General features: G+C 35.1%; 1 protein-coding gene across 1 annotated transcript; it reads right to left on the reverse strand.

The window, feature by feature from the left end:
- Nucleotides 1-18,851: 18,851 nt before the first annotated feature.
- BCHE (butyrylcholinesterase) lies at nt 18,852-84,425 on the reverse strand. The gene is made up of 4 exons (XM_082686414.1): nt 84,295-84,425; nt 76,158-77,682; nt 25,902-26,068; nt 18,852-19,503 (listed from the first exon to the last, which is right to left on the reverse strand). Exons 1-4 carry the CDS (start codon nt 84,407-84,409, stop codon nt 19,379-19,381), a joined length of 1,932 nt encoding a protein of 643 aa, XP_082542540.1. The 5' UTR covers nt 84,410-84,425; the 3' UTR covers nt 18,852-19,378.
- Between the last annotated feature and the right edge of the window lie 59,754 nt (nt 84,426-144,179).

Raw genomic sequence — 144,179 nt, forward strand, 5'->3', positions numbered from 1 at the left:
TTCCATAACTTTGAAATGCATCAAGAAATTAGATGAATCAATGGTCATGGGAGTGTGTATATGAATATGGATGAATAGATATGTGATAAAGCAAATATAGTCCAATGCTAATTTCAACACTGACATCATGTATATATATATGAATTTTTACCGTGAAATTCTTTCAACTTTTCTGTATTTTTAAAGTTTTCCTAATGAAATGTTTGAAAAAATAAATAGTGAATTGACACCTCATAATATAAAAAATTCATTCTTAGTTAATATTTCTATGCATTTGAGAATCTAGGAGAATCTCTATTCCTACTATTTCCATGATAGTATTTTACATTTCTTTAAACTCACTTACCTTTGAAGTTTCTAAGTTCAATGTTTAGCAGGCTTACTGTTTATAATGGGTCATCTTAATTATTCCTTTCAAGTTTTTTACCTCCACAATGAATAATTATGTGTTTTAGAAATACATATGAACAAAATCTGAAAACGTAAATTGTCTGTGTACTCACCACTCAGAGATATTTGGTGTATATTCTTCTAGAATTTGCTTTAATAAATGCCCTTTAAAAAGTTGGAGACACTAAAGCAAATATATGGGAAGCATGTATTATCTTTGTCATTTAATAGATCTGGCCAGAAACCCAGCTTCTTAAAATCCAAATTTATCATTTCCCACCTGTACCTTATCATGACAAATATTTGTTCTTATCCTTCAGATTTCTCATTGACCTATTCCATGGGTATTTTATGTTCTATTGATTTTTTCAGCTAGTACAATATTGTACATGTATTTCATAATACAATATTATTGGATTGTACTATCTCAATAGCTTAGGGACTGAGAAGTTTATCAAGTACAGCCTAATAGGTACCACCGTGAATGCCACAAAAACAGCATAAAAGAAATAAAACCCATTTTAAGAAATATTAATAAACAGATCATTTTGTCAAATGCTCAGGATAGGTAACTTCTCTGAGCCTTACTTCTTGAACCCTAACAGCTGTTAAAGAAGTCATATAACATGCTTGCACACCTCATCAGGAGCTCAGTAAGCGTAAGCAATCATTTCTATCAGTATATTACTTTTGATTTGTATACTGTCAGCATATTGATAAGAGTAAAATATACAAAATTTATTTATACTCAAAAGAAGTTTCAACATTTTCCCACAAATATTTTTCACATTATAGACATTTTTGTTATGCTTTTTTCATAGATAATGCCATCCTATCATTAACTTAGACAAGTTCTGATACTGCAAAGTCTACCTTTTCTGAGTTTTGGTAAGTGAGATTTTTTTATTTAAGAATCTAAGATAATGAACCTCACCTGGTGTTTTATAGTCTTTGGTAAGACATCATTCTTTTACTGCTATTCTGGACTAGTGACTCTGGTATTCCATTTGTGTGTAATGAGTCATTACAGAGAGAAAAGACTTTGTTCCTAAAATTATGTAATTTTTTTTTCCTTTTTGAATTAAGGGTCTTTCCCATTTGTCATGTAATAGCCATTACTAATCTGTTCAAATCATTTATAAAGTTCTCACTTTCCATCAGTGCTTGCTATATTTTTTCATTCACAAAGAACAAACGGTATATTAATTTTGCTGCCTTCCTTATCTAATGGAATTTCTCTTCCAACCCACCTTATGTGAGTCAACTGACATGTGGCAAGTACTAGTCTCACAGATGGATCAGTAATGACAATGACACAATTGCTGCATTTTGTAACACAGGTGCTTGGATTGGCTTTGCCTGCTGGCCAGCAATTCACAAATTTTTGGCAGACCCCCACAGTTGTAAAAAGCAGCAAAGAGAGAGCACATACTCATTCGGCTGGCTCTCATCTTTCTCTGCAGTGGGCCCTATAGTTGAGCCAGACTCACGGCTATCATTGCTTCTTCATCTCTGAATCACTGTCAGATTCTTAACCCCTCTCTGCAACTTGCAAAGAAACCATTTTGATTTAATTACAAATGTACAAATTAAGTAGTGAAATAATGTGTTCCTTCAGGCAATCTTTGCTACCAAAAAAAAGTAGAAACTATGACCCTTGAAGACAGTATATTTTCTTCCCAATCCAAAATGAAACATTTTTACGACAAACTTAAAAAATACACTTAAAAACAGATTTTCTTTAATAAAAGCCATGTATTTGCTATTAATTTTCAAGTTTAACCTTTGAGTTTCCAATCATACCTTTGACCTTCAAACTTGAAGATGTATCTAGAGAGAGTGACTATTTATATATTTGTGGGTGAGTATGAAAATAGTGTTCACTGTGAGCCATTTTTCAGCATGAGTGCATATGAAAATTTGTCTTTAGTGAGAATATATGCACTGGGCTGGTTTCCAGGAATCTTAATATGAGTTGGAGATAGACTCACCCTTGAGGAACTCATGGTGGAGTTGATGAGAACATCAGTGTGACACCTTTCGCTAAAAAGTATGAATAAAGTGAAGTAATATTGCTGGGGGAGAGGCAGTTGGGCCTGAATGGGTCAAGGAAAGTAATAAAAAGAGACTGACGTACACTTAGGGCTTATAGGGTATGCAGCACTTCCTTAGGAAAGTTTTCAGATGTAGGTAGTTCGAACAAAGGGAAATGGAGGAGCAGATTTGTTTTGGAAAATGGATTTCGGGTATGTTGGAAATAACTAAAGACGTAGTTGGACAGAGAGTCTTAGATCAGGCATGATCTAGTGGTTTATCCTAAGGAGTATGCGGTTTACTTAAACACAGGCCATGCAAATTATAAGCATGTCCAGAATAGAACAGTTGAATTACACATTCTGTAATAAACTTGTTCCATTTCCTGAGCTGCCCCATCTCACTGCATCATGGTACATTGAGTGAATCTAGCCAAAATCTTAGAGTCATTCTGAAGTCTTTCTATTCCTTCACACCCTATGTATCAAAATATTAAAAAGTTTTGATTTCACTTTCAAAGCATATTCCATCTTCTTATCTGAACCTTCACCCTTATTTTTCACTTTTAAGCCACAGTCATTTCCTGTTGGGACTATTATAATAGCCTCCATATTGATCTTCCTGCTTCTGTATGCTCTACCTTTCCTGGAAATCTATTTGTCACACAACAGAATGATCTTTTAAAATCTGAATCAGATCATATCATTCTTCTTATTACTCCCCTAATAGCTCCCCATGATAGAATTTAAAATAAAATGCAAAGTCCTTGGGGCGCCTGGGTGGCTCAGTGGGTTAAAGCCTCTGCCTTCGGCTCAGGTCATGATCCCAGGGTCCTGGGATCGAGCCCCACATCGGGCTCTCTGCTCAGCAGGGAGCCTGCTTCCTCTTCTCTCTCTCTCTCTCTGCCTGCCTCTCTGCCTACTTGTGATCTCTGTCTGTCAAATAAATAAATAAAATCTTGGAAAAAAAAAAATAAAATGCAAAGTCCTAATGCTCTTAGGAAACCCTACATGGTTCAATTTGATCTCCTGTGACTCGTGCTCTCTTTTTAAAACTCACTATCTTTTCATTAAACACAATAAGCTTATTTTTGCCTTGGGGTTTTAGCACTAGCCTAGAATGTTCTTTCTCAGGTATCTCTCAGCTATTTTCATTTCAGATTTAGGTATCACTGACTCAGGGGACCATTTTGACCATGCAACCCAAGTCAACCTCCAGATGTTCTTATTAGTGCTCTTCTATGTAAAACCTTCTGAGTGTTTGGAAATGAGAATAAAGAAACTGCAACAGGATGTAAAACAATGTACTTTTTTCTTTATCAAGAAAGTTGTGTAACAAAAAAATGTCAATTAGATTTTTTAGACTAATTCCACATTCACACATAAAAGTTACCCCTCCTTTATATTTTGTGTGTAAGAGTATTACTTGCTTTGGTTTAGCAAATACAGCCAGTATGGTAGAAATTCTAAGAAGAAGTAGTTTTATCTTGATCAGAAAACAGACCCCATGGGGGTATGCCTGGGTGGCTCAGGCCACCCAGGTTGGTTAAGGAATGGACACTTAATTTAATCGCAGGTCATGATTTCAGTGTTGTAAGATCAAATTCTGTGCTGGATGTGAAGCCTGCTTAAGATTCTCTACTTCTGCTCTCTCTCTTTCTTTAAAAAAAAAAAAAAAAAAAAAAAAGGTGATGGGCTGAAAAAGAACCTCTCTGGGCATGTATTCTGACTTTTTCCCTTTGCTACCCTCTTATTTCTTATCAGCAGAAAACAGGAGGAAGGGAGTGCATATGCATAATGCGAGTATCAAAGAAGTTCTGTCTTATGATACCAAAATGTTGGTGCTACTTTTTCTTTTTCTTGTGAGAGAAACAGGAAACTGCATGGGGCTGACAGGTCTTCCCAACCATTTTTATCTATTCTAACAGCAGAGGATATAGATACATTCTGATATTGATTGAAGGAAACTGTAAGTGCCCATTTAAACATTGCATTATGGAAATTAAAAACTATAAATTGTATTTTTATTTAAGAAGTTTATTGGCTTTTTTTTTTTTTTTTTTTCCTGTAAAAGAATCAATACCTTGGTTGAGATTCTAGTGTTCTGTGCCACAGATCATGCAAGAGTCATTCTGGCATGGAAATGTTAAAGGTAGTTGTTACTGAGTATTCGTAGATATTGAGGAACTTTAGTAAATCTCTTGCCAAATGTGGATTTTTTTTTTTTTAAGACCCTATTTATTTATTTAACAGAGAGAGACACAGCGAGAGAGGAAATACAAGCAGGGGTAGTAGGAGAGGGAGAAGCCGGCTTCCTGCCAAGCAGTGAGCCCAGTGTGGGCCTCAGTCCCAGGACCCTGGGATCATGACTTCAGCGGAAGGCAGACACTTAACAACTGAGCCACCCAGGTGCCCCCAAATGTAGAATTTTGAATAACACTACTTTCAAGGGTCCTCCAGGATTAGTCTGCAGCAAAACAACGCTCTAAGTAGTTGAAGGCATTAACAGATCGGATGGGATTATTTAACATCTTCTGTTATATTGCTGAACAATGCCTGCCAAAAGCAACAGTATGGGTATTTAATTGTGGTTGCATTTTCTTCCATGACAATAATTAAACGACAGGTTAGGCTATCTTTTTAAAAGTACATGTTATTATTTTCTTTGAGTAGATAATATATGCACATGCTGCAAGGTATAAAAGGCATTCAAAGATAGAACATACAAACTAATTCTCAGTCCCACATTTTTATCACAGCCAGCTAGTTCCTTCCTCAGAGGCATTAACTGTAACTTTGCCTAGATGTGTTTCCAGAGACAACCTAATGTACATACAGGCAGACATCCCATGCATATTGGCCTTGATTTCTTTCAATTAAAAAAAAATCTTGGAGGGGCACGGTGTGGCTCAGTCATTTGGGTGTTTGCCTTTGGTTTGGGTAGTGATTCAGGTATCCTGGGATTGAGCCCTGCTTTGGGCTCCCTTCTCAACGGGGAGTCTGCTTCTCTTTCTCCCTCTGCCCCTCGCCCTACTTGTGCTCTCTCTCTCAAAAAAACAAATAAAATCCTAAAAAAAAAAAAAATTGGGTATTTTTCCATATTCACAAATAAAAAGTTACACCTCTGAATGCTTCTTGGTATTCCACCTTATGGATAAACCAATTTAGCTTTGATACTTTCTTGTTATTGGGTATTTAAGTTGTGTTCTTATCCACCTAATAAGAAATTTTTTTTTTAAGCCTTGTAGAATTCCTAGCATATGTGTACCATTCTTCTTCTTCTCCTGAGAAATAGTGTCCTTTCTTAGTTTACACACAAAGGTTGTATTTAACAAACTACTTCTTGAATTACATTAATTTTCCTTTTTCTTCTACTTCAGCTCTCAAGCTTAGCAAGATGATTGTGTTAGATTTCCTTTATAATTTTTTCCTACCAACCTTTTTTTTTTTTTAATAAAACTCTTATTTACTTTTATTTCACTTACTTTTCAATCCCATCATGTTTTCTTTGTGTCTCAGCTGGGATAATTCTTTTCTGTGTTGCTTCTAATATGGGCTTTATACCTGAGATTTTATTTTTTTCTCTTCCTTCCTGTGTTTTGCTAAATTATATGCTATCTTTCTCTATTATCTACACATCTGTCCTGGATTCTTGTATTGCTGCTTTGAACTATAGATCATGTCATTTTTTGATTCATTATTAAGATTTTTTTAAATCTAACAGCAATATACTTGATCACAATTTTTATCTGCTCCATGAAATCGTTTTATTCCCTAGTGGGTTTTTGGTTTTTGTTGTTGTTGTTGTTTTTGTTCGCTTTCCCACTTTCTTCCCTCTTATTCTAACATTTTTCTGTAAATGCTGTGCTGATTTCTTCAGTGAGTTCAGTTCTGGGACCAACAATTTACAGAAATTTTATCTGAGGCAGGAGTTCTTCTTAGGACATTATATTAGAGCAACATTTCCTTAATCATTGAAATAAATTACTATATTCCAAATAAATTTTGATATTTAATGATGACATTTAAAATCTCTTGGCTTAATTGGCCTCCCATGTTCATCTTGGCTTTTATCAACAAATATTTTCATAAAATACTGAAAAGAAGCAGCATAGGATGAATTTAATATGTTTGGCCAACAAGAGTTGATTTATTCTAACTCTAGGTTAGCAGCACCAAACTTCTTGACTCTTAATTGAAAAAGACACCTCAATGAAAAATACTGGGGAGTCTTTAAATGCTACTGAACACATAAGCATATTATGTCTTGTATTCTCAGATCTATGGAGCCTATCACAAAGAAATAAAATCATTAGTAGAAGTGCTACTCAAACTGAAAATTGCAGCGTTGTGATTCAGTAAAAATAATTTTATATTCTTATCTGATGGTGTTGATATTCATTTTTTAATAGAACAATTAATAAATATTTTGATTACCAGCTGATCACTATGTGCACATTATTGAACTTTTCTCAAGCGAAATGTCTCCTTGAGATTGTGATGAAAGGTTTTGACACACTCATCTCCCTGTAGTTTTTGAGGATATATCTTTTCTCTTCTTTTTCCAGCATAGGAAATTCTGCACTGGTGTCACACAGAATTCCAACATAAACCATTACAACTTCAGGATTTTAAAAATCTTTACCACTCTAGGTCAGCACCATTTGGATTCTATCATTTAAACTAATCATGTTTCAAATACTGAAAACTGAACCAGGCAAAGAATTAACAGACCTCAGAAGGAAAATCTTGGCAGATCCCAAGCTATGGAAGGCTAAAATAATGCAAACAAAACAAACAAGTAAAATGAAAAATAAATTGGAATGGGAGATTACTAAAGCAATTTTCTGTCTATCACACCTATTTTGGAGAATAAACTCTCTGGAATCCAGATAAATATCTTTTTTGCAGTAGGGCTCTCCACTGGAATTTCTTGGGCCCTATCAGATGTCAGATTTCCATACTGGTAAGTTAAAGTTATCTTAAATATAATATGACTCTTCTTCCTTTGTCTGTGTCTGAAGGGTTAAACCAGGAATACCTATCTATTTCTGACAAACTTTATCTCAGCATTTATATCACATAATATTGTGTTGGCATAAACTTACGGAAAAATAATTCATCTAAAGATGTCTACATCTAAAAATAACCTGCTTTTGAAATCCTGTTAGTAAGGAAATCAATTTTAGAATATTTATGAATATTAAAAAATCTGTTTTTAAAAGACTAAAGGGATTTTTTTTGCATTTATTAAATTATAACCATAAATCATGAAAAAATAAAAACTATGTGGGATGCAAAACAAAAGTTATAAAATTTAATGAAAATAATGGTGGTAATAAAAATAATGGATTACCTACAGAACTTAAATCTGGGAGAAGGAACAAACACTGGATGAAAATGTCCTGAATCAGAGTTTATTTCTGAGGAGAGGAATCAAGAAAAATGAACCTGAGTCCACAGTGGGACAGATCAGATAATCAGATTCATGTATCACGTACTATGGAGGAGAGGCCAGAGTGCACAGAGTACAACTCACAAGGACATGTATCGGATAAAGACAGATTTCAACTAGCAGATTGAAATGCCTTTGAAAACCTAGGGGAAATTACGTTAAATAAATAGTATTTAGATATACCGTGGTGAAATTTTATGTGTATGTATTTGTTTCCTATGGCTGCTGTAGCCTCTTAACACTGATCCGATGGTTTAAACAATGGAAATGTATTCTTTTGTAGTTCAAGAAATAGAAAATTTGAGATCAGTTTGACTGTGTTGAAACCAAGGTGACAGCAAGGCCACCTTCCTTCCATAAGCTCCAGTAAAGAACTCATTCTTTGTCTCTTCTAGCTTCTGGTGAGTCTTGGCATTTTTTGGTTTATGGCTGAATCACTCCAGTCTCTCTTCTCTGTGGCCACATTGCCTTCTCCTCTTTTTCTTTCTTTTCTTTTCTTTTTTTTTTTTTTTTAAGATTTTATTTATTTATTAGAGGGAGAGAGAGAGCATGCAGAGAGAGCGTGAGAGGGAAAAGCAGACTCCCTACTGAGTAGAGAGCCTGAGATCATGACCTGAGCTGAAGGCAGAGGATTGACTGAACTACCCAGGTGCCTCCCTTCTCCTTCTTTGTGTCAACTTTCTTCTACCTCTTTCTTACAAGGATACATGTGATTGCATTTAGTGCCCTCCTGGATTGCCCATTCTCTCTCCCCATCCAGATCTTCAACTTAATTATTTTTGCAAAATTCCTTCATGCAATATAAGGCAACATTTATAAATTCCAGGGGTTAGGAAGGGATGTATTTTGGGGGGATATTACTCAGCCTGTGATTTATATGTATGTATGCATGCATATATAAATCTTGCAAGCATCCAAGCACAAGATACAGATTACATGCATGGAAACAAAATTCTAATTGTCCTTAGAGTATTATTCTGTAAAGAATGCTATGGAGTTGAGAAAAAAAAAATTTGAATAGTCCTATTACAAATTCAACCAAATATTCATTTATTTGCAAAGGCAACCAAAAGATTTTCTCAGTTATAGAAAGTCTCGGTTTAGTTTTCTTGAAGAACATTTTTGTTGAATTACAGATGGATGGGAGATGACTCAAGGTTAGAAAGTTAAAAAGAGCGAAGTTTTTTATAAAAGTCTGGCAGTAAGCACTATAGCTCAACAGAGACATAAACATCAAATTATAGTCTCCATGCTGGAGTGCTGCTCGCTCGGGCTAGATTTACACTCCATCTCTGGGTAGCCTCCTTCAGCACTGTGACTTTGCATACCATCTGCATGGTGGAGACCACCTGATTTGTATTTTGAATCTAGGCACCTTCCCTCAAGTCTCCTCTCACTTAACAATGTTTTCTCTCTTTCTTAGATACCTGATAGGCAGCTGAAAGTTAACATACCCTGAACCAAACTCTTTTTTCTCTGTTTAGATCTGCTGAGCCTATAGCTTTCCTTGTCTCAGAATATGAAATCCATTTAACTATTTAGCCAGAAAATCTTGTATTTGTTGCTTATTCCTCCCTGTCTTCCGGCAAATCCTTTTGGCTATTGCCTAACGCTCTAAGAACCATGGCACCTCTCATTCCTCTACAGTTTGGACCTAGCTGGAGCTATTCTCCTCTCGTGCCTTGAGTAGATCAACAGTCCGGTCTGCACCCACTCTTGCCTTCTCATAGTCTAGCCTCCAAGGAACCAGAGTGATCTTCTAAATGAAAGTATGATCATGACTATGTTATGTATCTGCTCAGAGCTCTGCAATGGTTTCCAATCCGCCCCTCTCATTACCTGGCTTATCTCCTACCACCCTCTCATTTCCTCCAGCAGCTTAGGCTTCCTGGCTGCTGTCTCAACACAGAATTTAGGAGGAAGTACACCCAGAACCTTGTCATTATCCCCTCTGAATTGTTCTTCCCCCCATACTTGCGTGGCTGTGTGTCTCATCTCCTTCAGGGTTGCCTCACACATCCTCTGTTGTCCTGGCCCCACCATCAATTACTATTTCCTTACCCAGCTGTAATTTATTCCTGGTTCTGACATTATGCAGTTGCTATTTATTTATTGCTTCACCGTGTATTTCACACCACTTAATGTGGGCTTCATGAAAGCAGAGGGTTTTTCTGTTTTGATCATTGCTTTATCCCCCAGGCCTGAAAGTATATCTGACAGGTAATAATAATAGCTGTCAATAGTTTTGAATAAACACACTAAATGAATAAATAGTGAGTAAAAATGTATCCTGATATATCCTGAGGCACCTTTAAAAAATATGTGTGTCATGTAATCATATATATGTTTTTTATATATGTAATATATAAATATTCATGAATATGTGCATATGAAGTTATACCAGAAGAGAAAAAGATTATCTTTTCTTTTTTACTCTTTCATATGTTCTAAGATTTTTTTTCAATAACATATATTTTTAAAATTAGGACTTATACGATTAATATTTTTTTACAGATGAATAAGATAGAAAAAGAGAGGATAATTAATTGAGGTATGGATATGCAATCATTAAACTGTTTTTAAGATGAAAATACCTTCCTTTTTATATGGCAAAGAGTCCTCCTCTGAAGCTACCTTTAAAATTTGTTCAGTAAGAGTACTTTAAAGGGGAAAATATCCCAAAACATTCCTCCATGGAATTTCCTTACTTGAATCCAAGCCACTCACTTAATTTGGCGATGATGATGGCAATACGTTGCATGAGGACATTAATATGTAATAATTAAAACTTTGTTCTTTCAAGAGACAGTGTAAAAGGGTTAAAAGATGATTAAAAGACATCAGAGAAAAAGAATATTTTTCAAGTAATGAAAAATGTATATAGAATAGTGGAATTTCATATAGCAGTACCAACCAATGATCAAGAAGCTTAAGTGTTCTGGAATTTGATGCATTCCTTGGTAGCCTTCAATCTACTCTAACATAAATAAATTTTTGTCTCTGCAACTGACTGCAATACCAGGTAAACACAGAGAAGACATGGTAGCCATTCTCTGCCTTTGAAAGCTCCAGAAATCTTGAAGAAGGAATGGTGTCCTATTTGAATTCTAACTTAATATTTTGCACATGACTTCAAAGGGACAACTCCAAGGGAGATTATTAAAATTTTATCTTTCATGGTTATGTGAAAATGTTAATTCACTTAACCAAAGAGAATATTATACACACATTTGGTTTAAAATTGAAATGCCACAGCAGATGTTAGCATTTGAGTTTTTCACTCACTTATTACCTTGCACAAAGATAGTAACTTCAAAATTAGCATATTACAATGTTGTAAAACAAAGATAACACATTTCAGCTAAAGAAAACCAAGGAAATATCTTTAAGAACAGTGGGAGAAGAAGACTCCTTTTGGACTAAAAATGTTGTTCTGTACCTGGGACTAAAGGCTCATTTCTGTTGATGGTGAAAAACAAAAGCTAAATCAAATTTTGTTCCTCTCAAAACTCGTATCTTTCTAGCAATACTTAAAAAAATAATAATATGAGATTACAATACAAAATTACATGTAGTACCTTTAAAGGAGTCCTTGCAAGGGAAGATTCCTGAAGTTTATGTTATATTAGCTTCATGATATGTCTTTTTCTATGAAAATGTTGTTTGTTATCTGTTCCTAAAAGCCTATGAGTGTAATAGAAATTTGCATTACAGATGTGAATGTAATCCTTTATATCACAAGTGACTTCTAGACCACAGCACAAAGATCTTTAGTTATTCTTTTACTTTCATGAAGGAAAAGAAAAGAGGAAAGGAGAGAAGAAAAAAAAAGGAAAAGAAAAGAAATCCTATATGCAAAATAGGAGAATCCATTTCTTCATGGCCATCCTAAGAGAAAAACAGTATGACCATGAAAACTTAAATTTGACATAAAAGGAAAGAAAAATAACAGAAAATTAAGAAATATGCCCAAAACTTGACATTAACACAGGAATGCAAATTATTATCTGTGTAAAGTCTAGAGGAGAAAATCACTGAAAAGTAGGTGTTCAACACCTCATGAAATCAAGTTATGCTACCCTCTTCATTAGGTTGTCAGGGGTATCAGTCTTTCTGAAGGATATCAGCTATAAGAAAATATTTGTGTTTTCCTGATGGGGTCATAAAAAATTGGTAGAAATGGGAGTGTGCCCTAGGCACTTAAAAAAAAAAAAAAGTATTGGATTTTGGTTTAGACTATTAAAGAAAAAAAAGTACTGGACAATATATAGCAGGCAAGCAAGACCTTATTCAAGACTACTGCAGGGGCGCCTGGGTGGCTCAGTGGGTTAAGCCTCTGCCTTCGGCTCAGGTTATGATCTCAGGGTCCTCGGATCGAGTCCCACATCGGGCTCTCTGCTCGGCAGGGAGCCTGCTTCCTCCTCTCTCTCTCTCTGCCTGCCTCTCTGCCTGTTTGTGATCTCTGTCTGTCAAATAAATAAATAAAATCTTAAAAAAAAAAAAAAGACTACTGCAATAGTGGAGAAAGACTGAACTCTTGAAACAAAAGGAAAAGGATTGTTAAGTGCTGAGGTGAGCAGGCAGAAAAGTACGGGGGGAACCTTTGGGGTGGGTGGACCCATGGAAGGCATTGAGCACACTGAATTATTCTTGAGTTTGCAATTGTTTTTATTTGTGGTTGGGGCATCTGTGTTTGGCACTTGGCTCTCACTGAAGTTGGAGAGACTGGGAAATGGAGGCACTATGTCTTCTACTGCTGAATTTTAAAGTACTAATTTCCCGGTCCTTCAAAAAGGCATTTCCTAAGAAGCAAAACTGGCAAGAGGCAGGGCAATTTGCATTATTTCAAAAGGGCAGAGGATGAATTTACAACTGCAAGATTTTTCATGTAAATGCTCTAAGAAATAGGAGGTCAGAGGCCTGCAGTCAGGAAAAAATCTGTCTAGAGTTTAGTCAAGGCGAGGGGAACATTAAGTACATCTTGCTCCAAACAGTGACTTTGAATTTATATTTCAAGTTAGATGAGATATAGGGGTCATATTCCTCTGGTCACCACTACCCACATTTGCTAAAATTAGGAGTGGTGATTTTAGATGGGGATGATATACCGATGATGATAGATAGATAGATGATAGAGATCATTTTCTTGGCATATTTATTTTTAAGTATTTTAGAATGCTTAACATTATTAAATATATTTTCATAGTTTATTCTCCAGAGATATTGTTAATAAGTTCTTTTTTCTTCTTCTTCTCCCTAACCCGTTAAAGGAAATCAAAACAATTAGAATGGGAGGTCTCACTTCAGAAAAACAAGGTAATACAGTAATTGCCTCCAGCAAATAGCTTCTGCTGATTCTTCTGAGATGAAAAACAACTCTTAGTACTCACCTGCTTAGTTTAATAATCATTAAGTAATTAATCCTGACAACATTTCTTTATGAGTCTGGCAAGAACGAAAACTTACTTGCATTTTTGAGAGTTCAGAAGACCATCAAAACATTCTTACATGAAAAGTACACTAGAAAATGAAAATCAAAGTTTTGATTCCTTATCTTGAATCTAAATTACTGTCATTAGTTATTGTTAAATGAGCCAATTTGGGTTACCTCAGTGCAAACAATTATGTTCTATAATAACCATTATTATACACACCACCATAAAATATTATACGTATTGCATTTACTCATGTTATTTTTCAAACATAGCTCTCCCCACATTCTACATTTTTTTTTTTTGGTAAAAATGATGTCTGGTACAGAGGAAGAAATGCATCCCAAATGTTTTCCATAAATTCAGTAATCTCTGTTACAGTTCCTTGTTTAGAGAAAAACTATTCGTTTCTCAGATATCAGTAATAGGTACATTTCTTTGTCACATAAAATTGCAAGTTTTATAGTTATCTGTTTCTCAGTACTAAAAGAATATGAATATCTTCCCTGTTCTTTAGATTAACCGTCTGGAATGGGCCATTGGTTCCTAGCTATTGCTGTATATTGCAACTGGTCAGGAATCATTACTAGGGACACCTGGCTGGTAGAGTCCATCGGAAGTCCAGCTCCTGGTTTTAGCTCCGATCTTGATCTCAGGGTCATGAGATTGAGCATCGCATGGGGCTCTATACTCAGCTCAGTCCGCTTGGGTTTCTCTCTCCCTCTCCTTCTTACCCTTGCCATGTGTGCTCTCTCCCTCTCTAAAATAAATGAGTAAATCTTGAAGGAAGGAAGGAAGGAAGGAAGAAAGGAAGGAAGGAAGGAAGGAAGGAAGGAAAGAAGGAAGGCAGGAAGGAAGGAAAGAGAGAGAGAAAGAGAGAGAGGGAAAGGGAACGAATCTGTGGGGGGAAAAAAAGAGAAAAGAAAAGAAAAAGAAATACTGGTGCCTAGCTCCCACCCTCATATTGTGATTTGATTGGTATTGGGTGGGACATGGATACCATGGATATTGGGATTTTTTTTTTAATAACTTCTGAGGTGAATCTAATACGTAATGGAATTTAGGAATTATTGACCTAGGACCCATGATTTTTCTTTTTCTCTAGAGAAAGCATTGTCTTTAAATCTGTCAAGACAAACAGTGCTACCATAGAAAAATAAATCAGTGTATTTCAACCCAATAAAATCAGGATCACCTGAGAAACTAAAAAATATTGATGTCTAGACTCTACTCTCACATTCTAGTCCACCTGGTCTGGTGTGTGCAGGCCATAGTTATTGCCAGGGTTTCTAATGTGTAGCTGAGGATCAAGGTTGAAAATCACTGAATTAAGTACCCTATATATCAGTATAAACTTATTTAATAAATTCTATCTATCTGTCTATCTATCCATCTATCTATCTGCAATTTTTTTCCTCATGATCTCTTTTGTCTTAAAACTCTCAAGTACTCAGATTATTTGGATAGAGTCAGTTCGAGGTGAAGGCTTTCCTCCTTCTCCTGCTGCTCCTTCTCTCGTCATCCATTTTTCTTTTTTCATGCTTCCTCAGGTCTCCCTCGAGATTCTCACTTCAATTTTGCTCCTGTGTAATGGAACTTAACTGTGCTGTATCTTCTCATTTATTCACTCAGTCAACCAGCACCAGATAGAGTATGGCGGCATTGTGCATACAGTTCCTAGCTGGGAATCCACACACAGATGAATCTCATAATTATCAAGACATTGGCAGTTAATTGCCTTGGAAATTCAGATTTTTTTCACCTTTCAGGATAATCATAAAGGATGAAACTAAGCTATGAAAATGAGCTATGCCTAGAGAAAAAACAGACTTTTTGGTGAAATGAATGAATTTTGTGTTGTGTATGTATGGCTACCTGTGTTATAATTCACCTCTAAAATCACTATGCCACTTCTTAATGACTTATTGTCTCATCAACTGGTAACGCTAATAGTGAGATTTTAGACCAATCATAACACAGACGAGGTAAGCTGAGCTCATGGAAGCTAGGGCCTGAGAAAGGAATTTGCATCTTTCTTTTCCTTTCTTTCTTTCTCACTTTCTTTCTTTCCCTCTCTCCCTCTTTCCTTCCTTCCTCCCTTCCTTCCTCCCTTCCTTCCTTCACTTTCTTTTCTTTTTTTTTCAGAAAAATTGAAATTTTAGATGTTCTTCACATTTGGATATAGTATTAGACTTCTAGCTTGACTATATAAAGCTTTTAACTTTTCTGTCCCCTATAACCTGTAATGCCTTTTTTGCATTTAGACTGACTACATACCTCACTCAGTAGTTGGTCTATTATGTGTCTTTTCAATCAATTTATAAGTAGAACATTTTCTAGTTACGGCAGCTTTTGTCAATGACATGGCAAGGTGACTGTTGTTTTATCAAAATTGGGCTAAATACAATCTATATTATGTTATATGATTTAGTAATAGTTTAATAATTATATATTAATACCTAATAATCTATATTTATGAAATATAGATTATATTTCACTTCAGCGTCTCATGCATGATTAGATGACCATCATATGTCCATCATGCACTTTCCTTTTCTAATACTGATCTCCCATGACTTGCCATGAGTGGGGTTACACCCCAGTAAACCAGTTCTAAGTTGAAAATATTATAGGTCAAAAATGCATTTAATTAAAGCATTTAATTTACTGAACTTCATAGTCTAGCCTAGCCTATCTGAAATGTGCTCAGAACACTTACATTAGCTTACAGTTGGGTATAATTGTCGAACAGAAAGTCTACTTTATAATAAAGTATTGAATGTCTCATGTAATTTATTGAATACGGTACTGACAGTGAAAGAATGGCTGTAAGGGTACACAATAGCTGAAAATGGGTAGGTTGTTTATCTTCATGATTGCAGAGCAGATTGGGAGCTGTGGGTCACTGTCACTGCCCAACATCATGAGAGCATCATACCACATAGCAATAGCCTGGGAAAAGATCAAAATTTAAAACCTGAGGTATAGTTTCTACTAAATTCCTATTGCTTTCACACTATTGTGAAGTCCAAAAAAAATCCTAAATTGAACCATTGTAAGTCAGGGATTGTCTATACTCCAAGTCCCTGTTATTCCCCTGTCTGGGCCTGTTTAATGAATTCTTCAATGTGAACATCTGCTGGACATGAATAGAGTAGTCCTGTATGTATAAGTGTATGTATTTATGCATGTACCTGAGTGTGTATATTTTCAAATCTGGTGTTTACTTTATTCTTCAATAATCTGAAGTTTCCACCAAGATTGAATTGATAAACCATACTGTGGGTTTACTCTGACATTAAGTACATTTAGTTAATATATATATATATATATCTTATTTTCCTTACCATCCTAATTTTAAAACGAACTCTTTGTAAAGAAAACACCTTTGTTGCCATCAGTAAGGTTACAGACAAAACAGGAAATTTTACTAGCTGTTGAGTTTGTCATCCTTCTTCAGCAATGTCAGAGAGGCTCCATTTATTTGAATATTCTGCTAAACATGACACAGCTGTAATTATGTTAAGATTCATCCATGAAATTTAAATTCTGATTGGCCAGAAATTACTTACCTTGCCTTCATGCTGATAATATTTAGCAGCTAATTTATTTGAAAAATAAAACAAGTTATAATGGTATTTTTTTTTGAAGGTATGACTTGTTACCTTAATCCTTCTGCATAGTACATGGATACCAAACCGCAAAGGATAATCGATTTTCAATGAACCCCATAATGCAAAGTTTTATGGAGAGTGCCACAGTGAAAGAAATAATGCTTTCACTTATATAATTGATCAAGTTAAGTGTTGTGATACTGGTTGGACTAATTCCATTTGTCCTATTGCAACTTTAGACATAATTTTCCCTCATACTTTCAATAGACGTCCCTTAAATTTTTACCAGAATTAGGTAATGGCCTCCATGGCTTTGTGTATGTATGCTAATATCTCCCTATACTCTGCTTTCTGGGAAGGGTTTTATGCCATTTTAGGTTTTAGTGCTTCTGTACTGCCAGTATCTCAAACAACCAAAAGTTCTTTCATCTATGAGCCTGCTGAAAGGCAAATCTCCAAGTGTTTCAAGATACTTATTTCCATCACTTTATGCACAGATTTTTCCCTTGGCTTGGGGTCTCTGAATTAAAATCCTGCACTGAAACTGCCTTTTAAATGGAAATCATAGTAATAGAATCTGTATAGACTCTGTTATACAGTGTTTCCTTGAAAAGACTTAACCTATCTTCATGCAGTTGTGCTGGACACAGTGGATTCACAATAATTTACTTACAGAACAAACGCAGAGGGGTTTATGTGCTGGCTGACAGTTCTCATTGCATTTGGATATAAGCTTCAGAGGACGTCAAGTGTTGTCACAGTAAAATTCAAGAACCAACCAACTGGTTGTCCAAGGTGGGACAAAGTGATCCATGGGATCTTTTCCAAAGACTAAAACTTGTCATTTAAGGCAGGTTACAGGTGTTCTATAAACATAATTATGTTTTCTTCTTGTTGGTCTCATCAAGTGTCTTTAAAGGGTCTTTAATGCTGTTGAAGAGGCATCATCCTGTTGTTTTATGTTTCAGAGGGTTCTACATCAGAGGCTCAAATGATTTGGGAAAACATAATGGATCCTGGAAGAATGGCACTGAGACAAAGATGGTGGTATAGAATGGAATGTCTGCTCATTTGCCTATCATTTTTTTTGTCTGTTTTTGTTTGTTCTTCCGTTCATCATAGGCTGAGGGAAGAACTCTAAACCAAAGATTTCCATTTACACAGCACTGAGGTGACTTGATTTGTATAATAAAGTCTCTCTCTAATCAGCCAAAGCTGATAAAATGGCCTGAAACTTTGAGTGAGCACAACAGACCATCCTGGATCTAACTATGAACATCCTTATGACCAATGAACAATGGGACATGCTTTAACCAATGGTGTACAGACCTATATATTAAATACTTCATCCTATCTTTAGTGCTGGACTTCAGTACTTAATTAACATAATCAACATTCACTGCCCTTTTCTGAAACTTAAAATCTCTGACTTCTTCCTGTTAATGAACTACCTGTTTAATTTATTCAACGGATATGTTTGATTGCCATGCCTATTAGTAAATACAACTTTGTAATTATTTTTAAATTATAAAAATAGTATCATTTGTCTGAAGAAAGTATAAAATTTCTTCCCTGGAATTAAATAATTTCTCTATTAAAATCCTAATATTTATTTGTCCAAGGCAAGAATTCCCCACCCCAGATCATATATGAGTTCTGACTTAGACTTCTGCTCATCTGCACGTTTTATTTTTCAGTTTCAGGAAGAATAATTTACAGATGTACACCTTTGGGAGAGACTTTGGGAGTGGGGAGGTGAGGGAGGGCCAGAGTTGAAAGAATGAAGAATAGAATAGAATTTGAGGACTCAGAGCATACATATTTTAAAGAATAAAAACAGAAATAATTATATTCATTTATGTTTCGTCTCTTGGGAACAACATTTTGTTTTAGTCATTAGGTGTTTCAAAGTGACCAAGTCTTTTACTTTAAGGTTCTCTCTTGCCTTCAAATAAAAAAAAAAGGGGGGGGAACCAATTATTTTCTATGCTTGTTTCAATATCCCATGTTGACATTAAGTTCATAAATTCTTAAGGGAAATAGTATTATAAATTAGTCTCCAATGTTTCAAGACGTAGCGCCTTTTAAAAAGATATCTTTTTATGAGTGGTAATGAAAATACACAGCTAAAAGTAGAATACAGGTATTTTCAAGGAAAAAAAAATCTATAAAGTTACTCAGGAAAGAGAGTTTGAAGCTGTAAATCATTTTAATATGCATATAATTAATTGTCAAACTTTATATTGTAAAATTTAATTAAACATGTTCTAGCCATTTGGGTTTTGAAATGCTAGGTACAATACTAAGTGGAAGATGAGAAGAATCGATATTATCCTTCTGGCATTTTTGTTTCAGTTATATAATAGCTTTCTTACTAGGTATGTAAGAGAGCTACTGGTATTTTTACCTTGATCTACAGGAAAACGAACATTCTATAAAGGGTAAATCTATTAATTAGAGACCTGCACAGCTTTCTTTCTTGCTAGTATAATCGTTAAATTGATTTTTCCAGTCCATCATGTAATTGTTCCAGCGATAGAATCCTGCTCTCCATTCTCGTTCTGCTTCATCAATGTTTCCTGTAAAACATGGAATAAGTTGTATTAATCTAAATTTTAATCTGTTTACATTAATTGAAAATAATTTTGATTATAGATGCCATTTTCTCCAAGTACACTGCACAATAATTTTTAATATTTCATTATTTATTATCAGCTTCTTTCACTATCTAGAAAGCTTTAAATAAAATTTTACACATTATATGAAAATGCAAGTTATATGTATGTATAAATTGCATATAGCATAAAAATATGAAAATGAATTGATGTATCACATCTAATTACATTATATAACATATCTTTACTTTCATTTCTAAGAAGATATATAGATATTATTATCTTGAACTCCAGCACATAACAGAAATCTCATTAAATGCATCTCATTTACATATGTAATTATATAGCAGACTTATTTCTGATGAAAATATTTATATATATTTATTAATGCCTAAGGGGTAACTCTGTAACTGACACTGCATGTAGATTTTACTCTCACTCTGTATCATATATTTTAATTCCAAACAATGCATAGTCATTAAAAGCAGTTTATGGAAGCTAGTACATGAAAGCAGTTTATTAATTCCTTTGCTAATTAGAAAGATGACTAAGACAATCTCTGCTTTCCAGTAGTTTGCAAAGTGTATGCATGTGTCAGAATAGGGGAGTGTTTATCCCAGAAATATGTGAAGCAGTTAACCAAAAATGGTCTGCATACTAAATCTATTAGTATTTTACACATTTGTAGTTCTCTTACTTCTTAAACTTTTAGGATGCTGTGCTCTAGTCACTGAATTAAAAAACAAGATCTTATGGAATTTCAGCTATTCTGAAAATGAAGACTTGACAATTTTTAAATATATTCTTTACAGAGAGGCATTTTTAAAATTAATTACAACTCTGTAAGATATTAATTTGGAGAAGACAGTTCATGTGATCTCACTACATTATACATGAAAATGTGTCTTTATTTATACTAGTAATGATGGAGCACATTAGTGATTTATTTTTATATATATGAAAATCAAAATATTTAAAACATTTATACAGCTATTAAAATGTCCTCTGTAATTTAGGATATATGTAAGTTTGAAGTGTTCATACTGCTTGGACTTTGGATAACTTTTGGGAATATATACAAAAATGTCCCATTTACAGAATGGCTTTTAGAAGATCAATGATTGTAATTATTTTGTAAATAATAGAGCTTTTCTAAAAAACATTAGATGTGGAAGACATTAAATATCACATCAAATGATCTACTCATTTACTATTTTTATAATTAAATGCTTTTTTAAATGTTATGCCAAATAAGGCTCTAAAGTTCAGAAAGAACAAACTTTTGGTATAACAAATAAGTGATAATAATCTACCACTTACTCCATGAATTTTAATACTCAGAGTAAAGGTCTTAGATTCGATTTTCTTTTCTTGTGCATAGAATACCAAATTCATTGACTCATGTAAATGTAAATATATTTCCTTGTGTAACATAATCTAACACTATACAGTTTAGTGAATTGAAATACTTTGTTTTTTAGTGTACAAATGCTTTGTAGACCTGAGTACTTTATTTAATAATAATGAACATTGGTTGAGACAATAAAACATGAAACATTTGATTATTTTCTAATACAATTCAGAACTGAATACACCACAGTGAAAAGATAATAAAAATTTTGAGTCCCATGACATAAATCAAAACCAAACTTAGGTTTTTTCCTTCCCCCTACTTCTCTTCTCCAAATTGGAACACTAAAGTGACTATAGATTTATTATCTGTGAGACGTACATCTATTTGTTTTGTAGTTAACAAGGTACTACACTGTGAAAGAAGGGACATTATATAGTCTATGGAGGCACATGGGTTAAATTCCAGCCTAATCACTTACTATATTAGTGACGTAGAAAAAAATTCATAATTTTTGAAACTAGGTTTCCAATGGTAAATGAAGTAGGTGATCACTATTTTGCAGTGATACTATGAAGGATAAATTGGCTGGTATGTACATTATGAAATCGAGCTTATACACCTATTGGGAGCTCCACTAATGAATTTATTGCCCTCTTGCAAAAATTTATTCTTAACTTTGCTCCTTATTGAATCCATCTACAGTTAGATCAATACCAGTAGTTCATAAACATACTGACACAACTTTTTCAGGACTTTTGTGATCCTTGATTTGTCCATATTGTTGGCTTATTTGGAAACAAGAAAAAGTCAAGCTTTCTTCCCAACAGAAAGAATAATACTAATTAGGCTACTTTTTGTCTTGCCAATGAAAAAAGAGTGAGAGCAGTATTTCACCAGAATAGAGTCTATGTAATCAAGTTTGAGACACAGAAAGAATACAGGAGAGGTGAGTCAACTCAAAATTATTCATGGAGGTAAAGTTAGAAGAAAAAATTACAGGCAAAGACCACAAGTAGGCAGAGAAGAGGCAGGCAGAGAGAGAGAGAGGAGGAAGCAGGCTCCCTTCTGAGCAGAGAGCCCGATGTGGGGCATGATCCCAGGACTCTGGGATCATGACCTGAGCCGAAGGCAGAGGCTTAACCCACTGAACCACCCAGGCATCCCAACTACTGCGTTTTTAATAAATTGAAAGTTGGTGGCCACCCTGCATCAAGTACGTCCTATTCACACAATTTTTGACAGCGTTTGCTTACGTCATGTCTCTGTGTCACATTTTGGTAATTCTTGCAATATTTCAATCTTTTCATTGTTATCATATTTGAATTGCTGCAACCTCATAATAAAACTTTAAAGGATGAGGAGTTGCTTCCATTGGATGAACAAAAAAAGTGGTTTCTTGAGGTGGAATCTACTCCTTGTGAAGATGCTATGAAGACTGTTGATTTGACAACAGAGAATTTATAATATTATATAAATTCTGTTGATAACATGGCAGTGGGCTTTAAAAGGATTGACCCTAGTTTTGAAGAAGTTCTACTGTAGGTCAAATGCTATGAAACAGTGAAACAGTATCACAGGCTACAGCAAAAATCATTCGTGAAAGGAAGGGTCACTCAATGTGCAAACTTCGTTATTGTCTTATTTGAAGAAATTGCCACAGCCACCATAGCCTTCATCAACCATTAGCCCTGATCAGTAGGAGCCATGAACATCCAGGCAAGACCCTCCACCAATAAAAATATTATGACTCAACGAAAGCTCAGATGATGGTTAGCATTTTAGCAATAAAATATCTTTAAATTAAGTGTGTTCCTTATTTTTTTTTTTAGGCATAATACTGCTACATACATATTGAACTACAGCATCATGTAAATATAACTTTTTTTTTTTTTTTAGTGAAACATAGTAAATAAACCTTTTGTATAGATTGGGCAAGTAAAAAATTTTTGACTCACTATGTTGCAATATTTGCTTTATTGTGGTGGTCTGTAACCAAGCTGCAATATCTTTGATGTATGCTTGTTTTTAAAATGAAACAAATGAAAAACCACTGGATCTAATATTTTTCTGTACTGGGAGGAGTTGGAGGTCAAAGTGGTTTTTTCCTTTAAGTTAATTTATTCTTTCACTTTTAGTGAGAAATACTGATATCTTATTGATATTGAATGGGTCATTTCTCTATTTCTTTTTCAAACAATTGTGAAATATTGTGCAGTTACATTTTCTAGTGAAAATTTTGAATTTGATAACATTTAAAACAAATATTGCACATTTTATTTCTTGCCGGTAACACACCCTAATATCATAGGCATATGCTGAAGTATAGTCTGAACTTTAAGTGCTAGAATTCCTGTGTTTAAAGAAGTCTTAAGGATCATTTTATTTGAGAACATTTATTGCTTAAATGTAAACTACTTCTCAAGTGGTTCTTATAAATCTCATTGGGTTTCCATCTTGAGTGAGGTAAACATTCCCACCTTTAAGAAACCCAGTCAATAGTTTTCCTCTGAATTTTTCCTTTACACATAGAACTGCTTTTTTAAAAAATGTAACATTTCCATAGGAACTTCAGCAGAGATCATGTGAATAACCCCAATTCTTAAAATATTCAATACTGAAATGTGTGAGGTTTTACACCTTGAAATACACAGAATATGCTAAGAACACGTGTTCTTTTTTTTTTTTTAAGATTTTATTTATTTATTTGACAGAGAGAGATCACAAGTAGGCAGAGAGGCAGGCAGAGAGAGAGGAGGAAGCAGGCTCCCTGCTGAGCAGAGAGCCCAATGCGGGACTCGATCCCAGGACCCTGAGATCATGACCTGAGCTGAAGGCAGCAGCTTAACCCACTGAGCCATCCACGTGCCCCAGAACATGTGTTCTTAATCTTTTTAATCACCCTACATTATTCATTTGTAAAATCTAAAAAAAAAAAAAAAAAACAAACAAACAAAAAAAAACCTTCAAACTCGTTCTGTTTATTTATTATTATTATTTTTTGTAATAAAGATTTTATTTATTTATTTGTGAGAGACACAGAGAGAAAGACAGAGGCAGAGGGTGAGGAAGACTCCCCACTGAGCTGGGATCCTGATGCAGGACTTGATCCCAGGACCCTAGGGTCATGGCCTGAGCCTATGATAGGCACTTAAACCATCTGAGCCATTCAAGTGCCCAAACTGTTCTGTTTAAATGTAAAACATTTTTTTTTTTATTATTAATGAGGATGTGTTGATGTTACAACAATTCTATCATGCATTTACTGCACAGTTTTAAAATATATTTAATATAACCTTTTTGGGGTGAGTTATATGAAAAAATGCTGAAGGCTAAAATTATGTTTTTAAGGTACTTTGGAACAATCCCAGAGCACAGTACTAATCCAGAGCAAGGCCTACTATTTCCATACAGCTCAGCATTGCTCAAACTAGAAAGGAGTTCGGCACTGCCTAGAAGGAGTGGCAGCTAGCCAAAAACTTGGGAGCTTGTTTGTTCAACCCTCTTTATGGTGGCTGAGTATTTAGAGATAGGGATTTTGAAGTACATCTTCAAAAATTGCTGAAACTTAAATTTTAATCTATCCGCTAATAAATTGCAACAGACCACAGCAGCTTGAACCAGAAAAAGTAGTTTGGCTTGTAATAAATTGGTCATTTAAAATCCCCCCCACCCCTTTTCATTGCCCCTCAGTTATGACCTTCTCATTTAAAAATATTTTAAGTAAAGATTAAAAACATGTATTCTGGGTTATGTTAAATGGTACCTCTTTTGGTCTCTTGGCAGATGAAGCAGGTTACCTCATTGTTATGCACACCCAGAGAACACAAGGACAGCACTGTAGCTTTGCCAAGGGAGGCAGAAACCCATCTCTGGATATATATTATGTCACAGAACATTTGGTAATACACAGAGCACTGGTATATCAGAAACATCTCCCAAACAGATGGAGTAAATAATTATAATTTTGGTGAGTAATGTCTGATAATTAAAAAGCATATTAAACAATCAAATACAGCTCTGAGATGCCCATGTTTGCCTGAAACTAACCCCCAACCTCTCTAAACAGGAAACTACAGCATTTACTCTATTGTAATATCTAACATGGCCCCCAACTTACAGAGTACTATGATGAACAGAGTGGTAAAGTCTAAGGAAACCGGGCAGCAATATATCTGATGGCTGAAAGTCAATTACTTTTACTTGCAAAGTCAAGGCCTGAGGAGTCACATGGGTTAGAAACAGCTGGGCATTTTAAAACTGGCAAGTGAATGAGATATGTATGTCATTTTCCTCACAGTGGAGGTGATCACTCAAGCTGATCCTTCAAGTTAATTTAAATATCTTCTTACTAATGAATTTTGAAATAACACTATAATCAGAACCAATTTTCCTAGATTTCCTTATATAAGCTTACGGAATCCCTTCCTTAAGATTAGTTAACTAAATTAGTTTATTGTATTGTATAATATATGTGTGTGTTCATGATAAATGTCTCAAAGCTCAGAATATTTAGAAATATTTGGATTGTGTTTTTAAATATTTAAATTCTGGAGGTTTTTTTTTTCCCTCCCTTAGAAATCAAGAGTTCTATTTCTCAATAAATTTGTTTTTACCTCTCTTGGAGTATAAATTAAATTCATTCTGTATTTTTAATTATATTTTTAATTCTATACATTGCTTACTTTTTGTTTATTTATTCATTTTTAATTAATTAATTCCACAAAGATGAGCTGAATAGAAAGTAGTGCCCTATTTTAGTTGCACTACTAGGTTTTATGTTCCTTTAGGGGAAAATCTCTACCTCAGTTTTCTTTATTTTACTACTAAAGTGCTGGTCATATAGTAAGCCCTTAAAAATATCTAAACTTGCTAGAAGAAAGTTGTGAAAGAATCAAGTAGTTGTAAATTCACAGATTAACACCATCACTGTGCCTTGGATACTCTACCTTTTCTCCCTTTTACATAATTAACAGCCAATTATTTGACAAAATACTAAAAAAACACACACCTGTCATTTCCAAGACTTTGGGAAAATATAGTGTCCAGAATCGGCATTGTTGAGCACGTAGTTTAGTGTATATCCTTGGTGACTCTATATTTAAGGTTAAATATTTCTGGTCAGTGTTTTTGAAGGCAGGCCATCTTGTGCTATTGTTCTGGGTTCCATCGGGATTTCTAAAAAATTAAAGAGAGATATTATAGTTCTACTGAAATCATTGTTAGAGAGAAAGAATATTGTTCTCAAAAACCAACAACAGCTTTAAAAAAGTCAGAAAGAAATGTGGATTTGTTTTGATGATGTAAAGTAAAAATGAACTGGGTAGAATGTTTTCAGCAACTTGAAGCACTAAATTACAAGTGTAAGACTTAAAATTTAAAAAGAATAACTTTTACATGCATTTCTGCTTAACAAACAGGGAGAAAAAAATATTTTCTATTTCAAGAATGCTAATGTTTTCTTCACACTTAAACATGCTTGAAGGGGCAGTGTTCCTTTTGTCTCCTTTTCTTCCTTTACCTCAGACCCTATCTTTTCTACTAATGTCTTGCTTCCATGTCATTCTATTTGCCCTTGTCATTACTGCCTGAGTTAGTGACTGATTACATGTCCTATTATGCAAGTAACTTCATTACTATAGGAAACTCCCTTCCATCTCACTTTTAAGTTGATCTTATATTCTTATAGATCTGCTCACTGATGAAAATGCTTCAATAATTCCCCAGTGGGTTCAGATAAACTTAACACACATGGTGCCATTCATATTTTCAAGTTTACTCTCAGATAGTCTTTGCGAGAGTCAACCAACAGGAATTAGGGACAGTTTCTTAGAAATTCCCTCTTCTCTTTCACTCCCTTGACTTTTTGCCCCAGCTATCAAGCTTGGGATTCCTTCATTTCCCAAGGGCATGGGCTAGGTCAATTCAGATTTTCTTTCTCATGTTCTCTTTTTGTGCCGATATTCCCCATATCTTTTATTGTGATTTTTACATCAAAAACACTTGATTCTATTTTTTTTTTTTAGAAATGTGTAGTTTGGGGTTTGTTTACAACTCTGTAACACTCAATAATATGGTGTTACCTAGGTCACACAAACACAAACTCAAAGAGTAAACATTTTGCAAGTGGCTCCAAGTAGTTAGTCATTGCCAATTCTACTGATTTACCTTTAATATATTTTTATGTTGTGATTATGAGCTAAACACTGCTCTAAGATCTAGAAATACAAATAAACATGGGAAACATAGTTTTTCCCCTGAAAATTTACAAGGAAGAACGTTCATGAAATCAAAGAACCAATATATGGTAGCCTAAAGCAAACATAAACAAAGGGACACAAATTGTCAGAAGAGGGAATAATCACTAAATTTGAAAAGAAATTACCTGAAGGAAAGAGCTTTAAGCTGAAGTGAGGAGAGTAAATAAGGAACTGAACGAGAAAGAGACGTTGGGAAAGCTAGAGAAAGGGAAGAGAATTACATCGTTCCAATTAATGAGTGTTCATCTTAGGTCAAAAGACAATGAAAAAACAAGTTTTCTTCGAATATAGGATAGAGGAGATCCTGTTAGAGTTACAGCTTTAGGATTTTAGTGTTATCACATTAAGATCTGACAGCCTAGGAAAATGGTTTAGACTGTAACTGTAGGCTTTTACTATACTTGAGGGATTTTTGACTAAATGGCTTATTTTGAACATGACATTTTAGAAATACTGACCTGAAGGTTTTCCAGAATAACCAAGAAACTTAAAAAAACTTAAAAACTACTTTTTTACTTCTATCATAAACAGAAGACTGAAGTGATAAGGATAAGTAATTCATTCCTCTCTCTCTTAGATTTATTCTACCTTAAGTAAAAACATGTAAGAAAAACTCCAGTTGAACTTTTCTAAAAGTTCAGCACACAAATTCCTTCTTTATTCAAATATCTTTGTAGATTGGTAACAGAAAGTTGGTAGTAGTGATAGCAGATATAAGATTTCTTTTGGCCACAAGTCTGTAAACCCAGTAGATTTGGAAGGAGAAATAGGCATTCATTGAGCACGGTTATCTAGAACAAATTTTGCCATCAAGAACTTGTATCATATAAGAACCACAAATTCATATTTCATCATAGAAGCACACATGAATTCAGGAGCTTTGGAGATAAATAGCTTCTTGATGGACTAGTTGATTTTATGTAGGAATTAGATGATTAAAAAAGAATTATTAATAACCACGTTATTCAAGCTAAACCAATATCATAAGAGGATTGAAACCTCCTGCTTTAGGGTATTATTTGAGAGAGGTCATGAAGAAAATTTCTCCAGATCACAGATGGCACTCTTGTCTAGGTGAATTATGTAGTCTTTTTCCTTTCCTTTAAAGCTTTAGAAACTAACAAGTACAGCTGCTGGAGGCTGGATATTAAACCAGGAGAACCATTGGTCTGATTCGGTACAGCAATTCTTATGTTCCTAAATTGCCCACTTTCCTTCTAATTCCACTCTAATTAACTTATGGCACCATTTTAACTGCTCATTCTTTCCTGGCTTCTGCAAATGGTGACTTGAACAAAGCTGACTCGTACTCGAGTTCAAGAGCAAACCACTACTGGCACTGCCCCTGTTCATTTGACAAACTTTGTTCTATAAAGTATCTCATGACATTCCAAAATGCAATTCAGAGATAATAAAATTCCTTTGCCTATAGATGCAGATATCGTTTTCAAAAAGTGATTGAAATAGCTATTAAAGTGATGGAACATTTTACTGTAATTTGAAGAAATCTTCAAAGACTTTAAAACTTAACAAGAGATATAATTCTCTTTCTATCTGTATCAATTAAAGACTGTGAAATACAACACATTTTCCAGATACACAATTCTGAAACACTATATAATTTTAATCTCAAAATTATAAGGTATATTTAAACATCTTGGCTCTGTTATTTATCAAAAGTATTTCCTGTTCTTGTCACAAAATAAAGAGTTTGAAGTGGTAATACCTAAAATTTTCCATGAAATAGAAAAATGTCTGCTCTATATTTACTATGAAATTTTTGTTCTACTTTGTGGTATACAAAAGTGGTCTAAAGATCATCCATTATACTTTTTCTCTTATGTAAGTTTGAAAAGTTTTGTTAGCTTATTTAACCAAAAGACAGAATATTTTCCTAACATCTCTATTTCAGGAAATTACCTGCTTGTCATTGATATTTGAGCTTAGATTTGATATCTTATTTTATGAACAGATTAATAAAAAAGACATTAATTGACTCAGGATGCCTTTTATGAAGTAGTATACATTCAGCTCCATGCATCAAGTATTCTTGGGATTATAAACCCCAGGATTTCCATCAATCCTAACATAGGAATAAGATTTTTTTTTGTTAGGAATTCAGAGACACTGATATCTAAGAAGGTATACAATGATTATATTCAGTGTACCTTACAATCTAATAAAATAAAGCCATAATTTGTAGTTGTAAATTGAAAGGCCAGATAAATATTCTACCATCCTGAGAGGGCTAAGGGAATACAGATTATATTGGATAATTTCTTAAATATACAAATATTCATAGATTCCTATTCTATGTCAGGTCACACTTAAATAAAATTATATTTTAATTTAAGGAATAGAGGGGCTGTAAGGGAATCTGAATTTGTCAAAACAAAATTCGTCTATTCATTCAACAAATATTGAGTGCATACTATGTCAGGCTTATTTAAGTCACAGAAAACCAACGAAGATAAAAATAGGAATTCTTGCCTGTTGCAGTTTTCTTTCTTTGAAGAAGATAGATTATAAATAAGACAAATAAGGAAAATATATAATATGTTAGTAAGAGTTGATAGAGATGGGACAGTGGTTAAGGAGTGTGTAATCATGAATTTCATTGGCCTTTGCCCATAAATCTTCGGAATTTTGCACTGTACCTAATTGTTTATGCTAACAAGATGACTCATGGTGGGCACCTGATGGCTTTTACTAAAGGTATGATTCAGGGTGAGCCTGCTCACACTGATAATCTCAGGGAAGGAACGGCCATACCAGAAAGACCAGCCATGCGATTAGAAGGGTGGGACTTTGAGTCAGGTGATATCAACGTGGCCTCCTGAAGCGGGGGAGGCTGAAGATTGAGTTCAATCACAATGGCTAATAAATTAATTGATTATGCCTATGTAATAACACTAAAATAACACTCTGGACCTCAAGCTCAGGTGAGCTTCCCTAGGCTAGCAATACTCCATGTACACATTGCCACAATTAATGCCCTGAAGGTTACGCATCTCTGAGGTTACAGAAGCTTTACCTTTGGAATACTGTGAGTACCAGATCTTGTTTAAGTATCTCTTCTTTGGATGGGTTCTTTTTTTTTTTTTTTTTTTCTTTTTTAAGATTTTATTTATTTATTTTTGTGAGAGGGACTGAGAGAAAGAGAGAGAGAGAGTACAAGTATGGAGAGGGCATTAGGGAGAAGCTGTTTCCCTGATGAGGAAGGAGCCTGATGTGGGACTCAATCCCAGAACCCTGGGATCACAACTTGAGCCAAAGGCAGATGTTTAACCAACTGAGCCACCCAGGTGCCTAGACCGGTTCTTTTTTTTCTTTTTAAATTTTATTTTTTCAGTGTTCCAAGATTCATTGTTTATGCACCTAACTGGGTGCTTCCTCGTTAATACGCACCACCAGGCTCACCCACCCCCCTTTCCCTCCCCTCCAAAATCCTCAGTTTGTTTCTCAGAGTCCACAGTCTCTCATGGTTATAAAATATCCTTTCATTATACCAGAATTCCAGTTGTATTTATAGAACCCTCCTGAGTTCTGTGAATCATTCTAGGGCATGATTAAATCTGAGAAAGTCCTTAGAAATCTCCAATTTATAGCCAGCTAGTCTGAAGTGAGGTGGCCCTCGTAACCTTGAATCTGAAACTGGTATCAGAAATCTTGAGCCAACATCAGGGCACCTGGGTGGCTCAGTCAGTTTAGCATCCAACTCTTGGTTTGGCTCAGGTTATGATCTCAGGGTTCTGAGATCAAGCTCCACATTGGGCTCTACACTTAGTGTGGAGTCTGCTTGTCTCTCTTCCTCTGCTCCTCCTCCTGCTCTCTCTCTTTCCCACTTTCTCTCTCTCTCATGAATAAATAAAATCTTAAAAAAAGGGTGCCTGGGTGGCTCAGTGGGTTAAGCCGCTACCTTCGGCTCAGGTCATGATCTCAGGGTCCTGGGATCGAGTCCCGCATCGGGCTCTCTGCTCAGCAGGGAGCCTGCTTCCCTCTCTCTCTCTCTCTCTGCCTGCCTCTCCATCTACTTGTGATTTCTCTCTGTCAAATAAATAAATAAAATCTTTAAAAAAAAAAAAATCTTAAAAAAAAAAAAAAAAAAAAGGGTGCCTGGGTGGCTTAGTGGGTTAAGCCGCTGCCTTCGGCTCAGGTCATGATCTCAGGGTCCTGGGATCGAGTCCCGCATCGGGCTCTCTGCTCAGCAGGGAGCCTGCTTCCTCCTCTCTCTCTCTGCCTGTTTCTCTGCCTACTTGTAATCTCTCTCTGTCAAATAAATAAATAAATCTTTAAAAAAAAAAAAAAAAAAACAGGAATCTTGAGCCAACTTTGAAGTCTGAAAGTCTGAGCGCTTAACCTTGATTTTGGTTACCTCCGGGTAGGGAAACTTTGCAATATTTGAATGGAAAAAACAAACAAACAAACAAACAAAAAGCTTTTAAGTGGAGACTTGAAAAAGGAGAGTAATGAGCTAAACAGTGTTTTGGAGGAAAAGCATTTCAACAGAAGGAATAGACAGCAAAGTCTACAAGACAGAAGTGCATCTGGAGTTTTCCATGAAAAGTGAGTGAAAGAGTATGGCTAGAGTGGAGCTAGTCAGGAAGGGGATAGTCTCAGGCAAGGTTGGAGCAGTGAGAGATGCCACATTATTTAGTGACCTGTAGGTCACTGTATGATTTTTATGTCTACTCTCAGTAAGAGAAGAAATAATTGGAGGGTTTGCACAAAGAAAGGATAAGATCTCACTTAATATTTTTCAAAAGATCATCTGGCTGGAATTCTGGGAATAGTCTACAGATACTATGGGAATAATTTAAGTGAGAGATGATGGTTGTTTCAACCAGGGAGGTAGTGGTAGAAATTGAAAGAAATGGTCAGATCTTGAATGTATTTTGAAGGTAGGCAGTGCCCTAGCAATTATCCAATGGAGTAGAAATAGAGAGAAGGCAAGGAGGACACTAAGGATTCTGGCCTGAGAAATTGGAAGGATGAATGGAGTTGCCATTACTGAGATAGAAACTGCTGCAAGAGCATGCTTGAAGCAAAATATGTAGAATTCAGTTCTTCACATATGAAATTTGAGATCCAAATACAGATTGGAAGTAGACAGTTGGAATTTAGTAGTTAACCATTATTTTCTTGAGGGAATCTCTGCCTTCCAAATGGATTCATAAGCTTTCTAATGCAATATTCCACAGGAATACCAAAATTGTGACTCAATTTCCAAATTTCAATACAGAAATGATATTTAAAAATACACACATTGCAATAAATTAATTCATAGGATACACAGCACCTGTACCTTCCCAGATTGTAGCTCTTTGTTCGATGCTTATCCTACGATCTTTTCAGACAGGTCTGCCTTGATGACTCCATTAAAAGAGCCAGTCTTGATTTCCTTGTATTTATATATTTTTTAAGTTTTCATTTAAATTCCAATTAGTTAATATTAATTTCAAGAATACAATATAGTGATTCAAAACTTGCATTCATCATCTGGTGCTCATCCTAGCAAGTGTACTCCTTAATCCCCATCATCTATTTTACTCATCCCCCCACCCATCTTACCTCTCTCTGGTAGCCAGCAGTTTGTTCTCTAGAGTTAAGAGTCTATTTCTTGGTTTGCCACCCTCTCTCTCTCTTTTCCCCTCTTTGTTTATAAGTTTGTTTCTTAAATCCCACATATGAATGAAATCATGTGGTATTTGTCTTGCTCTGTCTGACTTATTTTACTTAGCATAATAATTTCTAGCTCCATCCATGTTGCTGTCAATGGTGAGATTTAATTATTTTTTATGCCTGAGTAATATTAAAAATTGACTTTAACCATAAATTTTTCTCTTTCCTCATTATTGAAGGCTATGACTTGAAAGATTACGTGCTCCCAAATAAGGTGATGGTATTAGGAGTCAGAAACTTTGGGAGACACTTCAGCCATAAGGGCAGGCCATCATGAATGAGATTGGTGCCTTTATCAAAGAGGCTTTAAAGGGATCCTTTGTCCCATCTAGCATGTGAAGACACAGTGAGAAGGAGCTATCAATTAAAAAGAGGGTCCTCACCAGAAGCTGATCATGCTATAGTTCACAGAATTGTGAGCAATGAATTTCTGTTGTTTATAAAGTACCACATCTGTAGTATTTTTTTATAGCAGCCAGAACAAACTAAGAGAAAGCATAAGCTCCATGCAAACCATCATCTGGTAGCTTTGTTTACAACCTGAAATTGTGCCTGACTTATAGTATTTAGGCAAGAAATATGAGTAGAAAAATTAAAAAAAAAAACATTAAAAATGATAGTTCAAGTTATCTAATTTTCCTTTAACTATAGTAAATATTCACATTTAAAAACTACCACTGCATGGAGAATTATATTTCAAAGATGACCCTTTCTCCAATTTTGGTAAAATTAGTATTTGGAGCCAAATAAAATGAAATTCTTCTTCAAATAAATTTTTAATAAATCTGTAAGAGACTGTGGGATAGTTTTAACCTGTACCTTACATGTAAATTATTTTTTACCATAATAGTTTAGCATTTAAATAAAATAATAGAAAAGACAGCATAAGCTTATGCTTAGAAGACTGACATTTAAAAAGGGAGATGTGCAGATCTACTATTCTTAGAAGAAAATTAGTAACCAATTGAGCAAAATTGAGCAAAAAATAAAATAAAAAGGAGATACTTATTTAGTATCATGATTAGTAGGAATAACAACAGTGAAAATTTCACAAGTTGCTTCTATTATTTTGACATATTTATATAAAGAAGAGACAAAGCAATTTTCAAATAGTAAACAAATTTTCTCTATATTTAAATATGATGATGAACATGAATTCATAATAGAATCTGTCTCAGAAAAATATGAAGACACTGGTAAAGTAGTAATGCTAGTAAATAGCAAAGAATAAATAAAATACTGTTTCTCTGAAGATCATGGTCGCTGCTTCATTTCGTATACAGGAAACTACTTAGAATAAACATAGACTTCAAATACATTTTGAAGTAGTTTTGGATTCCCTCTAGAGGAATTTTCTGTGACTAATATATTTATAAATTTGACTAAGTACCATCGCTGGTTTCATTTAATCAAGTGCGTAAAATCTGTTCAATCTTAAAACCTACCCAAAGATAGCTTTCTTAAATTAAATTAATTAATTGTACATTTATTCTTAATTATATGACCAATGAAATGGCCACTGAATTCTATTCAAGCAACTTAGTTATTAATTCATGAATGCATTCCTAATAATACAATCATACTGGCTCTATTTTAACCTATAAGACTATATCTTAGGTTGATTGATTGGTTTTATAAAATGGGAAGAAATCAGAAAGGGAGACAAACCATGAAAGACTCTGGATTCCGGGAAACAAACTAAAGGTTATGGGGCGAGGGGTGGGAGGGAGGGAGGTAACTGGGTGATGGGTATTATGGAGGGCACATGTTGTGGTGAGCACTGGGTGTTTTATGCAACTAATGAATTGTTGAACAATACATCAAAAACTAATGATGTACAATATACTGGTTAACTGAACATAAAAAAAATAAACAAAAGGAAAATATCTATAGTAAAATGCCATAAATACTACAGTAGAAAACAAAACTTATACTGAAGTTTATGGATTCCTAGAAACTTCTAAGATGAATCTTTAAAGACAAATGGAATCATTTAAATAATTTTCCTTTGCAGATATATACATATACGCACACAATCATGCTTATTTCTGTGAATCTGAATCCCAACATATGTGTGTGTGTGTGTGTGTGTGTGTGTGTGTGTATTCTGCAACTTGAATATTAGGGGTACCAAAACAATTGAACAAATATCACTCATATACAAATTAATTTATATCATCCTATTGAAACTCACTATACAAGTGCCAAATTGTATATGTAATAACTATATTTTGAGCTTTAGAGCAAATCACATTTTACTCACTTTTGCATATTCAGCATCTATCATAAGCCTGCACAGAAAGTATATGCTCAATAAATGCTTGCTAAAACAACTAAATGAACAGCCTTCAGAATTTTGGAAACACTTTGGATTAATTCAGTATCAGTTATAGAATACTAATTTTCACAGTGTTAGAAGAGAGGAATTAACTTTATTCTTCTGTGTTAAGATGACAAAAAGGTCTTATAAATAATACTCTTCTCAGATTGAAAACTTGAAAACTTATTGATTCTTCAAGTGCCTAATGTAATAATACATTTGATGTCAAAGTCCTACATCAGCTGAGGGGGAGTTACAATATGCATGAGTTTCTCCTAAGCCTTGTTCACAGACTGAAATTCAACTCTTTCCCAAGGACCATTTAGCCCCTCATCTGGCCTCACTGTAGTTTTTTAGAAAGGTGTTTATGATTGTATTGTTTTCCCTCTGTAGACAATAAGGGCAAAAATATTAGTTACTAAAACAATATGCAGCGTATAATAATGTAGTTGTGCCTAGAGAGTTTTTTAAAGAGGATTATTTGCAATTTAAATTATATTTAATGCAAATATCTAAATCTGGTTCACTTTTGTTATTTGCTTCCTTCCATCTCCTGACATTTCTATTGTAAACCATGGAGATGAGAGAAGTAATTATTGAAGAACAATTCCCTAGATTCATTGCTTTGTTAAGTTTCTTCCTTACTTCAACAGGTTTGTTTTTCTAGGCAGGAATCTGGGTACCCAGAGGGGTACTGTATTAGTACACCACAGAAGTTGTTAGTAATTCAGAAATGTTCTAACAATGACTTCTTGCATCTCAATCTGTTGTGTGGGTAGAGTCCATGGTCAAGTTGGTTATTAAATTTTTATTATTTCATGATTCCTAAGTAGTGGATTGGGATATATTCTCAACCTCACAGAGAAATAAGAATTCAGAACTTTATGAGAGAAAGAGAGACCAGAAGAAAGGGAAGAGACAGGAAGGGAAGGGAAGAAAAGAGAAGAATCTTAAAGGAAATATGCAAACTGTAGGATCCTGCGACCCAATCTACTCAAAAGGCAAAAACATCAATGTGCTCAACCTCCAATGGAAGAAGAAAGGGATAAAGATTTATTTTCACTCAGCATTAATAAAAAGGAACAGATTATATTTCGGTTAAATAAATACCATTAGGGAAATGAGGTATGCTTAGTTGCAGGTCATTTTCTAACTTTGAGAATAATTAGCAACTCTTGTAACTGAAGGTATGCAGAAGATGGGCTGAGGTTTCAGCACTGGCAATAAGCAAAGACCAGTTATGACCTAATATAGCTAGATAATGTGCTATGAAAGTAGATGCCCGGCCAGTAGGAAAGAAACATCCAGTCTAAAGCATGATCCTAAAAAGTCAAGCTGCTGAATATTGCATGTAAAGGGAGACTTCTTCAGTGCTCCCTGGTATCAGGGACCTTGTCTAAACTTTTTTTTTTTTTTTTTTTTAATAGCCCCTAACGAAGAACCTGGCACTGGTTATCAGTGCTGTTGAAATCAATCATATTTAAGAAAAAAGAATAGGAGTACATAAAAAATGCCTCAAACATGTCTCAAACTCAAACATCTTTTTTCTTTTAATCCAAAATCCTCCACATTTTCACCTTTGCTGAAGTATAATATTCTTTTCCTAAATTTATAAGTAGGAAGAAGATGTGCACTTTAAAACACATCTTCTGTTTTGTAAGAACTTTTACTTTTCAATTAGTATTTCAAAGTGGCTATTAGACTTAACCCACTCTCTTAAATACTTCACCAAAATAGTTGGCTAGAGTCATGAATTGGTTCCCAATGCCCAGTTGCCATTTATTGGGTTGCACTGCTCATCTTCAGTTTTCATCAGCTGAAAGGGCAAAAGGTTGCTAAACAGAAGATCTCTAAGATCTTCACTATCCGGTCAAAGTATGGTGTGATGGATGAACAAAGATTTCATGGGCTGGAAGGTTATTCTTTCTTCCATCCTCTGCATTGTTTGGACAGAAGGAATTGCTTAATTACCTGGAGAGTTAAAGAGGAATACCAGGCAATGTTTAGCTTCCTCCAGCTCTCCAGCTGGAGGAACTGGGCTGAATCTTAGACTGAATTGTTTGTTTACTTAGCATTTTTTAAAGTTTTTATTTAAATTCCAGTTCATTAGGGTACAGGTAATATTCGTTTCAGATGTACAATACGGTGATTCAACACTTGCCTACATTACCTGATGCTCATTTCAGCAAGTGTCCTCCTTAATCTGCATGATCTGTTTACCCATCCCCCAGCCCACTTCCTCTCTAATAGCCATCAGTTTATTCTCTATGATTAGGAGTTTGTTTCTTGGTTTACCTCCCTCTCTCTCTCTCTTTTTCCCCTTTGTTTCTTAAATTCCATATATGAGTGAAATCATATGTTATTTGTCTTTCTCAGTCTGCCTTATTCCTTAGCATAATAATTTCTAGCTTCACTCATGTTGTTGCAAATGACAAGAGATCATTATTTCCTTGTGGCTGAGAAATATTCCATTATGTATACACTGCCTCTTCTTTATCGATTCATTGGTCGGTGGACATTTGGGCCCTTTCCATAATTTGGCTGTTGTTGATCATGCTGCTATAAACATCAGGGTGCACGTGCCCCTTTGAATCACTGTTTTTATAACCTTTGGGTAAATAGTGGAATTGCTGGGTCATAGGGTAGTTCTCTTTAATTTTTTGAGGAACCTCTATACTGTTTTGTCGAGTAGCTGCACCAGTTTGCATTCCCACCAACAGCGTATGATGGTTCCCTTTTCTCCGCATCCTCACCAACACCTGTTGTTTAGTGCGTTGTTGGTTTTAGCTATTCCGACAGGAGTGAGGTGATATCTCATGGTAGTTTTGATTTGTATTTCCCTGATAATCAGTGATATTGAATATCTTTTCACGTGTCTGTTAGCCATCTGTTCATGTCTTCTGCCCATTTTTATTATTCATGTTTGGGTGTTGAGTTTTGTAAGTTCCTTGTATATTTTGGATAGTAACCCTTTATCAGATACGTCATTTGCAAATATCTTCTCCCATTTCGTACATTGCCTTTTAGTTTTGTTGATTGTTTCCTCCACTGTGCAGAAGTTTAGAGAGAAGAAGAAATGTTTTCTTCCTCCCTTCCTCCCCCTTTCCTTCTTTTCATTCTTCTTTTCTCTTTTATTAGCTTGGCAAGTGCACCCAGATATCTTGCCTAATTTCCAGGTGTCAAAATGCACTATATTTGTAACTATTTTTGTTTTCTAGTGACACTAGGGCAACCACTATCATTCGGATAACTCACATGATTTCCCAGAGAGGCTATAGTCCAAGGGTCTGTAGAAAGTTCAAAGGCACTTTCCCATAATGGCACTTATTTTAATAAAGGGTGGACTTAATTATGATAGAAAATAATCTCAAATTTGAAGCAAATTGGCTTCTCTTTTGAGTGTTCCAAGTTCTACCAGTTTGCTCTTCTTCGTGTTGGTTTGCTCTAGTCTCTGCCATAAAGTTAATGGCAGCAATCCCACAGTTTTAGGAATAAGCCTAGGAAATGCCAAGAAAAAGTCCTGAAAACTTTGTTTTGTAGTAGCATATATAAGTCTTAAAATAGCTTGATTTTAAGGGAACACTTAAACATTAGAAGGGACTTGGGAAATCAAATGCTCTAAGAAAATTATACAAAATCGTAATTATTGCAATTTTTTTTCCTTAATGGGTAGTTTGAGCATATCAAATAGTTCTTCTTGAATTCAAAGTTATTTTCTTTATATCACTATTCACTGGAGGTCCCTATATTTGAGTAATCACCTCCATTAGAGTGAAAAGCTCTATGAGCCTAATATAGTCAGTGCTCAGTAAAGTTACTCGGTAAAGATTTTACTCGGTAAAGATTTTACTTACCAGAACCTGCTTAAGTAAGTAAACCATTACATTGATTGTATTGGAATTTAGTATAATTTTTGTACAGATGTATAAATATAATTTTTTGATGTGCAAAGAAAGAAATTAGTTAATATGATGAATACATTGCAAAATAAAATTAAAAATTATCTATATATGTGACTTTAGTTACATATTTTGGAGCATTGTTTCTAGGGAAAATTAAAAGAAACAAATGTGCTACATTAAGGTACATAGACAGCGATTAATATTATTTTTGGAGAAAACTGTCAGTACAACAAATAATTTAACTGTGTTTTATTGCAATATGCATATATACAGAGCTTCAAATGATGCTTAATGAATTTTCCAAAGTAAGCACCTAAGCATATTGAATTTCTAATCTTTAAAATTGTTATGTAAATAAAATAATCTTATTTCATTTTAATGAAAGGTGAAAACCTTTGATCTAAATGATAGTAAGTCTATCATATATAACTGATAACTTATCAGAGATAACAGTAAATACCTGTTTGCCACCTACTATATAAATTATGATGTTATTTTTTAATAGTTTTCTATTAACTATTAACTATTAACTATTTGACCAATAATTAGTAAATTCAAAATTATGCTATCCATTTTTTGCCATTATTTAAAACTTTCATGATGCCTCATTCAGCCTTCAACTATTTCTCATTAACGTATTATATTTTATTATTTATTACTGTAGAGTTGGACAGTTGGAGTGACAGTAATCAATGATTCTCTATTTTTAAATTAACTGTTTTGGGGGTATTTTTTCTAACTTTTGTATTGCTTAAATAATTTTTAATTTTTTACTCAAAGATAAATAATGTTAAAGGTTTCTTGAAATACTGTTGTCTAATCTCCTATGCAGTGTTTCATTTTCTCTAAAATGAATAGAGCACTTTTTATAATGGGATGTGCCTCACATTCTGGAGAAGGTCATTTTAACCCCTGACAACTCTATTGCTACTAACTCTTCTTGATAGAATAGACCTGTATTTAGCCTCTACTAGAATTCCAGGCACTAAGGTTGTTTTTTATTCATTCTCACAAAGAAATATATATTTTTTCTTTTTTTAATACTAAGTTAAAAATGGTCTCTGAATGAATTTTACCCAAAAGTTCTCTGCTTTGTGCCCACATAGAATATATCTAAACTCTCTTTTACGACACATTTTTGTTTTACTTGAAGCCACATACACTGACCCCCTCAACGAACCCTTTTTTATATATCCTCCAGACTAAACGTAACTTCTTCACTTGTGAGACAATAAGGTTATTCTTAATTGTAGATGTATCACATGATAGTGTTTTACTGAATTTTTTAAAGCCACAATAAAATATCAACCTCATTTCATTTTCAAGAAGCTGATTATTATTTATTTTGAATTTGTTTGCCAGTTTTTGCCAGGAACTCCTTTACGGATAGTGGATATAGCATTGAGTAAGACTGAGAAGGTCTGTGATCACAAAGATCAGTGAATAGGACTGAGAAGTTCTGTGATCACAGAGATTCATTTTAATCTGTGGAGATAGACAATACATAAACAAAGTAATAGATATTAAAAATTCAGATAGTAATATTGTCTTTGAAGAAAGACAAGGAATACAACCAAACATCTTTGAAAAAAACATGTACTAATTTAGAAGTGGCTATTTATTGAGTCATAGAAAAGAGTTTGAGGTGAGCTGAAGGATATTGAAAGCAAACCTTACTTTATGTACTGCTTCTTAGCTATAGTTTCCTGGTTTTTCCTTATGAAAGGAAATGTGAGAAGGATGAACAGAGTGGACTGTGCAGTTCTCATAGATGCTAAATACAGCTCAGGCAATTCCTTCCAGACTTTTCCTTAGTGATGATGATGAATGTAATTTCTGAACAACTTGCAAATTGCTGCCAAGTCAGTCACAGGATTTTACTTCTTATATTCAAAGCAGATGTACCATAATAAAAGCTAAAAAGATAATTATTTTCTACTGGCTAGTATGATTTAATAACTTGTGAATATAAAGGAAGTGTTCCTTGGACACCTTTTCATGAATTTTATGCAAAAACATTTGAGGTAATGCTGAAGAATTAAAAATATTTTCTCTATTAAATTGTATGCTGTTTCTTTGATAAGAGCTACAGAAATAATTATCTTGCTATAATCAAATATATTTTTAACATTTTATGTCCATATGTAAATATAAAATAAATATGTTGTGAAATTTACAAAATTAATAAATATACATTTGAAATTAGAAATCCTAAAATGTCTTTAATCTGAGAAGTGGGATAAAGTTTATTTTCTACATAGTAGTAGCTATATAAGGAAATCTATATATTTCTATAGTAGCTATATAAGGAAGATAAGGAGTATCCCTGCCAACAATACATTTATCTCACAGTTTAAAGTTTTCTAAACTGCTATTTCAGGTACCATAATTTAGAAACAATTTTGGTATCAAGAAATGAGGCAGAAAAAGTGTTTATGAAAAATGTTATTGACTATGTGACCTTGGGCAATTTGCCTAAACTCTCCAATCATCAATTTATTTGTAAAATAAGGCTATTAATGCATTTTATATAGATTAGTTGTAAAGAATGCATGCAATATCTATGCAGAATGCTTAGAGTCATACCAGGGTCTTGATAAAATATTTAATAAATTCAAGGGTGATGATGAAGTGGATACAAATATTAACAGTGAAGATAACAGCACTATTCTACAACACCAAAACCATTTTGCCTGCTTCTTTTAGGCTTTCCACAGTAGAATACCTATGACTGTATGACTCACTGGACAGGTTTTTCCAATAAAGATGTGAGGTAGGTTTATTAGGGAAATAGAGACCCAGAGGAATGAATCACTGTGGAAACTATATGGTAAACATGAACTTCAGCATCAACTGCATCTTCCTCTAATGGCCATGTTCATGTCCTTTCTGATCCATTATAGTTAGCTGGAAGTTCAACAACAAAACAAGGTCATTTTTTGTTGGAGGGGAGTGAAAACCAAAGAAATCCATAGTTCAGTGTGTGTTTAGATTTTCAACTTTTAATGTGATTTATATATTTTTTTTTATTAAAATAAAAATATTTTAATATTTTTAAAAAGTAATGAAAATGAAATAGTGTTTCATCTTTCAAATATATGTGTAATTAAAAAAAATCTTCATCCCAACTTTTTATTAAAAAACACATTCCTTCATATGTGCATTTACCAGTAATTTATCTTATTTGCACATTGATGAGAATGTTATCCATGACAGCACTTTTTAAAAATATATTTATTTATTTATTTGAGAGAGAGACAGTGAGAACAAGCTTGGAGGTGGTGAGCGAAATGGACAAAGACTCTCCAGCAGACTCTACTAAGCATGGAGCCTGGCATGGGCTCAGTCTCAGGACCCTGAGGTCATGACCTCACCCTAAATCAGGAGTTGGATGCTTAATTGACTGAGCCAGCTAGGCACCCCCCCCCCATGACATTGTTTTTAATTTAAATACATATTTTTTTGCTATCTATCTTTTGTTACCATCATCATTTTCTATTATATTAACCTGCATTTTGTCTGTGTAACTTGAAAAAAAATATTTTAGGTGTGTTTGTTTCCTATGCTATAAAGTGATTCTTAATGGGAAGAGAAATAAGAGAGGAGAAAACAGTAGTGATAAGGAGACACATCTATTTAGGGGTTGTTCAGATTTATTTGCAGAGCTTTATAAAATTGCACATGCTCACTTAGAGATTTTGATCAAAGTGTATGTCCTCTTCCCTATCTTTACAGTCACAGTCATTGTGATCTAATATTCCAGAGGCCAGTAAGACCTCGTTATTCAATTGTTTGCAATAAATTAAAAATCAAACTGCTATTTGGTTCTGGGCTTGCAAGGGATAACTTTGACTCAAATTTTCTTTCTGCATCTATCCACTCCCTTGACAAACATATCCATTCTCAGTTTTAACTATGCTGGTACATGATGAACTCACAAGTCTCCACATTCTTTCATCCATAACACCTTGCTGGGCTCTAGCCTGGAAATCCCTGCCACTGCATATACACCTACATTTATCATTCTGCTTTTCTTTCAGCATTATGAAACCTCACTACATTTAACCTCCCCAATGACACCCTCTGTGTTCACAGATTCAGTTAATGTCCCCAACGTGCACCTATTATCACATAACACCCCGAGGGGCCGCAAAATGTGTGGTTTGAAATCACAAACTTCAAAACCAGAGTCTGCTTCTAAAAATGGCTTGAATTTGCATGATGTTATTCAACTTCTCAGAGCCTGTTTATCCATACATTTTTAATAAGTGATCTCAAGAGGACCACAAGGTTGGCTGGAGCATACTAAGCAGAAAGAGAATCTTAATAGAGACGGCCATAGAACATGTCGCATAGGCCCTTTTAGATAATGATAAGAAATTTAGATTTTATTCTAGATAAAAGAAGAAATCACTAGAGAGCTATTATCTAGGCAGTGATGAGATCTGGCTAACATTTTGAAAAGATAACTGCAACTATAAAGAAGGAGAATAAACTATAAAGAGACAATGAAGGAACCAGAGAGACTGGCTATTGTAGTAAACCAGAATAGGTACGTCGGTGGTACAGGACAGGCTTGTATCTGAAACAATGAGACCTAAATTATATTAGGTATATATATATATATATATATACACACACATACATATATATATTATATATAATATATATTAAATTATCTATCTATCTATATATATATATTTAATATATATATTAAATTATCTATTTTGAAGATGGAACCGATAGAATTCACTGATGTAGAATGAAGAAAGTAAAAAATTAAAGATAGGAAAGATTGACGTTTTTGAACAACTTATACATGTCAGAGACATTTATAGACCTGCAAATGGAATTAATAAACTTATATATAGTGTTTAAAATCATCAAAATAGAAGAGCTTACTTAGGGGAGGGTATAGAAAAGGAAAAGGGAAGAGATCTGGAGAGCTTTAGTGCTAGTGAAGTTGAGAAGAATCTATTGAATTACTTCTTTACTTATTGAACAATTGCTCATTGACTATGGCATCTATTATGTGCCCAACAATGTTACAGGTACTGGATATACAGTTCTGAACAAAATAACAAAACCTCTATTTTTCTGGATCTTATATATTGGTGGGAGATCGAGATGATGTATAAAATCAATCTGCTAGATAATACACATGAAAAGGACAAAAGTATAGAGAAGGAAAACGTTAAATGCATAGCAAATTGAGACCATGTTAAGACAATCAGAAAAGGCTCCCATAACTTTTGTACAACCTAAGAAAATGAAGGACATATTTGTGCAAATATCTGGAGAAGGAGGCAAAAAGAGATCAGTGGGGAAGAACTCTGCGGATGGTCAGAGGATAAATGTATTGAAGGAGACCCATCCATTCAGGAAACAGCAAGGAGACAGCAAGGTGTGGAATGGAGACCGTGCTGAGAGGAGATGAAGGTAGAGTGAACGTAAGAAAACAAACACCAGGCAGAAAGTTAGAGGGAAAAATACATGTGAGAGATGATGGTGGTCTAAGCCAAAGGCATAGCAGTGAAACAGTCAAGAGTCCTAAACTCCTTCCATTTATTTGTTCTATGCTGTAGTACAGACATTATTACATTCTTCAACTAAGCAGTTGAAGTTGCAGTTGAAGTTCCCTCTCCCTGAAATGGACATATTCTTACCTAGCTAAAACAGCACTGCCATACCTAAAAAATTTCACAGTAATTTCTTAGTATCACTGAATGCCCAGGCTCTATTTATGACTATTTTAGATTTAAAGATACACAATGAGCATTAATCACTGTAAGCAACATATACTCTTCAAGGAAAGTCTGGAGTGGTTATATTCCTAAAGGTCAAGTTGACAGAATTTACCAACAAACAGGATGCAGGGAAGGATAAAAAGGGAGATAGCAACATTGATCCTGATAGTTGGGGCTTAGGCAAAGGAAAGAATGGAGTTGTTCTTAACTGAGATGAGAAAGCCTGTGAGGAGAATATTACAAGAAAATTATGGCTATTTAGTTTATGATATTACTAAATACCCAAACAGATACAGATATAAGGTACAGAGGTTCAAGGGAGAGGTCTGGGCTGCAGATACAACTTTGGAAGAAGTCATTGGTATATTGGTGGTAGTTAATGTGATGAAATTGGATAGGATCACCTATGAGATGAAAATATACAGAAAAGAGAACACGTCTAAAGACTAAGTTTGGGAATGCTACAACATGCATTGGTGAGAGGAGAAGAAACAATAAAGGGGATGAAAGTAGGTTTGGAAAGGTTAGACAATACCTGGCCATGGCTGGGTTCACAGAACCCAATTAGAGAAGATACTTCCCAGAAGGTGAGAATGTAGGAAGGTCAAACAATAGTGACAGGTTAAGCAAGAAGATTGAGAAATGATTATATAATTTGCTTACTATTATGAGACCATCAATTTGAGGTGACTGGGGTAATGGGATAATGAAATTTACAATGAGAGAAGAAAAGTAGGCAATTGGTAGAGAAAACTCATTTAGAAAGTTTTGTTGTCAAAGAGAATAGGAAAATGAGAAAGTAGCTATTGAACAATGTGAAGTCTTTTTTTTTTAAGTTGAGAGATATATATTAATAAAATAATGGGAATGATATATAGAGAAATAAATGATGAAAGAGAGAAGGACAATAATCTTAAGAGCTATTTCTTGCATTGTCATGAGTGGATGGGCTCTATAGAATCCCACTCACAGTAGGGATGGGAGACAGAATGTTAACTACAGAAGGAGGAAGGTAAGGTACAGAGGCATGAATTGTGATAGGTTGATCAATTTGGTGAGCTGACCAAGTGTGTGTGTGTGTGTGTGTGTGTGTGTGTGGAAACTGCAAGTTTATAACTAAAATTATGATGGGAAGCAGAACTTTTACGCTTTGAAGAGTGAGAAAATATAAATATTCTCTAGAAAAGCTGAAGAAATAAATTGGCTAGTGACATTTAATACCAGGCAATATTAAAAATCTTGAGTTTAAATTCCTGAATTTATTAGCAATGTGTGTGTGTGTGTGTGTGTGTTGACATTAAACTGTTTGGTTGCAATTGTATATTTAGACATAAATAATACTGTGATTCCTGCAGGTGAGAAATATTGAGAAGACTCTAAGCATTGGATGGATTATTGTTATGAATGCTGAAATATTTAAAGATGGTTATGTGATTTATGGTAGAGAGAGGACAAGTGTGCTAGATGCTGGAAATCTCTAGTGAATGAGTAGGATTCACTAGGATTTAAACAGATAATACAGCAAGAATGGGGAGTGGGTAGCAGAGTCTGACAGTGTTTCACAGAATTCACAGAATTCAGAGTTGAATTATTCTGAGGGAAGTGGTAGGAATGATGCTTTGGAAATGGTGGTGAACACTCAGGTAGATATTTCTACAACACTGTGGTACATGAATACTGGAATAAAGACAGAAATCACCTGAATGGACTGAAGGTAAAATGGAATCTTCAGGATCAGTTCAATATCAGTTAATACCAAAGAATGAAGGAAATGTTTAAAAACTGAAACTGCAATGAATTTTGTTGCCAGACTGGGAATCCCGGAAGGGACAGTAGGAGGGCTTTGGAAGCTTAGAAGAAATAGAAATTTGATTAGCTCATATTTCAGTATAGCTTCTTAAAGACACACAAATACATTTCCAAAGGGATTTTAAACACAAGATTATTTCATAGTGGTATAAGATATTTTATTACATATTTTGAATAATCAACTTAATGGTTGCGCATATATATATATATATGGGCAGAAGAAGAGACACTTATCTCTTCATGTGATTCTGGAAAATCTAAGATACAGCACAGATTAATCACACCAATGACCTAGATCATTAAATATAAAGGTCATTTCTTTGGTGCTTATTTTGCTAAATTTTTACCTTTCCTTTTAAAAAATTTACTTCCACTGCCTTTTGAAACACCACAAATTTCTCATTTTTCTTTTTTTCCTTCTAATTTTCTAGCCACTCCTTCCTACTCTGAATTTTAGGTTCCTTTTCCTTTTCATCCTTCCTAACATCGGTTATTATTAAGCATTATAGGCCTGTTAGATTCTCATTGTACATAAAATATCTCAGTAATCACACCCAATTTCGTTAATTAAATTACCATTTATAACCAAGTACCTACCAACTTATTCCATTGGATGTTTCATAGGCACTAACCCAATGTATGAAGGACTGAAAACAATTTAACCCTGTTATCCCCATGTACCTAACTCAGGAAGCGACCCTGGCTAGTCAAGTCAAAAAACTGGGTAACATTCACTGATTTCCCCTTCTTCTATAATATCCTTTATATGTATCAAGACTTATATCCACTGAACCTCTCAAATCCAGCATCTGGCTGATCTTTTCATTCTCAAAAGAACCCTTCTATTCTAGGCTTATTATTACTGCCCTGAACAATTAAAACCCATCTCCAAATCATATTCCCCGTCACCTTTCTTGCTCACCTCTAGGCCATCCTTTTCCCTGCAGACAGGATGATCTTACTAAAATGCTAATTTAATAGTATTCTACCCTGACTTAAACAAAGAAGCAACAAAACGAAATGTTTCCACATGGCACCCTTCTGATATAATCCCAAACTCGTAGGATTGACACAATAATGAACTGGTTTCTGCATGTCTCTCCAGAACCATGTCTTCCCATACCTGCTTGCCTTCTTTGTTTTCTCTTGTCCTTTCTATCACCTTTGGGTCTTTGCAAATACTATTTCATCTTCCCAAAGGACTAACTATTTCCTTGAGAAAGGTTTCCATAATACTCTAGGACTCACTCGAGGTTCTTCTAGTTGTATTTCACAGAGGTCTATTTTTCATTCATGGTGTAGTCTTTTTCACTGTGCATGGTAAATTGCTATTTGCTGCTCTCTTTCAGCAGTAAGTGGTACCTCCTGGATGGTAGGACTGCATTTTTTTTCTACCATGTATTTCTACTGATTCCACTGCATTTAGCATGGTGCCTGGCTTATAATTAGTGCTCAACAGTTTTTTTTTTAATGAATAAAATTATAAAATATTATAGAGATGTGGGGCAAATGTTAATATAAAATATTTGATTTTTAAAAAAATATTTTATATTTATTTATTTATTTGTCAAAGAGAGCGAGAGAAGGCACAAGCAGGCAAAGTGACAGGCAGAGGGAGAAGCAGGCTCCCTACTGAGCAAGGAGCCAGATGCAGGACTCGATCCTAGGACTCTGGGATCATGACCTAAACTGAAGGCAGCTGCTTAGCCAACTGAGTCACCCAGGCATCCCTAAAATATTTGATTTTTTATAATCATAACTTTTTGTTCATAATATTGCATGAAGCAGAAAGGGACTAGAACCAGATGCCTAAATAATGATATAATCATATCATAACAATAAGGATTATGTAGTTTATTTTAATCTGCCTGAATAATAGTCAAAATGGATAAAATTGTTTTAATGACCAAACTGGGTTCTTTCCATGGCTGTGTTGATTGAGTATGCAAAACAAAAAATTAGAGAAGAGCGTGACTAGAGCTCTGTAACCTTTTAGAAACACCTATCATTTTATGTGGGCTATTAGGGGAAGTGGATGGATAACATTAACCCCATATAAGTGAAAATAGGTACAAAAAGTAACTAAACCAATTTCTGTGTGATTTCAAATAAAAAACTTTGAATTTTTTTTTTCAACTTTTAGGTTAAGACCATACTGTTGCCAAATTTGAATATTCATATCTCTCTTGTGCTGCACACTAACTACAACTTAAATGCAGGACATTTTTCAAGTTTGTTGTTGTTGCTGTTATCGTTATAAAATAAGAACATAGGGGCGCCTGGGTGGCTCAGTGGGTTAAAGCCTCTGCCTTCGGCTCAGGTCATGGTCCCAGGGTCCTGGGATCGAGCCCCACATCGGGCTCTCTGCTCAGCGGGGAGCCTGCTTCCTCCTCTCTTTCTCTGCCTGCCTCTCTGCCTACTTGTGATCTCTGTCAAATAAATAAATAAAATCTTAAAAAAAATTTTTTTTAAAAATTAAAAAAAATAAAATAAGAACATAGGACAAATTAGTAGATTTTAAAGATTTTTTTTGACATTCAAAATACTTTAAAATACTACTCCCTTATATCTGAAACTAATAATACACTATATGTTAATTAGTTGAATTTAAATAAAATAAAATAATATAAAATAAATATCTTACATCCCATTATTTATGTATCTATATAATCATACATGCATAATTTTTTAGACCCAATGCTCATGTTTGGCATAAGTTTAACAAGGATACATAAGGCCAATATTTGTTGGGTATATTATAATCCAAGTACAGCATAATTTCATATTACAGTATCTTTCAAAGTAAAGCACATATGTTAATATTAATACACGTTCTCTAAGAAAAGTGTCATTTTTATGATGATCAAACATAATAGTAAAATTTGACTTTAAGCATGTCTAGTAGAGCATGGCCCTTAGTTAAATTTCTCAAACTGTTAAGTTTTAAAAACAAAAAGTGGGGTATCTGGATGGCTCAGTTGCTTAAGCATCTGCCTTTGGCTCAGGTCATGATCCCAGGGTACTAGGATTGAGCCTCACATCAGGCTCCCTGCTCAGTGGGGAGTTTGCTTCTCCTTCCCCCCTGCTCTTGCTCTTTTTCTCTATCTCTCTCTCTCCCTTCTTCTCAAATAAATGAATAAAATCTTTAAAGTAAAAAGTAGCTACTTCTAGCTACTAAGCTAAGTATTCTTTTATTATCATAATTTATTGAAAAATGCCCATATCTGGTATTTTAAAGAAGTCAGTAGAGTTTTATACAATCCTCGGATGGTACCTATATTTATGATTATCTATATTATTAAAAATTATTGTTCTTATTCATCCTTATTATAAGATAGTAATTGTATTAGGTGATTATGAAGGGGCTCCTGGGTGGCTCAGTTGGTTAAGCAACTGCCTTCAGCTTAGGTCATGACCCCAGGGTCCTGGGATTGAGCCCCATGTGGGGCTCCTTGCTCTTCAGGAAGCCTGCTTCTACCTCTCCCTCTGCCTGCTACTCTGCCTGCTTGTGCTCTCTCTCTTTCCCTGTCAAATAAATAAATAAAATTAAAAAAAAAAACCTCTATATTCACATCAGTTATAGAAATTGATATTTATTTTGGAGATAAAAATAGTAAGTTTCAGGCAGGCTACATTCTTGCATACTGAATTTTTAAAAATAAATCCTTGATAAGAACAGTTTAATTATCTACAGTTACACTCAATATAAGTTAAGGGTAATATTTTTCTGTTCAAGTTGTGATTTTCTAGCAGCTGATTCCAATTCACCCAATGTTTACGGAATTTTTCCATACTATCCCTCCTGAGAAGACTATGCCCCCACTCAAAAATCTTAATATATTTAGTGCAGATTCCTGGTACTTACACTTCCTTCATTTGTGTGCTAATGTTGTATCTTGAAGGATTCCCCCTATACTTTATATAACTTTCTCGCTTTATAACATTTGTTTCCATTTTCTCCTTGGGTGTGTTATTTTGTTGGCAATTTTTCAGTCTCATGGGTAGGCTGTGCAAGTGGGACAAATACCACTAGCCACTGGGAGTAGAGGTGCATGGTGTTATCAGCTCTGCCTGGGTGGCCATTCAAAGAATCAAGTTCCTTTACTTGAAATTAACAGGAGGTTGTTAGGTATTGGGTTTCTTTAACAGTATTTGAAGTGAGCTGTTATTCTTTTTATCTCTTTTAAAAAGTTTTATTCTTTAGTATACCATTAAAAGAACTGGTGTGGAGCTCTTATCTCAAAGGACAGACTGTGGCAAGATCAGAAGATAAAAGTAAGGGGAAACTTTCGGAAGAATAGAAACATCTGACTCAGGGTTAATGCATTAAAACATGCAATGAGTGAGTACCCCTTTTTTTTGAAAAACAAAACATTTTACTTAAGAGTCGTAGACTAAATTGACATTTATTTCATAGGATGATAAAATAAAGCTACACAACTAAAATAGATACCATAAATCATTATTTTAAAAAACCAATTTTTTTGTTTTTGCAGCAATGTTAAAAGTTAATTAATAGAATATAGCAACTCAGGAAGTAGGAAATGAAACGATCTTGCTCAAAAGTGGAAGATCCAAACTGCAAATAATCTAAAGTTGAGAAATTTAGATCTCCATTTAATATACAGCTACAATCCCCACAGAAAAGGTGAAATGAGATATGACTCTTCATATGCAAGTGGAGGTCTAACTCTTTTAATTAAATTTTTATCTGATACCGAAGGACAACAATCTGAAACAAAAGTGAAGATATATCTACCTATATATTCATGAACAGATGCCCCACCTTGTGCAAACATGCCTAACAGAGTGTAAGCATGTGGGGTGCAGAGAGCAAAACGGAGTCTCTCCTGTTAGGCAGGAGGCTGTGTCAAGCAATGACACAAGCAGTTAAAGGTACAGCAGTTAAAAGATATCACCAGGACTAACATTAGCTGATATCCCAAAACTGATGAGGAACAGAACCAGAGGAGGTCTGCAAGGGCCCACGATTGATTAAATCCCTTTAAAAAAGGGAGGATTTTGGCAACAAACTGTCTGACTCTTCAGACCTACCTCCCTATGTCTGACCACTTAAAAAAGGCAAATCCCACAAAAGGCTCTGCCTCATTGATCCCCGAACAGAGCTGTGGTCCTTCACTGCTTGAGCAAGAAGTAGTCGGTGCCCAGAGCTGACTCTGACATAGACCTATTCCTTATCTCAACTGCACGCCCACAGACTGACTTAGTCTTTGGTTCGATCAGTTCCTGCACCTTTCTGTTACCTTGCTGGTTGTGTGATTTGTCTTGCATCCTTCTCTGTGCGCTGTATGAAAAGCCAAGTTTTATCACATGGTGAAATGTCGTTGAATTTGCAACCCTGAACCTGCCTTATAATTGTGATTGACATGGTTTTCTGATTGAACAAAGCTGGCACCTCAACACTGATGAGGAGCAGAACCAGAGGAGGTCTGCAGGGCCTCAAGATGGATTAAATTCCTTTAAAAATGGGAGGAAAGACACAACTTGTGTGTGAACCTTAGCATGCTCGTGATACGGGGTGATTCAAGAATGCGGCATAAGTGAAAAAATAATAAAATAATTTAACTGACATGAGAGAAGTCTTTGCACAAACAGACAGTGGTAATGTTTTAGGAATAACTGAATTCTCTGCACCTACAAAAAACAAAACAAAAACCCTCAACTAGCTAAAGAAATTAATTTGATTTGCTCTTCAAAAATTCCCTTTTTGCGTTTCTGTTTTTTTTTTAAATTTTTTATTTTTTATAAACATATATTTTTATCCCCAGGGGTACAGGTCTGTGAATCACCAGGTTTACACACTTCACAGCACTCACCAAAGCACATACCCTCTCCAATGTCCATAATCCCACCCCCTTCTCCAAAACCCCCTCCCCCCAGCAACCCTCTGTTTTGTGAGATTAAGAGTCACTTATGGTTTGTCTCCCTCCCAATCCCTTCTTGTTTCATTTATTCTTCTCCTACCCACTTAAGCCTCCATGTTGCATCACCACTTCCTCATATCAGGGAGATCATATGATAGTTGTCTTTCTCTGCTTGACTTATTTCGCTAAGCATGATACGCTCTAGTTCCATCCATGTTGTTGCAAATGGCAAGATTTCATTTCTTTTGATGGCTGCATAGTATTCCATTGTGTATATATACCACATCTTCTTGATCCATTCATCTGTTGATGGACATCTAGGTTCTTTCCATAGTTTGGCTATTGTGGACATTGCTGCTATAAACATTCGGGTGCATGTGCCCCTTTGGATCACTACATTTGTATCTTTAGGGTAAATACCCAATAGTGCAATTGCTGGGTCATAGGGCAGTTCTATTTTCAACATTTTGAGGAACCTCCATGCTATTTTCCAGAGTGGCTGCACCAGCTTGCATTCCCACCAACAGTGGAGGAGGGTTCCCCTTTCTCCACATCCTCGCCAGCATCTGTCATTTCCTGACTTGTTGATTTTAGCCATTCTGACTGGTGTGAGGTGATATCTCATTGTGGTTTTAATTTGTATTTCCCTGATGCCGAGTGATATGGAGCACTTTTTCATGTGTCTGTTGGCCATCTGGATGTCTTCTTTACAGAAATGTCTGTTCATGTCCTCTGCCCATTTCTTGATTGGATTATTTGTTCTTTGGGTGTTGAGTTTGCTAAGGTCTTTATAGATTCTGGACACTAGTCCTTATCTGATATGTCGTTTGCAAATATCTTCTCCCATTCTTTCAGTTGTCTTTTGATTTTGTTAACTGTTTCCTTTGCTGTGCAAAAGCTTTTGATCTTGATGAAATCCCAATAGTTCATTTTTGCCCTTGCTTCCCTTGCCTTTTGCGTTGTTCCTAGGAAGATGTTGCTGCGGCAGAGGTCGAAGAGGTTGCTGCCCGTGTTCTCCTCAAGGATTTTGATGGATTCCTTTCGCACATTGAGGTCCTTCATCCATTTTGAGTCTATTTTTGTGTGTGGTGTAAGGAAATGGTCCAATTTCATTTTTCTGCATGTGGCTGTCCAATTTTCCCAGCACCATTTATTGAAGACGCTGTCTTTTTTCCATTGGACATTCTTTCCTGCTTTGTCGAAGATTAGTTGACCATAGATTTGAGGGTCTATTTCTGGGCTCTCTATTCTGTTCCATTGATCTATGTGTCTATTTTTGTGCCAATACCATGCTGTCTTGATGATGACAGCTTTGTAATAGAGCTTGAAGTCAGGAATTGTGATGCCACCAACGTTGGCTTTCTTTTTCAATATCCCTTTGGCTATTCGAGGTCTTTTCTGGTTCCATATAAATTTTAGCATTATTTGTTCCATTTCTTTGAAAAAGATGAATGGTACTTTGATAGGAATTGCATTAAATATGTAGATTGCTTTAGGTAGCATAGACATTTTCACAATATTTATTCTTCCAATCAGAGGGGAGCAGAAGGTATACTGGAGAGAATTATTGGGGAGAATTTCCCCAATATGGCAAAGGGAATGAGCATCAAAATTCAGGAGGTTCAGAGAACGCCCCTCAAAATCAATAAGAATAGGCCCACACCCCGTCACCTAATAGTAAAATTTACAAGTCTCAGTGACAAAGAGAAAATCCTGAAAGCAGCCCGGGAAAAGAAGTCTGTAACATACAATGGTAAAAATATTAGATTGGCAGCTGACTTATCCACAGAGACCTGGCAGGCCAGAAAGAGCTGGCATGATATTTTCAGAGCACTAAACGAGAAAAACATGCAGCCCAGAATACTATATCCAGCTAGGCTATCATTGAAAATAGAAGGAGAGATTAAAAGCTTCCAGGACAAACAAAAACTGAAAGAATTTGCAAATACCAAACCAGCTCTACAGGAAATATTGAAAGGGGTCCTCTAAGCAAAGAGATAGCCTACAAGTGGTAGATCAGAAAGGAACAGAGACCATATACAGTAACAGTCACCTTACAGGCAATACAATGGCACTAAATTCATATCTCTCAATAGTTATCCTGAATGTGAATGGGCTAAATGCCCCTGTCAAAAGACACAGGGTATCAGAATGGATAAAAAAACAAAACCCATCTATATGTTGCCTCCAAGAAACTCATTTTAAGCCCGAAGACACCTCCAGATTTAAAGTGAGGGGGTGGAAAAGAATTTACCATGCTAATGGACATCAGAAGAAAGCAGGAGTGGCAATCCTTATATCAGATCAATTAGATTTTAAGCCAAAGACTCTAATAAGAGATGAGGAAGGACACTATATCATACTCAAAGGGTCTGTCCAACAAGAAGATTTAACAATTTTAAATATCTATGCCCACAATGTGGGAGCAGCCAACTATATAAACCAATTAATAACAAAATCAAAGAAACACATCAACAATAATACAATAATAGTAGGGGACTTTAACACTCCCCTCACTGAAATGGACAGGTCATCCAAGCAAAAGATCACCAAGGAAATAAAGGCCTTAAACAACACACTGGACCAGATGGACATCACAGATATATTCAGAATATTTCATCCCAAAGCAACAGAATACACATTCTTCTGTAGTGCACATGGAACATTCTCCAGAATAGATCACATCCTCGGTCCTAAATCAGGACTCAACCGGTATCAAAAGATTGGGATCATTCCCTGCATATTTTCAGACCACAATGCTCTAAAGTTAGAACTCAACCACAAAAGGAAGTTTGGAAAGAACCCAAATACATGGAGACTAAACAGCATCCTTCTAAAGAATGAATGGGTCAACCGGGAAATTAAAGAAGAATTGAAAAAAATCATGGAAACAAATGATAATGAAAATACAACGGTTCAAAATCTGTGGGACACAACAAAGGCAGTCCTGAGAGGAAAATATATAGCGGTACAAGCCTTTCTCAAGAAACAAGAAAGGTCTCAGGTACACAACCTAACCCTACACCTAAAGGAGCTGGAGAAAGAACAAGAAAGAAACCCTAAGCCCAGCAGGAGAAGAGAAATCATAAAGATTAGAGCAGAAATCAATGAAATAGAAACCAAAAAAACAATAGAACAAATCAACGAAACTAGGAGCTGGTTCTTTGAAAGAATTAATAAAATCGATAAACCCCTGGCCCGACTTATCAAAAAGAAAAGAGAAAGGATCCAAATAAATAAAATCATGAATGAAAGAGGAGAGATCACAACTAACACCAAAGAAATACAAACTATTATAAGAACATACTATGAGCAACTCTACGGCAATAAATTTGACAATCTGGAAGAAATGGATGCATTCCTAGAAACATATAAACTACCACAACTGAACCAAGAAGAAATAGAAAGCCTGAACAGACCCATAACCAGTAAGGAGATTGAAACAGTCATTAAAAATCTCCAAACAAACAAAAGCCCAGGGCCAGACGGCTTCCCGGGGGAATTCTACCAAACATTTAAAGAAGAACTAATTCCTATTCTCCTGAAACTGTTCCAAAAAATAGAAATGGAAGGAAAACTTCCAAACTCATTTTATGAGGCCAGCATCACCTTGATCCCAAAACCAGACAAGGATCCCACCAAAAAAGAGAGCTATAGACCAATATCCTTGATGAACACAGATGCGAAAATACTCAACAAAATACTAGCCAATAGGATTCAACAGTACATTAAAAAGATTATTCACCACGACCAAGTGGGATTTATTCCAGGGCTGCAAGGTTGGTTCAACATCCGCAAATCAGTCAATGTGATACAACACATCAATAAAAGAAAGAACAAGAACCATATGATACTCTCCATAGATGCTGAAAAAGCATTTGACAAAGTACAGCATCCCTTCCTGATCAAAACTCTTCAAAGTGTAGGGATAGAGGGCACATACCTCAATATCATCAAAGCCATCTATGAGAAACCCACCGCAAATATCATTCTCAATGGAGAAAAACTGAAAGCTTTTCCGCTAAGGTCAGGAACACGGCAGGGATGTCCATTATCACCACTGCTATTCAACATAGTACTAGAGGTCCTAGCCTCAGCAATCAGACAACAAAAGGAAATTAAAGGCATCCAAATCGGCAAAGAAGAAGTCAAATTATCACTCTTCGCAGATGATATGATACTATATGTGGAAAACCCAAAAGACTCCACTCCAAAACTGCTAGAACTTATACAGGAATTCAGTAAAGTGTCAGGATATAAAATCAATGCACAGAAATCAGTTGCATTTCTCTACACCAACAGCAAGACAGAAGAAAGAGATATTAAGGAGTCAATCCCATTTACAATTGCATCCAAAACCATAAGATACCTAGGGATAAACCTAACCAAAGAGACACAGAATCTATACTCAGAAAACTATAAATTACTCATGAAAGAAATTGAGGAAGACACAAAGAAATGGAAAAATGTTCCTTGCGTTTCTGTTTTAAGCATTAAGATTTTAATTTGTAAATTTGAAATAAAGACAATTGAATCTGATAAATTGGATATTATTTCCTCAGCAAGATGGGAGGGTACATGGATAGCCATTGTTTTGCCTTACTTTTCCTTTTTTTTTTCTTTTTTTTTTAAGATTTTATATATTTATTTATTTAAAGATTTTATTCATTTATTTGAAGAGATCACAAGTAGGCAGAGAGGCAGGCAGAGAGAGAGAGAGAGGGAAACAGGCTCCCCGCCAAGGAGAGAGCCTGATGAGGGACCTGATACCAGGACCCCGAGACCACGACCAGAGCCAAAGGCAGTGGCCCAACCCACTGAGCCACCCAGGTGCCCCTAAAGATTTTATTTATTTATTTGTGAGAGAGTGAGAGTGAGCAAGCGAGAATGAGCAAACACACAGAGGGAGAGGGAGAAAGAAGCCTGCTGAGTAGAGCCTGACTTGGGACTTGATCCCAGGACCTAAAAAGCAGATACTTAACTGACTGAGCCACCCAGGTGCACTTGTTTTACCTTCCTAGTGCATGGAGTTCCAGTTTCAGCCTGGCAGTATGAGTAAGTACTGACCAAAATGGGATTAGAAAATAATAGTTAACATAGTAAAATCTATAATGACAAGATGGTTAAGTGATCTAGTGGAAAGAAATGGGCTTTGGTGTCAGAATATCTTCTGTAAGTTTCTCATTTCAAATCATGTCCAGCCATTTGACTTTGCCCAACTTAACTCACCCTACCTCTTCATTTAATTAGTAGAGATAATAACATCTTAGCAAATTTGTTATAGAAAGTAAGTGTGTTAATACGTGAAAGCACTGTCAGGAGCTAGAAACCTGATAAAATTTCCTCTTTTCATTTATTTCCTTTCTTCTCCTTCTCATTCATTCTCTATTGATGTTTTTTAATGTAGATTGGTTCAAGAGTTCAGAGTATTTTCAGGCTGCCTCCTGAAGTCTATGGGAATACTAACTTTCAAGAACAGATAAGTGACCATCTCGATTTATCAGGACCAAACAGAAATTTATATAAATAAATAATTTTGGTCTTTATGCATTTTTACACTTTGGTAACACATCTGAAAGATACAATTTTAGAATAGTTAAACAGTTTGAGAAGAATAAAAAATACTATTATATCTTCATCCAAAGATTTCTTAGATATGGATCCGTAAGTAGATAAAATTTGGATCTCATAAGTCCTTTACTTTTTTGTTGTTCTATTACAAATCTTAAAATACAAACATATTTATCACCATGTATATTTTATGTTTAAGTTTTAGTTATTAATTTGCTCTTGTTGACATGATAATCTAGTTATACTTATTTCATATGCTAGATATAGGAAAACCATAAAACTACTATAGTTCCAAATAAACAGCATGTTCAAATTTTAAACTGTGTTTGGATAGGCATTTCTAATTTTGTGGATTATAATATCTTTATTTCCTTATAATTTATTCTTTGCATTATGTTCATAACTCAATTTTACATAAGTTTTACATTTTACATTTATTTTTTACATTTTACATTTATTATTTGTTTACTAGTTATTTGCACTGTCTTTAATGTGGTATCTTCCCATGATGAAAGATGTTTAACTGATATTTCACGGAAAGAAGCATAGTACTGTGAATAAGCATGCACTCTAATAGTGTGAGATAGTATGTCTTCTTTTTTTTTTTTTTAAAGATTTTATTTATTTATTTGACAGACAGAGATCACAAGTAGGTGGAGAGGTAGGCAGAAAGAGAGAGGGGGGAAACAAGCTCCCTGCTGAGCAGAGAGCCCAATGCAGGGCTCAATCCCACAACCCTGGGGTCATGACCTGAGTCGAAGGCAGAGGCTTAACCCACTGAGCCACCCAGGTGCCCCTGATGGTATGTCTTCTTAAACAAGGATGTGTACTCTAGTCATGAACAGACTATGCTACAAAGCATTGAACATTGGCATTAGTTCCTCCAGATTTTGTTTAACCCCCCTTTCTCTGTTATCTATCATTTCAAGTTATTGAACATGTACATTATGAAGATGCCCTTCATAATGTCATGAGATTGTTACAATTCTCTAATTGCTAGAAAATCTTTACTTTTATGCTCAGCTTCAGTGAGGGTCCTCTGCATATATTTTTGTAAGCGTTTTGGTTCAAAATTTTTAGTTTTAATCAGGACAAAAAATGATAGAAAGAGAAGCTACTGTGAATTAAACAATACAAACTGAAAAATTATGATCAATCAGTGCTCTACAGCATGTTGATAAATAAGAGAAAGATACTTTGTAGGTAGACTCTTTGATGTTGAAATAATTTTTATATTCTTTTATATATTGAATTATCAAATATTTGTGTTGATCGTTTTACTACAATCAGCTTTTATCTCTTCTGGTTTTCTTCCTTATTAAGTAAATAATTTTCAGTTCCTGATCACTAAAGATCGAAGATCAATTTTGATTTTTCCATCTTATTTTCCATTTGTAGATATTTGATTATATCAAGAATAGGTTCACAATAAGAGAATTTAAATATGTATACCAATATTTGGTAAAGTCAAAACTGCTTTACAGTGTTCATTTTTGTCATTTGACAATAAATATACATTTGTAAGTTTTAAGCTAATTTTCTGTAAATGTCTTAACATAAGGAAGGCCAATTGTAAAGATGATGTTCAATTTAATGTTTAAAAGTAATAATTTTTCTCACTGTTACATTATTTATTCATTATATATAAATGATGTCTATTGTACTAAGAGTAGAAATAGTAGAAAAGAAGCGTAATTCAATAGAGAAGGTATAAAACAATCAAGGTGGCTCCATGTAATAATTTCAGTAGAGATCAAAAAGCCAATCTTAATTTACCCAAAGTCTATTATAAGCCTAAGTAATAGAATATCTGAACCCAAATTTGATGGAGATGATAAGATTAGGACTTGTACTTTATTGAATTTTAATCATTTTTAAAAGTGTTAGGTTTCTTTGACTTCTATAATGTTTACTTTGTAATAAAACCCTTTATATAATTACAAGGTCTGAATAATTTATTTCTGATAACTCAAATTTATAAGTAAGCAGAGCATTGTAAATTGTTATTTTTAGTAACAAATAATTTGAAAATGAAATCTGAGATTGCCAAATCCAGTGTTATAAATAGAATAGAATGTTAGAAAATCCTGCAAATAATGTTTTTTTTGGTTTGTTTGTTTGTTTATATTATTTCCCTCTCATTCTTTATTTCAGGTTTCATTAATATGATTCAAAGTCTTCAAAAAAAAGTTTTCATAAATAAAATGAATTATTTTATGAAACATTCATTTCCCAGAGGCTATCTTTTCTTAGGTGGAAAAGGAGAGTAAAAGATTAAAAAATAAACAATAAAACAAACTCAAGTTGAATATTCAGAGCTTTGGAGATTTTGACTGAGGGAAAAGAAAACCTTATTTCTGTTGTAATGTTAATATTTTGATCAACCTTTGCTCTTTTGATGTTACTGTTTGCTCACCTCAGCTCAGGACACTTAAATCCTAAACTTGCAAACTGAGCCCTGTCAAGCCCTAGAGCTAATCTTGAGGAATGCAGCCAGGACTTAAGAAATGGAAGGTGTTCCTTCAGAGCCCCATTCTCCAGGCCCTGCTGGCCTGATACAATTGTGAGGACCAGTTCTCACTACAATGTTCTGTATTTCCTTCTGTTTTTCCTCTGACTTAATATGTCTTTACGGAACCTTTCTCAGCTTTTGCCAAATCCTGCTCGAACTCAGAACACTCTGTAGGCCTCCTGACTTGCAGTTCGAGTCACCAGATTGAGCAAGAACCAAACAGACAACAACAACAAACAGAACTACCAGTTAAATATGAATTTGTTGCTTAGCTCAACAACACGTAATTTAATTCTTTTAATATAGTATGCCCTGTGCAAATTGATGGAGGATACCTAACACTAAGAAAAATCATTTGTTGTTTAGCTGAAATTCACATTTAACTAGGTATCTTGTACTTTATCTGGCAGTGCTACCTGTAGTATGTGTCTGGAAATATGTCAGCTACTTTGCATAAAGTTTTTTTGAATTTACATGCTAACCCAGAAGATAGGTATTAGCACTCCCATATTAAAGATGAGGAAACTAAGGACAAAAAGGATTCGATTATTTGCTCTTTCCCTTTCCCAATGGCACACACAAATCCTAATAGAGAGAGGGCGAAGTATAGGGAAGAGAGAAGTATCTGTGTTCTCCTATCAGACCACAGGATTCAAACTGGGGATCTTGGGTTTTCATTAATATCTGTAGGAATCGGGGGCAGCTTGAGCTCTGTAAGCTTCAGTGCCCTATCACACCATCTGTTGATGACCACCATACTTCCTTAGAGAGTTGCATAATGGAAGTGAAGTCCTAAGCAGACCACCAGCACATGTTAACAGGTAATGTATTTTCATTGATGCTATTAATACAAACAATAGTCTAGGCTTAAAATTGTTAATCCAAAGGCTTCTCAGTACTTTCTTAAGCAGATTCTGACCACACAGTAAGGCCAAATTACTATTACTTATAGGTCCCTTGCAAAGAGTGTTGCTTGAGGCCTCAGTTATTTTAATTATAACCACATTCATCTTATGTTAACAAATTAATTTTCCTGACAAGCATTGCCAATATTTCCTTGAGTGTGAAAGGATACCTAGAAGGCATTCCACAGCATGTTATTTGATCTCAGGGTTAATATTGCGTTATCATTGTCACTAGCTGAATAGGAAAAGGATGGGACTTCAAATTGGGAAGAAATAGGGACCCCATCTAGGCTCTGAGATTATTTCAGGGGTACAGACACTGAGACAGAACAAAAATAAAGACAAGAAAGCAAAACCAGATGCCCTGTCTCAACTGCAAGGGTTCAAATATTTTTCTAATAATTACATTGTAACTACAGAAAATAGAAAACAACCACAAAAAAATGACCAGGCCTTGAAGAAGTTAACTATAAAGATTAACCAGACCTAGCAAAACCTACCTATAGATCATAGATGTCACAGAAAACAGAGAGACTCTCACACAATGATAAGCATCATGTCTAGTTCCAGATCCCTGACCCATCGGTAAGTTCCTGGTAAAATTCTAACAAAAGTTCAGAGATAAAAAGCTTAGGTGGCACCCCGGTCAACCCCTCTCACTCCTGAGAGTATTTCCTTTATCCTTGCTTAATAAAACTCTTTGCTTTGCTCACTCTCCTTTGTCCTTGAGATTCACGCTTGGACTCTGTGAGAAAAGAACCTTGCTTCCCTGCTTCATAGTTAGGGTATCAGAGGTTACGGTCCCCCTAGTTGCTTGCCTTGCTGTTTCTGTGAACTCTCAGACTGTTGCAAAGTTGCTTGCTTTCTGCCTCAGCTCTCAAAAAACTACTGCTTCTGATTTGTTTCCCATTTTAAAAAACAAACGAATAATTCTTTTAAAATTTGGGGCACATTACAAAGCCAAAAGATTCCACATGATGAAATACCACCTTCTCAGTGGAATAAATATCAAAGAAATATCTCAGGATAGCTTTTTTTCTTTTTTTCTTTTTTTTTTTTTTTGATGTTCCGATTATTTGGGTGGTGGTTTTATTTTCCCTTTGATTCCCTATTCTTGATTCCATTAATTTGTGCTCTGCAACATCCAAGTTACCGGCAGCCTGACTTCTAACTAAGTAGTGTGCATTATATGGAGATGCATTGTTTTCTAAAACAGAAAATAAGTAAATAAGTACAATTAAGTAGATGGTTATGATGCTGATACAAAACCAAAATAGTCACATTAATCACTCACTGTATTAGTCCCATCAGCACATAGACATGTTGCAATATCTCCCATCAAAAAAAGCAAAACAAGGGTGTCTGTGTGGCTCAGTCAGTTAAGCATCTGCCCTTGGCTCAGGACATGATCCCAAGGGCCTGGGATCGAGCCCCACATTGGGCTCTCTGCTCCTGGGGGGAACCTGCTTCTCCCTCTCCCTCCACTGCTCCCCCTGCTTGTCCATGCACACTTTCTCTCTCTCTCTCTCTGTCAAATAAATAAACAAACAAACAAACAAATAAATAAAATCTTAAGGTGGGAGGGGCAAGAACAACTGTGAAAAAATTGGCATCACTAGAGCCACTGAGCAACTACTGCAGACAAACTGCCTTATGTGCCTTTGTTTGCTCTGGGCCAAACCTTTGTACTTGCTAAAAAGCAAGTGCTTTAAGCAATTGTTTTAGAAATCAGTGGGAAAACAGACATCCTGGTCATAAGACTGAGACTTGTGGACTTTCTGAAGATAAAATCTGCAGTCCACTCATGTATAACCTGGAGTAATCTGCGACTTAACACCTGCAGAAGCAGTACTAACAACCACAGAAAAACTTTGTCTTTCCTTCAACTGATGTAATTACCCCCTTTTCTTTCCTCACAAAACTGCCCTGTTTTCACCTGCAAGTAAAACACTATTTAGGTCTCTCCCTGATTCTGTGGGTTCTGTGCTCCCCAAATTGCAATTCTTTGATCCCAAATAAACACTCATTTCCCTCTCATCCTGGCTCTTAATTTTAAATTGACACAATCAAAAAGGCTCCTGCCCTCTTTTCTCTGCCTCCCAGATTTGATCTCCCGACTTGACTTCAGGGTGAGCCTCTTCGAAAACTTGATTCAAACTGAAATTCCTTGTTCCTCTTCTCCTTTTCTCTTTGGAATCTCCATTAAAGTTTTAGTTCCCAACCCCTCCATCAAAAATCCTATGCCTTTGCCGCCCATAATCTCCAAATTTCGAAACCCAAAGACCTTTGTGTACAGTTTCATGTAGTTTTCATTATATCCATTCATTATATTTAATACTTTCATTACCCCTTCCTTGATACGTTTTGAAATGAAATTACCCCATCCTTGAAAGGTTTTCTTCATTTGCTCTTGGGGAGATAACTTGTTCTCCTAGTTGCCTTTCTAACTCATTGATTACTCATTCTCTCTGCTGGTTGCTCTTTTTCCTCCTGACCTCTAGGCTAGGAGTGCACAGGCATCTGCTCCGTCCACAACCTCTATCAATCTCGTGGCTTTAAATACCATCCTCATGCCCTTAGATACCAAATTTATATCTCTAGCCGCAACCTTTCCCCTGAGTTCTAGACAACAGTGTCAGAATTGTTATTTTATTACTCCAAGTATCTATAAAATAGACATCTTAAACCTACAATGTTTGAAATAGCACTTTGGGTTACAAAATCCCAACCATCTCCTCCCACAGGCATCCCTATCTCAGAAAATGGTGCTTCTTGTGGCTCAGACTAAAAATTTTGGGACATCTTTGCCATCACTTACTCTTTCACATCCCACACCCAGTCTGTTAGTAAATCCTACGAGATCTTTCTTCAAAGTACAGGTATGTCTCGTTTTATGGTGCTTCTCTTTGTTGCCCTTTACAAATACTGCATTTTTTACAATTGAAGGTTTGCAGCAACCCTGCCTCCAGCGAGGATATTTGCATATTTTTTTCCAGTAGCATTTACTCATTCTGTGTCTTTGTGTCACATTTTGGTAATTCTCACTACATGGCAATTTTTTTTCATTATTGTTATTATATTTGTTATGGCTATCCATGGTCAGTGACCTTTGATGTTACTATTGTAACTGGTTTTGGTCACTACAAAGATTGTCCATTTAAGACAGAGAACTTAATCAACAGATGTATGTATTCTGTCTACCAAACATTGCTTACCCTCTCTTCAGGCCTATATATTATATGACCCAACCATACAAAAACTTTTAACTTGTGATTAACAAGTACTCTATAAAAAAATGTAGATTTTCATATCAAGGACTTTTACAAAATGTCTGATTTTCATACCTCCAGAAACATTGTGAAACCAGTACAAGCATGATTGGAATTATGGCTTTTAAACAAGCAAGGAATTCTAACACTTGTAATGCCATTGGGTTATTTTGTTGGTTTGTGATGGTTTACCACATAAAATATATTTTGGTAGCTAATATTTTAACTCTAGTCATAAAAACAAATATTATTTTGGTAGCAATCCTTAGAGACTGATACACCAAAAATAATATAATTTGTATAAGATAAAGACTCAATTGTTTTTATATAACAAAGGTCTGTAGACAAGTTAATACAGGCATTTCATTTACAATAAATCTACAGATTATCATACCAGGTTAATAGTATCTATCATGCTAATAGGAAGGAGTCTAGGTAAAATATTAACATATAAATAAAAATCAGGTGGAGTTATGCTTTTTAGTACTAGGATCTTGAGTGTTATTGATTAGGAGGAAAACTGAAGCAAGAATAATTTCTTAGGACTCATAAATCTGACCAAACACATTTTAGTTATATCTAATTATGCAACAGTCAGAGAAATCATATTTTATACAGTAAAATATTTAAATTCACATTTTGGCTACTGCATTTTGTTACTTAGTGAAATATGACGTATTACTTCATACCTTACAGGTCTTCTGAAGTATTGCATTTATATGTCACTGAAATAATGACTTCGATTTTTAAAATAATAATTCATTAATTCTACTGTCAGACTGAACTTTAGATTTACAAGTGCACTGAATGCTATATTTTTTTCCCAAATACAGAAAACATTTCGAAAACCATATAGAACAAATCACATTGTTATTTCCAAGTAAATAACTCCTGTCAATGTGATTTTTCATGTTTTAATGAGCCCCCTTATATTATAAAAGCATTAGTTCTCCCCTACTTCACTGTGATAAAGTATTTCAAAACATTTAGTCAAATGTATTTTAGTTTTATAGCTATCTTCATAGATGTAACCCTTGGCAGGGATCTGGTATTTTCTTCTCAGATGACTGTCACTGATGGTAAAATATTGCAGCCCTCTAAAACGGTTTTGCAAGTGATCCTATGTACACATTAAACTGTCCCATAATGTAATTCCTCCTTTTCAAATAAGTTACACTAATGCATATATATATATATATTTTAAAAAATTTTATTTATTTATTTGACAGAGAGAAACACAGCAAGAGAAGGAACACAAGCAGGGGGAGTGGGAGAGGGAGAAGCAGGCTTCTTGCCTAGCAGAGAGCCTGATGTGGGGCTTGATCCCAGGACCCTGGGATCATGACCTGAGCAAAAGGCATAGGCTTATCGACTGAGTCACCCAGGCACCCTGCATGCATTTTTTTAACCTACAAAAAAATCTGTTAAACTTAAGGTACTTTACACTGCAGCTACTATTCATTTTTTATTCCTTACAGAGTAATTTCACATCTAATTCCTCAGGAGGGGGGCAGAATTTGAAGTGATAGAACACTGATGCTGTCATGATAGCAATAAAATAAATCCAAGGGGATTGGAACTCTGACCCTTTTGCAAAGTCATCAAAATATTTCAGTTAGGTTAATTATGATAATGTACCACAAATAATTATAGAATCAGAGGGTAAGGATTTTTTTTCTTCACTCTGCAAACCACATGAACTATTATCTGTCAGAAAATCTAATTATAAGCCTGATAATAATTGCACTAGATGGCCAGATGACAGCCTTTCACAAACTTAAACTTGTCTCTACATCTCATGATGTCTAATTTTAGTCTGTTCTCTGCCCTTACCCTTGTAACATTAACCAGGCAAGTATCAGCATGCTAACATGTTAAAATTATTAGTTTGCAACCAAATGCATTTCCTAAGACTGTTTAATGACTGCTTTCAATAAATCATAGTGAAGGCAGCCTGGTGAATGGATAATACAAGGAAATGAAAGTTAATAGTCTAGAGTCATAGTTAATCTTTGTTCTGTCACCTATTAGCTCCAATTCACTTTTCTTCTATGGACCACACACTTCTCATCTGAAATGTTAGATAATGTCATCATTCTGGCATTTTTTCATTCTAATAATAGAACCCATACACTTCATACCTTGCCAGTGTAATGATATCATTCACGTTAACACAATCTTTACCTGCTATCCTTTTGCTATATTTAAGGCAACTCTTATTGAGAAATGTGTTGTAATGAAGTCCCAGAATATTTATTTTGTTAAGTTAAAACATACAACAAAAATAATTTCAAGTATAATTTGAAAATTAATTTCTTGGTGAAGAGATTTGTGCAAACTTTACATAATGAATAGGGACACATACTAATCCCTACAGAAATTTAGAATGAAAAAGCACTAGTTTTCTACTTACACTTTCTTTGACTTTCCTTAGTTTTTCTATTATCTTTTGAAAATATAAAATGATTGCAGGAGGGGGGAAAATAAGAACACATAAAGAAAATACACTCACTTAAAAAATAAGTGAAGTTGGGGTGCCTGGGTGGCACTTTGGGTTAAAGCCTCTGTCTTCAGCTTGGGTTATGATCTCAGGGTCCTGGAATCGAGTCCTACATTGGGCTTTCTGCTCAGTGGGGAGCCTGCTTCCTCCTCTCTCTCTGCTTCTCTGCCTACTTGTGATCTCTGTCTGCCAAATAAATAAATAAAATATTAAAATAAATAAACAAGTGGGGTTGAAATAATTGTCCTTTCAATCACTTTATTTTGTGTGTCATATGTAAGTAAACGAGATAGAATCACACCTATTAAACACTAATTTTATTAAATCTACTTTGTATTATAAATATTACAAAATACATTATTATTGCATGTCTTCCTACTAGTATAGTGAAGTTACAACAATGTCTTTGAAGCACCCAATCCTTAATGCATGTGTGTATATGAAGATATATATATCCCAAATATTTTAAATTGGAAACAAAGTTTACTACATTAGAAGTCTGACAAATCTCTAAATTGTAATCATTATAATTACAATTTAGTATATTAAAGCATGCCTATTTTTAAAGTGTCTCAATTATTAAAAAAAAAAATGTCGTGCACTAAGAAATTATGGCTTAGCATTTAATTTAATCACACCTACTTTCCAGTACAGAAATCAGGAACTGTTATTATTGTTTTTAATGGATCAGCGAATCATGGGACTGAAAGTTTAGTCGTATATTTTTGTTTCCTTTTATTAAATTGTTCCATCTGTGATAAGGTTTTTTCCAGTCTAAAGGAATAAATAGGAAATAAATAAATCAATAAGAGTAGCAGCAGATATGCTATAATCAAGTTACAAATACTTTGTTAAGGAATTTTTTTGGTGTCATGATATCAAAATAAGACAAAAGTATGCCATAACATTTATGTCTGGCAAAAAAAAAAAAAAAAAGTCAGGAAACATTATCCACTTCAGAGAGATTCTGAATAAATGGATTATCACCCAAAAGACGGAAACCAGTTAGCTGCTTCAACTTTTAGTTTATCTTTATTTGTTTGAAAACTTCATTAATTAATTCCTGTGGAGCTGGGAAGTAAACAATTGTACATTTGGGGGGAGAAGACAAGTTCGATCTTAGATAAGAATAGATTGAAGTAGTTTGTGCCTGGTAGGGGGAAAATATGTTTGTTTGTTTGTTTGTTGTTGTTATTGTTGTTTAATTGTAAGGGCGAATGCAATTTTCTGTAAATGATAAGGTAACATTTACATATGTCAGTAATGGAGGTCTATTTATATCCCCATTTTATAGATAAGGAAAAATAGTAGGGAGTTTGAAGTAAGTTGCCTAAGGTGATATAAACATAAGATCTGTAGAAAGATGAACACTGGATACATAAGGGCTGTCACATACAATTGGGATGACTGTGTAACTTAGCGGTGAATGGCTCCCCTTGAAGTTGTACACTGGAGAAGCTCTGAATAGAGCACCTGGAGAGGATACAGTAAACAAAAGATTATCTGACACAGTGGGAAGCAACAGGAGGGGTCCTGGAATAATGATCCTCCACTATCTTACATTATGCTACTAATTATATTTGGCTATTTTACTTTCTTTAGCTGCTCTGGTCTCTCTGATAAATCAAGTTTGATTTCACCAATTTCCTGTATAATTGGGATAGTGCTGAATGGATGTTATTAAGTTCTGCTTAATTTAATTTCTTGCCCATCAGGTTATTGCTTAGGGGCGCCTGGGTGGCTCAGTCGGTTAAACATCTTCATCTGCCTTGGCTCAGGTTGTGATCCCGGGGTCCTGGGATCTAGCCCCACATCAGGCTCTCTGCTGAGCAGAGAGTCGGCTTCTCCCTCTCCCTCTGACCTTTCTTCCCCCTTGTTAGTTTTCTTTCTCTTTCTCTCAAAAATAAAGTTATTGCTTGGATGAATGATTGATGGATATATATGTGAATTGATATTTCAACATATAATAGTATAGAGTATTGGGTATAATGCACAATGGACCTGTGTATTATTTGGGTAAGGTTTTAAATTCATTTTCAAAGATGGGATTGAGGGAAAAGTAGGAGCAACCAAAGTACATATAGGTGGTAATTTCAATTAGCAAAGGTTTACATGATATTGTGGCTTCTGTTTTGTAAGGAATTTAAAGCACTACAATAGAGATACCATATCTGAATACACTTTAGTGCTATCACAGAATAATGTTTTCTCATTTTTGCCAAGAAGTCAAACTAAAAAGACTTTTATTGTCTTGAAAATTGATAAGATATTCTAAAGTAACTGCAAAAAAAGAGTTTCATGTAACCAAATGAGAAATACAAAGGTTAAGGTTCCTTTAAAATACAAATGGGGGAAGTTTGGACTTCTGTGTTTATCCACGATGGAGTGATTTAAACTAGCTTAACCTTCTCACCATAAACAATTATAATACTGGACAAAAACAAAAACAAAAACAGGGCAGTGAGTTTGAGGAACCAGATAACTGGCAGCGCAAGTCTGTGTTCTTTGAATGCAGGGAACTCCAATGTAAACCTGTGCTTACTGCAGTTACTTACATGAGAAAAATTTCTTGTCCAAGATGCAGCATGCGTGAGACGAAACAGTTGAGTAGCTTCACTGAGGTCAAGGGACAGAAATAAGAGTTCCTGGATACAGAATCTGCAATCTGTGGAGGCCGACTCTAAGAAGGAAGGAGTGAGGCTAAAATTCTCTGCAGGGATTTCCTGCAGATTTTTGGCTGAGGCCTGGGCTGATTATGTACAGGGTGAGAGTCTAAGAGGCAGAAGAGAGAGAAGCAGCAGCAGGGCTGAGAGCAGAAGAGAGATGGGAAAAGTTGGAGAGCGAATAGCTATCAAAATGTTGTCAACACTTCATTTACATCACATTAGTACCTCTTTAATACTTAGCTGGAGGCAAAGCTAAACCTTACAAGTAAGGAGTACAGGGAGACCTAGTCTACCCCATCCTAACAGATCCTGAAACCAAGTACCTCTAACACCCTAAGTAAAGACAGACTTTTAAGCCTGACTTTTGAATTTAATTCCTACCAAGTTGGACCTCCCCTGGATCCACTCCAACATAATATAAAACCATGCCTATTACACATTTGAAACAAACTTCAGTGTATACACAACTTTTAATCGAATCACCTGGTAAAAAAGGAAAACATTCTTCAGTGCAAGCATACTTCTTCTGAGAGGGATAAAATAATATAGTTTTTGCTGCATATAATCCATGAAGTCCACTATAAAGTTGAAAATTATTAAGCATGCAAAGAAATAGAAAAATAGAAACTGAACCCATGAAGCAGATATTGGCTGAGCAAACAAAACCTTAAAACTGTTTTAAATAAGTTCAAGAACTTAAAAAACAATATATTTTTAAATAGGAGACAGGGAGGGACTCTTCTCAAAGAAATGAAATTGTTTTTTAAAAAGGAAATTTTTACCTGAAAACTAAAACAAAATAAAAAACTCATGGGATGGGTTCAGCTACAAACTGGAGAAGGTTGAAATGGTCAGTGAGCTTGTGGAGAAATCAATAAAAAATACTTAATTTGAATAACAGAAGCAAAACTGAAGAAAAGGGAATGGAAATTTAGTGACCTGTGAAATATTAAACTACCTAGTACATATATAGTTGGAGTCTTAAAGGAGATGAGAATGAGAAGGAGGCAGAAAGAATATTTGATGAAATGCTGACACAAAATACTACAAATGTGGCATTAAAATCAACAAGAAGAGTCTTGGTGAACTCCAGACACCCCCCCCCCCAAAAAAAGTTATACTGGGAAACATCATGGACAAACTATTGACAATCCAAGATAAAGACAAAATTTTGAAATCAACCCAGAGGGGGCGCCTGAGTGGCTCAGTGGGTTAAAGCCTCTGCCTTTGCCTCAGGTCATGATCTCAGGGTCCTCGGATTGAGTCCCACCTGGGGCTCTCTGCTCAGCAGGGAGTTTGCTTCCTCCTCCCTCTCTCTGCCTGCCTCTCTGCCTACTTGTGATCTCTGTCAAATAAATAAATAAAATCTTTAAAAAAAATGTTTTTAAAAAAAATCGATCCAGAGGCATGGAAAAAAAAAAAAATTGCATAGAGGGGGAAAATCATATGAATAAAATCTCACTTCACTTCAACACTAGAGATACAAGAAGATTGCATAGAGGGGGAAAATCATATGAATAAAATCTCACTTCACTTCAACACTAAAGATACAAGAAGATAATGGAAAAGAAAAAAAAATCAGCTCAATACTCTATATTCTTTTTTTTTTTTTCTTAAAGATTTTATTTATTTATTTGACAGACAGAGATCACAAGTAGGCAGAGAGGCAGGCAGAGAGATAGGAGGAAGCAGGCTCCCTGCTGAGCAGAGAGCCTGATGTGGGAATCCATCCCAGGACTCTGAGATCAGGGCCTGAGCCAAGGCAGAGGCTTTAACCCACTGAGCCACCCAGGCATCCCAGTACTCTATATTCTTAAAAAATATCCTTCAGTGGAGGTAAAATAAAGGTATTTTCAGATAAAAGAAAGCTAATGAATTTGTAGCTAGTCAACCTACACAATGAAAAATCCTTAAGAATGTTCCTCAGCGTGAAAGGAATGATACCAGATGAAAACTAGAATCCACAGGTAAGAATAAAGAACATTAGAAATGGCAATTCTGTGGGTAAATATGAAAGACTATTTTTCCTTTTCTTTTATAAATTTGCCTAAATATAACTGGTGGTTTGAAGCAAATAATGTTTTGAGAGAGATTTTATATTATGCATTGCCTAAACATAACAGCAAGGTGAGGAACACTGAGAATACATGAAATAATGTTAGTTTCTTACGTTTGTGAAGTAGTTAGGGTGATGTAGAAATGGGAAATGTGAATTGTGAAGAAAGTAGGAAATGTCAGTTACAAAATGCAGAATGTTTCAGTTTAAACATTTAATTTGTGAAAGTCAACGCAAGTTGACTTTCACAAATTAAAGAAATAATTGCTAGCCCTAAAGCAAGCATGAGAAAAAATATTAAAGGCAAATTAAGATGTCTATATAAAAATCAAATGGAATAAAAAAGACTTTCAATTAATGCAAAAAAAAAAAGCTGCAAAGGAGCAACAGGAAGAATGAACTTAAGAAAAGGAAGATGATATACTTAAAACCATATTGATAAACACATTAAATGTCAAATGAGTTAATCATACTACCTCAACTTAAGGAAGATTTCTTTAGAAATACAAGTGGGATGAAAGGATAGAACAAAATGTGAAACACAAGTATAGAAAACTTGACATGTTTATCTTGATATTAGACAAAGCCAACTTTGGGATGAAAAGAAACACTTTGTGATGACAGAATGGTCAATTAATCAGGACTACATAATCCTAAATATGCACAGAAATTAATAACGTAGATTTAAAATACTAAAAGAAATTAGCAGAGCTAAATGGGGGAAATGAGTAACACCACAATGACAGCTGAAGATGTGAATACCTCTTCGTATTTGAAACAAATAGGCAAAAATATTAGGGAGAATATAAGAAGACCTGAGCAACTGTGAACTAACTGATTTACAGAACACACCATACCAAGTAATGGAAGAGCACATAAACTAATCACCCATCCAGATCGTAAGGGTCATAAAGCATTTTTTTAAAAAATATATTTCAAAGGGGAAGATCTTACAGAGTATTATCTATTATTAGAATGGAATTAACGTAGAAATCAATAACAAAATATCTAGAAATTATCCAAATACTTGGGAGTTAAATAAAAAGTCTACTAAATGACCCATTGGCAAAATAAAAAAATCACCAAAATTATTTTGAATTTAATTTTTTTTAAGGTAGGCTCCAGGCCGACCCAGCATGGAGCCCAACAAGGGACTTGAATTAATGACCCTGAGGTCAAGACCTGAGCTAAGACCAAGAGTCAGACACTCAACCAGCTGAGCCACCTAGGCACCCCTTATTTTGAATTTGATTATAACAAAAATATAATTTATACTAGACATTATTTAAGAAGGAGAATTTGTTAAAGCACTTAATGAACCATGAACTTGAAAACTCGTTTTTCTGAATAATTATTACTGCTCCTAGTTCTACTTTTTTACTTTCTTCATGTGTTATTTTTGGGATATGAAGAAATAGGAATGGGCAGTTTCTCCATCTTGGGATAACTAACATTTGCAATGAATAGTTCTTTGTTGTAGAGGCTATTCTGTGCTTTGCAGGAAGTGTAGCAACATGCTTGGGCTCCTTAGTAGCAACTCCCCTTCCCAGATATGGCACTCAAACACAGATCTAGACATTACTGAATGTTTCTAGAAGTGGGAAGGTGAGGAGGTGTCAGGAGATTAATCTCCCTGCATTGAAAACCACAGAACTAGAACTTGTGTGGTCACTTTTGTAGTCAGATAAATGGAGATGGATTTACAAACTGTACATTTACCAACTTTTTTTCTATTGGAGTTTTCTTAACTATTCTAAGTTTCTGTATTTATTCCTAGGTATACTTTAAAGGAAGATAATGTATACCAGGTGATTAACATTGTGTTTGCCAATAAGTGAACCCTCAACACATACGAAGTATTATTATTTCTATTTCACTGTGCAAATATGGACTATAAAGAAACTCCTCAATGAAAATGACATTTTGTGATAGCCAAACTACTTCAAAAAGTTTACTTTAATCTTTATGATTTATAATCTCATTGAATGAATTTATCATTATAACTAAAATGTGTAAACCTTCACATACTCCCATGATATTATGCTAATCATGGAAGTAGATTAGAATTCAACAATCTATTCCATTGAGCATCGAAGATTCTCTCTTTGAACTGTTGCTGTGTGTCAAGATATTCATTACATCTGATTCTCAGTATTCTCCATTGTTACATAAGAAAGTATAAATTCCTTGATGATTTCAACATGCAAAATAAAGTTCTTTAAAAATTACAGGCATCAATAATTTTAAGAAAAATATCTCCTTAAATACTCTCTAGAATTGTAAGAAAGAATTTAAAATATAATAAAATGATTTAATATGGATATAGTCTTTAGGGCGAGAACAGAATGAGACAGAAATAACTCTAATGCTTCTCTAGAAATGATGATCCCTCTTCAGCAGAAAATGACGTGGAGAAGTCATAAGATATTGCACAACTACAATTAATAGCCCACGTGTCTTGAACATATGTATGTTTTTTACTCATTCTAGCCTTAACCTGTTTTTGTTCAATGGTTTGACAACCAAATATTTGATAAATATGTCACATACCCACCCAGTACTTTAATGAGTTTCCAGTAAAATCAGTTTCTCTTTCCAGAAGCTAGTTCAGCCTAGTTTGGGAAGCTCAGCATACAATGAAAAAGCTCACCAAGACAAGTTACAGTCAGTAACTTCTGTTGAGAGTGAAAAAGAGGTCTGAAGCAATTGCAACTCTAAGAATTAAAGATACACTAGGTGAAACTTCTGGGTGCTCAGGACCTTAAAAAAAGAGTAGGACTCATGTCATTAAAAAGGAGAGGGGTAGCTGTTCTAAACAGGGTGCAGAACAAGAACAAGACTAGAAGGTATATTAAGCTTGAAATCTTTGACATTCATGAGATAACTGGCCCACCAAGAAAGCAGGTATTGTTGGAGATTATGGGTTGCAGTAAGATTATAGATGTCTTTTAATGACAGAATGAAGAATTTTTGCTTTAGACACAATGGATAGCATTAGAAATTTTTGAGAAGAATTATACCATATAAGAACTTTGTAGAAGATATATTTAGTGACATGAAATAATGAATTTCAGATGGAGGTTGGAAGAGAAAACTAGAACGCAATAGCATCACTATCAACATTCTCCCCAATTATAAAAGATAATATGACAGATTGGATTAATGCATCTATTAATTTGTGAGTTTCTGCAAGTACTCACAGTATTTTAAAAATAGATGCTCAAATTTCTATTTCTTTTGTTTTTCTCTTTGATACGAATTATCCCAATGTATAAAATTCTTTTGGGGGTTACAAAAAGAACCCTTATTTTCTATACACATACATTTGTATATTTAAGAGACACAAATAAGAAAATATATTTGAACAGATTATTTTTTTCTGACTCTTGGGGACATAATATCAGAATATTTATAACATATAAGGAAAAAATATGTTCTTCTATCATGTTTCTCACTAGCTAATGTCAGCTATATGATTGCTCAAGCCAAAAGCAGTTTAGCTAAACCTGAAGACCCTTGTAGCTGCTCCTGTCCAACACAGGTCACCTGAAAGCTCTGAATAAACCTATTAGGGAAAAAATTGATAAAATGCCAAATTCTGCGTTTGTATTTGAAGTAATCTGAGGGCCAACCCCAACACTGTTTTGCCCTTTGATTTTCCTGAATGGCAATGTGTTTTTCCACCTAGCAGTTACCACTACCTTTGCTTATGAGTATGAGGAGAAGATACATTCCTACACTTCCCTAAACCTTGAAACACTATAGACTTTGAGGTTAAAAAGTATGGTCACTATAACTTTAGCTTTCAAAGTTAACATCTATTTGCATATAAACTTTGGCTAATATTACTACAGTCCTTTGCAGTATTTTAGAAATGAAATCAGAAAATATTTTTTATAAAAGTTCTTCGTGATTTCTTTTAACCACCCTGATGTAAGAAATTGAAATTCATTATATAATATAATAATATTATTAATATTATTTAATAGAATAAAATTATAAAAGTATATTATAAAAACCAAAATTATAAAAATTATAAAAACCAAAAGTAGTTTATGGTCCAAAAAGAGTAAATAATTAAAACATTTATGTGCCTTTAATGACACCTATACCAGACAACAAGCAAAGCTAAGCAAAAACCAAATAAAATCAAACAAGAACAATCACAAAAATCAGCACTTACCCATATTTTGCAAAATTTGTCCAGTGTTTCATTATGGATCTGCTCAAAATTTCCTCAGCTTTTGTGTAATTAGCTCTTCTTTCCAGAGGTAAACCAAAGACAAATTCGATTTCGTAACCATGCATCACTCCCATCCATTCTGGCCAAGGAAGTTGGGAGGATCGGTGTTCAAAATAGTAGAAAAAGGCATTATTTCCCAATTCTGAGAACTTTTTGGTGAACTCCAAGGCAGGGCATATGATATTATAATCCCCAAGAACATCATCCAATGCGTCACGGTATTTTTCAGCTCTCTGATCATCTAACAAGTCCACATAATAAAAAAGGATTGATTCCCTTCCAAATTCACTCACTCCTGGAAAATACATCTTTAAACCTTCTTGAAAGTCTTTTCTAGTTATGATACTGTTGTTATCTTTGTTGAAACCTGGAGCACCGTATACTAAAAAAGCTGTCCCTTCATTTTTATTAACACCCACCAAGATCTGTGCTTTTTTGAACTGTCCAAGTTGGAGTAGTGTATCTGGCATGTCAGTGAGAAAATCACCATCCACAATTGGACCAAAGTTTACAGACAAAAGTGGATCAGAGGGGACAACCAAGACTTCATTCAGTAGAACTTCCTGGGGATCTTTGTTTCTAAGGCATTTGATTATCTCTGTCTCATTTTCTTTAGAGCAACCAATATATTTTGCTAAGGTCAACGTTCTGTTCCTGGCTTCATCAGGAGACATCACTGCCCAAGGGGCATTAGAGGATCCACTTTGCAGAATGGCTCTGGTAAACAATGGCTGACTTCTAGGAGAAAGTAAATGAAGGCTAACTGAACCTGCTCCTGCACTTTCTCCAAAGAGAGTTACACTTTTAGGATTTCCACCAAAGGCTGCTATATTTTTTTGGACCCACTGAAGTGCCAACTGTTGATCAAACAAGCCCATGTTCCCTGGTACCTCGGGATTTCCTGGTAAAGCTAAGAATCCTAGGGCACCCACCCTATAGTTCATTGAAACTACAATAACTCTTTCAACCCAAGCTAGAAATTTGCCATCATAAACAGGCAAAGATGATGTTCCGGTTTGAAAACCACCACCATAGATCCAGATCATTACAGTCGTATTTTTCGGTTTAGGTGTTGGAACCCACACATTCAGATATAAACAGTCTTCACTGAGATCCGTGTTTGGGTTCCACATCTCTGATCCAGGGAAACCTGGGAAACTCTGATCAGTGTTCTGATAGCAAGAATTTGCATACTTTGTGGCATTCCAAGTATCGGACCACTTGGTCAAGAACTGTGGCTTTTTGAATCGAAGTCTACCAAGAGGTGGCTGTGCATAGGGAATTCCAAGAAAGGCTGTTACCGTGCCACCTAGAACCGGCAAGTTGATCCCTCTGACTTTTCCATTCTTGGTGGTAATTATGATGTCTTCTTCTGTGTGTGACTTCCCAATAAGCACCCAGAACAGAAGAAACCGCAAGAGAAATCGGATGCTTATGATTGTACGCTTGCTCTGCATTTTGATTTCTGAAAGAGAGGTAATTAGAAAGTTTTAAAAGCTTCATGCATCAAGTATTATATTTTATTTATGATAATTAACTGAAATACAGTAGTAAAACTAATAAATCTGCTACTACTATAAAGTTTTGTTAAACAAACACACACACATACACACACACACACACACACACACAGAGAGAAAATGCTTGGGGATATTTCAGTTTTCAATTTAGAACAGGAATAAGTGGAATGGAAATTACAAATTATTTCACTTTGGGAAGATTCATTATCAAGTTTCTGTAAGGAAGATTTAGTATTTTAAGGAGGAAATTTGTCCCGGGTATATATACTTTTTTAATCATACACAGACCCACCAAAAGTGGCATTAAGTGGTAGTCAACTCATGAAGATATCATTTCTACTTCAGTTAGAGGAGAAAATATAAGCTCATGTGTTCTCTGAAATATGTACAGTTCTATTCATGGTCAGCTGACTCTTGACAGACTGTGAAGTAGATTGAGAACCTTTAAAGGTCCTTAGACTTCTGTTAGTAGCATTTTCTTTTTCCATGGTCCCTCCTGGGGTTCTTTTTGCCTCCTGGTTTCTTCCTCTACACAATCCAGAAGAGAATTTGGACAATCTATTCATTGAATATTAAGTAACAAAAATACAACTGTTGTCATCGATTTTAAAAATTGTGAATACTAACAAATCTGCTGCCACTGTAAAGAACTATGGGAAAAACTGGGAGAGAGAACTGTGGATATATACCAGACAATTTCCCTGAAAGTGAGTAATGAAGAAAGCCTTCTCTAGCTGAACTACAATGTTAAAGGGAGAACCAGCAGCTGATAATACAATGTTTGAGCAGATACTTCAAAAGAATTTTACATGCAGGGATTACTCAATGCACATCTGTTATTTGTTAATTGATCAAAGTATATGCAACTGGTGAGGTTACATGTGTTAACATGGTCAGATTACTTGCATTTTGATAGTGGACAAAATAAGTGAGATTAAGAGGACTAATGCTGAGGAATTACTGGAAAGAGAAGAAGAAAAAGGAATCTTTGAGCCTTACGAAATCAAAACTATTTGACATTTTATTAAATAATATTTATTGATGACATGAAAAGATTGCTTATGGAAATCAAAGTTTTGTTAAAAATTCATAATGTGGAGCTTGGTTCCACCCTCTGTGCATTTAACCTCTAGGCTACTCCAGCTCTCCCAAGATGTCCATCAACAGATGAATGGATCAAGAAGATGTGGTATATATACACAATGGAATACTATGCAGCCATCAAAAGAAATGAAATCTTGCCATTTGCGACAACATGGATGGAACTAGAGCGTATCATGCTTAGCGAAATAAGTCAAACGGAGAAAGACAACTATCATATGATCTCCCTGATATGAGGAAGTGGTGATGCAACATGGGGGCTTAAGTGGGTAGAAGAAGAATCAATGAAACAAGATGGAATTGGGAGGGAGACAAACCATAGTGACTTTTTTTTTTTTTTTTTTTTTAAAGATTTTATTTATTTATTTGTCAGAGAGAGAGAGAGCAAGCACAGGCAGACAGAGTGCAAGGCAGAGTCAGAGGGAGAAGCAGGCTCCCTGCGGAGCAAGGAGCCCGATGTGGGACTCGATCCCAGGACGCTGGGATCATGACCTGAGCCGAAGGCAGCTGCTCAACCAACTGAGCCACCCAGGCGTCCCACCATAGTGACTTTTAATCTCACAAAACAAACTGAGGGTTGCTGAGGGGAGGGAGGTTGGGAGAAGGGGGTGGGATTATGGACACTGGGGAGGGTATGTGCTTTGGTGAGTGCAAAAGTGTGTGAAGTGTGTAAACCTGGTGATTCACAGACCTGTACCCCTGGGGATAAAAATATATGTTTATAAAAAATAAAAAATTTAAAAAAAATTCATAATGTGGAGCACCTGGGTGGCTCAGTGAGTTGGTTTCAGCTCAGGTCATGATCTCATGGGTCATGAGATCTAGCTGCATAGGGCTCTAAGCTCAGTAGGGAGTCTGCTTCTCTCCCTCCCCCTTCTTCTACTCCTGCCCCCCCACTCGTGCTCTGCATGCTCTCTCTTCCTCAAATAAATAAATCTATCTTTAAAAAAATTCATATGGCATACCAGAATTTCTTTAAAATTAATAAAACCTAAAAATCAGATTATGAAACTTTACATGACAAAGAGGAACACAAAAATGAAATGCCCATATCATTTAAAAGAAATAACATCTTTGTATAACTGAAAGAAAACCCGATTAAAACAGTCAAATACAAATACTGATTTTCATGCACACAATAATAACAAAGGTCCATAAATGTACAAAATTTTTTTCTGTATTATTTTTTGATACTGTAATTTTAAATACAGTCTATGTGTCTAAGGTGCCTAAGAAGCTAGTGCTGTGAGCATTGAGAATTTGTATTAGTGTTTTTTGTTTTTTTTTTTAATTTAGATTGTCTCAGAAGGTAGAGAGAATAAAGTATTATTCTGAAAACTCTTTCAGGGTTAGGATTCTCACATTTTAAATCAACCTCATTCACCGCTGCTAATAGTACAATTATTGATCAACAAGTATTTTTTGAGTCCCCCCAAAAGATCTGGATAACCTGATCAGTTGTACAGTATTTTGTTTAGTGTATTTATGGGTATTTCTATATCTACATATCTATATATATACATCTAATTCTATCAATGTCCATATATGTATTTATATGTGTGTGTGTGTATACACACACATATATGTCTATATATAATAAGTATAAAAATAATAAGATTTTAAGATAAAATCATGACATTATTTTATGTTATCAGTTTTGATACAATTGAATCTGTGTTAAGACTATTAAATATATTATTGAGCTATATAATATTTTAATACTATTCTATACTATCATGTTATTTATGATTTCTATACTATTATGATAAGATACAATATAATATTTATAATATAATATTTATTATATTATTCTGATTATGATATAATATAATCATATCATATCATAATTCCATGATAATATAACAATAATGTAAAAGTTCTTATAGACTTAATACTTATTAATGAAATTTTGTATTTCTGACAATTTAGGAGTTTTAGAGGCATAGCTATCATAGACTTATTTTTTTTTCCTTCTGATAATTTCCAAGCCCTTTCAAATAGATGGAGGTGACATTTGGAGAACAAAGTGCTACAATGGATTTTTTTGTTTCTTTTTAAAAACCTGCTTTGGAAAGAAAATAGGAATTAAAACACAAAGCGGGTTTTTTCTAAGCTGCATTTCAACAGATTAATTGCAGCATCTCTGGTTGTATTCATTTCTCCCTGTGGCCCAATTCAAGCAATGTTCTTCTGAATCTAAAGTAAAGATCATCTGTTTTTGTGTGTGTGTATTTGGGGTTTTATATAAATATCATTTTACCTTTATAAAACAAACACCTGATGTTAATAACTTCTGGTCTCTGTTAATTTTCAAATGTTTGTTGCACGGTTTAATAATTTTATTGCACAGCAAGTATAATACTACCAAAACATTTTGGTTTTGTATGTATTTAATAAATGTAACAATTTTCCTTGAATATTTTAAAACATATCTAGTATAAGACGTAAAAGTCTATAATTTCATTCATATGTCACCTAGCTTGATTTTCTTGTATGTTTTTATTTATATTTGTGCTGAATAGATGATGTTGTATAGTATGATTAATGTGAATAATAATCTTGCTTTCTCAGCTACGATCTATGAGTCCTCACCTCACAAATAATGTAATTAATAACATTCAAAGAGTATCATGGTAATCATATATTCACTGAAAGAATGGTATTATAATTCCAGCTCACCATCATGTTACCTAGTGGAGCATTAATACACCATACTATAAAGTCTAGACTTTAATATGAAAGTATGTATATGCTCACATACACATTATTAGTGTAGGGTAATATTTTTATGGTTAGCTGTAATACTGATTTAAATAAGCATTATGTTGTTCTTTTCATAATCTGGTATTCTCTATTCTAACAGGTTGCTCTGTATTTTTTGTTTATGTTACCACAGTATTAAATAATCAAAAGATGAATCACTAAGAAAATGTGATTAGTCTATATATCTAAATCTTTACTAATAATTAAAACATTAAATAAAACTTCTTTTTTTTCAATAAATTTTGGTGCAAGTTGGTTGATGTCACATTTGATAAACAATTTAAACTCTGAGAATACATAATACATGATAAAGAATGGGAAAATTTTCATACAAACTATCACCGAGTATCTGAAATAGATCACTTAACTTACGCTACAGTTTCTGAAAGAAAGGCAAAGAGTCTTTGTTTGGAAATGCAAGAGAAAGTGAATGATGAGCATGGGAAGAAGGAAATACCTGAAAGATAATGAAGAGTATAGTATTCCAAAGTTATCAAGTGGTCTGGGATATCAAAATCTCCTGGTGATTTTTGGGAAATATTTCAAACTTTTAACAATATAGCATTGAAAATAAAAAAGGCAAAAAATTACTTTTTTCATTGTTGATTTAATTTTGAAAGTAGTATCAATTTTAAGAAATATATGTTGTGCCGTAAGACATGGCTATAATGAAATGATTGGAAGAAAGAGCTATTTAACTTGCCATATATTTGCCATGGTTGATTATCAGCCACATTTTCAAAACGACTGGCCACCCGAGGACTTCTTAAAAGATGGTAACAATTTTCTCTGAGTGTAATTTTCCTGTTTTTTAAAAAAGTTATAATATGTATTTCTATATAAAAACAAACCTTCATAAAATAGTGGGACAAAAGCCATCTAGATAATGTGATCTAGAACAAGCGCCTCTGAAATGTATTTGGTCAAATTAAACAATTAAGCCTTTATACCAAACCTAAAAAGCTTGTTTTTTTGAAGGCTATCTGAAGTGGGGAATTAAGGAAGTCTGTTTATAAATAGACTATACCACAGGGATCCCTCAGATACCCACTAGTCACTAAAAGAACGCATACAGAGAGAAGACACTATATTAGGTATGAGAAACCTAAGATCCCTATCTGTCCTTAATCAGGAAGAACATTCACAAACTTTTCATCAGGCAAATAATTCAAATGTTTAATATTAGAGAGATATCTTGGATCTTCTTTGAAAGTTGAATCTGGTGTTAGGTTGACATCTATTCAATTATAATTCTCTAACATCCTTCAGTTTTTATAAGAATGAGCAGATTTTTGTCATACAGCATTAATATGAATACAACATAAAATTTAAATATGTTATTAATAATTGTTGTCAAAAAATGACTCAAAGTAGAAACTAAATTGATAAACAAGATGTGACTTGTAAAGATATTATTAACTCATATTTTAAAAACTGGCATAGATGTGGAATAGATCTCAAATATTTTCTTACAGTTAAAGAGGCAGGACATTAAAAGTAAACAACAATAAAACAACAACAAATCAGGAAAACAAAACAACTTAGCAAATCCAATGAGCAATTTTATTTGTCATTCAAAGGTGACGTTATATCAAATTCACAGAGAAGTCTAAAGATTTTCATTTAAAGTATAAAGCAACTCTTTAAAAACACATGCTCATCCTTAAACACGTAACTATTTACATAAATAAAATATCATACTTATCATAAGTATGAGATAGTTTAGATTATGCAAGCCATTATACAGACTAGTAACTCCTAGTTGAGTCTATTATTATGTAATATGTTCATAAAAATTTGGAAGGTCTACTTTTGAAATAAAAAATAAATTATAAATAGAAATCATAAACAATGAAATAATTCTGCATTTCAGTTTACTTTTAATCATTCATGCATTTTATACTCAATGCTTAATTCTCTGATTAAACAAGAACTGATACCATCAAAGTAAAGGTAGATTTACAAGACTAAAAAATCTGTATTTGCTCATTGTTTCTATAATAGTAGAAATAATAGCAAATTTACAAAATTTTGCTACAATTTAAATGCACTAATAAAAAAAAAGGGACAATTAGAACCAAGGGGGTAAAGTTTGTAAATCAAGTTAGGAAACATAATTTTCCTTTAGATATAAAAAAAAAAAACTTTGACTTTATTCTTTGCCAGTTGATAGTTTCAGATGACAAAATGTTGATTAAGAAAAGTACCCTGTCAAACCAGACAATAAGAGAACTATTCATTTCATTTCACTTAAAAAACAAAAAACAAAGAAAAAAGAAAATAAACTAAGACTAGTCAAAGACCACTTTTGTTACTCTTTTCAGAAGAGAAAGAGATTCACTGAATCGTGCATTTAAGGGTAAAATACAGCATAAAAATGTTTTCCCTTAGGGAGCACACTAGGAACATATACCACAGTGATTCCACAAGTGCTACGGTCCTTTACACAAAGTTGAATAAATTAATTATTTCCTCAGCAGTTAAAATGGGCTCAGTTTGCGTTCCCTGAATAATAGGCAGATTTTATGCATGTGTCTGCTTGCTTGCTTCATCTGTCCCATTTGCAATAACTGTTTTCCACAGAGCACCAAAGGGGCACAGCAAACAAGTGAAGGGATAACAATCCTCCTTACAGAATGAGCTTCACAGTAAGTTGCATCTCTACAGGAACATGTAAATTCAGAGCAGCTTACCTGACTCACTGCAACAAAGATGATAAAGTTTGCAAGGAGTGGAAATCATGTAATACTTCAGGGAAAAGCAGTATGCAGCTGCTGCTCCAGCCTGTAAATTGGACTGCACTGACATTACAATCAACTGTTACTGACAAAGCTCGCGAGAGTTGGCAGCAGCAACTTGATCTAGAGGCAGCCAATCTTTACTTTCTGACATCTGTTCAGAGGCTAATGGTATGAATGCAATAGTGATTCATTTACAAAAGTATTACCAGATTCATGCTTTACGATTGCAGCCGTTCATTTCAGAGTGAAGAAAAAAAAAAAACGATACAGAAGCGTCTTTAACAGAAGCTGAAACTGAACAGAGAATGCATGTGTTTTCCTTTTTAAATACCACCAGAACTTTTAAGGTCTTTCCCCTTTTTTATAGAATATACATTTGTGGAGGGGGGTGGTGTTCATTTTAAGATTTAAAGAGGTACACATGGTTCTAAAGAAATTTAGTACTGAAATTCTTTGTACCTTCAACCTGTGCCTTTCATGTAGTTATAAAGGAGTGCAAAAGAGAAAACTGGAAACAAAATAATTACTCTGTAAATAAAGCTATGCAAATCAAAGGTTAGTTACATTAATTAAATGAATGTCTCTGTTATGTATATCCTTCCAAGCCCTGTATCCCAATACTTATTTAAGTTCTATAAATCTCAGCATTTGTAATTTTCTGTCAGGGGTCCTGCAGGTGGTCAAATGTGATGAGAAGCCACAATTTTCTGGTCAATTAAAAAAAAAAAAAATACAATGAACAATTTTCAAACTCTTAAAAAGATACATCTGTCAGCAGGAAGAATATGAATTCTCAGGGATGTAGTTTTAAATTTCAGGCTTACCTTCCTTGAAATATATATTTGGGAAAATGAAAAAGAAAAACTTTTAATGCTTGATTTCTCAACACAGTTACATTCTTTATCTCTTGCAAATGATAGCTTTCACTTTTAAATCTCTCACTTTTTGGATCACTATGGACTAATTAGTAGGCATGTAATTGTAGGTAAACCTGTTTTTGTTTTTAATACTGTGCTAAAATTTCAAACATGCAAGTGTAAGAACTGTCATTTGTTATTGATACTATCTTGTGCCTATCATTATCGTTGACAGTTACATAAATTATTTTACTTTATTCCAATAATATATGTTAAATATCATTAACTGTGTTTTTTAGATGAAGGAGCTAAGGCTTATAAAGATAAGATACTTGTTGTATATTTCACCACTAGTAGTTGTTGGAATGAAAATTTTAATTTAAATCTGTCTGATGTCATTTCATTTCAATTGCTTACAAATTAATAGCCACTTTGGTCTTAAAAAATATCTTTTCTGCAAAAATTACTACTCAGGAGGTATTTATGATATTAAAAAACCTCCCGATCACAATGATTTGTAAGGCCTTTAGAATATAGTTCATATAGACAACCTAGTCACATGAAAGTTATAAAATATATGGTTTACCTAAAGAAGGAAGGGCTTTTTAAAAGGTGTATAGTGACAATTAAGCAATGCTTTATAAATTGATGGGATTTCTGTTTAAAATGTAGTCATTCTGGCCTACAGCCTTACCACCTGAACATACCCGATCTCATCTAAAATGTAGTCATTCTGGGGCACCTGGATGGAGCAGTTGGTTAAGCATCTGACTTGGTTTTCAGCTCAGGTCTTGGTCTCAGGGTAGTGAGATGGAACCCCACCTGGGGTTCCACACTCATTGGTATGGAGTCGGCTTGAGATTCTCTCTCCCTCTGTCTCTGCCCCTCCTGCTTGTGCTCTCTCTCTCTCTAAAATAAGCAAATCTTAAAAAAAAAAAGGTGAAAGAGAGTTAATTGGTTTAGTAAGTGTGATTTTGTATGCAATTGTCAAAATTCTCTCCAACACAGCTCTGCTGCACTGTTTTCAGTGCTGGAGTGGCTTATTCTCACATCTGACAGTTGTCAAGGGATGTTTTTTTGGTTGTGAATTTCGGCAGAACATTTTTCCATTTTCCTCATATCGACTCCCCGTTTAAAATATATCACATATATACACATATTTCCTTTTCATCATTAAATAGAAAGCTAAGCAATAAAATAATCTGTTATAAGCATATTTTTTTAAGTTTTTATTTATTTGACAGAGAAGGAGGGAGAGAGAGAGACACTACACGCATGAGCAGGGGAAGAGGGAGAGGGCAGGCTCTCCGCTGAGCAAGGAGCCCAATGTCCGACTTGATTCCAGGACCCTACCCTGGGATCAGGACCTGAGCCAAAGGAAGCCACTTAACCGACTGAGCCACCCAGGAGTCCCAGCAGATTTTTATTTTTAACACATGTTTGAATTGGCCAACTAGCAATATCAACTGACTACAAAAACTGGCTATTTTTCCTCAACTCAGCATTTTTGCTTCAGTGGGCCACCTTTACCTACAACTGCCCCTTTAGTTTGTTTTCTCAGATTTCTCAACTATGCCACATTACGGATGCATTATTTCAGTGCATTTTTTTCCTCTTGTTTTATTTGAGGGTCTCTTTCTTTGTGGCTCAACATACAACAGCTGTTTTACTTCACCTTTTTTTTTTTTTTGTACACATATATCCAGTGGATCATGTGGGTTGAATTCCGTGAGAGTCTTGTTTCAGGGTTAGGGAAGTGTTATTCTGCTACTTGACACCGTGGATGATGAAGATCATGTTGCTGTCGGGTATGCCTCGAAAGTGACATTGCTAAAATACCATAAGACTCTTGACAAGCATTAACATTGCTCAGATTTTGCAAGCATATATGCTGAAGCTCTGGAAAGACAGCCATTATGGTCTTGACTCTGCTCATTTGCGGTTAGCCTATGAGGCTGGCTTTTTGCTTCTAAGCTTTTATTGTAACTTAGTTACTATGGGCTGTTTCTTTCTAGATAGCAGCACTCAAGGAGATTTGAAAGAGTGGGAAATACTAATCCCATATTATACATTAGTCTTCCTTAGGCATATATTGATGTCATAAGATACCTTAATCTTTTATTAATCCTCTGTATGTTGTTGTCATTTTTTTTTGACAAGAATAATACCTTCTCTAAAGAAAATATGGATTATAAAAAGTATATTTCTACATTTTACATATCACAGAGATGAAAAAGATCATTTGCTGTATTTCATTCTAGCCTTCTAAAAAGGTATGCATATAATTATAGAGTTATATATAGCAATAGTCAAATAGGTATCATAAATTTGTTCCCTGCTTTTTATTTTATTTCATCATATTAATTTTTATTAAGTACTTTGAAGACTGAGTGATGTATTATAGTTAGCATACCATAATTTATTGTACCATTTATTATTTTAATGATAATAGTTTTAAATAAAATCTGTAATTTGCAAACACTGTGCTAAGCAGCTTAAATATATTAACTCATTTAAAGCTCAAAACATCATTTTTTTAAAGATTTTATTTATTTATTTGACAGAGAGAGATCACAAGTAGCCAGAGAGGCAGGCAGAGAGAGAGAGAGGAGGAAGCAGACTCCCTGCTGAGCAGAGAGCCCAATGTGGGGCTTGAACCCAGGACCTTGAGATCATGACCTGAGCTGAAGGCAGAGGCTTAACCCACTGAGCCACCCAGGCACCTTTTAAATAAGTATAATTATTATCCTTATCTTACAGTGGTAGAAACTTAGCCACAGAGGGTTTCATACAGGTAATAAAAGTATTTTCTAATATATTTTTTTGTAAACACTATTACAATTGACATTTTTGTGCATGTATACTGAGGAATAACTTTTGCTTATTTTCTTAATTTATTTTCCTAGATGTGGAATAACTGAATATGACTCATACAAAGTAGCTGTTTTTGTTTGTTTTGTTTGTTTTTGTTTTTGTTTTTCTTTTTTTGCTGTTGTTTTACTTTTTTCTTTTTTTTTTTTTTTTTTTTTTCCCCAATCTTCTGAGATTCTCCATGGACTGTTTCCAACAGTTTGGGCAAAAAGGGGACCTCTGAATCAGAATAAATCTGAGAAAGTCTCTGGAACTAAGAGACTATATATTCATACCTGGATATGATGGGTCTTTAAATGTGGATTTCTGGACAGATTTTAGAAGTAGGCTTAGCACTGCAAACAATAAAATTATTTAAGAGTTGGTGGCAACCAATGGGGAATGTGGGTAGCTCAGTAATTAAGCGTCTGCCTTCAGCTCAGGTCATGATCCCATGGTCCTGGGATGAAGTCCCACATCTGGCTCCCTGCTTGGCAAGAACCCTGCTTCTCCCTCTCCCATTACCCTCCCCCCTCCACTTGTGTTTCCACTCTTGCTGTCTCTCTCTCTGTGTCAAATAAATAAATAAATCTTAAAAAAAAAAAAAAAAGAGTTAAGATGGCAACTCATATGAAAGTGCCCACAGGTGATTAGAGATGCAACAAAGGTCTTTGGGAGTTAAGGAAGACTGAAAGATGGGGAGTCTGAAGTAGCCCTGTGCTATTTAAGGGACATATAGGGATTTTGCGTAAAAGAGTTCTGGAGAGAGGTTTATATGCAACCAAGAGTCTGGTTAGGATCTTGAACCCTAGACTCGAAGAAGATAATTAAAATCAAGAAAAATTCATGGCTTCTAAGGTTATGTGGTACCAAGCTGATTTTTATGGAAGTTGCAAAGGCAGGAGAATCAAAATAAGGAAATACACTTCGAAATTAAATCACACAGTGCTTGAGTAAGGAAAGAAAAACTCATTGTTTTAAGCACGAAGAAAGAGAGAAAAGGAACAGCAACCTTCTTTGTTTAGAATCTGATTTATTGAAGTGGCTTAAATTTACTCTTGCCCAACATTTGATTAATCCTAGAGTTCTACTTTCAGAAAAACTGTACAGTAACATGCCACAGAATCGACCAAGGGCTCTTTAAACATATGATTCCTAAAAAGAATCATGCTGGACTTTGGCTTTAGTAGATCTTCGATGGGATCTTCTAAACTAGCCTCTTACAAACCATAAGAGATGCTGAACTCTAGGACACAAACCGAGGCTTGCTGGAGGGGAGATGGTTGGGATGCGGTGGGTAACTGGGTGATGGGCAGGCATTAAGGAGTGGACTCGATGTGATGAACACTGGGTGTTGTATGCAACTGATGAATCATTAAATTCTACTTCTGAAACTAATAATACAGTATATGTTAACTACATTGAATTTAAATAAAGAATTTTAAAAAATAATTAAATAAACTAGCTTCCTATATGGAGCTGATTGAGCAAGTTCACAGATCCCACTCTAGGAGGCAGAGTCTCAGGCTTGGGCTCCTCAAGAAATTGTTACCCCCCTATCATATGTATCCTTATCTTTTCCCTCCTAGCCACTTATGTGCCATTACCTTTAAATTTAAGCTAATTTGGAAACAATGTTAAATATAGTGTTTTGTAGTAGGCTTTCATATAACTGATGCTATCAAATATTTCTCTTCAACTTAATTTCATTGCCTGTATTTTAATCGTTTCTAAGGTTGTACTATTATTTTATTAATTCATTTTTGTTGTAAAAGTGGATTGCTTTAAATTTATCAGGGGAATAGTAATATAAAAGTGAACATAACAATTGTAAATATTTTTATACATTTCTTATTTTTCATGGGATAATTACTTAAATCAGAATTGTTCAAAAGTAATGTGCACTTTATGACTAAGTTTGTATGACCAGCTACCTCCACAAAATATTATCAATTTATATTTCCACTGCAATTTAAGAACATGTTCCTTTTCTAATGCTCAGAAGAAAATTGATTATTATTTTCCCATTTCACATGATAAATAATATTGGTATGTTTAATTCAGTTGCTTACTGATACGATTGACTATGTATTTTCTTTTCTTAAATATTTATTTATTTTAGATTGAGAGAGAGAGATTGGGGAGAGTGGTAGAGGGAGAGGGAGACAGAACTTTGAGCCAAGTTCCTGCTGAGTGTGGAGCCTGACACAGGGCTCAGTCCCAGGACTCTGAGATCGTGACCTGAGCTGAAATCAAGAGTTGGATGCTCAACTGACTGAGCCACTCAGGTGCCACACAACTATGTATTGTCATGTGTTTATTAGTTTTCTGAAATGTAATTTTTACTTAGATATAATTTCAAATATGTGGAAAAGTTTCAAAACTGTGTAAAGAACTCTCAGAGACCTTTACTCAGATTCCCATGTTACTATTTTAACCCATTTTCAAGATCATTCTCTTTCTTCATGTGTATGTATAGAATAATATATGTATATAGACACATATGTGTCTATAATTTTTTCTGAATTATTTCAGTATTATTTGCAGTCTTCATAATCCTTTATTCCTAAATAATCCTCTAAGATCTATGGAAATCTACCTGCCTCTGGCAGTAGATGTAAGTGAGTCCGATCAGCAGTCTGACAAATAGAACACCAACTAAATAACTCTGCTATTGAGGGACAATTTTAACTTTAAAAAGGGCCACCAGTAAATGGAGAATGAGTAATAGGCTAGAAACAAAAAATTTGACAAACCCTGATGAACATACTGAGTCAGACAAAAATTTACAATTGATGTCAAAATCATCAGATGTATGACTGACGAAGAACTGAGGATATTTGATATTCCTAAGAACCCACACAGAATACATTCAGAAAATTCATAACTTAAGCAGGGGGGTCAAATTTAGCCTCATGGATGGTGGGATCAGTCGAATACTGAGCATAGCACAATACTTAGTCTACCTAAAAAATTTTAAGTTGCGTGTTTTATCATCAAGCTTTAAAATATGATTTAATATGAAACAAAGAAAATAAATTAAAAAATAAAATACATCACAATAAAGTAACCAGCAACTCCCAAAAGTGGGACGCTTGGGCCTGGCCATTTCTTTTTCTTTTTTCTTTCTTTTCTTTAAATTTAATTTATTTTTTTTCAGTGTTCCAACACTCATTGTTTATGGACCACACCCAGTGCTCCATGTAGGGCCTGGTCATTTCAACAAAACTGAAGAAAGATTCAGTTACGAAGACTGGGTAGTATGTAAGGGACGTAATCAGATGCAGTGCATGGTGAAGACTAGCAATGGGTTCTTGAATATTAGAAAGGATATTTTGGGGGTCAGTTTTGAAAATCTGAATAATTATTGGTGTTACATTAGATGAGCATAATCGTGGTAAAAATTCTTGATTAAAAAAAGTGGGTCACAGAACACTATGAAAATATGATGCCACTGTGGTTTGTGCACATAACACACACACACAAAGATTCTAAAGGATAAACATTAAGATATTAACAGTGGTTGTTGTTGTACAGTGAGCATATATAATACTTACTTCTAAATGTTTGCTGCTCTCTGTTTTCTAGTTTTCTGTAATGCAAAACTATTGCTCCTATAATCCTATAATCATTATTTATATATGACTAGACTGAAAGTCAAATCTAAATAACAGTTAAAAAATTCCGCCTTGGGACACCTGGGTGGCTCTGTCGGTTAAGCCATTGCAGCTCAGGTCATGATCCCAGGTCATGCAGCTCAGGTCATGATCCCAGGGTCCTGGGATTGAGTCCTGCATCAGGCTCCTTGTTCAGCAGGGAGCCTGCTTCTCTCTCTGCCTCTACCTGCCACTCTGCCTGCTTGTGCTCTCTCTCTCTCTCTGACAAATAAATAAATAAAATCTTTAAAAAAAAAAATTCCACCCTGAACTTTTCTAATGATTTAGCTTGTGTTAACGGGTTCAGAGAATTGGAAAGAGGAAAAACTACCCATTTGATAATATTAAAATAATACAAACTTCATGGCAAAATAAGTTAAAGACAACAAAAAGAAAAAAAAAAAAAAGAAGAAGAAGTTGCAGTTTGAAGAAGCGGACCTAGTAGATTTTAGGATGGGTAAGGTGAAAGAACTAACAGGAGCGGGGTGGTTTGGGGAGCCATCTTAAAGAGTACACATGTTGTGGAGTTGTGTGTCTAAGAAAGCCTTTTGGAATGGATGATGTTTGCAGTGAGGTATAAATCTCTCCTGAGAATCCTTGAGTTTTTTTAGTACAGACTAATATGGTTTTTCAATGATTCTGTAACAAATGTGTGTGTGAGTGTTGTTACACAATGATTCTGGAGCAAACGTGTACATGAGTGTGCGTGCGTGTGTGTGTGTGTGTGTGTATAAGTAGTAGAGAAACACTGGCCGCACAATATGCAGAGTGAGGCCTGAGATGGAAAAGACAGAGATTTATGGTCTATACAATAAAACAGTTATGTTACTATATTTCTGAGGTGGGAAATTGTAACCTTTTGCTTTCTTCATTTCCATAATTTGAAAATGTTCCCAATTTGCATGTAACATGTTTAGATCAAAAATAAGCTTCATAGAAAATAATTGTGATCATTATAAGAGCATATTTTGGAATCATTCAGTGACTTCTGAGACAAGAGTTAAAAAAGAGCTACTGCTAACACCTTCCCTGGCAGAATCTTGCCTTCATTCCCAGGATCATTGCTCCTCAGCTCTCCCTTATCCCCAAACTTAGAAGTCTGTTGTGTCTTCTTTTCTTTCCCTTCATCCTCTTTGCAGTATTTCCAGATACTTCTGTCTACTTTTTAGAAACAAAAACAAAACCTTATTTTTATCACCTCAGGATGACTTTTCAAATACCAGCACTTAAATCTAATTTTTGGAGAGAGTAGGGAGAAAGAGAGGCAAAAGCCACAATGTAGATGACTGAGATTCACGTTTGTTGTGCAACCGGAGTACGAATGGGATGCCAAGATAGCCTGACATTTAGCAAAGTGCCGGATCGCTGGGACATTATTGCAGTTACTAAATATAATCAGACAAATAATAATTAATCTTACCATGTCCTAGTACCATCTGGATCTTAATATTGTTTTCCAGTCTGTTCGTATCTGGTGATCACATTCACAGAATAATTTGACCATATAAAGAAAACTTATTCAGAGTATATTCTTAAATATTGAGAAGCTTATTTTGGCCATGAAAGACTTAAAATAATTTGCTGCTTCCAAGCAATGGTTCTACCTTTGATTTCTTCCCTAAACCCATCAGGTGGCACTTTAGTTCTTCTCTGTGCAATCATTTCTCTGATGTCAAATGTCTGGTTTTGTTTAAATAATCAACATGACATAAAACATAAATTAGTACTGCTAATCCCAATAAACATAATATGAAAGGCAACCTCTTTCTAGCCTTACAAAGTATTCTGCCATAAATAGATTAGAGATACCTAACTTATTTTTATTCAGTAATTATTAAACTCAAGGACGTAAAAGTTTATGTAAATCTGTATCACCAGGCATAGAAAAGGCTCAAAGAGCCCTCAGTGGAGACTATGTGCTTCTGTTTTATCTATTTTGTTCGATTTTGGGGAAAATCGATTTTGGGGAGAGCATGTAATAAATTATCATATTGTTACATAGCTATATTTTATAGTTTATAAATGTACATAACCAGAAAATATTTTAATTTTTATTGCTAATCATACTGTTCCCCAAAGCACAATAAAATTATATTGCCAATAATGATTAGAGCCACTCTTCACACTTGGTCTTACAAAAGTAAGAAATGGCCTGCTTCTGTTATAATAACTGTCAGTGAAGGATTTCCAGAAGTAGCAATGTCCACATACAGGAGCAAATGCAACCACAATTAAGGGTAGTTACCACGATCTTGAGGAGAGGTGGCCATATCGCAAGAATATATTACTTTTGGAACAAGGATGTGAAAATTGAAGGATGGGTACTTAGTCTCTTTCTCTTTCTCTTCCTCTTCCCTTTGATATCACTCAAATAAACAGTCATTTTGAAGTGAATGTTGTAGCCATTGATTACTTCAGTTAAAACATCTGAGCAGGCCAGCGTAAGTGGTTAGAGAAAAAAAGAGAGGGCATGCTTTTAGAATAAATACCTTACCATACTTTTCTTCCTTTCTTTCTTCCTTCCTTTCTTTCTTCCTTCTTTTCTTTTCTTTCTTTCTTTCTTTCTTTCTCTTTCTGTTGTTATTTGTTTATTTGTTTATTTGTTTGTTTGTTTGTTTTGGCAGTTTGCAAGTCATTTCTTTCAGAATTTTGTGTTTTGTCTCCTGAATCAATAAATACTATACAAAACAATGTAAAAATGGCTACCATTTTCCCTCCCCTGACCCCCCCTCCTGGGGACAATCCCCTGGGCCATTTAACTCAGGGATTCTCCAGATTTGGTCCAGCAAATGAGGTTGAGTGACACTATGGCCCCTTGAATCCTCAGAAGTTTTCATCTGGGGTGGGGGAGAGCTTCAGGAATTCAGAGGTTGACTGAGTTATGAAGATGGATTAATGGTTTTGGGAGAAGAGAAAGTGCCTGGAACAAGAGAATGCTCCAAAGAAAAGGGGGTCTAAAGTGTTCAAGGTTCCTTCTTTTGTCTCAAAAATGACATTTATTCAAAGAAAAAAAAATGACAAGATGTCCACCCCTTGGCTCCCTTTCCTCCCCACTCCTGCTCCTCTTCAGCCTCCCAGACTGAAACCTGGGTGGGAGTAGGTAGCAGAACATCCCCTCAGATGAAGTCAGTGACACTGAAGGGCAGCTCCTCAGTGGAGGTGTTGTAGAAGATCTCAATGTCTTGAAGAGTATTCTTGTCTTCCTCTGTCACCATGTTACTAGCCACACCCTTATGGCCAAATCGTCCACCATGGCCGATTCTGTGGATATGGTTTTCCCTGTTGGTTGGAAGGTCATATTTGATGACGAAAGAAACCTGTTGCTCATCAGTGCCTCTGGCCTAGGTCGGGGGAGAGGACACGTCAGCATGAGAGCAAGGAAGGGACACAATCAAGCCAGAATGTACTGGAGTGAGTGTAGGCAGACAAAGGAAGGCAAAGGAAACAAACATGCCCTCTCCCCCAGCAACCTCAGGCATGCCTGATTTTCTTCCAAATTGCTACTTTCCTGAACTGAGGGGCTTGATCAGACCACCTGGAGAGGGAATCAGCTTGGATTTACATAGTTTCTTAAGTTAATCTTCTTGTGGCACCCTCTTGTATTTGAGATAATAAAATGGACATAATTTTATCTTTGTATTCTGAGCACCTTGCAAATTCCTTGGCATACAGTAAATAGTGTATAAAATGTTGGTAGTTGTTTGAATGTACAAATGAATGTATAAAACATATATAACAATCTACTCAAAACTGTTTAAATGTACAGTGTGCCTATTTCTCTAAGATTTTCATTGTTAGAAAGAGAAACTACATTTTTTTTTTTTTAATAACAAATGTTTCCTAGCACGGAGGATACCTTTAAAGCCTCCAACTGTTCCTCGTTATCTACTACAGGATTTTGTCAGTATCTTTCCTGAGGTGTTTTATGAACACCTTCTATTCCAGCTGAATACACTCAATGCAGCAATTTATTTAAAGGTCAGTTGGGTGTCTTTTGTCTAAGGAATGCAATAGGAGATTTGGATGATCAAATTCAACACATTCAGGAACTAGTCAGGTATATTCCTGAGGTGGTAGCAATGCCGATTATGGTATTATGAAACATAATTGCAAAGAGAAACTTCGTGGAATGTATAGGTACAATGTAATTATCACTGAAATCCACACCTTACTATTATTGCTTTGTGGAAGATTTGTGTAAAATTTCACCACCCCGAATTTAACAATAGCTGATTATTTATGATGTTCTGAAAACAAGCCATTAGTAGTATTTTGAAAACATTTTGATAAGAACTGACGTTTTTACTTGAATGTTACAATATTTAATGGAACCCCATTTCCACGAATTGCAGACTTGTATTACATTACAGAAGTGTCTGGTACACTTCTGGTATATGACTGTTTTCCCTGCATGCTGCCTTTTACTTTCAGATGTTAAAAAAAAAAAATATAGGCCCCTACTGATAGATAAAAACGAGTCAAAGAGAAATATTAAACATAACTAAGTGGTAAGAACTTAGAATTAAGTAATAAGAACTTAAAACTAAGTAATAAGAACTTAGAGTTTTCAGTACCATCATTTTATGTAGTGATCTAGATGTTAATAAGTTTTAAATATTCAGTCCCAAGTAAAGAACAATATCCTTTCTTAGAGATCACTCTATATACAAAGCAAGATCTTCAAAATGTCATTGGAATGATTACTTTTCATCATATTTTCTGCAATGCATTGCCAAGTCATTTCTTCACTTGGTAGGATAAGCCTGGCATACCAAGGATTTATTGACTGCATAGTCTGGACAGTGACATTGTGATGAAAACAAACCTGCTTCTTGCCACTCACACTTCACCTTACAGTGTTGCAGCTGTGCTTAGCAACAAAATGCCAGATGGCACGAAGACATCAATTGATTAGTACTCAAGAGCAATGTCACCTACCAGAACGGACTACAGACAAATCAACAAAGACAATGCTATGTTTGCAGGCCTGAATGGAGAAGCCCTTTAAGTAGATTTATGGCTACATTTTTTCAATGTGTGGTGTCTGGAAATTTTTGTTTGTAGGCTAAGGCTACAATCTAAATTATATAACCATGCATGCTTTCCTGGAACCTTTTTTTTTTTTTTTTTAGTGCTTAATCCTTGTCTACACATTTAGAAGGATAATATAACCTAGTAAAGTTCTTCATTGTCACGACTACAATTCCCAAATTATTCAAAGTCTTCTTCAAAGGCATTCTTAGTCACCTTTTTGTGATAATCAGTTAACAATGTAAACTGAGAAGAGATAATAGAAGTATTGCCTGAAAAATTCTGGAGTTCACAAGCTTTTCAGCATGAGTTATCTATCCGCAAATATTGTCTTTTATAAGTAAGCCTTATTTTTATGGAGGCATTTATTATCATATTTGGCATCATTTTATAAAACATATCTTGAATTGTTTCCACTCAAACTTTGGCTATTAGCTATATCTGATGGCCTTAGAATGGATGCCAATATTTGAAAAACACATGTCAGTTTTCTCACCTTAGCTTTAATAAAAAAAAAAAAAAACATATTGACCTTTCAAAAAATATATTCCTGGGAAACTTCTTGATTATTGCAGCTTCTTAAACTTATTTTAAGAGATATTAGTATGATAGTGAAAATTCTACTACAATAAATACAATTAATTGCTGTTTTTTTTAAATGCATGGATTGCCTGTAACTTTGTTTCTTTGTTTGTTTTTAAGATAAAGAGTGTGCATTTACTTAAGTGCAAATATAATACTATTTTGGACATAGAATTGATCTATTTATCTGAGATGTTACCAAAATGCCTCACTTATAGCCAGAGAAAGATTTACTTGGAAGATCTAAGAAGATTATTGGGAAAAAGCCATGAATCCTGATTCTTTCTGTGTTTTAACTCTGAAGATAAGATTTTGTTATCTCTAACTGAACTCTGCTCTCTTAGACATATATTCCTGCTGATGGTATTGACAGAGGAGTGGCCCTTACATTGGCTTTTTAAGTATAATTTGATCTCTTTTGGTTTAAAAGAAGTTGCTTTTCTTTAAATACTCCGTCCATAAGTAGTTTAAGCATACTGTCAGGGCTATTTCCCCCTTCATAAGGTCTCTTCAGACCCTGACTTTCTGTTTTCACACCTTAGTTCAAAGCGAAGCTTTCTATTCTCCACGGAAAGCATTGTCTATACATACCTCCTTGCCTAACCTGGCCCTGACAGTCACTCTTGAACTGATGGCTGCTCAGGTCCACCTGGTTTAGCCTGGTTTTTGGCCATCAGGCTGATGATACTCACTGACGATGACTGCTCAGCTCTCCACAGCTTCGAATGCTGGTCCTCCCTATTCCGACTTTGGGCACCTTGCTGGTCAGGAGTTCTCAGAGAGTAACTCATGAGAGTAACTAAAGAGTTCTATAGCTCTTGCCTGCTTCAAGAAAGCTCCGAGTTGGATCCCTGTGGCACCATCTCCAGCTTTCCTTCTGCTGCTTTTATTTTTCTGTGGCTAAAATGTGCCCCAGGTTCCAGGTCTTCGCTTTCAGCTTGCTCTGTCTTATCTTGTGTCAATTTTATCTTTTCCTCACCCCCCTCCTCCAAGTGGGGACATTGGTCCCTTATCCGAAACCTACTCAATATCTTGGCAAGCCTTCTCTTCTATATACTTGTATTCCTGTTACTGTTACACACATTTATTTTTCTTTCTGATTCACAGTAAAGCTGTCCTGGTATCATTTATATACTATGTTCTCTCTACACTTTGGTTTTGGCAAAAAAACTATGCTCAGACCTCTAAATTTTATATTGATATTTGGAAAGGAGGTCTTAAAATGTAGACAAAAATTAACACCAAAGTCGATTATCTTCTGGTAGATTAAAAAAATCTAATTTGAAACTCAAAATTAACCAATAAATACTTTATTTGGGCTGAATTTAAATTTCCTCTGATACAATGCATAATCAGTGGATATGGAAGATTATTTGGAATAGAATTCTATTGCTTTTTCTGCAAAAATATTACCTCAATTACATCCTATCCCTGTAAAACACTATTTCCTTGAAAAAGACACTTAATCTTATGCCATTTTGTACTAGAAGTTGAAAGCTAAGTATTGCCCAACTTGATTTTTCTATCACTTGCCATTTCTCCATCTGAACACTAGAGGACATTAGTCTTACCCTAGAACAGTGATTTTCAGTGATTTTCAGTTTGCATCAGAATCACCTGCAGGGCTTGGTGAAGAAAATTCCTGGGACCTAGTCTCAAAAGTTTCTGATTCAGTAGGTCTGCAGTGGGCCCAAGAATATTCATTTCCTTCACATGTAGCCATGCCAGCAGCATAGGGAAATCTTTCCTTAAGCAGTTATGCATCATTTTACTGCATCTGATTCAAGAGGAATGCAGGTGTCCTCACATCCTAAATAATGACAAAACTCTTCTCTGACTTCCCAAGACATCTCAAGAGTGACTTAGTGTCCACCTTACCACAGCACATTTTCATTTTGGCCTCGTTATAGAGGCAAATCTTTTCCTACAAAATCCAACTTCTTTGGTCCAGAGAATAAATTTTCTGTAGACCAAACACCTAGGGATTGAGCTGGGAAAATTTGTATTCTGTAACTGAAAAGAGGTACTGTATTTTGAAAGTTCAGATTCCAAGAATAACGTTTAAAGGTTGTTTTCTATGTCCTCCCTTTTCCTTTCTTTATTTCCCTCTTTTTTCTTTTTAAGATTTTCTTTATTTATTTGACAGAGAGAGAGAGAGAGAGAGAAGACAAGGAAGGGGAGTAGCAGACAGAGGGAGAGAGAAGAGGATTCTAGCTGAGTGGGGAGCCCACACAGGGCTTGGTCCCAGGGCCCTGGGAGAATCAGATGCTTAACCAGTTGACCCACTCAGTCTCCCCTTCTTCCTTCTCTTCCCTTCCCTTCCCTTCCTTCCCCTCCCCTTCCCTCCTCTCCCTTTCTCTCCCCTCTCCTACCCTCCCTTCCTTTCTCCTCACATCCCTTTCCTTTCTTTTCCCTTTTTTCCCTTTGTCATTTCTTCCTCTGCTTCCCCACCCCATAGCCCGATTCTTCCTTAGCATGATATCTTATTTCCCCTCAAGAGTCACAACCTTGGGTTCAAATGACTAGGTTTCTATTCCCCGCCCCCCCCCCCGGAACTAATAATGCCTCTGTAGTCCCGTAAGTAACAGGTCTGAATGTTTTCATCTCTATGGTCCAGTAGTAGCTAAGGTCTTTCCCTTTATATCATTCTAATTTCATAAACCCACTAGTGTTATTCAAAAGGCTTTCAAGAAGTCTGGAAGTAAATATTGAAACATGGTGTTGGTCGGTTGGACGGAGCTCTGAAAAATAGCACAGCATAAGTGAGAATCACTTCCCTGAGATGATTCATGAGCAACCTGTGGGAAGCTGATGAGAAGTAGAACCTACATGACTCTTCCGTCCAGCATACATGAAGCATGTGCTCGAGTGGGAAATGATACGCTTCAAGCATTGGTGTGAATCCCATGTAGTTCTATCATGGTGGTGTGACCAATGCTGGCCAGGCTTCGGATGCTATATTTGCTTCTCCGTACATGGCCTCCATTAAGTCTCATTTTATAACAGTGTCACCTAAACCCCATTCTGTGCCAGGTAAGTTACATCTTCCTGGGGCCAACTCATGTATCTTCTTCTCTTGGCTCTTCAATTCTTGTTGTGACAACAGCTTATATTCTGCGACGTTAAGGGCCTTCACTTTTGCTACTCAAGAATATTCTATTCTCTTAACAAAGGCCAGCCTTTATAAATCAAAAGCTTTGACTTTAAAATGAACTCTCAAAAGCCTACAATGGGAGGATATTTCTCTTCTATTCCTGCCATAATAAAGCTTCTTAAGGCAGTGTGCATAGCTCAGGTATGGTCTGGACCTTCTGTAACTAAGGCAACATGACCTTAGGTGTAGGAAGCAGTAACTTTGATTCATTGTATAATTCAAGATAAGGAATAGCTAAGGCATAAAAATTAACATAAATGCAAAGAGCAGTAGTCAGAAAATAATCCTTCAAAACAGATATGTGCTGCAATTTCACAAGAGGATACTTCTTAGTTGTAAGAACATGATAATCCAGGACACAGTTTCCTTCTGTGTAGATATAGGGTCCTATCGATCATTCTAGGCCCAGTGCTTAGCACAGTGATTTTAATATTACAAATTTCAATTTTTCAAAAATTGAATAAATTAATGGAAGAGGTAGATATATATATACTAGGGCATCCTGGGCTCTCTAATTTTTTACATTTGTGCAAAATGACAATAATCTCAGTATTGGGGATTCATTTATGGTAGAGTTTCTCAAAGTTTTGGGATTTCAGATTCTTCTATATATCTAAAAATAATTGAAGAGATCAAGTAGCTTTTTATGTGAGTTATATCTATTAATATTTACAGCATTAGAACTTAGACTAGAGAAATGTTTAAAATATATATTATTCAAAATAGTAATAAACCCATTGCATATTCTTTGAATACATTTTTTTAATTTTTTTAAAGATTTATTTATTTACTTGATAGAGATCACAAGTAGGCAGAGAGGGAGGCAGAGAGAGAGAAGAGGAAGCAGGCTCCCTGCCAAGCAGAGAGCCTGATGTGGGGCTCGATCCCAGGACCAAGCCAAAGGCTGAGGCTTTAACTTACTGAGCCACCCGGGTGCCCCTTGAATACATTTTTTTTTAAAGATTTTATTTATTTATTTGTCAGAGAGAGAACGAGCACAGGCAGACAGAGTGGAAGGCAGAGTCAGAGGGAGAAGCAGGCTCCCTGCAGAGCAAGGAGCCCGATGTGGGACTCGATCCCAGGATGCCGGGATCATGACCTGAGCCGAAGGCAGCTGCTTAACCAACTGAACCACCCAGGCATCCCCCCTTGAATACATTTTTTAAACAAAATAACTCTACCTTGTAGATTGCAAAACAATTTGGTCAGAAGAGTAGTAATAACTTTCTTAAAAAATCTTTCTAATGTCTGTTTTAATAGAAGACGGTAGGATTCTCACATCTGCTTCCACATTCAACCTGTTAGGACATCACATGCTATGTAGCTCTGGAAAACTCCACTGTATGTTCATGAGACAAAGAGTGTGAAAAAGGCAAATGAAGTCTCAGTGTTATGAAAATAGTTCGATATTATGGAATACCTGAAAAACTCTCCCAGAAACCTGGGGATCCCCAGACCACATTTTGAAAATGTTGACCAGGTTATTATTTGATAGCTTTCTTGTTCCGTTGTAACCCCTAAACACAATACCTTGACAAAAGAAAAATAAGTGAAAGTAATGAGTGAAAGAGAGGAAAATGTAGAAAAATACAATAAACTCAAGGAATTAAAAAGTAGCTCCTACATTTTTCTATTGATTCAGTAAAAGATGATTATAGTCTTCTTATTTGGAAAATGACAATTTATCATCTACATAAAAGAGATCAAAATATTGTGGAATTTGTAAGTTCCAGTTTAAAACTGATTATAGCCATTTGTCTCAAGGAAAGACCCTGATAAGATTTAAATATATTTTTTTTAAAGGACGTAGATGCTTTTGTACATCAATCAAATTTGTACATTGTTCAAGCAAGTCTCAAGTGTACCTAGGTTAAAATTGTCATGAATTCAGTCTAGAAATATACAACTGAAAGGCAGGTGGTACCTAATTTAGCTTGTGATTCATCACCATTGATTTCCATACGTAAAACTCAATAATGACTCCCAATGTGATAAATATGTGAACATATGAGGATTTCTCATGTATAATTTAGAAATATCACGTTGAAAATGAAGTTAAAATAATTAGTAATATTTGTTCATGTTCCTTATGGTTCCATATCTGCTCTACTGGATTTTTAGAAAGCGTTTTGTATGTACATGTGGTATGTATACGAGAGACACACACAGAAAGAAAGGTACCGAGACAGTAAATATAAGTGAATTAGGGCCTAGAATATGCTAGGATCCATGTGTTTTTCTTGGTGTATAAATTAGAGGATGTCAGAATTTGTGTTTGGAGTTGAGACTCAGGTCCTAGAATATTAGAGACTTAAATATTTCAGTAGTAAAGGGCCAAGAAATAGATTGTTATGATCCGTGTTTCTACCAGTTATTTGTATTCATATTATGTCAAGTGATTTATTTGCCTTCCTTAGGAATCATCACTCAACCTTCCAAGTCACTAGTTCCCTATTAATATCATCTTAAAGTCCTTTACAACTCAAGTTGAGTGCCTCTGTGCCTTTGGAATACAAGATTTTTTCCAGAGTGGTCCAGTTAAGCTGCTATTCTGTGACCTGTATTTCAAGGAGAATTAACATAGAATCATAATTCATATATCTTCATGTCAATGTTTTATTCTTCACTCAAAACAATATTTTCGCCCTATAACAAATTGAAGTTTTTCTCATCACAGCCTGGAGAGCACTATGGTTTAAAATTAAAACCATGTCAAGATCTGGAAAGCTAACTTTGCAAATGCCTTTAAACCGGAGTATTTTCAACTCTTTTTATTAGAATGGATAAATTTGAAATTGATCTTTGTTATCAAAAATTTCTGCTGGAAATGTTGTGCCTGAAAGGTTGGGAGCACTAAACATATTTACTTTCTAGGGAGCACAGCATCCTTAAAGCAAAGCAGCATCACTAAACGTTACTAAAAGAAACCTCACCACATAAATGTCTTTCACAACAGAAGGCTCTGTCATTTTCTGAATGTGCAAGTGGTATGTGATCATGAACATCTCATTAAAAGCATCTGTGCTAAGTTTCCAGATTCATGCCATGATTTCTACATATTGGATAATTTATCATAGTGCCATCTGCTTAAAAAACATAGTTGCCAACATGGATGGATTATCAAGAAAATAAATTATTTTGTGTCTTTATGTAAATGCTCTTGATAATATATGCATGTGAAGTGTGTATAGATCATTAGCTTTTAAAGGCCAAATAACATTGCAAAGATGGAATAACCATTAAAGATAAACATAATTTCAATCAAAGCAATAACTCTTAACTAAAATGATAACCAAGTGTTATTTGTTCTGGTCAGTTCATGAAAAAAAAAACAGTATAAAAAGTTTAAAAAATTGGTAATATTTTGGGAAAAATTTCTGTGTATCTAGAAGTTGTTTCTCTCTCTTGCCATTTGTACTGGTAATATTTGGGCAAAACTTATTTCCTTAGAAACAGGGTATACACACATGATTATTTAATTTGTATGTAATTATAACTTTTACTCCTAAGCACACTGTGAAAATAGAATGTGGCTCATCTGAGATTTCATTTCTCACAATTCTTTGAGACTATGACCTTAAACTGTAGTTCATAGGAAGTCTGGCCATAAGAAATTTTGAAGTCACGTAGACTGTTTTTTTAATTTTATGGATGGGGAATTTATTATTCAGAGTGATTAAGTATTCATTATGACAGAGACAGTTGTATTAGTCTGGGTTTTCCAGAGAAACAGAAACACAGAGAAAATTTATATTAAGATTTTAAGAAATTGGCTCACATAGTTGTAAAGGTGCAAATCTAAAACCTCCAGGGTAGGCCAGCATGTTGGAGATAGGGCAGAACTGCAACCTGAATCCCAAGTCAATGCACTGACAGAATTTCTTCTTGCTTAGGAATGCTCAGTCTTTGTTCCTTTAAGTCCTTCAACTGGCTGGATGTGGCTCACCCATATTATAGTCTGCTGTACTCAAAATTTAATTATTTAAATGTAATCTATTCAAAAATAGTCCTTTACAAAATCTTCAGAATAATGTTTGACCAAATATCTAGGCATCATCACTGAACCAACTTGACACATAAAATTGAAGTTTTATGGTTAATGTATACACTAATGTGTTAATGTGTACATTAACCATGACATTAATGTACATGTTCCACCTTTCATACTTTATTAATAATGATTGGAGAACTCTTTGGGTTTTTATATATTTTCTTCCACAAGTATTTGTTACACAATATCCTCCCTTTAAGGAGCTCAGTATGAAATTGCCATTACAAAGTATATTTTTGAAAAATGTCTTAAGTACATGACTTCTCCATTAACTGGACTAAGATGCCTTCTTGTGTTAAATAACCAGTTTTAGGGTGTTTTTGTCTAGAAGTTTTTACACTGCTTATAAAATCTGTATGTGATCTTTTCTCTAGATCTATTGTGAAGGGAAAGAGACATTAGTTTGTTAGAGTAAGAATAATAGTAAAACATTTGCACCATAATTCACAAATGTTAAGAGGAACCTTCTCAAATAGACTAGGTGACAACATATTTTAATTAAAGGTACATTTCAGCCCTTAATAGACATTCTATTATATTTCTGTGTCTATTTCTGGCATTCTTTCTCTGTTTTTCAACTGGGGACTATCCTTCAAACCAAAATTTAACCATTTCCTGCTCTTCTTTTCTGTTGGTTCCCTTTCTCTATGTTCCCAGGTTGCAATCATTTACTAGTTTAAGCAGATCATTATTTCCTCAACAAATTTATTTTTTAAAGATCCTATTTATTTATCTGACAGAGGCGGGGGGCTGAGACCACGCAGGGGGAGTGGCAGACAGAAGGAGAAGCAGTCTTCCCGGTTAGTAGGAAGCCAGATAAGGGACTTGATTCCAGGACCCTGAGATCATGACCTGAGGCAAGGCAGACACTTAAATGACTGAGCCACCCAGGCGTCCCTCCTCAACAGATATTTTAACACACTTAGGTCTCTACGAAAAGTATTTATATTGTCAAAGTACTAAGTAAAAAAATGTATGGAACTATGAAAGGCAACTTTTCAATCATTTAGGACTGGCCTTGGGGAATTTATTAACTTAAATAGATAGAATTCAACTTCCTAATGAGAGTAAGTGTAGATTTCACTGTGACAGCTATATTTGTTAATGTCTCTTCCTTCTTTATTAAAAAAGTAATGTTTATCCAATGTTATGTTTTAAAACACAATATCAAAGTATCCTTCAAATATCTCTCAGAATATTGAGCATGTGGTGTTTGATTACAACAATTGTATTAAGAGCTGAATGAAATATATCTGGGATATATAATGTCTACTATTCTAGGTATAAAATACTTGATGCAAAGTATTGTGTCTCATTCACCTTTTTCTAAGTGACACCTGTCATCTACTATAATTGACAGTACTGAACAATTGTTATTTTAAAAACACTAAATAAAACAGATATACTATATGACTGCTATTAAGAAGACTGGATTTTGAATTTCTACCAAGGCTAACCATAATAGAATTACAAATTTATTTTTCTATATCCTCAGTGCTTCTTTTTTTTTTTTTAAGATTTTATTTATTTATTTGACAGACAGAGATCACAAGTAGGCAGAGACACAGGCAGAGAGGAGGCAGAGAGGAGGAAGCAGGCCCCCCGCTGAGCAGAGAGCCCGATGTTGGGCTTGAACCCAGGACCCTGAGATCATGACCCAAGCCGAAGGCAGAGGATTAACCCACTGAGCCACCCAGGCGCCCCTCCTCAGTGCTTCTTAAACTCTCATTTTGCCACTAACAAATATTTATATGTCACCAAATTTAGGGGCCCCATGCTATCTTTGTTTCTTCCCTTTAAAAGGATTCTGATTTAAATATCACTCATTAGCAAGTGTTTAATAATATAAGTGTATTCATCACCAAAGATTTTTAAAGACTGTATCTAACATAGAAATAACAACTCAAGCAACACAAAGTAAATTTGTATAAATTGTGAAGGCTATATTTGATATGTAGGTACCTCTTATTTTGAAAATTGTGACAATAGAGTATTAATACCTTATATGTGGACAGAATTGCATATTGCAGTAAACATATTCACTTATGCTCTCAAATGTCATCCCCCTCCAAAAATCTGTGAGACATTTACGGCTCTTAGTGTTAACTGTATAACGAAAATCTAATTGCCAAAGTTTTCAAGAAGGATTACCAAAGTCGTATCTTCTAGTTTAGGAATGAGCAGCTGTCCAATCCTAGTATGGCAAAATGTGGCTGGGAAAGTAGGGAAAATGACTTACTTTGGTAAAAACCACAGAGGACTGTTGACATGACGACATCCTTCAGTGTTTTACTACGGGCAAACGACCAGGGTTTGAAAATTCAGTGTATTCAGTATTGCTATGTAGCAAATTACCACAAACATAGAGGCTTAGAACAAAACAAATTTCTCATCTTAAAATTTCTGTGGGTCAGGAGTCTGGGTCCAGCTTAGCTAACTTATTTGCTTAAAAGTTATAAACTATTTGCTTATAATGGTATAGTAACTAAATATCACGGTCTCACGAGGCAGCAGTGAAGGTCAGCTGGAGACACACTCTTATCTGGAGGCTTGACTGGGGAAGAATCTGTTTTCAAACACACTTAGGTTTTTGGCTAAATGTTGGAGGTCGTCCTGCTAGAGGCTTTTGTAGTTCCTAGAGGTTGCCACAATGCCTAGTCATGCTGACTTTTCCAACATGCTGTTTAACTACCTCAAGCCAACAAGGATAGTCTAGAGCAAGTGTCCTCACAAGATGGAGTTTTATTTAATGTAACATAACCATAGGAGTGACATCCATCATCTATCTTTGCCAGCTTCTATTGTTTAGAAGCAAGTCACTGGTCCCATCCACACTCAGAAGGAGAGTTTTCTGCAAAAGCATGGGCAACAGTTGGCTGGGATCATAGAGCAGGAATGAGGGACCTCAGAGGATATCAGCTGGATTCAGTTGTGGTAGGTTTTATCAGTCCCAGATGAAAACAGCTGAAGTAAAACCTTCTCTCAAGTCTCATACCACTAGCAAATGATGACGCTAAGACTTAAAAATAAATCTTTCTTATTCCCGGAATGAAAACCTTAGTATGGTGGAAAGTTTATATCTGGCTCTTTTTCTTGGCTCTGGGACTTCTATTCCACATTTCAGCGTCATAAGCCAGTTTTGCCCTGGCTTCAACCCCACCCCAGTTTCATCCTTGGCCTCCACTCAGTATTCACTGCACCTTGCTGGTGGGTGATGTGTTTCAGATGCCTGCATTCCACACCTGCTTCTGAGATTTAACATACAGAGAGGCAAGCCATGGGAAATAGGCCCTTAGGATACTGTCTGGGAAGAGAGGCCCCAAGACAAGCAGAAAATAAAATAACTCAATAGAGAGCAGAGGAAAATTGAAGAACAGAAAAAATATGATTAAAATGAAAAAAAGCACTTCCTCCTTATGTTCTGCATGTTATATCTGGGATTTTTAAAATTGCAGACATGGCTATAAGTACAAAATTGTAGGTGGCAAATGAGTACCCTGAGGGCTGCATATTTTAAAAATGTAAAAATGAAACAGGCTGCTCTTTATTTCTCCCCCTTTGTGCACGAGAAGAGGTGACCCTGGATGTGATGTAAGGATCCGGATGAAGAGCAAGAAGTCCGACTAAAGTCCAAACCAGCCGTTGACATGAAGGGGAAAGAAGGTGAGGTACAAGCCTGAAGTAATGGGAAGCCTTATCACGCAGGATCCTGTAGGCTGTGTCTGGGTTTTTACCCCGAGGGAAATGAGAAGCCATTGGAAGATTTCGACAAGCCGCAAGAAGCCTAGAGGCTTCGTCAGCCCTGTTGTACCTACAAGCAGGCTTCCCTGTCCTCCTGCATCGCAGATACCCGTATCCACTCCTTTCTAACTCCAAGTAATAATAATCCTATCAGATATACAGAAGTCTTCTGACCTTGTCTTTCCCCAGCAGCAGATAGTCATGTGTGTCCTTGAAAATGGTTTGGAAAATAATATACGGGGATTGACAAAGACCTTTTTAACCAAACATTATTGGATGAATTGCCTTATAATTTCATTAATTTTTCATGTTGGTATTTGGCATTATAGTAACATTTTAAAAGTCTAAATCTGCAAAGAACACTTCTGATGGATTTGCACATCACCAAAATCTAATATAGAGATCTGTGTTGCATAAGGTCCAAGACTGAAGCCAGCGATGCCTACAGTTCATATCCTGTTTCACATGTTTCCTGCTTATGTATTTTATCTCCTGAAACTGGGAAGGACCCTCTTCTGCACTCCTGATTTCAATGTTTCCTGAACATTTATTTCTTCTTCTTCTACCACTTACTTTTACTCACACACATAGAGACAACTGTCTGGTTTCTGGGTAAAAGGTAGGATTATGAAGATTTGGGGATTATGAAGTTTGACCTCTCTATTAAAAGATAGGGGCACTGAGAATTTTATCTCCTCTGCCATCTCCATTTCAAACCAGTGTAAGACAGACAGACAGACAGACAACCTAATCAGGGTGTTTGCTCTACAGACTTTACCCTTTCCCAGCCTGAACTGAGGTCGGTCCTTTTGACTCTCATTTAAACTGTATACACCAAGGTAGCCTTGAAAAGCTAATATTTTGGCTTTTTTTTTTTTTTGGTCTTTTTCTCAGTGTTAGGAATGTTGGAGGTGGTCAGGGGTGTTTATTAGGTCTCTTCAAACCCCAGATACTCTTTACAGATTAAAATCTGACATTGGTCTCAAGATATAAAATATTTGGAACCAGGATAACTAAAAGAGGATATCCTTGAGAAGCCATGATTTTCCACGTTTGCAGCTATGCACTGCAATTTTTCTTGTAAATCTCATTTTGCAACAGTAAAATGCTGTTAATAGGTGAGAATGTTGCCACAGAGTTTAGGCTTCAATTGTTCATCTCTTTTGATTGAGCTAGAAGAAGTAGGCATATAATTTATGTCACACATTAAAAATGAGCAGTGTAAAATTCTATCTTAAAATGCAAACAGAAGACATGAACTCTCTTTTTAACCGATGAAAATTTATATATGGGGAATACATGCAAAGATCCTACTTGTGTAGTTTAGTGAATTTTTACCATTGCACAAACCCATAAAGCCAGCACCTCAAATGAGATACATAACATTTCCATTACTTCAGGAACTTTTTTTTTTTTTTTTAAGATTTTATTTATTTATTTGACAGAGAGAAATCACAAGCAGGCAGAGAGGCAGGCAGAGAGAGAGAGAGGAGGAAGCAGGCTCCCTGCTGAGCAGAGAGCCCGATGTGGGACTCGATCCCAGGACCCTGAGATCATGACCTGAACCGAAGGCAGTGGCTTAACCACTGAGCCACCCAGGCGCCCACTTCAGGAACTTTGAGGTAACTTTTACACTATACAATTTTTTTTTTTTACATTATCTTTTTTTTTTTTTAAGGGGGATAAGATATACACAAAAATGGGAAGAGCTTATTTAGAAAATACGAGACTATTCAGGGTTAAGTGCAGTTCAAAAAGCATTCCTCCTCACAAATCACATGGGGGGACACTATATGTCCTACCTCTGCCTGTAGAATGTCACTTATGAGACTGTGTTGTGCAAATGGATGCTTTAAATGGAAAAAAAAATGGGTGAAAAATGTAGAACATTTATTGAAATAATAAGCCCCCAAAACAATATGGCACTTACTTCGGTATTTCTAAAGTCGTATCTCTTGTTGAAACATTACTCTTGGACACAAATTAACTATCTGTCTGTTGTTCTGAAGGCACAAGTTTTCCTGTGGGATCTTTAGCCTTGTTGGTAGACCAAACTGCAAGATAGCTAAGTGACAGAGTGTTTCTCCATCTTACCAGCTGTGTGTGGCACAACAAGTGAGTACAGAGCTATCTGTGTGGGTGGTTCCTCCCTGTAGAACTTCTATTACTCTTGGGATATTTCTCCCCTTTCCCTGCTTTACTGAGATATAATTGACATTAAGATTGGGTAAAAGGTAGGATTATGAAGATTTGGGGATTATAGTAAGAGGTATACAAGGTGATGATTTGATACCAGTATATATTGTAAAATGTTTACCACAGAATTAGTTAAGACATTCCTATCATCTCACATAACTACCATTTGTGAGTGTATGTGTGTATATGTGTATGGTCAGGACATTTAAGATGTATTCTCTTAGCGACTTTCATGTATATGATGTAGTATTCTTAACTACAAACAGCATACTATATTTGAGATCCCTAGAACTTACTCATCTTATAACTGGAAGTTTGTACCCTCTGACTAACCTCTCCTCATTCTCATAACCTCCAGTCTCTGGCAACCATTCTATTTTCTGTTTCTGTGAGTTTGTCTTTTTAGATTCCACATATAAATAATATTATACAGTATTTGACTTTCTCTGTCTGAGTTATTTCACTCAGCATAATGTGTGTTTTCATCAAAAGGAAGGAAATATAAATTCACTCTTGAAGATTAACAAATTACTCTTTCTAGATATTTCAGCTGAATTTTTCCAGCTAGACATATTTTGATGTTTTTTGCTCCCTAAAATGGCTTAGCAAGCTGCAATGTTTACAAAAATGCAAATTGCTTTCATAAAATAGCTCTAAAGATTTTATATGTTAAGAAAATGATCAACCAGGAAACAAAACAAAACTCAACTAAAACAAAATTTAAATGAAAAAATACTATCAAAAGAAATAGTAAGCAATAAGGGAAGCTGCTTCTAAGTATCTTTAATATAAAGTGCTATTCTATGCCTGTTAGGTGATGATGATGATGATGACAATAGCAGAACTTAGTGGCTCCTTCCCAGTGCCAGACTCTCAGCTAAATGTTTAGGATGAATCACCTCATTGCATCCTCACCTAGAAATAGGCACCATTCTTATTACTGGTTTGTGGTTAAACAAACTGAGACTTAGCTGTATTAAATTAAGTAATGTCCTGAGGTGGCTTAACTGAAAAATGGCAGATCCAGTAATCAGAACTAAACAAGTTCCAAAGACCTTGAACTCAACTCTCATAACAATGTTTCTCCAGATATAAGCCATGAACCATTTGCATCAGTGTTAATGAAAAATGCATGGTCTTCGACCTCACACAAACTCTTTTATGTATATGTTCAAAGCGAATAATTGAAATTGGCCAAGTTCACAGTAATTCTTGAAACATAATCTCTGTGTATATGCCTTCATAGTAGCCAACATATCTGCAAAGACAAAGAATGAATAATAAGAACCATTTTATCTATTACATCAGTTTTGGAATGGGATAGAAATAATCTGTGTCTACTTTCATTTTCTATGAAAATTGCCTAAATATGATGGCATTAGGAGATGTAACTTGTTTTTACTAAATATGGAATTCTTCTTAATGTATTATAATCCAAGGGTTCTCAAATATTTGCCTGACCTTCCACACACCTAAGTAATAAAATGTGCTGTTAGCAAGAGTGGCTGACTTAAGCAGGGAGATGAAATAGCGTGTCTATAAAAAAAAAGAACACTGTTCGTGGGGGGCCTAGTTAATTAAAATGATCTCCCTAGATCACTCTGATACAACCCCTAGTTTAGCTGAGATTCCTTAATGTCATTTTTGTCAACCACTACTATTGCTCATTTCAATAATGTGCTCTTTTGAATCTTCGTTAAAAAAATGATGGAATGATTCACAGACCTGTACCCCTGGGGATAAAAATATATGTTTATAAAAAATAAAAAATTAAAAAAATGATGGAATGTATGACTGGCAATATTCATAAAAGTATTTATTTGTAAATCAAAAGTCATATATGTTATAACTGAACCATGAGATATTCAGAAATGAGCCAAGAAGAGAGTCATTTTATCTTCTTTCATTAAGGGAGGATCAAAACTTCTTTGCTATTCAGTGACGGGGAAAGTGTATTGTTTCAACACAAACTTATAGTTAATAAATTTTACTGTGTGAATTAAAATATTTACACAAAAGAGACATCAAATATTGCCCATGCTGACATAGCATATTCTATTTGATATGAACATATGATTTACAGAAAAGTTCAATTATTCCATAAATCATATTGCACTCCATCACTACAAGTTCTAAATATTTTCATGTTGAAAAATTAAACCAGTTCTGGTTTGGTCTGACAGATATTGTCAAATCACATTGTCAGTTATTTGAGTTATTTATTCTGAATAAAACCATAATGCCAAATGTTGCTACAAAGTATAGAGGAAAGTGTCATATCCATTAAGTCAGTAATGATCCATATGTTAAAGAGCTGTAATTGTCAAGACTGAATCATTACTTACGAACTTGAGTTTTATATGTTCATGAATATATCAGTGACATTAATTCTTCACCTCCTTTTGGATCTATAGAGAAGAGCGATATAAAAGAAAAAAATACTACTACCTTTTTGTCACCAAATTTCAAGCATTTTTTTGAATTGAGAAAAAAACCCTTATTACAAATGGATGTCCCTTATACATGTCTCTATAATCATAGTTCTGCATTTCCACAGAGATATAGGTTTTATCACAAGAGAGTGTTGGAAATCATCATTTTCTTTATATCTTTTTCACAGAGCATTATCTCTTGAAATCTTGTCTGTATCGCAGCTGGCTGTGAGCATCTTTTATCAGCCTTACTGAACTATAAGCTCTTTGAAGGTAGAGTCATAGTGTTATCTTTGTTTCCACGTTTGTTGCATAGAGACTTGGCAGTGGTAGATTCTGAGTAAAAAATGTGCTTTTCTGTATTTGTTCTTCACAGGAATGACCTGAGCAGAGAGGTTATGAAAACAAGTATTCCATTTCTGTGCAGTAAACCATGGGAGAGCCAGGACCTGTGGTTTCTACAAGCCGTTATCACAGAATGTGTCTATTTATAGTTGTCCTAAACACTCGTCTCAACAACACAAACACTTAGAAAAAATTTTCTCATGTGGATATGACTACATTAAGGTTTTTCACGTTTTTCTCTCTGATACATTGTGAGAATTACTTAATAACTTCTTCCCCACCTGCTCTATGCCTGGCACAGAAGGGAGAAGAAAATGTAAGCCTGTTCCCTGCAGCTCTCACAGAACTTCCTGAGTGTCTCAGAACTGTAGCAATCAGAATTCAGCCTTAGGTTACCCAGTGAGGAGCACTGCAGTGGAGGGTGGGGCGAGAGAGAGGTAGAGTCTAGACGGGTCATCTGAGATGCATCATCTGAGTGCCCCCGTTACAGCAGTGCTTAGATACTGCTGAAACATAGTACGTTGTTTCAAAATATGTTTCCAGCAGAAGACTGTGGGTCATGCATTTACTATGAAGTCAGGTCTCTTCTTCTTCAACATTTCAAACAGAGTCTGAATGGGTTTTTATTTTTATGAAGGATCTTACAGTAGAGATTTTATGACGGAGCATTAGGGTTGATGTTCTGGGTTTTGCGGCATGGGAAAGAAGAAGCTGAAGTAGTAAATCTTCCAGTGTCTCACCTGACCATGTTTCTATGTGTCTGGAACATGTTGCTGAATCAAAGTCAGAAGATCTGAGCAGGATTCATATCTCTAAACTGAGGTCAGAGACAAAGGTTATGGAAGTACAAAGATAAATTCAGTAAAATCCTAAGTTAAAAACTTGTTCTCAAATAGAATTAATTTATCTCTATTACTGCACTTGTCAAACCCAAATTAGACTAACATTTTATATATTAGTGATCTCAAATTATATTTCCATTCTATGGAAACAATGGATAACACATAAATAATATCTTCCCATATTCATTGAAAATTGTGAATCAAGTATACATTATATTTCTGTTAGCATTAATATGTTGACTATTAAACCCCAACACCTATACCTTTCAGCAAAATAAAATTTCCTTTCTTTTACTAAAAGGGAGCTGTGAAGGAAAATATAATAAAACAAACTGATTTTTAATTCCAAACTATAGATTCTTTTTGCATTTAGCTAATCTACTTAACAATACAGTGTGATCTTAAATAGCTGTCCAAGAATGTGAACCTAAGAGCCTTATATAATACGTTACAAATAAATTTTATTAACTTTTATCTGCAGAGATGGGAATAGGGTTTGATATAATTGAACCAATGTGTTCAGTGAGTGTTGGGACAATAAAGAAGGAGTCTGTCTTAACATACGATGTTTCTAGAGGAAAAAAAGAACAGGAATTATTTTCTTTCATTAAGAGAAAATGAAGTGAGATAATTTTCTAGCACTGGTCCTTAAGCAGGAGCTCACCTCATTTGTACCAGTAATTTTTCTGTATTAGTTATCACATATATTCACCCTGAATAGAGGAAAAGATGAACATACTATGGAAACTTGAAATAAAATTATCAGTGCTAAAAAAGTTTTCCATATACCTTAATTATAATTCCTCCTTTCTGCTCCCATGTCCTATTTAATTTATTCAGCACTTTATTCTTTTTTATTCAACACTTTAATACTTTTTGTTTTTTATTGAAATAAATCATCTTAATATTAGTATCTAAATATAATAATTGATATAGTTTTAAAAGTCAGACTAAGAATCTATCTTATCTTCCCTTATCTTTCCTTCATAACCTATTTTGGGCTCACAAAAGACCTTATAATTATTAACAGTAATTCAGTGATTTCCCAATAGTTGGCTAGTATAGGAAGAAGTGCAGGAGGTAGAGAAAATAATGCTCTCGTGCATTGAATATTGTCATTATCTGAAATGATCCTCAATTTTCAAAGAATTAAGAATTAAATAGTTACTAATAAAAAGAAATTGAATGTAATCTTCTCCTTATTCAGAGGCAGAACCTGAGAATCAACTAAATAGAACTTCCTGATTCTGTTAATCTTGCATTAATCAGCAAGATTGCCTTAGAGAGAAATTACTATGACTCTAGTGGTGAGTCAGACAATTTTACCAATAAAGATTCAGTCGCTCTTTGAACTTTTAAAGTATTTGCATTGTGGATGTACTTATGCATTCCAGTGTTTCAACAATATATACCCAGTTTGCTAGAGTGAAGAAAATGTATTCAAGCTTTTAGTCACATCAAAAAAGGGAGATTTAAAATTTAGGTGATAGAATTAACTAATAACTGGCATGGGCATTTCACTAAATCTAAATTATGAAAAAAAAAATTATCTCCTTGGGGTGCCTGGTTGGCTAAGTGGGTTAAAGCCTCTGCCTTCACAGGTGATGATCCCAGGGTTCTAGAATCAAGCCCCGCATTGGGCTCTCTGCTCATTGGGGAGCCCGCTTCCCTTCCTCTCTCTCTGCCTGCCTCTCTGCCTATTTGTGGTCTCTCTCTCTGTCAAAAAATAAATAAATTTTTTTAAAAAATTATCTCCTGTAGTGAAATGATAGACTATGAATATACTAAATCAAAGCAGAGTTCTGTTGAGTCATCTTAAAAAGGATGGTGGCACTATGGTATGGCTGACCAGATTAAACTTTAATAAAGAATCTTTAATAGAGAATGAAGTGGAAGGTGGTTACTAAAGGAAAAACAAGATATCATCAAAACTGAATTAATTAATTAATACACATACTCTATGGTCAAAGGGTTGTGATAAATTTTAAGAATAGAGAAGTAAATCCTATCCTCATGGTCATAAAATTGAATGAATACACCAAAATCAAATAAATAAACATATCATAAACAAATGTGTTTATAAAATAATCACATACTTATAATACATGTATATAATATATATTTGCATATTCAAATACTTTCCCATATGTATGTATGTACATATGTCTATATATACAGGGCTATCTTGGGGATATTGCAGTTCAGTTCCAGACCACTGTTATAAAGCAAATATTGTAATAAAATGAATCCAATGAAATTTTCTGGCTTCCCAATGCATATAAAAGTGATGTTTACAGTATACTGTAGCCCACTAATGGTGCAATAACACGATGCTAAAAGAACAATGTACATATCTTAATTTAAAAATATTTTATTGCTTAAAAATATTAGCTATCCTCTGAATTTTTAGTGAGTTGAGTCATAATCTTTTTGCTGATAGAGGATCTTGCCTTGATGCTGATGGCTACTGGCTGACCAGGTGGTTACTAAAGGCTGGGGTGGCTGTGAGAATTTCTTAAAATAACAATAAAGTTTGCCACATCCGTTAACTCTTCCTTTCATGAATGATCTTTCTGTAGCACGGAAAGCTATTTGATAGCATTTTACCCACAGTAGAACTGCTTGCTTTGAAAACTGGAGTCAATCCTGTCAAGCCCTGTCACTGCTCCAGCAACTAAATTTATTTAATATTCTTAATAGTTATCATTTTCACAATTTTCATAGCATCTTTACCAACACTAAATCCATCTCAAAAAACCACATTCTATATTCATTCATAAGAAGTAACTTTTCATCCATTAAAATTTTTCATGCGATTGTGGTATTCAGTCACATCTTCAGGCATCACTTCTAATTCTAGCTCTCTTGCTATCATCACCAGAACTACAGTCACTTCCTCCACTGAAGTCTCGAACCCCTCAGGTTTCCCATGAAGGTTGGAATCAACTTCTCTCAAACTCTTGTTCATGTTGATGTTTTGACGTCTTCTCATGAACCATGAATGTTCTCAATCACATCTAGAATGGCAAGTACTTTCCAGAAGGTTTGTAATTGACTTTGTACAGATTATCAGATTCCATCAGAGGAATTTTTATCTATGGTAGGGCTATGGTGGCCATAGTCCTACAAAATGTATTTTTTTAAATATTTTATTTATATTATTTGAGAGAGAGAGAGAATAAAAGAGAGAGAGAGAGCATGAGAGGAGAAAGGTCAGCAGGAGAAGCAGACTCCCTGTCAAACAGGGAGCCTGATGTGGGACTTGATCCCAGGACCCCAGGATCATTCCTTGATCCACAGGATATTGTGTTAGCAGGTGTGAAAACTACATTAATCTTATACATCTCCAACAGAGCTCTTGGGAGACCAGGTCCATTGTCAACAAGCAGTCATATTTTGAAAGAAATCTTTATTTTGAACAGTTGTTTTTCCATTTCTAAAGCACAGGCAGAGTAGATTAGCATAATTCTTAAGGACCATAGGATTTTCGAAATGGTCAGTGATATTAGCTTCAACTTATAACCAACTCCACTAGCTTCTAATAAGAGGGTCAGTCTGTCCTTTGAAGCCTTGAAGTCAGGCATTGACTTCCTAGATTAAAGTCCTAGATGGCATTGTCTTCCAATATAAGGCTGTTTGGTCTACACTGAAAATCTGTGGTTTAGTGTAGCCACTCTCATTAATCATCTGATCTTCTTGATAAGTTGTTACAGCTTCTACATCAACACCCGGGGGGCTTCACTTTGAATTCTTTTGATATGGAGATGACTTCTTTCCTTCTACCTCATCAGCCAGCCTCTGCCAGTTTCCATCTTCTCTTCTGCAGCTTCCTCACCTGCTTCAGCCTTCACAGGTTGAAAAAAGTTAAGGCCTTGCTCTGGGTCAGTCTTTGGCTTAAGGGAATGTCCTAGCTGGTTGGATCCTCTACCAGACCACTCAGACTTTCTCCATCCTAGCAATAAGCTGTTTCACTTTCTTATCATTTGTATGTTCACTGGAATAACATTTAATTTCCTTCAAGAACTTTTCCTTTGCACTCACAGCTTGACTAACTGCTTGGTGCAAGGTCCTAGCTTTCAGCCTATTTCAGCTTTCAACATGATTTCTTCGCTAAGCTTAGCCATTCCTAGCTTTTGATTTAAAGTAGGAGACACTGAGACCCTTTTATTTGAATACTTAGTGGCCATTGTAGGGTTCTTAATTGCCCTAATTTCACTCATGCTATGTGTCAGGGAATAGGGAGGTTTTAGCAGAGGGAGAGAGATAGGGAAACACAAACAACATCCCTTGATTAAGTTTGCTGTCTTATATCAGCCTGTTTTGTGGAGCCCCTAAGCAATTCCAATAGTAACCTCTAAGATCACTGATGACAGATCTCCACAACAAATATAATAATAAGAAGAAATTTTGATGTATTGTGAGAATTACCAAAATGGGACATAGAGACATGAAGTGGACAAATTCTTTCAGAAAAATGGTGCTAAATGCAGGGTCGCCACAAACCTTCACACTGTAAAAAACACAGTATCTGTGAAGTTCAATATAGCAAAACACAATGAAGTGTTGTATGCCTGTACTATAAGGTAAAGTAGTCAAGTTATAACAGAATGTTCTACTTTAGATCGGGTGGTCAGGGAACATAGCTCTTGGGAGTTAATATTCATGTTAACACCTGAGGGGCATGCAAAAACTAGCTAAAGGAAAAGGGGGAGTGCTTCAGGCAAAGGAACGGCAGGTTCAAAAGCTTCAAAGTGAGATAGAGATTTATCTGTTGGATAAAAGGAAAGCAGGTCAGTGTGACTGGAACCTAACAAGGGAGCAACCACTGAAAGATAATTTTGTGCTTTTTGTGAAAGCAATTTTATCCTTCCAATTATTTGGGAGCACAAATAGTGTTGGCTCTTTTTTCACATTCCATATAAGCTACAAGTAATTCTTGGTAGGAGACGCCTCTAAATATTTCCCATTTCTGCCTGCCTTTACCCCCCACATGTTCCAGCTCCATTATCTTTCATGTGGATTCTTGCAAGAGCTTCTCAGTTATCCCCTCATTTCACACTTGTTCTGCTTCCGTCTATTTTCAAGGCAGCAGCCATTTCTCTGACTGTATCTCTACCTCTGCTGTCCCTTGTCTTTGCTCTCACAGCTAGCTCCAGTCACACTGAAAAGCCATAAATGTACACAAAGTTTTCCCAGCTTTAGTTTCTCAGGTCTCTTTTAATGAAATTACTTCAAGTTTTTGTCAACATACATGTAAATGTTTACTATCATGGTTCCTAAGTTCTAATTAAGTATTAGCAGCTATAAACATTATTATTGCTGATTGAAAATTGGCTAGTCAAGAGAAACAAAGCATGCCATTCACACAGACTTACTTTTCTTGTTCTATTTCCAGTAGTTGCCATAAGTTAACACAATACCATTTAAATTTAAACAGCGCATTTTCTTTTGTAAGGCACCTAGTCCAAGAAGTTATTATTTTGTATTGATTTTTGTAGTAAATCTGGAATGAGTAGACAAACAATACTTGTTTTAAAAAGTTATTTATTTATTTATTTATTTTTTGTTTGTTTGTTTATTTGAGGCAGGGTAAGCACAGAGAGACAGTGACAGGGAGAAGCTGACTCCTCACTGAGTAGAGAGCCCAGTATAGGGCTAGATTCCAGGACCCTGAGATCATGACCTGAGCCAAAGGCAGACGCTTAACTAACTGAGCCACCCAGGCACCTCAAGCAATTCTTTCTTTCCTTCTTTCTTTCTTTCTTTCTTTCTTTCTTTCTTTCTTTCTCTCTTTCTTTTATTTAATTGAAATATAGCTGAGACACAATGTCTCTTTAGTTTCCGGTATACAACACTGTGATTCAGTAACTCCAAAGGTTATTCTATGCTGACCACAAGTGTGGCTACCATCTGTCACCAAACACCATTCCAATACCATTTACTATATTCTCCAGGCTCTACCTTTTACCCCATGACTTATTCATTCCATAACTGGAAGTTTACTCCTCTTCTCCCCGTTCGTCCATCTCCTCAGCCCCTACCCTCTGGTAACCATCAGGTAGATGAATATCACTGAGACTCACTTTTGAGATGTTAGTGATTGAAAAGTTACAAAAATAACATCCCTTAAGGAGAGCTTCACTGTAACTCATGGGCACACAGACTTCACATGGTGTGTGGCTCCTGTATATTATAGAATGAGTGAAAATAACATGAGTTAGCCTCCACAAACACTGAAACTGAAGGGTGTAATCAAGAGGATATTGCAACAAATGTATGGTCTTTCTGTATTACTCATTTGCAGTTTTTCACTTTCCATTTCTCAGCCTTGCGTCAAGTATGTGAAAGGAAGTAAAAAGGGGACTTGAAGAAAACAACTTACTCCAGAGTGACTCTCCATACGTTATTTTCAGACTAGTTGTTACTCTTTAGGTTTTTTTAATAGTATTTTTATTTTTACTACTAAAGAATGGATAGAAGAAACATCATGATAAGGACCAATCATGCTTAAAAAAAATAATGCTCTGTGTGCAGTAGTGAGAAGGCTATCGATTTCATTCTCTGCAGTACTTACTACTTACTTGAAAGAAGCATTATGGGGCTTTATTACCCCATCTGGTTCATTTTAAAGCTGGAGAACTATTTCCAGTCTCTACGCATTTAAAAAAATGGGGCATCTCATATATTCTAATTAATCAATTATTTATGAAATGATAGCACAAAGGGAAATATGCATAACAAGGTTCTTAAACCCCTTTCAGGAAAAATTTCCTGCCAACAAAGAATTTAACTGTGTGCATAATATTATGAAATATGCTTTTCTGTACTGGTATTTGAGCTCTACAAGAGGAAGGGTACATTCCTGATAAATAATAATAGAAACACATTATCATTTAAAACTCTTCATAATAAGAAATTCTTAATGGGTGCTTCATGTGAATTCATGCTCCTGTTCTGGCAAAAAATGTAATTTGCTAGACAAAATCTAAGCTTCATTATATATGAATGTAAAATATGTCTATTGTAAAGCAGATTATTTCTCTCCAATGTGTTTCACAAAATTTACCACGGCAAAAGTACAATTCTTAGTTTATCCTAGAGTCTTTTTCTCCTTTTTAAATAAGACATATTTAAGCATTAAATTAAACTAGCTATTTTCACTTATCAGGAAACTATGATCATTTATTTTCTAGTGACATGGAAGGCAACATATAATGGGACCTTATAGAACATAAGTAGAATGTAAGAATATAGAGCAAAAATAATCAATGGCCATATTATATCAGCATGTTACATGACTTTCTATGAATTATACATATTGTCACTAATTTAAAAGAAATATGACCATCAAACAATGTGTAATTAGGGATAGATTTCTTGTATACTATAGGAAAATGCATACAATTTATATCTTCTAATAACGTAAATAATTTTAAGTTAAATTCCTTTTAAAAAATTTTTAAAGTATTTTATTTATTTGAAAGAGAAAGAAAGAGAGCATGAGTGGGGGTGGGGAACAGAGGGAGAGGGAGAAGCAGGCTCCTAGTTGAGCAGGGAGCCTGACACAGGGCTTGATCCCAGGACCCCAAAATCATGATCTGAGCTGAAGGCAGATGCTTAACTGACTGAGCCACCCAAGCTCCCTTTAAGTTAAAATTCTTAATGAAGCACTAACTGATTAGATATTTTAGCTGGGAAGTCAGTGAGAATATACATATTTGTTCAATTTGAAGCATTATAAATAAACCATAGAACCTGTTTTCATTTATATACACATATAAATGCATATTTCAATGAATTACCTATAAACATGTATATATTTGACATGTACACACATGCATGTGTTTATTATATATGTTTTATATATATATGAAAAATGGTGACAAAATATTCAAGAATGAAGTTTGTGATACTCATCACCTACCTTATACTGAAGAAAAAGCAGAATTGGCAGAAATGAATTTTGTCATTTTCTCACTCATTAGTGGGATTAAGAGCAATACTTTCAATCTTACTTGATTGACAAAATAATTAAAACCTTGGTATCTGGGCCCCAAGCTATATTGTAGTGAGTTGAATACAGTCAAATATCTGGTCCTAGACATCAAAGCTCTGGTAACCAGGTTCTAGAAACAAAGCATAAATGTACATAGAGTGAACTGAAAGTCACATACGTGCCAGCCAAGCCAGTAACTGTTGACCAGCCATGACTCAAAAAGAGACTTGCTATGAAAGCAGAATTCAAATGGAAGCTCCAAGTGCAATCTGGGCCACTGCTATCCTCTTCTTCCATATATTGACCTGGAGATGTGGAGACGAGGACAGGCTTGGAGAAGCAGAACTGAAAGATAAACAGAAATGCCAGGAGATACACATGTAGGTCAAAAGCACAAGGAGGTGAGGCAAGTGATTTGTAAACAGCAGCTAAGATCAAGCAAAAGCCATGAAGTGCAGTATAGGTTTGCAGACTAAAAGGTGAAGAGTTAATAGTAGCTCCAGGAAGGGTGTAAGCTGAAACAAAAAGAACTGACTCAATTTTAATGATAAAGCATAACACTTTCCCACTATTGTGGAGAGGCTTGAAATACATTCAGGAATCCTTGAGACAGTTTAAGTTCAAGCTGCGGGGGGCTGGTCATGTTCCTGGATCCCAAGGCATGAGCTGAAGTTGGGTGGCTGACATACCTGTTCTTTTTATTCCATGTGTGTCTTCATAGTGATTGTGGTTACCTGAGGTATTATTTTCCTATTGCTATTGCAACAAATTACCACAAATAGAGCAACTTAAAACAATACAAATTTATGTCTTATAGTCTAGAGGACAAAAGTCCTAAGTGGATCTTGCTGTTTGAAAATCCAGGTGTGAAGGGCACCTGGGTGGCTTAGTTAGTTGGTTGTCTGCCTTTGAGTTGGACCATGCCAGGGTCCTGGGATCAAACCCCAAGTTGGGCTCCCTGCTCTGCAGGAAGCCTGCCTCTGCCTTTCCCACTCCCTCTGCTTGTGTTCCCTCTCTTGCTGTGTCTCTCTCTCTGTCAAATAAATAAATCTTAAAAAAAAAAAAAAGAAAGAAAGAAAGAAAAAAGAAAACCCAGATTAGAAAAGCAGCATTCCTTCAGAAAGAAACACTCTAGGGGAGTCTACATTCCCTTGCCTTTTCTAGCTTCTTGTCTTTTCATCTCTTTCTTCTTTCTCTTCTTTTTTTTTAATTGAAGGATAAGTGACATATAACATCCTCTTAGTTTTAGATGTGCATTGCAGTGTTTTAATATTTTTACATATTACAAGATGATCCCTATGATGTCTAGTTATCATCTAGCCCTATACAAAGTTATTACAATATTATTATCTATATTTCCTATGCTGTACATTACATCCCCATGACTTATTTATTCTATAATTGAAAATTTGACCTCTTCATACACTTTCCCAATTTTGCCTGCCCCCTAGCCTCTCCTTCCTCTAGTCACCAACAGTTTCCCATACTTATGAGTCTGTCTCTGTTTTGTTTTGTTTGTTTGTTTGTTTGTTCTGTTTCTTTAGATTCCACATATAAATGAAATCAAACAGTATTTGTATTTCTTTGTAAGCCTTAGAGTAACACTTTCTGGATCCATCCATACTTTCACAAAAAGCAAGATTTCATTCCTTTTTATGGTTAAATGATGTTCCAGTACATGTGTGTGTGACACACATAAAATGATGACTTAACCATGTGAGATAGATAGATAGATAGATGATAGATAGATATCTCACATCTTTTTTAGCCATTTGTCTATCAAAGGACACTTAGGTTGCTTCCATATCTCGGATATTGTAAATAATGCTGCAATAAAATAGGTGTACATATATCTCTTCAAATTGATGTTTTTCTTCTCTTCATAAAAATACCTGAAGCGGAATTGCTGGATCCTATACATCTCTTTTATAATTTATATCTGTCATTCTTACATATGAAAATGAGTAATATTGCTAATACTCAAGGTAAAAACTAAAGTTCCAAAAAAGAAGAGAACTGTGTCACTTCTATTCAGAAGGCTTTATGTTTTTTTTTTTTTTTTTTGGCTTGGTACTGACAGTTTCATCTTTACATATAGCCTAAATCAGAGTTTGCTCTATTGCTACTAGATATGTGTACCATATTCTCACAGAAAAGAGAGAGAGAGATAGAGGAAGGAAGGAAGGAAGAGACGGAGGGAGGGAGAGAGAGAGAGAGAGAGAGAGAGAGAGAGAAAGGGAGGTAGGGAGGTAGGGAAGGAGGAAGGGAGAATTCAGTTTCATTTATGAAGCCTTGTTTTGGAAACGTTCTTGTTCTACTAATGCATTAGTGATATATGTTCACGCCAACCATAGCCACCTAACCTCTAATATAAGAAAATAATAAGTGGGGCACCTGGGTGGCTCAGTCAGTTAAGTGTCCTCCTTCAGCTCAGGTCATGATCCTGGGGTCCTGGGATCTAGCCCCACATGGGGCTCTGTGGCCAGCGGGGAGCCTGCTTCCTCCTCTCTCTCTGCTGCTCTCCCTGTTTGTGCACTCTTGCTCTCTCTCTCTCTCTCTCTTGCTCTGTGTCAAATAAATAAATAAAACCTTTTAAAAAGAGAAAATAACTGACTATCTGAAAACAAGATCTATCTTAAATACTATTGTCTTTGAAACCAGACAGTAGATGATAAGGCACTTGCTGTAAAAAATGGTGGGGAGCAATTCAAAGAATGATTTTCCATGTGCCAGATACTTGACATAATTTAATTTTATAACAATACTACATTCCCATGTGAGGATATTGAGATTCAGAGAGGTTAAATGTTTGTGGTCACATAGATAGAAATTGGTGGTTGGTGTGTGGAGGACAAGCCATGGTATTTTCATTCTTGCTACCCCATCTCTGAAACTCTATATTAAATAGCATCACTGCTCTGAAACTTAGAAGTTGAAATCTCATGTTCGTCAATATCCAACCACCCCAGTGCCAATATTTTATAAATTTTAGTGCAGCTGGGATAGGAAACTGACTCTTGTTTTTCTTGCGATCATATAAAGATTCTTTTATAACACTGTTTTTTTTTATTTGACTTAATTTGATTTAGTCTGATCTGATTCAGGAACAGGCAAGCACATCTATGAGGTAAAGCACACTTCTTGGTAGCTAAATACTTTTAAGTTGATGCACGTCACTCAGTGGTTTTGATTGAACTGGTTATGATGTATATTTTAAATGTAAACACCCAATAAGGCCTCATGGTATCAAAAAAAGGTAAGAGTCTAAAAGGCAACAATAGTTCTCTGCACCCCAATCAGCAACAACAACAAAGAAAACAACAAACAAAAATGAAACCATATCAGTCAGATTGTTGGTGTGTGTAAATGATTCTCAAACCTGTCTGCACATTTGAATGATCTAGGGTATTTTTTTTTAAAACTGATATCTGGACCCTTCTATCATGAAATTCTGATTTTAATTGATCTGTTGTGAAGTTGGAAGATTTACATGTTTTAAATGTCACTTTGTATTTTTATCTATTATGGATGCTGCTTTAAGAACCTTGTTATAAACAGTAATGTTTCTCTCTGCTTGGCAGCACTACCATACTTTTTGCTGTTAGAGTAAGTTATTAAGTTAAGAAAAGATTCTTCAAAGGACAATAGACATGCTAGACATTTCAGAACATGAGAGGTTCTTACTGTATGCCAAAATAAAAACTGGGACCACATGATAAAAACACAAACTTGGTTATTTTCTATGATGTCTATAGAAACCAATGCCATTTAAATCATGTTATCTTTTCATTCCATGAATATCTATTTTTAAATTTTGCTTTGTTTTTCGGTGGTGGCAGTGGATGAAAATACTTTCAGATTACCAATTTCCAAATGGGCATCAGTGGAAACATTATTTCTATTTGGCCATTTGATAAAAGGTGAGATGCCGGAGGGAAGAAACAGAACAAGGAACTTTTGCCTTTGTTATGAGGATTTACAATTATAGCAGGGTCATGTCTGGGTTGTGTTTTCTAAGATGGCTTTATATTTTTATGTGCTCCTTCCAGGCTTTCAGAACATTGTTACTTATCCTGTTAAACAGACAAAGGGAAAGTCAGAAAGTATATAAGTGTTCTTGGACTGGTTTCTTCTAAAGGGTGTTCACTTGGGTCTTTGCTTTATAATTTAAATGTTTTCATTACTATTGTAACAATATTTGTATAAGCCTTTAGAGAAATACTTAAAATATTGCAGCATGTGTAGGTTCCCCCCACAAGCCAGTGTTTCCAAATCTGTGGTTTTATTTGGGAATTGACTAGCTCTTGTGGTTAATACCCTTAGATGAGTGATGTATGTCTGAACAAATTGTTGTTCCAAGTTCAAAACTACCACCCACCGCCTCAGAAAATAAAGTAAGAAAATAGTTTCTTTAAATTGAAGCTGGAAAGCAAATGTTTTTTACTGGTTATGCTGAGTAAATAAGGGTGGAGAGTTTTGAGCCCTCTCTAGATTAACTAAATCAGGAAAAAATCAAAGGAGTAAATCTTTTGAGTCATACATGAAGTTAATAGAGATCCATCTGTACTTGTTTGGTTTTGACCTTTTTCACATAAAATAGGAACTAGAAAGCTACTATTTTTTAAAAAAAGAATTTGCTGTTCTGCAGAATGGAAACAGTATTTTAAAGCATACTTGAGTTGAAACATCTCAAGCCTGTCCTCTTCTGAGGACTGGGCTCTTAGGAGTAAAAATGGTCAAATCAGTAGGTGAGTTCCCTGGCCCCCTTGTCCTTTCATCGCATCATTATGGGAAAACATCAGTCTTCAGATGGAATTCAACCAACTATACTATGTCCTGGCTTTGAAACACTCTCACGGAGGGGCAGACTGGCACTCGCTGTTCTCAATGTTTTTGGCAATTTTACGTTGATATCTCACTATAAGCTCACATGCCTATCCTTAATAATGATTTCAAATTTCCCCCATCATTCTTAAATTGAGATTAACTTCATCTCATTCAACCATTTCCAAAACTGGTTGGAAATGGTTGGATCCATCCTCATTTCCCCCACCTATTATAATAGAAACGTATGGTTTATGCTCTGAGCCACCCTTATTCCTGTGTTCTAACTTCCATCTTCACTGCTATCACATAAAAGACCTGGTATAATAAATGCTGATGTGTGCGTTGACTGGCCCAAAGTCCTCTTTGACAGGGAATGCTGGTTCTTTATAGTTAATACAAAGAATCAAATTATATTAGGGTATCGATAAGAAGTGAAGATTTTATCAGCAATATTTTTTAACCAACAATTTTTATGGGAATTTAAGGAAAGCTTTATGTCAAACACTGAGTAGAACTTCACTCAAAGGCCTAATTTAAAACACTTATTATCTATTCCTCGGCCTCTTTAGATTTTTGCCAGCATCATGTCCCTATTCTCTCCTTTGTACAAAAAGAGCCCAGCCGTTCTGGTCCTACTTTTCCCACTCCCAGGTGTTCCCTATTAGATCTCAATCTTTCTCTTTTATTTCATGCAAGTAAAATGAGCTAAGTCAGATTTCTTTTAAATACATACGTGCTTCATCCCTTCACAGCTATGCAGAAAACAACCATAACGATCTGTAGTCAATATATTAAGAATTCTCTACTATGAAATTCTGTGTACCAGAAACCACTGTCCTTAGGATGAATGGGATATTACAAATAACCCCAAGGTTGTTCAGCTACAAAATTATTCATTTTCAATTCTACACTGAAGTATTTTTTTTTTCATTTGTTCTATCCCAACCACACTTAAACATGCTTTGACAGCTTCTACACGAAGGGCTAAAACGAACAGTCACACATTTGAACCCATAGCCACATGCATGTATCCAGTCCACAGGCTCAATGACTGCCCATCAACAGATGGTTCCCTAATTCCATTCTCTATGTGCTTACAGGACATCTCATATAACCTCGAACTCAGAATGTCTAAAATCAGGTTTATCAATTTTTCTCACAAATGTGCCCCTTCTCCAGGTTTTTCTATCTCAATGAATAACTTGTAATTACTCAATCTTGGAAATAGTTTTGATTCTTTTTTCTGTGCCCCATTGCGTTTAACAATCTCCAAATCCACGGAGTTACCACATCTTTGCTCCTACCCCTGCAATAATCTTCTATCGGTTTCCCCGAACCCACTCTCCCTGATCCAAAACATTATTTTTGAATTAAAATTCAGTTGTGTTAGTTCTGATTTAAAATTTCCAATGAATTCTCACTGCTCTTCTTAAAGAATCTGAAACACTTAATGGAGCTTACACCTAAGGGTCTCCACACGAAGCCTTAACTTCCTTCTCAGAGCCATGTCACCAGACTCTACACTGAGATATTCTAGACTCATTTACAGTGCCTCAAAGAAGACACATTTTCAGGTGAGTCCAGTGCTTTGCCGATGCCATATTCTCTGTTTAGATTGAGCCAATCCACCCAATTCTGTAGTTTCCCTTTAATACTGCCTATTTTTACTTATGATCGCAGCATAATGCCATTTTACCAGAAAGTTTTCCCTAACCTCACAGACTAGGTTAAAAACCCCTGATATATCACAGTGCTTCTGTTGGCACATTACCCATGCAGTTATTGGGTCTAGATTATCTACTCCATTAGGATAGCTACTCTCTCTGTCTTATTCTTGACTGTATTCCAGTGCCTAAGATAATATGTGATTTACAGAATTAATTTTATAGCTGGCTATAGGGTCTAAACACATAGATTATTAATTATATATATAGACATATGTCTATATATGTATACTTTTTACAGATTGGATCCCTTTAGTGGTATATTAAGGCATGCACCTATTTAGGGAAAATCAGAGACACAAATCATCTGAGGCAATGCAGGAGTTGACAGGAATAGAGTGTTGATGCACTGAGTTTACTGCAACTTTGCGCTGTGCATTATACTATGCATTGAAAATAGAAAACAACACATCAAACATATCATATATTGTCATTGGCCACATTATGTATTATAATGTGGTGGTGATCGGTATTTTGCTGTCTTCACTTGTGTTTTCAGACTATGGCCATACTATAGAATGAACATTTTGAACTGAAAATGGTAGACTTGCTTATAGTCCTCACCTGAAAAAACACTGGTTCACTGCTTTTTTTCACCCTAATAAACTTTCAGGACTGAGTGCTGGGAAGACTGATCTCCTTGGACAAATAGATCAGTGAGTAATAAAGACAGAAAGGTAAGGATTTGATAAGTTGCTTTTGGAATAAAAGAGGAGTATAAGAGGCATTTTGGCTTCCAGATATGATCTTACAAAGAAGTATTAAAAAGTATATGGAGAGGAATGCCTTTTTAGAGATCACATTTATGGTTCCTTTTTTTTTTTTTCTCCCTGAGACATACTGAGAAGAGATTTTATTTCAGCCAGGGATTCATTTGCAGTGTTCATTAGATGCAAAATATATGTGTGTGTATATATATATACACACATATATATAATATATATATATTATATATATATTTGTAACTTGCTCCTCATCCTGAATTTTGTAACAAAGGAAGAAGAGGAAAGAATATACAGTTACTTCAGAGACTGAAGAAGCCATAATAATTGCTCTTCCCAAGATAGTGATAGTGACTATCACTATCCCTACAGGGGAAAAAAAATACATACATACATATATATATGTGTGTGTGTGTGTGTGTATGTATATGTATATATGTATATATGTATACATATATATGTATGTGTATATATGTATGTGTATGTGTGTATATATATGTACGTATATATGTGTATATGTGTATGTATATATATGTACATATATGTGTGTGTGTGTGTGTATATATATATATATTATTACAATTGAAAGCTTAGTTTAAGTAAAAAGTAGGAAATTATTGGCACTGTTTTATACACTATTGAGTTAAGTTCCAGTATAAATACTGCTTACATCCTTTAATGGCACTGCTGGTCATTGTCATCTGGCACAAATGCAAATGTCTATGATATGAGAGATATTTCGGTGTTGGAGAGCTTCTCCAGGGCAAGTCACAAATGTCAGAGAGGCCTCAGACATACACTGTTAACTGGGTCCCACCTGAGTATGCACCTGCCAAATTTGCTTCAGAGATACTAATATTTTGGAGTTGGGGAGGCCAAAACAGAGAAGTACTTCACATAGAAGCACCAGGCTATGTAGCCGTAATGAGGAGTGGGTTTCAGGTACCATATGTTCAAGTTATTTTCTGAAAAGCATTTCCTTTGGCAGTTATTGATTGGATCATTTCCTTGAAGCCCAAATACTGAATCCTATTATCACCTTAGAGATACAGTGGCTCTAAGAAGAGTCAGCTTCTGCTATGTCCAAACAAAGGGTTCATGTAGAGAATGCTAGACATAGGGGCACCTTGGTGGCTCAGTGGGTTAAAGCCTCTGCCTTTGGTTCAGGTCATGATCCCAGGGTCCTGGGATCGAGCCCCACATCTGGCTCTTGCTCCGCAGGAGCCTGCTTCCTCCTCTCTCTCTTTGCCTACCTGCGATCTCTCTCTGTCAAATAAATAAATAAAATCTTAAAAAAATGCTAGACATAGTTAAGATGTGCTTCAACTTTTATGAAGTATTGTCCAAGGACTTCAGGCAGTTCGTAGGTACTGAATCACTAGAGGTCATTCCCATCTACATTTTATGGATAGAAGATGTCAGAAAGTGAAAACGTAAGAAAGAAAAATGACACTATTCCTGCTCCTCTCCTAGGTTTCCACCAAATGACCATCCCCAAAGTCCCCAATCCTGATAGCTTTTTTTTTTTTTCCCCCCCAGGATACTCTGAGAAGGAGCGGTCACAGAAGGCTTTTTCATATCTTGAATGTGCTCAGAGAAAGTGACATAAAATAATGCTGCAAGATGTTTGACTCTGTAGGGAGACATTATGCTCTTTGAAATCAATAATTTGTGTGCACACAGAAAACATATTGATGTTCTGCGTATTCTCTGAGCTCCATGGCCCTGTGCCTTCTCATCATGGAAGTGCATTAAAAAAAAAAAAAAAAAAGAAAGAAAGTAAGAAAAAAGACAAGCAAAAAAAGTTCTATGGCTGTGAGTAGATTATGGTAGTCTGAATAGGCCCATTATTAATAAATTTGTCACAATATATCCTGAATTCAGAGTGTCCTAGGGTGTTTATGAGGGAGCAGCTGATTTTTAGCACAGGATTTGAAGAACAGGTAGAATTTAATACTTACCGCTAATGAGAATAAAGTAAAATGCCTTTGTTGTCTCAAAGGGTTTTATTATTTTGACAGGATGCTCAAAGGCAGTGCTTCCCAGTCTTCTTCCTAGCACGATATGCCTAAAGATAACACTGCAACAGGACACAAGAATCATGGAGAGGAATGTTGCCAGCAAGAAGATTGCCAGGCCAGGTAACCTCAGAAGCCACAAGCCCAACACTCAATAGTGATGAGACGAAATGTATCAGCACTTAAAAAGAAAATAAAACGAAACCCTCTTTATTAGGGCAAGGTTGACAAACAAAAAGGTGAACATACTTAATGCATATGATTTGATGAGTTTGACAATAAGTATATACTGTGAAACAATCACTACAATCAAGGCCATAAGTTTATCCATCACCTTCAAACACTGCCTCCTGCCATCTTTATTTTAATTTTTTTAAATTAATTTTCTCCTCTTTTGTGGAAAGAGCACCTAACAGAAGACCTATTCTCTTAGCAAATTTGTAAGTATGAGATAAAGCATTGTCAGCTTTAGGCCCTATGTTATAGAATAGGTTGCCAGAAGGTATTAACCTGGCACCTTGAAACTTGGTACTCTCTGACCGACACCTCCCCACCTTCCCTTCCTCACATCCCCTAGTAACCACTATTCTACTTTCTGGTTCTATGAGTCTATTTTAGGTTTCTCATAAAAGTGGGATCATGCGGTATTTGTCCTTGTAAATCTGGGCTTATTTCCCTGAGGTGATGTCCTCTAGCACGTAACCCTTCCCTTGCACCAGCCTGTTCTAACCTAGACTGGGGACCTCCTGCCCCAGCTATTTCAACGCACTTGTTACTTTATCTTAACAGACAAGTTTGTCAGGATCATGATCTCACTGGAAGGCGAGCTCAAGTATGTTTTCAAGTTTATCATGGCATATTAGCTTGTAATGTTTCCTGTTGTGACAATTTTCTTGAATCAGTAGTTTTTCCAGCGTTGCTCAATAGATTATCTACAACTCTTTTGTGTTTGTCTTGGTTCAACTTGCCAGGATGTGATTCTAACTTAATCGCTCTTTTTAGGGATCCAGCTTTTGGTTTATTTAATTTTCTTTAGTTTGTTTCTTGTTCATTGGTACATTGATTTCTACAGTTACCTTTATTGTTTCATTTCTTGTTTCTTTTGGTAGACACTCTGGCCTCTTTATTTTATTGATGGATTAATTGCTCTTGGCTTCTTTAAAATGAATTTTTTTTTCAGTTGAGAGTCTTGCTCATTTAAGAAAATTTATTGTGATTGTGGAATAATCTACATATGGTAAATTGCCCTTCTTTATGTAAAATTCTTTAAGTTTTGATAAACACATATACTTGTGTTAACCACAATATTCACAATTTAGAAAGTTCCATCACTCCTCAATTTCTCATGTCTTTGTAGTTGACCATTGCCCTATTCCCTATTTTTAATCACTCATGTGCTTTCTGTCTCTATTGTTTTGTCTTTTCCACAGTGTAATATAAATGGACAAAGGTGAACTCTACCTGGATTATAAACCTAAATTTGAAAGATTAAGCAAACACTTATAGTGGAAACTAAAGGAAAATATCTTGAAGAATCTAGAGGCAAGAAAATACTGTAATTTTTTAAAAGCACAAAATCGAAAGCAAAGTATTTTGAATCTGATTATGTTATCTCCATTTAGTGGGGGTCACATAGAAAAAGATAATGTACAACTGAAAGAATGCAAGAACTTATGTATAATGGCCCAAACAAAAAGGGAATATTTAGCAGATTGAAGGAGTTTCTCTGAATTAACAAGGAAATGCATGATCCCAAGCCAAAAAATGGGTTATGAATAGGTTATTCCCAAACCGGGAAACCTCAAATCTAGGAAGCCTATAAAGAGAGATTAAAAATAATTAATACTTGGGGCCACCTGGGTGGCTCAGTTGGTTAAGCAACTGCCTTTGGCTCAGGTCATGACCCTGGAGTCCTGGGATCGAGTCCCACATTGGGCTCTCTGCTCAGTGGGGAGTCTGCTTCTCCCTCGACTTCTTCTCTCTCATGCCCTCTCCCTTTCACTCTCTCTCTCTCAAATAAATAAATAAGATCTTTAAAAAATAATTAGTATTTGGGAAAATGCATATTAATGCAATAATAATAAAACCATAAGGCAATATTACTGGCAAAAAACGTAGTTAGGTAATGCTAAAATTGGCAATGTGAGAATATATGGAGACTTCTAGAGAAGCCATAGGGGAAAGTAAACTAGTACCATTTGGTCAAATTAAATAATTCATATAACTCAGCAAATCTCCTGGAAATGCAGTCTATTAGTAAATATAAACTATTTTTTTTTTCCCCAATGCTCCCAGTGGTGTCGGGCAGCCAGAATCAAACTGGGACTGTTTCTCTGGGGAAGTGAATTGGTATTTTGTAGGTCTGTATGGAGACACAGAAAGATTGTATTTTAAAGAGATCGTGTGATTATAATTAATAAGAGGAAAATAAATCCGGAGAAATGTGACATGCCTAAGATCAAAGAGCTGGTAGCAGTAGGAACCAGAAGCTAAGCCTTTCAGCTTCCTTTTCTTGATCTTTTCCTAATGCTGGGTGGCTTCCCATGATAGGTGCTTCAAACCAATTAAATCAATTCATGTGGGTCTGCACGTCTCATATATATAGAACCATGACCTAGGAATAGCCATTTAAGTGGGGTTTCTTTCTCATGTACCCTAGGCCAGCAATTTATCTCTCCCCCATTTCTGCCCCTTTCCCTTCAAAATCCCCGCTTCTCTCTTTGCTCTGGTACAAGAGAACTGTGGAATCGATGTTTCAAATTTGGAAGATCATGCTGAGGAAATAGATGAAAATAAATCCACAATTTTGTTTAACATGATGAATTCAGGAATTTATCATTGTTGTGTCATTCCTGTCTCTTTCCACTTTGTCTGCCTGCCTTTTTAGTTCTTTCTTGTGTCCCCTCACTCCCTGTCTCTCTCTTTCTCTTTTTTCTGATTTGTCATCTCTGAGATCACACTCTTAACTCTTGAGAGGAAGGTCAAGTAAAGCAGAGTTAATATTATTGTATACTACAATATCTGTTATTAATGCCTGTGCAAATATTTTGTAACTTTGATAACTATGTAGCTATATGTCACTAAGGAAGGAGAAGAAATAAAGGAGTAACTCTTGGGAATTTGCTTTTAAAGATTTTATTTATTTATGTAAGAAAGAGAGAATGAAAGAGAGAGCATGGGCAAGGGGGATAGTCAGAGGGAGAAGCAGACTCTCTGCTCGGCAGGGAGTCTGATGTAGGGCTCGATGCTGGGACTCCAGGATCATGATCTGAGCTGAAGGCAGTTGTTCAACCAACTGACCCATCCAGGCACTCCTCGGGGGAAATTTTTAATGTGAGTTTCACTTTGACCTTTTTGACTACAGCATCTTCATTCTAGCTGTCTTAGAGAACACATCTGCCAGGGAACAGAATCACATTCATTTTGCAGGGGGTATGAGGTCATGATTTAATATGGTGATTAATTAATTACATGAGTTAATAACTGCAAAGTGCTTAGAACTACATCTGATGCATAGTGCTTTATAAGTGTTATTATTATTATCATTATAAGTGTTATTATCCTTAATATTACCAGAGGAGTCACAGTGTAGATTTGTCCTTGTACTATAAGAGCAAAGACAGTTTTTCTGCCCCAGTACTAGAGATCATAAAGTCTGCTTCACTGGTTGAAACTAGATGATATTAGAGGATGATAAAAAAAAAAAAATTCTAGGATGGAAAACAAGAGATGGAGGCTGGCGATAAGCTTATGGGGACCAGAACATTTGATAGACAAAGTACCAAGGACTCCCAATTCTTTCTACCAACAATATGTTTGCCACAAATTCCTTCAGAGATCATCTTGGGAGGAAAGCAGGAAGGAGCAAGGCTATTTGAGAGAAACATTTTTTTCCTGGAAAGTAAACATTAACTGAAAGGATGATGCAGTAAAGAGCCTTCCTGCTATTATTCCTTTACTCCCCTGTTGCATTTGTAGCTTTCTTCTGAGCATCGTCATGCATTCTTCCTGCAATAGGTCACCTCATTTGGCAATGCACCTTCTCACACTCTCAATCCATATGGATAGCCTGACGGGAGAGAATCTATATCACACTTCTGACCAATCAACACATCTCTTTCCCCTAAAGGAATAAAGATTAGCTGTACACCTATGATCTAAACCAGTCTGATATGAGAGTGATATTAATTCAACAACAGGATGATAATATTGTTCCTAGAAAAGAAATTACATTTGTAATTTGCTTTGTATTTATTGAATGTGAGTGTATCTGGAATTTAGGGGTTTCACCAAACTGCACATATGGTTTCATTTCTGTGGTCCCACTTCTTAACTATATGTAAATGCTTTAGCTAGAACTATCTTCCTACTTTGCAGCACTAAGAGCAGATGATAGTTTTTGTCTGATAGAATGCAATGCAAAAGACTTAGTTTACTTGACAGCTACTTTTTCTAATGAACACAACAATTCCAAGGATGATTCTGAAGCAGTGCATTCAAACTCACAAAATCCTTTCATTTAGAACTTATTTTATCTTCTTTTATTTTAGTAGTTATATATGCCTAAGAGTAATATACCCGTCTAGATCATAAGACATGATTGTGCTGTACTTTATATTCCATGTTATGGGTTAAAATTAATTTTCCCTCTCAGATATTTAATAGACTGTAGGATCTTTGCTTTCCACTGGCATTTTCCCCACTTACTGCATTGAAAACATTAGTTGCCTTGGACATAAATGTCAAATGGACGGTGTTTGGAAAATTCAAATGATCACTGAAATAAATTTCTAGGCCCAAGATAGAGCCTCTCTTGCTTGGGGAACCACATCAGTGAACCAACACTTAGATAACTTTCATGTTCATGTTAATGCTTCACCTGACCAGAAACAGAAACAATATATCTAATCAGCCAATCTGCAACAGACTAGAATCTGTAATCATTTCCTTGCTTTAATATGAGGTCAAATATGCAAAGCCATCCAATCAACTTAACCTAAATACTCATTCCTTACTCTTGGACTGTTTTCCTAAAGCCTACCATCCTGTTTCTTACTTTGCGCCACTCTGGATTCTTGAGAGTGGAGATGGCCCGCTTCATGAAGTGTAAAACAAAATTTGCTTAGCTAAATTGTTCTCTTTGATTATTTTAACATGGTGTGACAGAGCTTGTACTAACAAAATATATCCAAATGTTTCATATCACTTACAATTTTGTGTTGTAAATGTACCCAAGAGGGAGGTTTTCTTATGAAAGGGGAAGCAGAGAATCAGTCAGTTGAGAATCTCAGGGGTTGATGTGCCAGCACTATAGCCTCCACTTCCTCCCCACCATGTGTGTGTGTGTGTGTGTGTGTGTGTATAAAACAGAGCAACATGATATAGCTACATCAGGGTCTTTTGACATTTCTAGAGACATTCCACTGAGTTCTGGAACTGAGGTCTACCTTATCCAGACACACAGCAATGGGTAGGGTGATGTAAAGCAGTGCTGAGAAAGCTAATTTCATCTCATCCACTATTTTGTTTCTGAATTTAGAATTTCCACAAACTTGCAGAGAAAATATTCAGAGAAAAGATAATTTTGGTGATAATAGGGTTGTAGTTATTGTTTCTTATTTCTCACTCATCTCAAAATAAATGAATGAATGAATGGCTATAATTTACAAAAGCCTGAACATCATGGTAGCTTAATTTGGCTGACTTCAGATTGGGGAATGAAATTGGAAACCACAGAAAATACCAGAGGCTAAAGCTTCATCAGCGACTGGACTTCAGGAATCACCTATTTACAATATCTAAAATAGTTATGCTTATAAAGGAGGTACTCAAGTATTAGTTAAACTGGTTAGTGAATGAATATTTGAGATAGTGCAGAAGAAATCGTAACAACATATATCTGAATGAGTACTTGCCAATGGTCATTTGTAGAAGCAAAGTTATTAAACCATTATTACATGGAACAAAGTAAGTTACCAAAAGATTGCAGGGTCAATTATTACCTCCTTTTGTATAAATTCATTTCATTTTATCTCTGAGAAGAACCTGGGCATGGAAAACAGGATTTAGCTCAATGAACATCTGCACAGACACATTCAGAAGGAGGATCCAGCAGAAATCCCTCTCATTAGAAAGACTACTTAGGTCAGTGGGTGCATATTCTAATTTCTGTTTATTCAAAATGATATATAAGGTGTGCCTGAGTGCCTCAGTCGTTTGAGCAAGTGATTCTTGTTTTTGGCTCAGGTCATGATCTCAGGGTCATGGGATTGACTTCCACATCAGGCCCTGTGGTCATTGGGGCGTCTGTTTGAGAATGCTCTCTTTCTTTCTCCCTCTGCCCCTCCCCCTGCTCACTTTCTCTTTCTCTTTCTAAGATAAATGAATAAGTAAAATCGTTAAGAATGTTATTTAAAAATATTTTCTTAAATGAGGAGTCATGTGTTGAGCCATATATGAAATATTTACAAGTAACACTGAAGAGTACCCACATTCACTCATTTCTCTTAGTATAATTAACCTGATTTAGTTCACTGCCTACCCAAAACCATGGATAGTTAATTTTATAGGAACAAGTCTTAATAGCAGAAAATGTTAATACCATGGAAGGCAATGTGAAATGATCAAAACTCTTTTTAAGGATTTATTCATCTATTTTACAGAGAAAGAGCACAAGTGGGAGGAGGGGCAGAGGGAGAGAGAGAGAGAATCCTCAAGCTGAACCCCCACTGACTGCAGAGCCTGAGGTGGGACTCCATCTTAGAATGCTGAGATCACGACCTGAGCTGAATCAAGACCTTGATGCTTTTACTGACTGAGCTACCCAAGTGCCCCCCAAACTATTTTTTTTTAACTCAGAGGTTTATGTGTTATCTCATAATAAAATACTGAAGAGGAGATTTAAAATTATTATTCAGTCATATGGATTTCAATAAAAATAGATAGTTTCTCTGGAGAAAGACGGTTTTTGTGCTGTTAAACAAATATCTCCTAAATTATTTATTTCATCTTGTTTCTTCCTTGTAAATTTTTCATATTTATGTTATTTACTATAGTAGTACACAGATATAATTCTCAATTATATGCATAGACATCTACTAGAATTCACATTCAAGTCTTTAGGTGATAAAAATACATGTCAAAAATGCTTGGAGACCCATATATTGATTGTTCTATCCAATATTTACCTCAGGTATATGGATCTCTAAAGCAGCAAGAAGGCAGTTCACAGGATAAACATTTCTGGGACCAAGACAGATTGAGGAAAACTGCAGCAGGAATTCACAAGATAAATTGAAACACCAGCTTGACATTTTTCTGTTGTCTTCTCCATACCCTTCCCTCTGAGTGTGCAAATATTTATGTCTTTCAGAACAGAAATGTCACATGTTTTTAACCAGTATTTGATGAGATAAAGCAGAAGTTAGGATTCTAATACAGACTATGACTCCAGAGCCTTTAATGACTAATTTTTCTTCTTTGTTTCTAGCACTCATAATTTGTATTTCACACTCTTGTTAAAATTTGTTGTTGAAATGTCAAGAACCATGTATAATAATATGGAGTAAGAGCACTATATTTCTATTCTTTTTTTACTGCAGATGTTTTCAGTGTTTCTTATTGAGCACAATATTGGTTGTTAATTTGAATTTATATTAATATGCAGTTATAAAAATATATATAATATATATGTAGTTATATATGTATATAGAAAGAGAAAATTATAGTAATAAATACTATCCAAAGTTTTCTTGTTTTCTTAAATTTGGAGAAGATTTACAAAAAATTATGTGTTGATATCTATCTATCATTTAGTCTTTTATTAATAGATTATAAACTTGTTTCCCCAGGCATTCACTGGATTTATTAATTTGCTAAATATACTATGGAGCTATCCTTGCATCTTTGGTATAAAACCTATTTGGTCATTGTATATTCTTAATATATATGTAGACTAAATTTAATAATACTTCATAATTTGTCATAAAGATCACAAATGAATTTATATATGATTATTCTATATTCATCATCTTTTTTTGGTTTTGTTTATTCATCTTACTTTCACTATGCAATAGAACATTTTGAATAATGTATATATTTATTGCTCTTTCAGTTTGAAAGAACTGGCCTGTGAAATAATTTCCAACAGTGTTTTATTTTATTTTATTATTAGCTTTAAAATTACTTTTTACTATGTTATGCTAGTCACTATACAACTGTATCATTAATTTTTGATGTGGTGTTCCAAGATTCACTGTTTACATATAATACCCAATGCTCCAAGAAATACATGCCTTCCTTAATACCCCTTACCAGGCCAACCCATCCCCCCACCCGCCTCCCCTCTAAAACCCTCTGTTTCTTGGAGTCCACAGTCTCTCATGGTTCGTCTCCTCCTCTATTTTCTCCCCCTTCATTTTTCTCTTCCTTCTCTTAATGTCCTCCATGCTATTCCTTATGTTCCACAAGTAAATGAAACCGTATGATAATTGACTTTCTCTGCTTGACTTATTTCACTCAGAATAATCTCCTCCAGTCCCATCCATGTTGATGCAAAGTTGAGTGTTCATCATTTCTGATGGCTGAGTAATATTCCATTGTATATATGGACTACATCTTCTTTATCCATTCGTCTACTAAAAGGCAATTTTTTCCACAGTTTGGCTATTATGGCTATTGCTGCTATGAACACTGGGGTGCATATGGTCCTTCTTTTCACTACATCAATATCTTTGGGGTAAATACCCAATAGGTGCACAGTATTTTTAAGTGGAGTGTAATTTTTTGATGTTTATTTTATTTAGATCCTATTGGACTTCAGGTTTCCTAAACTTTCTAAAGTTAATTTTGGAGATTTACATATTTTTACAAAACTAGCATTTCATCTAAATATACAAATTTATTTTACAATAGTATATGAAATATCTGAGTTCTTTTATCCCCTTTTGTGTTTTTGACCTTTAATATTTAACAGCTTGACTGAGATATAATTAACATTCCATACAAGCACATTATTTGGTAGTTTTAGTATATTCACAGGGTTGTACAACTGCCACCACCATCTAATCTTGAAACATTTTCATCACTTGAGAAGAAAATCCAGTAAAAATTAGCAGTTACTCTCCATTTCTCTTCCGCTCCTAGGTCCAGTGAACCACTAATCTACCTTTTATAGATTTGCCTCTTCTGGATATTTAATGTAAGTGGAATAATATAATTTGTGGCCTTTTGCATCTTTTCTTTTTTTTTTTTTTTACATTTAGTATCATATTTTTAGGGTTTATCTTTATTCCAGTATGCATCAGTACATCATTCTTTTTTATGGTTGAATACATTTAATTACATGGATATATAAAGATTTTAAATCTATTCATCCATTAATGTACACTGGTATTGTTTCTACTTTTTGGTTATTATGAATATTCATGTGCAAGTTTTCATATGGATCTGCTTTGATTTCTCTTGCGTGGATACCTAGGAATGGAATTACTGAAGCGAATAGATTTTTATAAGATCATAACAATGGTATTAGTTTAGAAAGTCAGCAGAAATAAATCTTAGAATGTTTGTTGGATTCTTTATTCCTTCAAGATTTAAAAATAAATAAATACATTCTTTCTGCTTTTCAAGGATAGTGCTGAAATTAGGAGAATAAATGGACATTAATGTATATTTCAGGGAGACTTTTAAAATTTTACTCATTTGTGAGAGACCAATAGGGAAATAAGCTATTGATTTTTTCTTTCCTTTTTTTTTTTTTTCAGAGAGATGCCATGTGAGCTGTGAATTGGAGCGATACAAGAAATTAAGAGTTGAAGCATGGGGAATTGCTAAAATCTTTATGTGGAAAGTATATAGCGCGAAACAAAAATTACTCGATTATCTGTGTGCAAGTTACAATTGATTTTTATCAAGATAACAGATATATGCTAGAATGTTGTGATTTTATTATTATATTCTTTTTCAAATGAACATTTTTAGATTATCTATTATTGAGTCACTAGGATGTGTATATATTCATGTATGTTTATATCTATTCATCTGTTTATACACACATTCACTGATACAAGAGATATTATATAATCTATGTATCAGCATATTAATGTCTAAAACTTGACAGATCCAAAAAATCCAAATTATTTTTTCCTTTCTGCACAATGTCTTTCTTAATCTTTTTTGGCAATGTTATTAAAAGCAACCAAAATATTTAAAATCATATGACAGAGCACTCTGAATTATCTTAATTCTTTCCTTTCCTACAGGACCCTGTATGGTCAAGATTCTGCTTATTAGTCCAGAATCACTCCATGTTACTTCCTAAACATTGGCTCTTCATGATTAATCCAATTCTAGAGTAATATCCTTCTGTAACCTAGAATGCTTGGTTGACTTTTTCTTGTTCTCCAAGAATCTATAGATTCCCCCCTTGATCACTAGGACTTCTAGAATAGAAACCTCATTCTCAACCCTGTTTATTTTCTTCAAAGTATTTATCAACATGATGAATTAATTAACTAATTAATTAAGCTTCAATAAGGAAATGGTCATGCCTATTATATTCACCTTGAAGAATTATTGATATCATAGAATAAATATTTATGGATTGAAAACAAACACCAATTCAAATGAGGGTTAAGTTCCTGGGAATCCGTAGGAAGATTAATAAATGAATAAGTATACAAACAAATAGAAAACTATTACCTCTGTCTCAAAATGAGTGAAATTTACTAAATTTTTAAAAATAATACATTCTTGTTACTATATGTGTAAATTGCCAAAAGTATAAAGTATGGCTTTACTAGGTTCACGGAATTTACAAACGTAAAAAAAAAAAAAAAATCCCTTAAAAATTGAAATTAGGGGCGCCTGGGTGGCTCAGTGGGTTAAAGCCTCTACCTTTGGCTCAGGTCATGATCCCAGGGTCCTGGGATGGAGCCCCGCATCAGGATCTCTGCTCAACAGGGAGCCCGCTTCCTTCTCTCTCTCTGCCTGCCTCTCTGCCTACTTGTGATCTCTGCCTGTCAAATAAATAAATGAATAATCTTTAAAAAAAATATAAAAAATTAAAATTAAATGTAAATTCAGGCTGAGAAAACTTGTCTTTTCTTGGTAGTAATTGTGAAGGATATATAAGATTTATCCTCAAGATAATCAAACACATGCATAGTAGAGAGAATAGTGAGCCATGACAATTCAAGACCATATATATTTCTTAAATATGTTGACATTGTTTGAAATATTTCTGGATCTTCTCTTGGGATAGTATTTAGATGCTATAGTACATTCTTTTTTTTTAAGTTTATTTATTTATTTTACAGAAAGAGTGTTGGGGGGAGCAGATCTCAGCTTCTATCAATATCCACACAGAAGTGGATAGCCAAACTTATCAATGTATTTAAATGGTGAGGGATAAAAAAGAGGAAAAGTAAGTTTGCATCATTGCTCTTTTTAATTCAAGTATTTAAAAATATTTTAAGATGGACAAGTAAATTATTAGTGAGTATTGCCAATATTATTCTATACACTAAAAGCATAGATATTAATAAGACACTACTAGTAGGAAAAGTCTAGTTATAATGACTTGAAGATCTTAACATTGTATGGTTACAAAAGGAAATGTAACCCTAACATACTGCTTGGCATTCTTTTTGTTGTTTTCTGCTATCCATTTTTCTTTTCTTTTTTTTTTTCATATGTTCTTTTTGTTTGTTTTTAACTTTGTAAAGCATTACATAAACAAAAATATAGCAAACTTAAGAATGAGTATAAGCTAAAAGCTAAAAGAAAATGGGTCCTCAAATGTAGAGAAAAAAAATGGAAAGTAGTAATACTATTGTTCTCATCTTGCAGAGTAGAAAGACAATTTTACTGAAATGATGGTATAAACTTAAGTTATAATATTTTAAAAAATTACAAATACAGGAATGCCTGGGTGGTTCAGTTGGCTAAGTATTTGCCTTTGGCTCAGGTTATGGTCTCAAGGTCCTGGAATAAATCCCCACATTTGGCTCCTTGTTCAATGGGTAGTCTGCTTCTCCACCTGCTTCTCCATGCGCCTCTGCTCATGTTCTCTCTTTCTGAAATAAATAAAATATTTAAAAAATAGAGATACAAACTACATATATTATCTATATATTATTAATAGTACTTATATTATACTATATGAGATCACATTATATTATAAGTTCTATATTAATATATTATATATTAGATTAATTATAATGTAATATGACATGATGCAATATTATTATAATATATCACATATTATATAATATATATTATTGTATTAAACTGATTAACACCTGCCAATAAGTATATTCTATATTAATTATAATTACATTGACATGTAAATGACATTAATATATATAAAATATTGTTACTCTGGTGTGTCCCTGAAAACAGACCTCATGAAAGTTGGCTGCCCTCGTTCTCTGGATAGACTTTAGAACAAACCAGCCCTGAGAAGTATTTGTTATTCTGGTGTGTCCCTGAAAAAACATTTATATGTGAAATATATCATTATACACTGTATTTATAATTAATGAATTAGTATATTAATAATTAAATTAGTGATGATTATAATATAATATAATGTAATAAATATATGTAATATATCAATAAATTGGTATAATAAACAATATTAATGTCATAACTTGTATATAGAACTATGAAGAGATGATTGAGATCTTTTATATACTGAATAGTAACAGTCAGCCACTGCTGTGAAAGAAACTGTTTCAAAATTCAGTGACTTAAAACAATCATATAGGTCTCCCTAATGTGTCTGCAGGTCGTCTGGGGATCATCTGACCT

The sequence above is a fragment of the Mustela nivalis genome (assembly GCF_964662115.1).
Source record: "Mustela nivalis genome assembly, chromosome: 1".
NCBI lineage: Eukaryota > Metazoa > Chordata > Mammalia > Carnivora > Mustelidae > Mustela > Mustela nivalis.

Coding starts and splice junctions, on each gene's coding strand:
- BCHE (XM_082686414.1), bottom strand. CDS start 84,409: ATGTCAGTGCAGTCCAATTTACAGGCTGGAGCAGCAGCTGCATACTGC. Junction 26,069..76,157: donor ACAAATTTTGCAAAATATGG/GTAAGTGCTGAT, acceptor TTAATTTTTTAG/AAATCCCGATGGAACCCAGA. Junction 19,504..25,901: donor CAAAGTCTTGGAAATGACAG/GTGTGTGTTTTT, acceptor CATGTTTTACAG/GAAACATTGATGAAGCAGAA.